This window comes from Bactrocera tryoni, chromosome 2 (genome assembly GCF_016617805.1).
Source record: "Bactrocera tryoni isolate S06 chromosome 2, CSIRO_BtryS06_freeze2, whole genome shotgun sequence".
In the NCBI taxonomy this organism is placed as follows: Eukaryota; Metazoa; Arthropoda; class Insecta; order Diptera; family Tephritidae; genus Bactrocera; species Bactrocera tryoni.
In genome coordinates this window covers 60,956,231-61,090,600 of record NC_052500.1, presented here as the reverse complement: position 1 = coordinate 61,090,600, position 134,370 = coordinate 60,956,231, and the positions used below count along the sequence as shown (strand labels likewise).

At 33.7% G+C, this 134,370-nt stretch overlaps 2 protein-coding genes across 4 annotated transcripts; both read left to right on the top strand.

Moving 5' to 3' along the window:
• Window positions 1-13,734: 13,734 nt before the first annotated feature.
• LOC120768798 lies at window positions 13,735-14,376 on the top strand. The gene has a single exon (XM_040095554.1). It carries the CDS (start codon window positions 13,735-13,737, stop codon window positions 14,374-14,376), a length of 642 nt encoding a protein of 213 aa, XP_039951488.1.
• Window positions 14,377-22,255: 7,879 nt separating this feature from the next.
• On the top strand, window positions 22,256-132,479 carry LOC120768037 (sodium/potassium-transporting ATPase subunit beta-2). Of its 3 annotated transcripts, none has more exons than XM_040094536.1 (9): window positions 22,256-22,355; window positions 31,044-31,514; window positions 91,995-92,135; window positions 95,791-95,910; window positions 97,087-97,098; window positions 97,497-97,663; window positions 97,743-97,853; window positions 98,495-98,660; window positions 131,483-132,479. In XM_040094536.1, the coding sequence occupies exons 2-9, from the start codon at window positions 31,385-31,387 to the stop codon at window positions 131,584-131,586; spliced, it is 951 nt and encodes a 316-aa protein (XP_039950470.1). In that variant the 5' UTR covers window positions 22,256-22,355; window positions 31,044-31,384; the 3' UTR covers window positions 131,587-132,479. The 3 variants fall into 3 exon arrangements, with proteins under 3 accessions (XP_039950470.1, XP_039950471.1, XP_039950472.1); XM_040094537.1 differs by having other exon boundaries at window positions 22,258-22,355; window positions 31,077-31,514; XM_040094538.1 differs by lacking the exons at window positions 22,256-22,355; window positions 97,087-97,098 and having other exon boundaries at window positions 30,939-31,514.
• Window positions 132,480-134,370: the final 1,891 nt, after the last annotated feature.

Here is a 134,370-nt window from a genome sequence, read left to right as displayed (position 1 = left end):
TGTCATCGATCCAAATAACCATCGTGTTTGTTTTACCAATATTGAAAACGAACAAAGAGGCTGAATTTTTACTTATATTGTCGATAGTCATTTGTCGAGAATTAGATATCCAGTGAAGCTTTGTTTATATTTAGCAAATTTTGTATTTCTTTAGCTGAAAGAATTTTAACTAGTCACTGTACAATAAGCATCCGTGAGCGGTTCAAGCTCATTTTTCAAAGAAGGGGAGGCAGATTTTAGATCCAGTGAATAAAATAAAATAAATAAATCTCCCTCCCTTAGTTATAGGGCAGATAAATTTGTAATGTGTGTAATAACAAGTAGTAAGTCTAGAATTTCCCAGGTATGATCTTCACTGGCTTAGGAAAGCCGAAATACCTTTTCAACAAGTTTTGTTTCATACAAGTTCAGATTTATTCTACTATAAATGCCTAGAAAAAGAAATCAACTATGGTTTGCATTGAATTGAATTGTATATATCCAGGTCCTTCTATACCTGTTCTTTCCAACCCAGTGGAGGTCGTCCCCTTCCTCTGTTTCTGTCATCGCCCATGCCTCTGCACCAGGACGGGGATAATGTGTGACTTATAGAGTTTAGTCCTTGTACGTCGAGAGAGGACTTTACTTCCCAATTACCTACTTAGTCTGAAGTAGCACTTGTTGGCAAGAGTTATTCTGCGTTGGATTTCGAGGTTGATGTTGTTGTTGGTGTTAATGCCGATTCCAAGATAGATGAAATTATCTACGACTTCGAAGTTATGACTGTCAACAGTGACAAGAGAGCTAAGTCGCGAGTGCGACGGCTGTTTGCTTTATGACAGGAGATATTTCGTCTTGTTTTTGTTCACTATTAGACCCATTTGGTTCCTTCCTTATCCAGTCTGGAGAAAGCAGATCCAACAGTGCGGTTGTTGAGGCCAATGATATTAATATTATCGGCGTACGCCAGCAGCTGTACACTCTTATAGAAGATGGTACCTTCTCTATTTAGTTCTGCAGCTAAAATTATTTCCTCCAAGAGTAGATTGAAGAAGTCGCGCGAAAGGGAGTCACCTTGTTTCTCGTTTGGTATCGAACGGCTCAGAGACGTCCATCCCGATCCAGATGGAGCTTTTGGTATTGCTCAACGTCAGTTTACATGGCCGTATTAGTCTGACGGGGATACCAAACTCAGACATAGCAGCAATAAGACAGCTCCATTTCGTGCTGTTAAAAGCAGCTTTGAAATCGACGAAGTGATGGTGTCACGGGTCTTTTCCAAGATTTGCTGCATGGTGAATATCTGGTCAGTCGTTGATTTGCCAGGCCTAAGGCCACACTGATAAGGTCTAAACAGTTAGTTGACGGTGGCCTTTAATCTTTCATGCAATATGCCCGATAAAACCTTATACTTAATGTTTAGGAGACTTATCTTTAACAAGAGTATGCTCCGGTCTTGAAACTTTCTGTTAGTCGAAGCAATTCCTCACCAACATCATAATATGCTAATAACAGGAAATAGTGTTAATCACTTGGTATAAGGTCCGGACAATGATGTGGTTGATTAAGAACCTCCCAAGAAAGCTTCCTGAGCTACTGGCGAGCTATTTCTGATCCTGAGGTTGTCCTGATTGAATACAATTCCTCTCCTATAGGAAAAAGCTGACTACTTTTGATGGATTACTTCTTTCCGACGGTCCAATTGTTGGCAATAAAAGTTCGAATTAAGATTTTGGTTATTTTATGCCAATCTCACCAAATACATAGGGAAATCTCCTGACCGTCAATCTTGGTTTGGTCACTGTTTGCGCCGGTATCGTTTTTTTTACCGGTTTTGTTTTGAAAAGTATGACCAATTTTAATCGATTCGCAGACGTTTGATTTGAGTACTTGATTACTGGTCCCTGAGCTATTGGTTCCAAACCTGACCGAGACGAGATCAATAATCACAGAAAAATATCTACTTTTCATAGACTAGCGTTTCTAAAGCTCATATCACATATATGAGAATTCTAACCAGTGTTATATATACATACATATGGTATATGCTGCTTATACGAACTAACCAGTTGCCTGTAAGAGGATATTCTCCGAAAGACACACACACAAATATTGTTCAAGTATATGATACATTCGTATGTCCATATGTAGCACAACTACCTACTTCCATCGTATAGTAACTTCTTATCATACGCTTAATCCACAGTAATTGTGTTGCATGAACATAAAATATTCTATGCCACCAACAAAGCCTAGTCTGCAGAAGACAAGAGCTAACATAATAAAAAAAGTCAAGCATACCAAGACGCAAGGAGGACAGCCGTATATAATAGGCTGAGTATTCAAGCATAATGGTAGCAACTCAGTCAGTCAGTCATTCAGCCAGCACATTGAAAGCATATTTCTTTTGCTTTACTATTCGCTCTTCTTGCGTGACTGACGATTAACAAAATACGAATTCCGAGCGTTGAAATGAATGCTGGTGAAGTTTCAGTGCAAAATAATAAGACAAAAGCGAGCAAACAAATATGAAAAGTATGAAAATGCATGTTTACATCCATGCGATATAGTCGGGTATATTAGTATGTATACTAGAGTGCTGCAATTTTTATTATTCAAATAAAAATAGATCTTTAGATTTGAGCAATAAGACTTATGAAAATTTTTTTAACCTAAAGGAAGTTTGTGACACCTAGAAGGACTTCATTAAAGCATATCTTTATATATGATATATAAATGATCAGCACGATTTCGCTATGCTCGTTTCTTCGTCTATATATGTATACGCGAAGTAATGCCACAGTCTGAAATTTTGCACAAGTCCTTTCCTCCTAAATAATATGCTTATTTGTAGGAACTACAAATATCGGACCCTTATCAAGTGCTTGTACGGCAAATTTCTTACTTGACCTGGTATTTGCTCGAAATTTAAAATAGATTATTGTCTAAGACAAAACCAAAAATTTCCGAATATATTGCTCAGATCGGACTATTATAGCATATAGATGCCATACAAACTGCTCGATTAAAATCAAAATGAAGATCTTTATAAAGGATTTTTCCACACTAATGTATATATATGTATATGTAAATGGGTATACATATGTGCAATTGAAGGAACGCGGCCACATTTATGCACAAACACACAAACATACAAGCTTTAATACCTGTGCACTTGTGCTAACATATGAGGCATACATTTAGGCACATTTAGGTGATGTACATAGGCATGGCGTGTAGGTGTGTGTGGTGCGTTGGAAAATAATAAAAAAATACCACAGCTGCGTAAAGGAATTTAAATACCATTGTGTGTATGTGTTAGTACCAACTGTTAGATCAGTGGACGGAACAAATGTCTCCGTGGAAGCTGGTTGCCCCAACCATTAGTGCGTGTAAATGCTTCAGATGCAGAAACTTTCTGTTATGAATTTATGTTGTACATTGTGACATGTATATGAGACCCATATGGGTATGCTTTTGAAATGTGGTATACAATTTTGAAGACTGTAATACTAAGCAAGTACTTTAGAGAATTTACTAAATATTATGGATGTAGTTGCGTATACGCCATGGTAGTAACTAGCAATTGTTGCTTATACTTTCATGTTCTATAATAAAAATAATTTTTAGCATATGTAAACAAATTCTCTAGAGTGCATTAGAAAACAAAATTGGAGAAAAAATAGAAATTTAAAATATATAAAATTAATATTTAATTAATGTAAATTATACAAATTTTCGAAACTATCTAATACTACTGAATTTGCACCCTTTCGGCACATTTAAACACGTTTTCTTTAAGCCGTATTTTTCAAATCGGTCGATGATGGTATTTGGTCACTAACCCACCGAACAGGTATCTTATTTCGTTTCAGATGCTCGAACTCGTTGAACCCCTCTCCCAACAGGTGATCTCGAAAATTGGCCTAGCAGCCACCTCTTCTTCTTCTTTATTGGCGTAGACACCAGGAGGATGGAGTCATGTGTAGAAGTACACGCAAGTGAAGAAAGTTCTCTGATTGCTATTCAAGTGGGAGTGTACAGAAACGATTCTTTTACATATGGCTCAAGCAGCTCACGATTTCCGGTCTTTAACCAAGTATCCTCTGGGTAGCCTAAGAACATCCGTTTGAAGGCTAGGTTAAGTGAGAAGGCGAAACACCTCCTTCACAGGGTTGTGCGCTGGGTTTGAGACCCGCCACGTGAAAAGCGCCCCCAATGAAAGATTAGCAACTGCTTAGTAGCCACCATTTTGTATTAAACTGTGCTAATAAAATTCGTTTGAATACTTAAGAAAAAAAAAACGTTAACTTCGGCTGCACCGAAGCTAATATACCCTTCACAGGAGCATTTCTTTTAGTAACTATGTGTTTAGTTTGTGTGGAAGCTATATGCTATAGTAATCTGATCTGAACAATTTTTTCGAAGATTATATTATTACCTTAAGCAGTAATCCATGTCAAATTTCGTGAAGATATCTTGTCAAAAGCAAAAGTTTTCCATACCAACACTAGAAGCCGATTGCTCAGTTTGTATGGCAGCTATATGTCATAGTGGTCCGATATCGGCAGTTTCGACAAATGAGCAGCTTCTTGAAGAGAAAATGACGTTTGCAAAATTCCAAAACGATATCTTAAAAACTGAGGGACTAGTTCGTATATATACCGACAGACAGACGGACAGACAGACGGACAGACAGACGGACATGGCTAAATCGGCTCAGCTCGACATACTGATCATTTCTATATATATTTTATAGGGTCTCCGACGCTTCCTTCTGGATGTTACAAACTTCGTGACAAACTTAATATACCCTTCAGTATATAAAAATAAGTTTAATGAATCCTGAAAGAGCGAAATTCGTTTCCTGGTTTTAATATCCCTACAACAAATTGCCAAAATTAAGCTATAGGTGCTTGAGATTTGTAAAAATTAAGTATTAATAAATTATTTAGTCGTAATAAAATATATATGAATTTTATATGTATTATGTATACGAAATTTAATTTATCACTATTCCCCATATAAATTCAGAGTTTTATATGGCTTTGATACCTTGTCTCTGAACCTGCCTGGGAATCTGAAAAATTGGAGAAAAGAAAAACAAATTTGCCTTGAGTCAAATTTCAACAGTTAATATAACGATTAAGTTTACGAAAAAAATGTGCTTGACAAACATTTTTTTCAAGTAGCTGAAAACGAATTATGATTAAGGGCTAAGGGCTAAGTTCGGGTGTCACCGAACATTTTATACTCATTACCGTCATTTACATATTTTTTAAATACCGTATTTCTGTAAAGTTTTATTCCGCTATCATCATTGGTTCCTAATGTATATACATATTATACAGAGAAGGCATCAGATGGAATTCAAAATAGCGTTATATTGGAAGAATGCGTGGTTGTCAACTGATTTCACCCATATTTCGTACATGTCATCAGGGTGTTAAGAAAATATTATATACCGAATTTCATTGAAATCGGTGGAGTAGTTCCTGAGATATGGTTTTTGGTGCATAAGTGGGCGAGGCCACGCCCATTTTCAATTTTTAAAAAAAGCCTGGTTGCAGCTTCTTTCTGCCATTTCTTTCGTAAAATTTAGTGTTTCTGACGTTTTTTGTTAGTCGGTTAACGCACTTTTAGTGATTTCAACATAACCTTTGTATGGGAGGTGGGCGTGGTTATTATCCGATTTCTTCAGTTTTTGAACTGTATATGGAAATGCCTGAAGGAAACGACTCTATAGAATTTGGTTGACATAGCTATAGTAGTCCGAGATATGTACAAAAAACTTGGTAGGGGGCGAGGCCACGCCCACTTTTCCAAAAAAATTACGTCCAAATATGCCCTTCCCTAATGCGATCCTTTGTGCCAAATTTCACTTTAATATCTCTATTTATGGCTTAGTTATGACACTTTATAGGTTTTCGGTTTTCGTCATTTTGTGGGCGTGGCAGTTGGCCGATTTTGCCCATCTTCGAGCTTAACCTTCTTATGGAGCCAAGAAATACGTGTACCAAGTTTCATCATGATATCTCAATTTTTACTCAAGTTACAGCGGACGGACGGACAGACGGACGGACAGAAAGACATCCGGATTTCAACTCTACTCGTCACCCTGATCACTTTGGTATATATAACTCTATATCTGACTCTTTTAGTTTTAGGACTTACAAACAACCGTTATGTGAACAAAACTATAATACTCTCTTTAGCAACTTTGTTGCGAGAGTATAAAAATAAGCAACCGTTAGGCGGAATACCTTCCCGTCACAATTAAGAGAACATACTTGGAGAAACTTTCTTAGAGATGTTTACCAACCAATTTTTCAGAGTCCCAATCGAAAAAAACAACAGCAAAAAAAAGAAAACAATCAAAAAAAACAAGAACTTTTTTATCCACCCTAATATACAGTGGATACCTTATAATTAGATGCTAGAAAAAATCAAATCACTGTATACTTTTTTTAAGACGCGCACTGTGAATTATAAGCCCCGTTATTCGCTGTGTAGACTATGAACGTTATTGCTAAATAAACACGTGACTATTTGCTGATTGATTTTTGAAAAAATTAAAAATATTTCCCGGCTTGTGTTTCTTAGCTGGCCTCGTAATTAGAAACTCGCAGTTCTTTTTTTGATTCTCGGATTTTTAAAAACATAGCGATAAAGTGAGTATACTTCAATTGAACAACGTTCAATTAAAAACGTTTTAGTTATTAGAATGGGCAAAAAAAGTCATATACTTCCAAAATGAGGGAGTTAATTGTAAGGTGCCATCAAAAGGAGAAATTGTCAATGTCATCTATCACACAAAGGTTTGTAAAATGGTATTTGGAGCTATTCATTTGTATAAAAAACAGAAAAAAATTGAAACCCCTACCAGGAAGACCAGACCTAGAAAAGCCACTCCAGCAGAAGACCGGATAATTTGTAGGACAAGCAAAAGCAACTCTTTCATGACTTCGTGTGAAATAAAGGCTGAAGCTGGACAAGAAATTAATGTAGAAATCTCAGCTCGGACGATAAGAAGGCCTTTACAGGAGTCGGGACTTCGTGGGTGTATTACGCAAAAAAAAACCGCTTGTATCAAAAAGAAAAATATTAAGAAGCGGTTGCGATTTGCAAAGGAAATGCTGAAAATACCCATTACTGGAATAGAGTTCTCTGGAGTGACGAATCTAAGTTCAATTTATTCCAGTCCGACGGAAAATCGTATGTAAGACATCTTCCCAAGATTGCGCTGAACCCCAGGTACACTGTGAAAACAGTAAAACACGGTGGTGGATCTGTTATGGTGTTGGCCCAATTGTGCTTGTTAAAGGGATAATGGACTAACATTTATATAAAAACATTCTGGAGAATGTAATGCAACCATAGTCCTTTGAAAATATGCCAGTCCATTACATTTTCCAGCACGATAATGACCCAAAACACATTTCCAGGTTAGTGAAAAGCTGATAATATTGATTTTTTGGATTGTCCTCCGCAATGACCTGATCCCAACCCAATTGAAAACTTATGGGCAATTGTGAAACGAGTTCTTACGGACAAAAAACCGTGAAATAATGACGAATTGTTTCAAATGGTTCAACAAAGTTGGAACAGCATATCAGCGCAAACATGCCAACAATTAATCCAAAGTTTACCGCGAAGGCTAGACAATGTGGTTAAAAATAAGGGGTATCCAACAAAATACCAAAAAATTTTATACATTTTTTCAATTTTATATAAATATTTTTAGGTTGTTACTGTCGTTTCTAATTATATGACCAAAGTGAATTTGGTGTTCTTTGAGTTTACCTCATTTCGTAAAAATAGAATTAATGTGGTTGATTTTTTTATGTAAAACTTATATGAAATGTGTTACTTTGTTGATACCAATTTATAGTTTTCATGTGGCAATCTAAATTTTTAAAATAAATTAAGAAAACTGTATGCAGCAAAGTCGTTTCTAATTATATGACCACCACTGTATATGGTTCTGTCGTTATAACAAGTAGATTAGGTTTCTCTAAACCCTGACTGCTTGAATTTCCTATGTTAACAGGAATTTCTAGCTAGATTTCTAATCAATCAATAACGTGTAGTCTCTAAATTACTTATGCACTCATACAGGTACTCGTATTATCATTTTCGATTTTAAGTGACCTAAAAATAACGCTCGTACTTATAAATATATAAATACGAGTATATGTACGTAAGCACTTAACGAGTTTGAAATTAATAGTAAGCTATTATTCAGCGGCATTAACTTAACTTATACTATTATATAATATACTATTAAAGTACTATTGCATAATTTGAATTGCGTTAGAAAATACATTTGTAGACTCTTTCCTTTTTATTGTTAATGCTCGAATCTTAATAGGCTTTGACTCTTCGTAAAAAGTAAAAGCTGGCTAAGTATAATATTATGGAAATTATAGATTTGATGAATTTAGTTTTGTTCAGTTGTAAGAAATAGTCTCATGGTATTTTGCGGAAACAATTCAGTGGTAATCAAACTTTCGCTATGATACTGGTTATTCGTTAAAATAGTGATTAAGGAGTCTATTTAGAGTGACCGCCTAAAAACAGTACATTTTTGGGAATTAATAAAAGTTACTGTATCAATTGCTTTCAAGTTTTTTAAGAAAAATAATATATTTGATTACGTTATAGTGATTCTGCTGCATGAATTCTGACTGAATACTGCCACTTTTTCAAAAAAAGTTAAATTTACCCAAAATTTAGGTAATTTTTTGCCTTCCAAAATTTCTGATTAGATCAAAAACTTGCTCAATATATGGAGAACATGTAGATATTGATCGCATCATTTGTCTCCGAGTAAATTTAAAAGATTAGTTTTGAGAAATATGCATTTAAAAGATGGAGCTGATTGAATTGAGCGGCTAGACTTTTAAAATGAACTTTAGACGACTTCAACTCAAACACTACTCAATATATCAATTTGAAATTTTAGTTTGTTATTTTTAAAACTATAACCTCTTGAAGTATTAAATAGTTATGGAAATAATCGTGTTACTTTTAAATTCAAAACATTTGCTGGATTCTGATATTTAAAAAAGATTTTGAGATCATCGAAGTTTAAATAGGGAAAATTTTCGCTTATACCAGTTATATAGATTTGAGAATGCTGAAATGTTTGAGGAGCCCCTAACTAAAACGGCTGTGTAAACTGTCGTTTGAGCAATACCAACAGCTCCGTCAGGTTTGGGAAGGACCGCTCCGAGTCGTTCGATACCAAACGAGGTATGAGATAAAGCGACTTCATATCGTGCGACTTCTTCAATCCACTGCTGGAGAAAATTATTCGAGCTGCAGAGCTTAATCGAGAAGGCACAATCTCTTATAGTACAGCTACTGGCGTATGTCGATGATATTGATATCGTTGGCCTCAATATTCGCGTTGATAGTTCTGAATTCTTCAAACTAAATAAAGAAGCGGAGCAAAGGGGACTGGTAGTGAACGAGAACAAGTCGAAACATCTTCTGTCATCAAACAAACAGTCATCGCATTCGAGACTTGGCTCCCACCTCACTGTTGACAGTCATAACTTTGAAGTCGTAGATAATTGCAGTATTAACACCAACAACGATGTCAGCCTTGAAATCCAACGCAGATTAACTCTTGCCAACAGGTACTACTTCGGACAGAGTAGGCAATTGAAAAATAAAGTACTCTCTCGATCATTATTCCAGTTCTGCTATATGGTGCAGAGGCATAGACGTTGACAACATTTGATGAGTGAAGAAGAAGTTCGCGGATTTTTCACTTCGTCACGATTCGATTTTGAGCCGTAACATTCTGACATGGTTGTAACTGACTTTTTGGCCAAACACGAAATGAGAGTGACATCTCAGTCACCGTATTGCTAGATTTGGTTTCATGTTACTTTTTTTTGTATTGTTTTGTATTCGCTTCAGGTAACACACTGAGTCCATTAAAACCATTTAAAGTCATTCACTGAAGGCCCTGAGGGCCATCGTAGCCGATGCTTATAATAAGTAAATACTGTGGACAATACTGTGGGCAAAACATAGTAAGACTTTTTAACTTAAATTTGTGCGAAAACCCATTCATCGTAATATTTTTTTTCAAGTATGACTGTCAGTGGCATCTGTGCCAAATGTCACATCAAAATATTCTTTAGTGTTTAGTATACGCTTGTCTTTCTGAAGTACATAAGTGCATTTGGCTATTTTTTTGACGAGAGAAATTATGAAACAAAGAAGCTCCTTTAAATTTTGTGTGCGAAATCAAATTTCTGATGCCGAAATGTTCTGAATGCTGGAAAAGGCCTTCGGTGATAATTGTTTGTCGCTGGGAAGTGTTTTTGATTGGTACTAATTATTCCAAGAGGGTCGAGACAATCAACATTAACTAATGATTAACACGTCCATAAAATAAAGGATTTAGTGCTTGAGAATCGACGATTAACAGTCAGAGATCTTACCGGGATCGTTTCTATATGGGAAGGATCAGTGAAAATCATATTGAAAGATCATTTGTTCCTAAGAAAAGTTAAAGCACGATTGGCTCCAAAATCACTATCTTTTCACGAAAAACAGTATTGCGTTAAGGTGTGTGAAATAATACTTTCCGAATACCAGAATGTCATGAAACATATTATTACTAGCTATGAGTCTTGATTTATGCTTATGACCCGGAAACAGACCAATCAAACGGTCGAATATCGTGAGAAAGGTAAACCGAAGCCTAAAAAAACCACGACAAAGCAGGTCCAAAAGTCAAGGTTATGTTGTCAGTTTTATTTCGATTATCGAGGTGTGGTGCACTCCGAATACCTTCTAGCCGGCCAAACCACCCGTTTTCCGGGGAAACTGTTTTGAGTAAAATGAAGATATGAAACGTGATTCACAACGAGCATTGAAGGCTATTTCAGAAATTTACTGTTTCGAGGATTGGAAAAAAACGTTGGCACAAGTGTATTGAGACCAAGGGGCATTCTTTTGAAGGGATGGCATAGGTTTTGAGGCATAAATCGGGAATTTTATAAACAAAGTCTTACTACTTTTTGCTCATAGTATATTAAAATACTTGTTTTTTTAGTCCAGTTCAATGGTATGGTATTACATTGTACCCTCATCTATCCTAATGTTGGCTGTGTGCCGATGTGCATAATAACTTAACGCCATAATCATTTGGTTGCTGACTCTCCCCAAGAGACACGGTGTCAGCAGAAAGTCAGGAAGAAAGCTAAACATCGACAATCACATGAACACAGCGCCGAAGAAAACAATCAAAAAAGTTATGCTTGCTACTCGGATTCACAGTAAACGAAATTATATTCGTAATAGAAATACTCCACAAACCAATAACGGTGCTACTGAGGTGGCTTTGTTTCCTAGTATTTTATTGTGCCCATTTGCAAAATATTCATGTGGCGGCATTCGTTGAAGTAGTCGATATGTCCTTCGTACCACAGCGCTAAGGACTTCGTCTGCAATGGGTGACACACAACCGTTAGTTCATAGACTCCAAGCCAAGTTATACGCTCAATGCGTTTACTGCGTCACCCACTGCCTTCGAAAGCTTAAGAGCGTGAGTGGAGAACGGGTAAGAGTGTATGAGAGCAGCATGAGCATGAAGCCGAATTCGTTTCAAATAAGTGTGTGTGTATATATGTATAAATGTAAAATATTGAGACCGTGAGAACTTAACATCACCCAGTAAAAGTAGTGCTAGACTCGGTGTGGGTGTGGATTTTTATTGTGGCGCCACGGCGTTTTGTATAAACAGGAGTATATATACATCCCTGTGCAACTTTACCAAGAGCCAAATTCACAAATAGCTACAGGGTTGCATTGGAAAAGCACAACAATACTGATTGCCTATTTTATTGCAGCACAGAGTGAAAAAACTTCTGTGTTTGTTATGCGCTCCTTCGTATTTCTGCCACTATGTGTTGGTATGTGTTGTAGTTGGTTTTGTTTTTGCTGCTCGCTTGCTCCGTTTCGGTTAGATAACAACAGCTGAGGAATGACGTAACTCGTGTAGGGGATTATGGCCTGTGGCCTCTGTCTTCGTACAACAGTGTGCATTTGTGCACAGAGTATTTGTATGTGTGTCACGTGGTTCTTTTTGTTAGGTCAAATAGACGTGCAAGTATTTGTGTCAAACGCGGGCAAACAATCTAAGTAAGTAAGAGGTTAAGTTGTTGGTGTTTCGAAAAGGTCACTGGTTTTAGTTACAAATTTTGATTGCACATTTAGTTAAAAATTTTCCTTTGATATTTGGATGCCGTGGTGGTATACCTTTAGTTGGTGTGTAGATGTACAAATGTTTCAATTTGGATTTTTGGTAACCACCAGTGATTCCTTGAGATAACGAGGACCAACGCGTTCGGAATTCCGATTCTTTTCTGGTTTTTATCCCAAAAATTCACACAAAATAATCATAGTTCAAAATAAGTAATTTTTATTTCACATTAAACAAGGGGTTTCAAGGTTTTTTTTATTAAAATTTTAATTTTTTCAACTATAGCCTTGATTTACCTTAATTTTATTCAACCTGCTTATAGTGGTTGCGATAGAGTTAGGTTTCAGGAGTAGAGCTTATTTTTCAACTTTCATAAGATGCTATACGTAGCTTTTGGAACACGGAATTTGAAGATAATTACAGCATATTGTCATATTCCTGGTGACCCCATTCCCCAAATAGCTTCAATTTCAAAAAGTTTCCTTTCCCTTAGATTTTATAATCTCCAGCATAAAAGTGACCGATTCCTATTTCATTTTCAAATATTTTATACTACGAGATCCAAAAAAAAACTTTCGTTTATTATATGACTATGTACTTTTCGAAAACAAGCAAAAGTTGAGTTTAAAATTTTTCAACAATACAGTAGAGGCGCGTTAATCCGGACATGGCTTAATCCGGATGCCACTGTAATCCGGAGAGGGTTAAAAAACTCAAAATTTCTATTATGTCCTTTGTAATCCAGACCAAAATTCTCTATCCGTATTCTCTAATCCGGATCACATGTTTATTATTCACTACATTCGCTTTTATGCTTTATTGGTTTAAGTTTTTTTTGTTTTTTTGGAACATGTGTATTATTTGTTATAATAAACAAACAGAGATTTATAAATATTTTTTTATAATACATAGTTCCGATATGTCTTTGGTAATCCGGATTTCCTTATATTCCGGATAGGGGCCGGTTTTAATGTATCCGGATTAGCGGACCTCTACTGTATTTGTTTCAGCGGCCTCTTAGCTACCCCTTAATAACAGTCTGCTTCAAAATTCTGAAATACTATGTACTATCTGTTGTGCAGTAATTCTTAGCTTCGAAAATGTTGCGTTGAATCGAAATGGATATACAGTCGAACTTCCATAACTCGAACTTCTTTAACTCGAATTTTCTCTAACTCGAACTAAATGGGTTGGCAGTAGCATTACAGAGACAGATAGCAGAGAGTAATTAACATATAAATTTCCTTCCGCAACTCGAACTTCCATAACTCGAACGAAAATACATAATTATGACTTCTATAACTCGAAGTAATGTGCTTTTCTCTCATTCTACAACTCGCAGTATCCTGGCCTACAACTCCAAGGCCTGGATGACTGGCCAAATTTTTGAAGAATGGGTTCTAAATTTGGATAAGCGCTTTCAAAGTACTGGCCGAAAAATTTTATTGTTTATTGATAATTGCCCAGCACATCCAAAAGACGTACAAAGCAAACTGAAAGCCATTGAACTGGCATTTTTTCCACCGAATATGACCTCTAAATTACAGCCGCTGGATCAGGGAGTAATTCAAAACTTGAAAGTTTTTTATCGTACCAGAATAGTAAAAGAAGCACTAAAGCGTATAGAGGCAAACGAAAAACAAGATATTACACTTATGGATTGCATCAATCATGTAACAAAAGCTTGGGATATTGACGTCAAAAATCAAACCATAGCGAATTGCTTCAAAAAAGCTGGATTTGGTCAATACTCTGAATGGGAAGAGGAAGATGACATACCTCTGAGTTTTTTAAGTACTACTGATGAATATCAAAATGTAATTGAAGCTGATTACGAAGCATGGTTAAAAGCAAACAAAATAACTTGCAGTGCTACTCTTCAGGATTATATTGCAGTAGATAATGACCTTTGCACAACTGGCTTTCCTACAGATGCTGATATTGTTGAGAATTACTGCCCTGAATTAGATGATCGAATATTAAGCGGAACGGAGAGTGACGGCGAGGGATCGGTAGAAGAAACTATTCACCAGCCTCCAAATGCTTTCCGAACATTGGGTTTGTATTTGCAAACAAATGACACTACAACTGATGAGCACTATACGGCTTTAAACAAATTAGAGTCATTTTTTACTGAAAATACAAAAAAAAAGAAAATTTTCAGTCACTAATTTCTGAATACTTCACTTCACTGTAACTTATTACAGTTTTCTGTAATGTGTGTTTTAAACAAAAAATACATATTCATCATTTAATATACTCTAAAGTAGCAATTGAGTTTTTTTTTTAACAAAAATTTTTTTCTATAACTCGAAGTCTCCGTAAGTCGAAGTTTTTTTGGGATAATAGTGATTCGAGTTATGTAAGTTAGACTGTATTTAAAGTATTTTGTGAAGTAATACGTTACATCTGTTATTAAAATTTTCGGCTAGACTTTTATAATAAACTTTAGACGACTTCAACTCAAACACTACTTGATATACCAATTTAAAATTTTAGTTTGTTATTTTTAAAACTATAACCTCTTGAAGTAGGTATGTAATAATCATGGAAATAATCATGTTTCTCTTAAATTCAAAACATCTGCTGGATTCTAATCTTTTATTAAAATTTTCGAAAAAAATCGCTGAATTTGTCAGAAATTCTCAAATATTATATTATTTGTGGAAGACCAAAGTTAAGCAGGTTCACAAAGTGAACCTAATTGCGGTAGGAATTAAAATTCTCAGGAACACCTTTGTTCTGATTTAAAGTTCTTCTTTATCAATGTCTTCTAAATATTTAAGACCTTTAAAAGCACAAAGAATGTTGACTAAATGGGTTTATCTGGTGATTTCTGCGAAGTAACACCCATCATTGTGGGTTCAATGTCATTCAATGCTATTAACCGGCTAATTTGTAGACACTAAAACTGGAAGTAATTATTTAAACTCGCTTTAAAGAGTATAAAGTATTTTCTAATATGAATAAAACGTGGTCTCTAAGAGTTTAAAAAAGCATCTAAGGACTCATTAGTCGATCTAATAACAATCCCAGACTTTCTAGACAAAGAGCTTATAAAAAAGGGCTTACCTTCATACAATGTTATAATAGCTGTCCTTTATTAGCCAAACCTTGGAATGTAGCAAATTGAATTAACAACTGGTATAAATCATAATAACCGATATAATTACGAGCAGCATATAAATACATCCCATAGAGGAGTAGAAACGGTTAATACAATGTTGGTGAAAGCAATCCATACACGTCTGACAGTACAATTTTTCTCCATATAATATTTGTTTTAAAACCGTTGCCGGACTGACGTATAGAACGACTTGGCGCATTTAACGTCGAGATCTTAAATTGAAAGCATAAAAAGTACAGCTTGTGCAAGAACTAATTTCTGGCAAATAGGATATGTAAACAAAAATTGCCGCATTTGGGACAAAGAGCAATCTGAATAGAACACGTGTCTGGTGTGGTTTGTGGGTCGGTGGAGTCGTCAGCCCATATTGGTTCAATAATGCCGGTGAGAACGTAACCGTCAATGGCGATCGTTATCGCGCCAAGATAACCGACTATTTGATCGTTTCAGCAAGACGGCACCACTTCCCACACATCTCATCAATCAATAGATCAATGGATTTACTGAGAGAACCCTTCGGTGAGCAGATAACTTCACGTTTTGGGCCGGTCGATTGGTCACACCGTTAGACTTTTCCTATGCGGACAATGCCGTTTCGATTTAGGCCTTGAAGTTAAACATCACCTGTGTCATTCGCCAGTTACCAGATGAAATAGGCGAATGAGTCATCGAAAATTGGACTCAACGGATGGACCATCTCAGACGTAAGTTCGAAGTTTCTGTGTTTTTTTTTTTCTTTAAAAAAGTAGGAAACCTCGAAAGGATCACTCTTTATTATAGTTTAAATTTTTATTATTAAAATTTTATTTCCAGGTATTAGACCAAACAATTTTTTTTCGAGAGAGAGAGTAGATTAGTTATTTCTATGTCTTTCGTAGTTATCCTGCAAAATCGAAATATTTTACTAATCAAAATATTGGACTTTGAAGTTCGAAATTACGGCAATTGAAAACAGTGTTATTAATCATAGTAAATAGTTACCAGAAAATGAAAAAGATGCTCAAAAACTACTCTCTTCTCTTATTTCAATGGTTAAATACATTTTTTAATCAAATTTTTGGGACTTCGAATTTGTAAGACTGTTTCCAATTGGAATAGAGTCGGATTTCGAAAGTTTCTGTAATGCTAAGTTTGACCCAGAAAAGTTTTACGCTATTGAAGTAAGAGGGAGATATAGATGATGTCTATATTATTACTTTTTCGAACTTACATCTTATAGCGTAACTAATAAAAATTTTTTTCAATAAACTCAATATTGAAATTCTATGTCAGCAATTTCGATCTTGGATGTTAATTTCGAAAAACGGACAAATTATTTTTTGCCTTCCTATAACTCATTGTGTCGAAAAATTTGGTTTGGTCCACAGTCGAGTGTTATTCAGTGTAATGAGTTATTTTTGTTCAAGTCTTTTCAGCGTAGAGGAAAAAAATAAGAATTCTCTTTATAAAAAAATTAGTTACATTCCCAGTATTAATTTGCTAAGACATTTCAAATTTTATTTCAAACATTTCCATCAACTGCATTTTTCACTCAATTGCATAATTATTTGTGACATTATTGTATCAAAATAATTGTATTGGAAATTTTCCCCACACAAAATGGTACCCAAATCTCCATTGTCATACTACACATTAACATTTCGGTTCACATAAAAGCGCTTTGCTATTTCCTACTCCAAATCGCCAGAACGCTGCACTAAAACGCTGCTTTGGGATTTTTATTATATTGAATTTGCTCTCTCACACTCTCGCCAGTGCTCTAACTGTGCGCCGATACTCATTTAACCCACTTATAGAAATAATGAATTTTACATATTAAATATTTAACAGAGTTGGAAAAGTTCTATCGCATTAGTACACCAATACAGTGCCAGCGCATGCACCACCGCTTCATCTTTTTCTTCTACCAAGCCACACACACACATACTCGCAAATGTTTTTTATACCCGTATATGCGCCTATAGTTATACAACAGAAATTTTGTATAGGTCATACTACTCTATCGCTGCTCTAATACTCAAGCCGAACGCTTATGTAGTTCGCTCTTTCTTCGATACTCGTTGGACCATTCGTGTGTTAGGTGCCTCAATTCTCTTTCTCTATATATTGAAAACAATCAATAAAAAGCATTTTCATATTTTCTACTATTTTTAGCAATTTCTACACAGCTTTATCGCTTTCTCTTATATCACGGTACAAGTGTACGTGTGTCTTCTTTCGCCGCACATGCGCACGCTCTCATTTCAACACTGGCAAATGCAAGCTGTGAACATGTATTGGAATTCGTCTCAGCGCCTATGTTGTGGCTTGAGGGACTGCACCCACAGCAGTATTGTAGTACTGAGTAACGGTTAAGTGTTTGCCATACCGATTTTATTTCCAATTACAGCAGTTCTTAGTTCAGTATTGAAAGAGTGCAAGAGTTAGCGCATGGAACGCTCTGCAATGTTGTCTCTCAGAGCACTTTTATTGATATGTGTAAAATTTGACACAAAAGCGTACATATGGGAAATTTTACGATTATACAGTGGAGTTTAGTAATAGATTCGACATTTGTTTCAGGAAGTAATTTGCATATTTCTTTTCCAAACAAAACGTAAATTTGAAGTTTCACATTTCAATGTTTTATATGTGTGTGATGTGTATATATAGAGAGAGAAATTACTATATTTTTGGAGCTTAAATATTAGCTGTTTCTATAACATCTCTTCTTGTCAAATCGGGAGTTCCATAAAATTAAGAAAAAAATGTTTATAAATAACGCTTTAGTTCCGCTTGCTCGGAATTTAAACTCAAAATTTTTGAATTGTTTAATTGTATGTCTTTAGTTGGAATAGTTCAGTTTTTATACTCTCGCAACAAAGTTGCTAAGGAGAGTATTATAGTTTTGTTCACATAACGGTTGTTTTTAAGTCCTAAAACTAAAAGAGTCAGATATAGGGTTATATATACCAAAGTGATCGGGGTGACGAGTAGAGTTGAAATCCGGATGTCTGTCTGTCCGTCCGTCCGTCTGTCCGTCCGTCCGTCTGTCCGTCCGTGCAAGCTGTAACTTGAGTAAAAATTGAGATATCATGATGAAACCTGGTACACGTATTTCTTGGTTCCATAAGAAGGTTAAGTTCGAAGATGGGCAAAATCGGCCTACTGCCACGCCCACAAAATGGCGGAAACCGAAAACCTATAAACGGTCATAACTAAGCCATAAATAAAGATATTAAAGTGAAATTTGGCACAAAGGATCGCATTAGGGTGGGGCATATTTGGACGTAATTTTTTTGAAAAGTGGGCGTGGCCCCGCCCCCTTCTAAGTTGTTTATACATATCTCGGAAACTACTACAGCTATGTCAACCAAATTCTATAGGGTCTTTTCCTTCAAGCATTTCCATATACAGTTCAAAAATGGAAGAAATCGGATAATAACCACGCCCACCTCCCATACAAAGGTTATGTTGAAAATCACTAAAAGTGCCTCAACCGACTAACAAAAAACGTCAGAAACACTAAATTTTACGGAAGAAATGGCAGAAAGAAGCTGCACCCAGGCTTTTTTTTAAAAATTTAAAATGGGCGTGGCGTCGCCCACTTATGGACCAAAAACCATATCTCGGGAACTACTCAACCGATTTCAATTAAATTCGGTATGTTATAGTTTCTTAACACCCTGATGATATGTGCAAAATATGGGTGAAATCGGTTAACAACCACGCCTTCTTCCAATATAACGCTATTTTGAATTCCATCTGATGCCTTCTCTGTATAATACGAGTATAAACATTAGGAACCAATGATGATAGCGGAATAAAACTTTACACAAATACGGTATTTGAAAAATATGTATGTAAATGACTGATAATGAAATCTAGATTATCACTTTATCGTGCGAGAGTATAAAATGTTCGGTGACACCCGAACTTAGCCCTTCCTTACTTGTTTTGGATGAATTTTTTGTACAAATGAGTTCTTTTTTAATGTTTTTTTTGCCTATCGTCTTTCAGATACTTAACAACCTGAAAGTTGGTTCGTTCAGTATAATATTTTTCACGAACTTCTTCGGACACACCAGATTTGAATATACTTATACTGAAAGATAAAAGCCCATTCAGCGAACAAGTGTCATAGAAACGCGCCCTTTAATGTGATATTAACCCTTGAGAAAATATTTTTTATTGGGACAATAAACAAAAAAGTACCCAGAGATTGTAAATAAAACACTAAATATTTAATTATTCATCAATATTTATTTTGTCGCCTTCAAAGTAATCCCCACCAGATGTAGTATATTTATGCCAACGATTTTTCAAGCAGTTTCCATAAGCACTTTTTGGGATAGCTTTCAGCACCTTCACCGAATTTTTTTTTATCTCCTGGATCGACTAAAAATGGGTCCCAAGGAGCGGCAATTTCAGTTTGTAGAACAAGAAAAAATCACACGGAGACAAATCTGATGAATACGGTGGTTGATGGTAATCATTACGTTATTGGACCAAATAGATCTGTTTACGGTACTCTTTTTGAAAAAAATTCATCTTTATCGGGACGAGTCGAGCAAGAATGCGTTTCATACCGAAAACTATTTCAACGGACTCGCGGGAGATCTCGAGCCTTCTTGCCACCTCTCTAACTCTTGCCTGACGATTTTCAAGAACCATATCCTTCACCTGTTTAATACTTTCATTGGTAGAAAAAATCGAAAGTCGTCCAGAACGATCAATGATCTCTCGACGTCATTGAAGGCTTTATACTACTCGCAGGATTGTGGTTTTGATAAAACTGAATCCCCGTAAGCCATTTACAACATTCGCAAGGTTTTTGCTTACGAAATTTGGTTATAGACGAGTTTATAACATCGCGCTAGTGTAGCATGGTCCTTCGCCACCTGGTCTTTCCAACGGAGTGGACATCTTCCTCTTCCTCTGCTTTCCCCGGCGGATACTGCATCGAATACTTTCAGAGCTGGAATGCTTTCGACCATTCGGGCGACATGACCTAGTGAACGTAGCCGCTGTCTCTTAATTTGCTGAACTATGTCAATGTCGTCGTATATCTCGCAAAGCTCAATCATCGAATGCGATTCTCGCAATTGTCAATGCGCAAAGGACCATTCTCTCAAAAACTCGTATCGTCGACTCATCAGATGTTGTCACTGTCCATACCTCTGCACCATATAGCAAGGCGGGGATGATGAGTGACATGTAGAATTTAGTCTTTGTTCGTTGAGAGGGTCATCACTTCTCAACTATCTACTCAGTCCTGTTGGCAAGAGTTATTCTGCCTTCGATTTCTATACTGATGTTGTTGTTGGTGTTAATGCTGGTTCAAAGTTTGACGGAAATATCTACAACTTGAAAGTTATGACTCTCAACAGTGCCGTGGAAGCCAAGTTGCGAATGCGACAATTGTTTGTTTGCTGACAGGGGTCCTGTCCTCGTTCCTTACTAGACCCATTGCTTCGCTTTCTTATCCATTCTTGAGAAAGCAGAATTAACGGCGCGGTTGTTATGACCAATGATGTCGATGTTATCGGCTCACGCCAGCAGCTGTACATTCTTATAAAAGATTGTACCTTTTCGATTCAGCTCTGCGGCTCAAGTTATTTTCTCTAGAGGTTGATCGAAGAAATAGCAAGATAGAGAGTCGCCAGTTGCCTGAAACCTCTTTTGGTATCGAACGGTTCTCAGACATCCTTCCTGTTCCTGACGGAGATTATGGTATTGCTCAAAGTCAGTTTACACAGGCGTATTAGTTTTGCGAGGATATCAAATTTAGACATAGTGGCATAAAGTCAGCTTCTTTTCGTGCTGTCAAAAGCAGCCTTGAAATCAACGAAGAGGTGATGTGTGTCGATCCAAGCTAGGCCGAAAGTCAAACTGATAAGGTCCAAGGTATCGTCATCGATTGGGGAATCGGGTTCATCATCTCCTGGTGTTATGCTTTCACTGTCATTCGGTAGGCTGGAGAAGTGTTTCCTCCATAATTTTAGTCTGCTCTGGGTGTCAGTCATTATATTACCTCTGGGGGTTTTACAAGAGTATGCTTTGGTCTTGATATCTTCTGTCTGTAAGTAAAATTTCGATTAACCAGAATGTGATCGGTGTGTGTGTGTGTCCCACGATCTCATAGACCGAATTGCCATCTGCGAATCGTTAACCATAAACGGTTGTGGTCAATACGCGATAAACCGGCGCAAAGGGTGGCCAATCCAGGACTGACGTTTTAGTTAGGAAGATCTTACTATGTGTTAGGTGTGATTAACAGGGATTTGTTATGAGCTTGTGAAAATCGACTACCCAGTTTTTTGTCAATAGGACCGAGGGCTTCAGTGAGAGTGGCGTAATGAAGTTAATTTCAAACTGGCAAAATTTTATCGTACAAAAGGGTGTATTTTTCCTAAATCGGTAGTCTTAACTACGCCAAATAAAAACTTCAATTTAATCTAAGAATAATAATTATCTTAATTTTGCTAGAACTTCAAGTATCTACGAAAAAAAACGTGATAAAGTCTATAAACAGATTTATGCTGCACAGAAAATTCAAAATTTCTTTTATATGTATAAGATCTCTCACAACGCTTTTAGGGAAAGCTTTTCTACAGTTATTTTGAAATAACTGCTTTACGACTCAATCATCTATTAACACAAGCTTTCAAATAGAACACCACCCAACAGTTTATATACCAACTAGCACATTTCTCGATTTGAAATTTGCCACCACAGTCTGCACTAGTTGAAAGCTTTATACATATAAGAGCTTTTGTTTCACAAACAATCTATTACATTACTCACTCTCTGCTGCGTCGTTGCTTTTTAGCACATTTCTGGCGACTTTTTCCAGCCGAAGCACGGCGTAAAGCAGCGCAACGATAATATAGAGCGTTCGGTGCCGTTTGCCATAGCTCAGAGCAAGCGTACGATAAGTCGTTTCGGTCAGTTGCAGCGAAGACACTATCATTGGCGTTTTAACTGTGAACGGTAGCTCCTCGACTCGTCGTATAGTGCGGATTAAATATACAACAGAAAGCAGTAAAGGCTTCTGCAAAATACATACATATACTATAATCAGTGTGTGTGTGTGTGTGGGTGCGTGTGAATACAGATCTTTCAAAAACATTTTTAGTGAAAATGTGCAGTTTTTTTTTTACGAAAAAAGTAAAAACTTTGTGAAAATTTTCATAAAAGTGGACTTGCTGGATATTATATGCTCGGTCTTCGGCTCTCGCTTTTTCTCTTTCGCACTAGTATAATGCGCGCCTGGCGCTATATCGTGAAAATTACATAAAGCCTGGTGAAAAATCGAACGTGAAAAAGCCAAACTGTGAAGGATTTTCTGATTGAAGAGGGACTTTTTGACATTGCTTGAAAGACATGAAAAAGTTTTGCATAAAATAATAATTTTTTTATTGAAAAAAGTGGTAAAAACTTGGTTTCGTGTGATTTTTGAAAAGTGTGTGTATTTGTATGCTTTATATAAATGTGTGCGTGCGAGTAAAAAATGTGCCAAAGGAATTTGATATCCTGGTCACTTTTCAAATACATACACGAATTCGATTTTTCGACAAGTTATGCAGCTATTTTCTAAAGTAAAACGTTTTTTATGAAAGAAAAACTTTTAAATAATCTGTGTGTAGTCTAAAATTCGCATGGAAACTAAAAAGGACTTTCAAGGACAGCCATGAAAAAAATATATGTGTTATATCACACTATGCTGGGCGATAGAGAGATGAAAATTCATGTTACAGCTTTTAAATTTTCAAAAGTTCGATAAAAAAAAACAAAAATTATGTAACGGTGTGGCTGCAGTGAGGTTTTGGCAAAATTATAACTATAATATTTTCTTCCTTTGCTGAAAAATTCAACTTAATAAAAACGTTATGCCGATTTGGTAATAGTTTCGTCGAGACCAGGCGCCTCAGCGTCAGCACGAATATCCTGCTATAGTACGAGAGATAGAGAGAGAGCACGTCAACACGAGTAGGAAAGCGAGCGAGCGCACGACAACAAACGAAGCAGTTTGTCTTATTTAACTATGAGTAAAGAGTGTCATGGAACACTCAAGTGACTGCTCCTACTAGCCAACAATTGCCGAGCACCTAGCAAGGATAATACATAATTTCGCTACAGCTCTAGTGACACGCATTCTGTGTCTGTGTCTACGCGCCTCCAAGTGTTACTACTCCAACGCGTGCACCTCCATTTATATATGTATATTAATATATGTTTATGTGTGTGCTTTTGTTTGCGTATATGTGTTAGCTAACGAATTGTTGCCGCCAGGCTATGTTAGGCTTCGTATTCTTTTCGGGCGGTCGCGTGCTTCAAGTCTATTGCTGGCTATATTCGCTTCATTGCGCGATTTTGCCTGTGAAGCCGTTAACGTAAACCGTTAGCCGATTTTCGGTAGCAACACTACATAACGGTTGACGAACGTATGAAATTCGGATTTTCGTTTTAACGAATTTTCACTTACTCACATGCTTGGTCATCGCTAGGTGCGCTCATTTTACGTACATATCCTCGTACATATGTATGTATATATATTTGTATGTGTAACTATGCAAAGTTAGCCAGTTTTTCCAGCTTTCTCTTCGTCGTTGTTGGTCTGATATGCCGCGCCTCCTTCCTGCTTTTTCCATGCATGGCGTTTCATGCGTTTCCGTGCTGGCCTGCAGCTTTCTTGCCGCCATCACAAGAACGTGTCCGTTTTGAAAATCTCTAATCTCTTCGCTGCACTCCACCACACACTTGCCCAATCGTAAGCCTTCAGTGAAATATGAGCACAAAAGTTTTTTCGCTCATTTTTATTTCGCAACTTTTTTAATCTGTTCTTTTGTCTTTAATTTATTTTCGCTGTCATTGATATTGCCATACCCTGTCACATGCCAACCGTGCTGTTTTCAAGTACCGTTATGTTGCTTAAAGCCATCATTATACTTGTCATCATTGCATTGTGCGGTGATATTGCGGCGATGGTGTATTCTTGATACTTTCAACAGCCGCGAATGGCGATTATTAATTTTCTGTAGTCCTATTGTGCGCTATTATACAATTTTCATTTGCAAGTGCTGTCATCTTAATAAATACTCAGCGGAGAAAATGTTTCATAATATGAGAAAAATGTTATATACATATGTTTAGCAATATATAGACTTTATATATGTGACCTGGTCTACGAAAAGGGAGCTAACGTGCGAAAACTAGTTTTCTGGGAAAAGCGGTTAAAAATAATCGTCAGTTTCTCGTTATCTCATTAATTTTTCTTCTTTTTTTTGACACCTAAGCCCCCTTTCCGTAGACCAGGTCACATATACATTTCTGTATATTTAAATATTTCTGTTTCTGATCACTACATTTATTTCATTCAATTCACGTTTAATTTATCGAATATAATTATTCAGAATTTTTTATTCCAAAACGAAAATAAGCAGAAACGTCAACTTCGGCTGCACTGAAGCAATAATACCCTTCATAGATATATTTCTAATTGCATAAAACGATATAAAAAATATTTATTTTAATGCTTCAGTTTATATGACAGCCATAAGCTATATTGTTGCGGTTTGAGCTATATATTCAGAGATTGTAGCGAGACCTTGGACAACAATAATTGCCAAATTATGTGCAAATATCTTGACAAATAAAAAGTTCTCCATATAAGGACTTAATTTAAACAGCTCAGTTTGTATTGCAGCTGATATCGGCGATGCCGACAAATTTTTTATATATTATTATATTATACTATATCCGTCTGGTTATTACAAACTTAGTTGAATACTAAAAATACCCCTGAAGTTTATAACGCATTTTTTCTTCACTTTTATTTTAACACCCTTTAAATACGTTTTATATAAGCTTGCCTTAACAAATACACGCAAGAAGGTGTTTTTAAAGTCTTTATTTAAATTCTGCAATCAATTTTTGCTTAGCATGCAATCAAGCGCAGAGGTGAAAAACCTGCTCTGCGTGACCTAGTCAGGGTATTAATGTAAGCAATGAAAGTAGAATAAAATGCAAATCAGCTATTTACCTTAGTGAATGTTTATTGACCTAAATCAATATAAAATGAGGGTTGATTGTTGTAAAAAAATTAGAGAAAACAACGATGTTTTATTTATTAAAACTTTATTACTTAAACTTTTTGCAGGAATATAATTGAAAATCCGAATCTTTTTGAAAAGCCTTCCTACACAAACTACTTACTACAATACGAAAGTTTAACAAAAAAAAACAAAACAGAATATACGAAAGTTTAACAAAAAAAACAGAAAGTTTAGAATCTTTTTAAGCGTCCTTAACAATAGTCATTTCTACGAGCTGGCTTAATCTATGATCTAGTTTCTTAATTTAGTGCTGCACCCATGAATGAAGCAGCTACTACAATGTGTACCCCCACAAATTTACTCAGCACTCATATGGTCTATGATATTACCAACCGATTTGGTAGTCTTTTTTATAAAATTTTTGTTCTGTTTTTTCTTCAGCTACTAGCAAAGATACCCTGTCTGGTTTTGACTATAAGATCCTCTGCGAGATCAATAATAGACATTTGGTCAAAATAACTCTAGAACTAGATAAGATGCTTGAACTTTTAGAACAAATGAAAAAATATATAGTCTTTGTTCAATTTATGAGCAAAATAATTTATGCAATTTTTTTTGTGATCTTAAACCAGGAGATATTCTTCTCTATTAAAATGTAATTATTTTTGTTTAGTGATTTTTAAATATTCATTTCATAAGACCTATATCCTCACTTACAATGCAAATAACGTAACATCACTTTTCATAAGTTTACAATGAAAACTACTCATTACACTACATTGAAACAAAATTTGAGATTTGGTTATAGTTATATTGGTTATACCTGACAGCTACGTACAAGTATGTATGTATATAATATATGTATAATATGACGTAGGGAATCGTAAGCAATAAAAAACTATTTTTTTTGATGATACGCTGTTTTGCATTTTAGTTGACGATATACTTATAGCAAATCCCTTAACATAACATATTAACAAGGCTGTCTCTTTGAATAGGTTTTTTGAGTTTCATATTTCTTCCTTTATCACCGAACAATCTTTAAATCTAAAATATCTGACCTAATCTACCTTTACATAACCACGATCATTTGGGAAATAACAGGACTATAATTTTACTTTCAACAAATGTTGGTTTATGGTTCATATTTAGTTGCCATATATGTGATTCTCTGCTTATTCGATTGACTGCCTCAAAAATCTAGTCGATTTGGGTCAATGTTTACGATCGTATTTGCACTTTCGACTTCGTTCGAAAAGCAAATTATTGCATTTAGTGACCCATTGCCGTTTGTGGCATGTTTCTTGAAGTTATCCTGCAAGTAAAGCCCCTAAGTAGTTATGCAAGGGCGGAGCGGGTGTCAGGAATAAATAAAAAAAATATTTTCCCCAATGAAAAAACGATGTCACAAGAAATAGTTGTTGTAGCTAATAATTATTTATAATCACGACCCCAGCCATATCGAGTGGCGGTTAGGCAATGTACCTACTCAGCTGCTGTTATACTATATGTACATATATGTATGTATAGGCTCAATATGTCAGTTGCCTACTACTGTGGGCAAAAGATCGGCAAATCTTTACTTTTGCACCACGATAATTCACCGTCGCATATTGCATTGATTCTTCGTGAGTTTTTATACAAAATTTCAACCAATATCGTGCCGCAACCAGCGGCTTTTGGCTAATCATCAAACTTAAACGACCGCTCCAGTGAAACCGTTTTGTGTCAGTGAAGACATTAAAAGTGAATAATTACGCGCATATAACAATATTTCCGAAATTAAGTTTAAAAACTATTTTGAGGATTGGAAAAAACGTCGCCACAAGCGTAATGGGGCCAAGGGAGATAACTTTGAGGGGAACGACATAGATTTTGAAGAATAAATCATGAATTTGAAAATCATGAACAAAGTCTTACTATTTTTTGCTCTTAGAAGCACTCTGCTGATGTTACATGTTGGCTCAACATGTCAGTTTTAGACCAAGTTGGTTTTGAATTTAATGCACACAGACATTGCTCTGAGTAGGTAGGTGGACTTTTGAAAACTTATAGACAGAGATAAATTAGAGAAGAATAAAATACACTTTAAGGGTTTTACATTTATTGTTTTCATAGAATTTTTACATACTTTGCAAAAAAAAATCTGAGGCTCTTTACGCCGATTATAAAACCAGAAAATAGGAACCAGGTCTGAAATTTGGGAATATAAATCTTTCAATCATTTTAGACGTTAAAAATTTGAGAAAACGGAGCATACGTTATCACATTTTTAATACTATATGTACACCAAGAATGGCTATATTGACTAGAAAATTTGTTGTAATATTTTTTTTATCCATTTTTTCAAATTTAATTTTGAATTTGTTTATTTATCTGTTGGGAATTTTCCTTAAATTTTGGAAAATTTTTTTTATTTTCACTTAAAATTTTTTCCTAATTTTCCACCAAAAAACAAACTTGGGAAATTGCATTTCATCACATGAGGAACCTTTGTATAAACTTTGAAGCGATTCGGAGAGGTGACCTAATCAAAAGTATAGCCAAAAAAAAAAAATTGTTAAGCTTTTCTTCACATAAATTATATAACAAAAATTGTTGGAACATCCTTCTTCTGCACTTTATTGAACCTAGGCACTTAAAAAAAAAACGTTTATATTTTCACCAATTTTTGCCGTGGTAACAGCAACAAAGATTTCAACATATGGCATACCAAAAATCATAACTCCTACTATAATTGGTCAACACAGGCAGTTTGAAGCTTACAATATTATGTACTTTATAAATCAGTACATTATAGCCTGCACAGATTTGACCATACCCATGCTATGTTGCTCGACTTGCTTCCAGTATTTGGTTTTCCAGTTTTCCACCATATTCATTTTTTCATATCCTTCGTCCTTCATTTTTCGCTCATATTAAGTGTGCACGGGCTTTCGTCTGATTTTTTAGTACACACACCTATCGCGTAAGCTCTTAGCCATCTTTACTCTCATTTTAGCCATTCTCAGCTTTTCCAACTAGTTGAAACTCTCTTTTTTAGTATTTTTTTTTTGTAATTTTTCCACATTTTAGTACTATTACCATTACCAGATTTTATCCTTTTGCATACATAGTTTAAACTCTCTTTTTTAGTACTTTTTTTTTTGTAATTTTTCCACATTTTAGCACTATTACCATTACCAGATTTTATCCTTTTGCATTGTTTTTGCTTAAGAAACGAGTGTTGTAGCTTTTGGTGATTCGTGTCGCTCTCATTGCTTTCGCCACATACGCCATTTCCGACAATTCGTGTATATATTGTATGACTCGTGACCATGCATGCTCTTTCTCGGTGTCTCATCGTGTATGACATTCGTTGTTGGTGTGGAAAAATTTTCAGCGTTTTCCTTTGCGGCCTCTTACACAGTGTGCACTGTTACATAATCGTAATTTCTGTGTGTGACTACAGCAGCAATAGCGGCAGGCATAAAGTCAGTCAGTTAGTCGGTTAGTAGTAGCAGTTATTTTATTGAGGGTAGCAAAGGTAGTGGCGCAGCAGCGACAGTAAAGTTTGTTGAAATTTTTTGAAAATAAAATTCTTTAGATTGTGAAAATAATTTGGTGTATACAAAACTTGCACAACGATATTTAATTTTATTGGCAAGAAAAAATAAATAAACTAACAATGGTTTGAGTTGTCCTTGTGGAACTCATGGTATATCCTATATATATAGCGGCAAGCGTATTAACGGTAATAAAATTGTGTGAGTACATGTGTACAAATGTGTCATCTGCTATGTGAGCGAAAATATTTAGAGTATTGAAATGTTATGTGATTCCTGGCGGCTTGTTCCCAAGTGTTTAGGACAAGTTCTGAAAACATATGTATGCATATTTTTCATTTATATAAGTTGGCAACCAAATTCTATTGAATAAAATTCAAAGCTGACTTTGAAACTCTCGAGTTCTGCCAAGGAATAAAATAAGCTTGCGCATAGAGTTGCCAAATTAAAAATAATATGTGTTCAGGAGAACACACTAACATAAAAAATAAAAATCTCTTCAAACGTTCTCAAAAATATGAAGTTAAAAATATTAGATAATTGTAATTGTCACATTTAAAAATTCACAGTTATGTAGTGTTTTGGGTATAATACTATCTTAATGTTATTAATGTAAATTATATGTTGCATAACTTTCATATGTAGTTTCGCAAGGCTATTAACTTTCTTGTGGTGTGTCTTTTTCAAAGAAGTCCAGCTTTTGCTTGGTGGAGCCATAATAGAGACTCACGATATTCTTTCATGTGTTTTTACTATAAATCTACAAATTTATAATTCTCTTTACTTCGATTGCGGTGGTCGACCAACTCTCACCATATTTGATAAATGTATATGTTTTCAAAACAAAATTCTATACTTTGAGCTAAAATATTACTAAGAAAAAATCTTAGAAGCTTTTTTGAAACCTTCAAGTTACCTAAATAGTAGATTAAGTAAATATTTTCTATAAATTTAAACTGCAGAAAGAATTAGTAGCTCTCTTATGAAATACTACTTTGCTGGAGAAACCTTAGAAGCTTTTTTGAAATTTCCACGAAACTTTGAATTATAAAATAAAATTTTCGTAAATTATCAGCAAGCATTATTATATAATAATATGATGTAGAAATCTTAATTTGAGCATAATTGGCGAGAAGCATTTATTCGGATTCGCTATTAGGTAATAAATGTTATTTTTTGAAAATTCTTGTCATATTGATTTTAAAAGAAGTAATACTTCACATTTTCCAGCCTGAAACATTTTTAGTTAAAAACGATGTAATATGATGAATACATAACTAGTATCCAACATGGTTTGCGACAAGAAATGCCGATATATTTAGTGAAAGCTTACAATACGTATGAAAGCGCTTGAAATGAATATGTGATAAAGAATGAAAGCTGATGTGGGTATTAACTTTAGAAGTAATTGTAAAAGAAAAGACTTTGATGGAAGCAAACTTTGTAACAAGAAAAGTCGAAACTTTGTGTAAACTCTCAAATCGAATGAAAGCTTTTGATAAGAGTATGTGATAAAGAATGAAATCTCATTGTAGTATTAAATTTAGAAGTTATTGTAAATCTATAAATTGGCAAAGACTTAACGAAAGCTAAAAAAACTTAAAAGCGCGTGGCTAACACATAGTGTGGGTGAAAGCTTCCAGCGCATGTGAATGAATCATTTGTATTTTGTGTTATGGAAAAATTAACAGTTACAAACCTTTACATAACAACATTACTATGAGCTGATGGTGGTACGCACAACTCAACTAACACAAAAACTTTCACTCCTATCCTCCTATAGGTGGCAACAGCATTGATATTCCAAATTGACGAATTGCAATAGCCAACTCGTAGTATCACAGTGAAAAATAATATTTAGAAAATATTCTAAGACGAACATACCAGTGAAAATAACCAAATAAAAAACAATAAAAATGTTTCGACCCAGTTGATTAAGAGATAAAAGAAAATTTCATAAAAAAATTTAAGATAAATTAAAATATTTCCGTAAAATAAGAAAAGTTAAAGCTAAAACCAATAAAAACAGGAAAACTATAAAACTGCTTGTTGTTATACGAAAAAACAAAATTACTAAGCAAAAAGTTAAATATTAAATAATCCTATAAAGAATTATTTTAATGACATAGCTAATAAACTTTAAATATTAGCAACAAAAATAGGCGACACAAAGAGCTAAAAATAAAATAAAAGTAAAATTTAAAAACATTTGCATACCACAAAAATAAGTGTATAAAGTTAAAAATAAAAAAACAAGAAACCCTCTCAACTGCTACACGAGTTCAGTCATCGAATCGACAAGACAGTTACAATACAATAAAAAAAAACAACAACAAAAGTCGAGCAACTACAGCAGTAAAAATTAAGAAACGCCGTAGCAGCAGCCGCAGAAAAAGCAGTAGAAAATCAACCAAAAGCAACAACTTCACTAAGAGCGCAGCCTAAAGAAAAAAAGCACAAGACAGCAAAAATGGCCGACAAGAAGATAGCAGAACAATACTATTCGCCACCGCCAAAGATGGGCAAATGGGAGGGTTTCAAAAAATTCATATGGAACAGTGAAACTAGCCAATGCCTTGGACGAACAGGAGGCAGTTGGGGTAAGTACCATTAAAAGGAGAACACATTTGATTGTGCTTTTTGAAAGGTTATTGGTGAGAGCATAAGAAAAGCGTAGAATAAAGTTTTTTTACGTAATCCTCTCAAAATTTGGTAGCTAATATGCAAGCGTGGAAGGGTTAGGCCAAAAGTGTTTGCGCAAATTTTGAAGAATTTTTGTGCATTTTATTTGGTGAACTTACGGTGTCTACACACTGTACATGCATATTAATATAATGCTTATTTAGCGGTAGTTATGTAAATCAATAATTCGTGTTATTTGTATGTATCAAAGTTTATAGATAAATTTTCTACATATAAAAGCAAAATAATTGCGATTTATTTTATATTTGTCCGGGTAAAATGTTTTATCTTCAAGATATTTTTGACAGTTTTGACGTTTTGCACACGCAACTGCCAGTTATGATTTACTTATAAAGCTTATTAAACTGTTAGGCGGCTTCAATTTGATTGATAACTGTCGAAACTATAACTTTACGCTCAATAAATTGCATTTATTGTTTACGATAAAAATTGTATGGTGGTTGTGTAATAATTATAATAAAAATATAAGTGTACCTACTTGTACTTGTAAATTGTCACCTTAAATGCAAAACAACGTAACATCAAAAAATGATTGATTGAGTTGTTTATTGCTTACATTATATGTAGCACAAAATTGTCAGCTTCCGCTGTCAGTTTTAACCAATATATAGCCATTTGATAACCAAAACTCAAATTTTTTTATAATAATGGTTTCTATTCTATCGTTTTGCCTTCGTCTGTAAACTTATGAATGAAGTCTCTTTCAACATAAAGGGCGAAGTATAGAAAATCGATTTCCAGCGCAAAAAATTTCGTTTGCTTTATAAAAGAATGTTTACGTTGAGTTATGGTATACTATATATAATATATATTTCTTTATAATATGCCAAGCGAAATATTTATAAAGCTACTTTCGTTAAGCTCAATAATGAAAGAAGAACCTATAATTTTGCTATTATTTATTATTTTTTCGAATAAATGTTTAATTCAATTAATGTTATGCTTGGTTTTAGTAAAAAAAAATAAATTATGCAAGTTTTCTCAAACATAATTTAAATAAGCCGAACGAAATAATTATAAAGCCACTTTGATTATGCATTATATTCTTAGTAATTAGAAGGAAAATTAAATGTTTAATATGATGTATGACTTCCATTGTTAGCAATAACTTCTTCCAATCGTCTGGGCATAGAATTAATTAAAAAATGGATAACGGTTTGTTCAATTGCTTTCCATTTTTCAACGATGACATTTCTTAGACATTTTACGTTATCAAATTGCCGTCCCTTTTCGAAAACCTTGGCTGATAACACGGACCAAAGGTTTTCAATAGGGCTTAGGTCGGGACTAATTGCAGGCCAATCGAGAAATTTAATATTCCGAGCCAGCAAGAGATCAACTGTTTTCTTAGAACGATGTATCGCTGCATTGTCTTGCTGGAAAATGAGTTCATTTCCAACAAATTCCTCTCCGAAATCAATAAGAACTTCATCCAGTAAATTAATGTAGCATTCCGAGTCCATTTTTGTTGTACAAAGCAAACTGGTGTTTTCCTTCTGTAAGTTATCCCAGCCCAAACCATGAGTGATCCGCCACCAAAATTTCGTCGTTTACATTTCTGCCTAGTAGACTCTATGGGCCTCCAACGTTTTTGGAGATCATCGGGGCCATCTAAATTGAATTTTTTTTCGTCAGTAAAAATAACGGTTTTCTACTCGTCGTCCCAAAAGCGATATTTTTCGGCGAAACGAAGCCTGGCCAATTTGTGTTTTTCGGTCATTGACGGTTTGGTGCATTTTTGTATCATAAATACAATCTAAGTTACATTTAAGTATTTGTTGTACTCGTCGTACTCCTATCTCCAAATTAACTTGCTGTTTTATTTGTCTGCACTTACATTTTCCTGCATGATAAGTCGTTTAATGCTACGTTTTTGCCTTTCGTACACTTTTGGAGGCCTCCCACTTTTCTTATTTTTTCCATAATTGGTCCCTAATTTTAAAAAATTTCTTACAATATCCTTCGACCTATTTAAACGCCTTGAAATGTCTCGATTTGACATACCCTCTTCATGATATGCCATAATTTTTCCTTTCTCTTCTTCCGTCAAAGCTTTTCCTCGAGGCATTCTTTACGATTTCGAGAAAAATTAAAAAAATTTATGAAATTAAATAGCTAATTAAATTACTTATGCAATAATAATTAATAAGTCACTTGTAGTCTTATTTGTCACAACTAAAATAACAATGGAATCAAATAAGCGCCCTCTGGCTTTACCGCCTATTCACCGCCTACTGTGATTAAAATATTTAATGATTATGAAATAATTCAAACGTCATGCCGTAAATTTAAAATACAGAATCTGCCAAATATGAAATTTGACGGTGGCTTTATAAATATTTCGCTGGAAAAACTTAATCCACTCATTTAAGGGGTTATATACAGTTAGAAGGAGAAGAAAAAGTGAATTTCCCAGAATTTTTTGGAGGAAACTTTTAAATTTATTGTTCCAAATTTTGTACACATATTATGGTATCTTTAAATTGTATTTAAGTACTTAGCATTAGTAAAAATATTTATTTGGAAAGGAACTACAGCTGATCTCCGCAAGCTCCTCTCAAAAAAGACGCTTTGCACTATATCTCTGAACTGAATCTTCTGAAATTAAAAAACCAAACAGATTTCTTTAAAATAATGTTAAATCTAGTAATTAATTGCAGGAATAAACAAAATATCACTTTGGTCTAAAAGTCAGTCAGAAACTTGCTAGAATTTTACGGCGCAAATTAATAATTGAGTTTGGTTATCGAGAAAGAACTTTTCGAAAATGGTATTCTGCAGCGGAGAGGAGATTTTAAATTAATTTGGTACATTTTATGTAGAAGTAGTGTGTAGTGGAACCAATGCAAGACTGATGAAAATTATTATCAATATTTTATTTTCTAAATTTACGATCTGCCGACCTTCATTAAAACGCCATTGGTCATGCACTACTAACAACTTGAAAAGCTTTACGGTAAATAGCAATTTCGAACAATAAACTTTGCATTTTACTAGTAATTTTGCAAAAATAAAAATTGCCAATACTAAAGTGAAATAAATTGCAAAATTGCATGTGAATCATGATAACTTTATTTATTTCACACGACAATTCTGGCGCCACAAGCGTAGAGACAATGCTCGAAAACAATATTGCGGGCAGTTTTAGTGAACAGATAGTTAAAGTTGAAGATAAATCTATGAATGAAATTGTTTCACGTCGGCTATAAATAACTTTCTCACTTCAGTATTTTTGATAAATTACACTACTGTTATATGCCAACAATGTGGCGGTGTTAATGCCATATCTTGAAATGTTTGAATTAAACTTTTAAGTTAGTTAATTGTTTTATTTTTCATTGATGTAATTATATGTAATCATTCTGGCAATTTGTGGGTTCCATTTCAAACATCAATCAAGCTAAATTTTTGATAGCCTGCTCAGATGGCAATCGTATTCCAGAGAGAGCGGTCTGCACATACCGGCCCAAATTGTAGTCGTAAGAGGTAAGATCTGAGCTATAAGACGGGTGCGACAAACCTTTGCAGCTGCTCTTTTCCAAATAGTTTTTAACCGGCCTTGCTTTGTCAAAATGGAAAGTATCTAGTTCTTTCAGCAAACGCGCACTTTAATTTGATAAGTTTTTCTCGGTAGAGTTTTCCATTACTGGTTTCATCCGGTTTCAGAAGCTATAATGTAGTATGACGCCATAGATATTTGGCTTTGTCGTAGATTTTTCTGGTTGACCAGATTTCACATATGATTGTTTGCATTTAGGGTTGTCGTAATGGTTAAAATTTTCAGCACCAGTGATAATCCGAAAATTAATTCTTTTTGTGGCGTTTACATAGGCACATCTAATAGACAAAATCGTCTTTTAACGTCTCTAGGTTTCAATTCATTTGACACTCAATTTCATTGGCTCTGAATGTTTCCGGCGGCCTCTAACCGCCGCCTGAGTTACTCGCAGAGTTTCTGGCGAGCTCTTCTTGTATTTGGCAACAATCTTCATCGACCTCTTAATACTTCCAGTTCCCCATCTTCAAACTATTTTTGACCGCCCAGCACGTTCTCCGGCTTCCAAGTCAAATATATCACTTTTAAATCGTATAAACCACTTTTGTTAAGATCGCTCAGCTGGAGCATCTTCACCATAAACTGTTAACAAATACAAGGTCTTTCGCAAAAGAAACAGAACTTTTTAAATATAACTGTGTCTGGTGGCGCCACCTATTGGTGGGTATATGAAATAAAAAGTTTGTTCTCTTGTTGACATTTCGTAAAAATTTTAAGACAATTGGATAACTACAATCGATGTTATCGATCAAAAAGTGATAGCAGCTTTTGGTCATCGGTTGTAAAATGCAAACAGCAAATATTAAATTTTGTTTTAAACTTGGGAATACGTTTACTGAAACATTTGAAATGATGAAAAAAGTTTATGGTGATCAGTGCCTATCCCGTAGTAATGTACATGAGTGGTTTAAGCGATTCCAAGAAGGTCGTGTGGACCTCTGTGACGAACAGAAGTCGGTCGTCTTCAGAAGTAAAAAATAAAGACAATGCTGATTTGTTTTTACGATTCCGAGGGTATTGTACACCGAGAGTTCGTCCCACCTGGCCAAACGATTAATGCTGTGTTTTACCTTGGTGTCATGATGCGTCTTTTGTTACGCCTTCGTCGTGCTCGACCACAATACCGTGAGGCAGCGTCCTGGCGCCTGTTGCACGATAATGCGCCGTGTCATCGGTCGACGCTTGTCACTGATTTTTAACAAAAACTCCATATTAACCATTAATCACTCCCCCTACGCACCTGATCTGGCATCCTGTGATTTTTACCTATTTGGAAAACTTAATGAAAGGACACTGGTTTCAGGTCATTTCAGCTATCCAAAAGGCGACGACCGATATTCTCAAGAGCATTCCGAAAAATGACCTTAAACACTCATTTGAAATGCTAATTGACCGGGCCAAACGCTGTATCGAAGCACAAGGAAACTACTTTGAATAAAAAATACAACTTTTGAAAAATATTAATATTTTGTGGTTTTTTTTAACAGTCCTGTTTCTTTTGCGACAAACCTTGTTCGCCCTACAAAAAATAATGTTTAAGGTTCTAGATACATAAGGGCATTAGCTTTACAACGTGTGTTCGGAATATTCGAATAATCGAATAATAATCAAGTTACGTCATTTAATCGCGTGAATGTAGTTATGACTAAATTCAGTCACATTTGGTAGCATTACTCCACGATTATTTTTAAAATTTTTGGTGATAATGCTCATAACATGCTTTATGAATTCTAATTATGCTAAATTACACAAGGATTTTGACACCACAGTTTATTTACGCATTGCTATAAAAACTTAATTAACTAAAAATCGGGGAATCGATTTCTTTATAACTTTCCAACCATTCAATAAAAAATGTACTAATATTTTTGTTCAACATGCCGCAGACTTAATTTAACCAAATTGGTACTATTGCATAATACTAAATCTAACTATACTAAGCTTACTATAGAAGTTTTCTATAACCCAAAATCAATTATAGCCTAGGTAGTACTACTATTATAATAATACCCAACGATTACCCTCCTCCCGCCCAACCGACGCGAGGGGCGCAATCCGCGAACGAGCGGAATTAGCCGAGTCATAAAAGGCAAGAGAGTTTTAAGCGTTGCGATCTTAAGCTGCTCAGCTACAGAAACAAAAATTTCAACAGCCGAAATTAAGAATTAGATTAAAGTTTATAATTATTAAATGTTACTTGTTAAGAGTAGATAAAATAATTTTTTTAATGGTAAAGAGTGAGTCTGTTAGATCAAATGTGCTGGAATGAAAATTGAAATTATGACATATACGGCGGAATGGTTCGTTTAACTCAAAATTTGTTCTAGAAAATTTTAAAAGTAAGGGTCTAAACTGCCTGGTAGGCATGAAAAAAAAAATCCAAAATATCAAATCCCTGATAATTTTTGCCATACCATAACCGCTTTTCTCCTACATGGTCTCTACAGCCAACAAACCAAATTAAAGAATTTTAGTTTGAGAAGCTCCCCAACAATCTAACTCAAACACGCATAAATATAATATCAGCATGGAAACACATACAAAATCAGGCATAAGTATATTGGTCGCATGCGATACGCTGGCACGCATTAAATCGATCGATTGCTCGGAAAAGTATTTGTTCGTGGGGTTGCTTGGCCAAAGTTGGCTAACACATGGAGTAGTAAGTGAATACATATGTATGTACGTATGTATGGATGGGCGCATACATTCGTTTATGACAGCTGCAATTAGATTGAACACTGGTGTGGTGATTGGGGTTAACCAAAACTTTGTGCTGCAACTATGAGTGGAGTTGTTGTGCCCACTTTTATATATAAGTATGTATTAAGTGGCAAGCAAGTGGTGTATGTCGTCGTGTTGGGTTGTCACGTAACACCCATTGTATTGATGTTGTTGCTCTAATATTGATAAGTCTGTATGTGTACGAGTACATAGTGTATAACGCTGTTGTTGTCGTATGACTAATCGTTTGATAGTTTCGTGCTTACAGCACATGACTATAAAAAATTTATGCTCCAATTTTACCTCTTACTAACTTTTCTTTAGACTTTTATTAAGTCTCCCACACTTTGTGTTTATTTTCTTTTCGATTGTAAATTTATCTATCTTTTGGGGTGCAAATTATTGTCGAGAATTATTAATGATGTCTATTTTATCGTAGATAATTTGAGGTTATATACAGATAAATGCTTATATATTCATTCGATTTGTAATTCGCAAAAGTAAAGGTGTTGGGTTGTTGTTTTTTTAACTTGATTTATTATGTAATTCCTTTTTTTCTCATAGTCAAAACCAGAAATATATAGAAGCGAGTAGTCTTTCTAGTCATCGAATCACTTTAGGTACAGTGTACTTTAATGTATTGCTTCAATACACCCCCTCTAGCAATGCTTCGACCTAGTGAATGCTACCTTATTGGAGCAAAGTTATATTTATAGTGTTGGATCTCAGATTTTTTAAGAAAAATAAATATATCACAAGATCTTCAAATAGGTTTGACTTACTAGCAACAAAAATTATAATTTTATTATAGTTATATATCTGAAAACATAAGATTCATGACATAGAGGAGAACTTAGGCTTTAGGGCCATTCCATTTTCATCAATCTTTAAATTTCCCTTACAGCACATCCATACTTAAGTATAGAGTAACGTCTGGTACGCGCGTGCCTTCTCCAATCTCGTTCATCAAGTTTCGTCACTGTTTCTTTTACTTCTTTACCAGGCCGGAGACCTATACTACCACCTTACTATCACGCACTCTTGTATAGAACATATTTTTCGATGACGCGTCATCAACTATTTTCAAAACATGAACAAGCCAGCTCAGCCGCTGGTTTTTTATTCGCTGGGTGATGTAAATGTTGAGGTTTAACTCTTACATCTCGTCGATTACTTGGACAAAGTCGTCGCCAAAACGTAAAGAGTCAAAATCTCGAATACTGCAAGTGCCAGCTCATTAACTTTTGACATCGTCAATGCTTCAGCGCCAAACCGAACTACGAGTATTTACTAGCTATGGTTAACTTTGTCCAGAGAGGCAGAGCCCATAATAGCAGCGAACCGGATCTCTCAGTTCGCAACAATGTTACTGTTCCTAATTATTTCAAAAATATAATCTCGAATTACTAGCTCAATCTCTTTCAAATTGCTATTGGTAACCTGCAGATATTTTGTTTTTCCTTTATTAATTGACAATTCCATTTTGGACCAGACTTTCTCTCGATAGTCACAAAAAGCTTCGGATTCAACCTGCTTGCTATTCCAATTTTGTATATTTCATCGGCAAGCAGCTGGCCGGATTGGAAAAATATCGTGACTGCTCTGCGTAAATCGCCCTCCAATACGAAGGTGAAGAGGTCACAAGCTAAGGTATCCGCTTACCTGAAACCTCGCCTGTTATTTAAAAGTTCGGAGTGGCTCGTTATTACTTTGAGGACACTGCGGGTCTTTCTCAATTCTCAATAATTTTGCAAACAAATAATGCGTCAATCACATGATCCCTTATATAGGTATCGAAAGCTGCCTTGTAATCGACGAAGAGATGGCGGGTATCGATTTCATATTCTCGGTCCTTTTCCAGGATTTGCTATGTGAATATATGTTCAACTGTGAAACCACTACTTAAGAACTTATAAGGTTTAATCAGTTTGGTGGCAAGTAGTTTCAGACTTTCTTTCTTGCTGGACAAGAGCCTTGCATGTATTCAATATACATTCGTGCCTTCGAGAAAGGATTTTGTGGGTAGTAGTATCAAATGTGTATGTATACAATTTTTCATTATACGAAATTTCCACCATACACACAATTCAAATTACCGTAAACACAAATAGAATATATGCATAGGTGAATATACATTTTCGTACGTTTTTGTGGTGTTAAATAGAAAATCAATGCTAACCTCATTCCTAAGGACTTGAATGCCAAAACACCAGCTACAAAATATTATTGATATAAAACATTTTGTTGTTGTAGGTTTTACACTTGTGTAACTGTTTATACCCAAAACATGCAAAATAATAGTTTTCGGTTAGGAACTTGTTAGTGTTGGTATAATCAAATTGAAAAACTTTTTTGGCAGCCAAAAAAGAAGTCTGCCTTAAGACAACTCAATATTATATGTGTGGTTATTTATCAAACATATGTACTATATAATATATTTGAAATTACTACTTTGCGAGTAAATGGCTACAGCCTGGCAATCGTGCTTAACAACTACACTTGCTATACTCTCACAACCCCAACTAGCAATATAACCGCTTGTAAATATGTATGTACGCACCTTTAAGTAGGTTAAAATCGTATTGTATCTGCTGTAATGCTACGTGCCATTCTTGTCATGCTATTTAGAAGTTTTTGAGGACGTCTTGTTGCGCTTATTCTATTCGTAGTTGAAAACTATGGAAAAAATGAAAATAATGTTCCAAATTATGTAACTGTTTACGTAACCTAGATGTAGTGGAGGAGATAAGCGCAAGTCTACGAATGTAATGTTAGGTGTAACGCGTTATATCTACGCATTATTGGTGTATGTGTAATTAGTATATAGTAACTGATTCATAGTAAACCATAGCCGTATAAAAAAAAGCTAAAGTTTTCTCTTTCTTAAAAAAAAAAAAAATTATGGCAATCCTTATCGACAAGCACTAATATTTCAATATGTATTTAATAAATATTTTTAATTTCTCAAACGATAAATTTTCCTGAATATTAAAATGGAAATATTGAGTGAAAAGTGGCAACATAGTAAAAACTGATTTTTAAAAACACTGCATACCTCAATAATTGAGTTTTATTGCTACTAGACAAATAAATTAAAATTATTTAAAATGATGGGAGAAAACAATTAATATTATTTAAAAAATATATATTTTACTTCAAAAATATATTATTTTTCAAAAAACAAAAAAAAGATGGTTTTAAAAAAAATATTTTTTATTTGTATTTTGAAAAATATTTTTTTTTGATTTTAAGAATTTTTTTTTTCAATATTTCTTTAAAAAGTATTTTTTCTTAAAAACAAAAAAAATAGTTTGTTTTTACAACACAAGAGTTAAATATTATAATATGTCAAGCAGTTTTTAATCACTCTAATATAGATTTTTTTTAATAAAGCATTTGATATTTTGATGGTTTTCGATGGCTTTCAGAAATTTGAAACTATAAATTTTTATTAAAATTTTTTTTCAGATGACAATAACCTGTATTAAGGCTGGAGCAAGCTTATTTAATATTCTTTCCAAATTTGTTTTATTATTAAACTCAAAAATAGAAGAGAAGAATACGCGTTAAATTCAGAGAAGGAATTAATATTATATAATATTTCCTAAAAAAATACATTTTTCACAATTCTGCTATAGTCGAAGTGCTGACCATAATGTTTTTTTACTTGAAATATCCTTTACGACTGACGCTCGAGAATAAGGCGTTCTACCAAAAATTGGAATTCGGAATTAGAACAAAGTTCGTACCTTGAAATCTGATTAATAGCCACACCTGGTGTGACTTATTAAAAAAGGCGGTTTTTGGAAACTTAAAATTAACTGCAAGACTACACAGTAAAATTTTGGAAAAAAAAAATTAAATATTTTTCGAGTTACACGCGATCTTCGAAAGGTCCTCCACTGCTACAACGATTCCGACCTTCTCCGTGCCTGAAATTTGAGTAGGTTACTTTTAAAGGCATAGCTTGTCGAAATATGATTTTTTTTAATTTTTCCACATGTTTTACCTTTAAACGCGTAGGTTCTGAGCTATTCGCGCTTAAATTTAGTTTCAAACTAAAATTGGTTCATTTTTATATAAAATTAGTTTTATAAATTGAATGAGAATTATAAGGAAATATAATACATGAACGAAATTATTCCAATTGTTAGGTATAAATGCGCTTTGCATATGAATACATTTTTATTAATATATTTATTAAATAGAATTTATATTTGATCACTGTTGGCAATAAAGTGTCCGGAACTGATTATTATGATACTTCAAAGTGCTGAACTGACAGTAATAATTTTCCTTTGCTAATTGAAAAACTTTCTCTACGAATTGCTCTAAACTTTTGCGTTCCATATTTGTTGCTAAAACACCTCGTCAAGGTAACAAATGCAAACAAAAGCTCACAAATCTAACAGCTTCACAGTCACTGCGCTTGCTAATTAGTGTGCACTTCAATGCAAAAAAAAAGAGAACAACAATATTTAATTATGAAAGTTTAAAGCGCGATTTCAGGCGTAATTGCTATGTGAACCTATAAAATTGTTTTTGTTGATTTGCAACAAGTTTGAATGACATTTATTTATTTATATTTTGTTTAATTATATGTGATTAAAACTGCTGAGTTGGAAAGTAGAAGTTGAGTGCTGAAGTATAGGGTCTAGCATATTTTAACTGATTTTAAAGGTAAACGTAAAGAGAAAACCGGGTTTGTGGCTTCGTTTAACTATTATGTTTATAATGTTGTTTCATTATTGGCACCTGTAGTATATAAGTATTAGGTAGTATCATCTAAACGAGTTGTGCACTTTCGACACCTTCATATATACATAATCTAGTTTGATTATAATTTATTTCTACAATCATCCAACACTATTGAACTATTTTCCTGTTGTATGTAGAGGTTTGTAAACATACAATACACCGACAATTTTCGATTTCAGCGTAGAAATCGAAGTGTTGCTCATCCAATGCGTGTTGCATCGATAGAAACAAATATTAGTCGGAAGGCACCAAGTCTGGTAGATACGGCATGTGGGTAGCAGCTAACTGCCAGGTACTTTGATGGTATCTTGAATCGTTCTTTACTTCTTGTATCAAAATCATTATCTCTGAACCGTTGAAACCTTCTTATGCATGTTGTTTCTGATAGAGTATGATCGTCATACGCCTCGACAAACATTTTACACATCAAAAAGATCTTTGACAAGGAATCCAGAAAAATCTTTGAATCAGATAAGAGGGTCTACGTTATTGAAATGATAAAGACTTGTGAGTATTTCGGAACTTAAAACAGCTCTCTATAAAGAATAAACATTTCAAAGATATGATTCATAAGTACATCTGATCAAATATGACCCCGACTGAACTTCATTAGCACCTTCAAAACCAATAAAAGCATGCCAAAACTTAATCCAATTTTTATACACTTAAAATAAGGCTCGGCTGGGATGGATTTCAGTGCCTTTATTTGGTTTTGAACCAGATTGAACTTTACTATCACCTTCAAAACCAATAAAAGCATGCCAAAACTTAATTTAGTTTTCCTTACACTTGATATAAGCCTTGGTTGGGATAGCTTTCAGTGCCTTTAAATTTGTTTTGGTTTCGGTTCCTTATGCCTTTGATGAATGTAGCCTCTTCATTTATGTTATTAAGCATCTGTTTTGCGACTTCTATTTGATGTCGTTTTTGTGAAAGATTCAGGTCTTTTGGTATGAGTCTAGCATTGGAACTCTTCTTATCCGAAATGTGCTGAGTTAATAGACAATTGCTATGAGACAAGTTTTCGATGACTTCCTGACCTTCTCACTGAATACTTTGTGCCACTTACATAATTATTTGTGTTTGTAATAAAGTAAACTCCCGAAAAACACTTCAGCAACATTTTGAATCCGTAGCCATAGAAAATTTATAGTAAACTCCTTGTTTAATTTTTTTGCCATGCTAAAAATATCCAAAAACAAACAACTGCTAAACTTACTTTAATTGACACATAGGGGTCAAATTTCACACGAACATAAGAAATAAGATACCAATGTGGGAAATAACTTTATCGATACGGTTCTCACGCGCCGTTTATATGGACCAGCCCGGATCAAATTTGTTTAAATCTTACATATACACTTCTGAGTCTTGAAAAATATTAGCTTCAGATACACAAGTACAAAAATTTTTAGAACTGCTTCTAAAAATAGATTTTAAATCAGGATAACTGCCAACCAAGCGATAACACATAATTTAATGTCGACCATAAAGAAATCAGGAAAAAGGCATTACATGGCGAACAAGCATGATGCAAGCGAATTCGAAATGGGAGACAAAAATGGAAGGAGATAATCGCCATCAGCTGCAGCTACTCATTCGATTGGAAAAATACCACTGCAGACGTCAGCAATATAATAAATAATGTAATTAGCTTGCAATCAATTTTGCAGACCGCACTGCGATCAGCTGCAGGCAACTGCAGACATTACAGTGAGCCCATTTAATATTTGAACATGTGTGTATGGTATACAGAACTCTGGTTAAGCAATTTATTTTCACCGCATTCTTTCTTGCAACAACTACAAATATACTTTGTTATACTTCATTGCAATTGGTGACATTTTTTACCAACAACAACAGCAACTAAGGCTTACTCAATGCCACGTAGTTATACGGCGTTACTTTTTTCAAGTCGGCTGCTGTAGTCGGGATACAACTGTGAGATATATAATTGGACAAGATGAAAAGGACGTCAGGCAGCTGGCGCTGATAGATCGATTATTCGTGATTTTTCCGAATGAATGCACCGTCATGACAGGCAAAACTGGGAGAGAGTAGGGAGAGCATACTATATAAGCAGTCATGGACGGTGGTGGATATTTAATTTCAGCATTACAAATAGCTGCAGTCAATGCCAGAGAAAAAAATTGGCTTGCAACTGTTGGCCATGAACGTCGGAAATAGAAGAAGAAATGCCTGGAATTCCATTGAGGCGTGATGGAGCTGAGAGGAAACAGGAAGTTGCAAGTGGAAGGCAATGTAGAGCGGGTGAAAATTGGCCCGGAAATGTAGTCCACTAAATTTACATGAAGAACAATTTGAATAATTGCCACATTTTTGCATAGCAGAAGTTGCTAAATTACTCGAATGCCGCGCTAACAATTCGTTTGTAATTGGAGTGGAAGGACTAAAAATATACATATGTAATTGTTAGTCGTTTTAGTTAATGACGGGAACTCTTTTGCCAAAGGAAAGAAATATGATGATGGAAAGGAAAGCGAATTATAATGAACGATGTTTCTAAAGTATAGAAGGATAGGATAAAGCGAGTTTAGAATCTGCATGGTTAAACAAAATTGAATAAGAAAAAATTTCTTCCGATTACTTAGAACAGGATGTAATGGGATGTAATAAATACAGGTTATATTAAAATTGAAAGATAATACAAGTATTAAAAAATGTCGTCAGTCCGGAGAGCATATGATTTCATAGGTTGGGAAAGGGCTGAATCGATGGGGAGATAAATTGAATAAAAAAGAAGGAAAATTAAACAAAATATATTTGATAAAAAGTAATGCTATTTAATACTCTTTATTTATGTCTACACTGTTTGCTATTATGATGGACAGAATTGAGTTGACTGAGACAGCCATATGACTGAGTCTATATGTATTTCAATTTCCTAACATCCATACGGATTTTCGGATACTGAATCTGATTAGTAGAGAATTTCAACTAATATTTGCCTATTCATACTAAACTAATTTAATAGCATCTACTTTGTCAAAAAAGTCTTGCGGTATTTTCGCTAGTTGGCGCTGAAAGCGCGTAGTTCTAGTTTTATTCGTCGCATCGGCTCATGCTATACCTTTTTGGAAAGCTCATTTCACGCGCTAACACGTGTTTGATTGATTAGCGTGTCTTTTAAGTCGTTCGTGAGTTATAGCGTCGCAAACATGGAGCAAAATAAAGAGAAAATACGGCATATTTTACAGTACTACTACGATAAAGGCAAAAATGCATCTCAAGCCGCCAATAAAATTTGTGCAGTTTATGGACCCGATACAGTTTCCATTTCCACCGCACAACGATGGTTTCAACGTTTTCGTTCTGGTGTAGAGGTGGTCGAAGATGCGCCACGCTCCGGAAGGCCTGTCGTCGAAAATTGCGATAAAATCGCTGAATTGGTCGAAAGAGACCGGCATAGTAGCAGCCGTAGCATCGTTCAAGAGCTGGGCATGAGTCATCAAAAATTCATTTCAATTTCAATAAAAAAAAGAATCAGAAATACCACAAGACTTTTTTGACAACCCATTATATTGTTGAGCAAATGATGAAGTCTACATCCGAAGGATCTTTGACATGGAATTCGGAAAAAATTTTAATTAGATGAAATCCTATTTCATTCAAATGATAAGGGTTCATGAGTATTTCAGAACTAGTAACTGCCCTCTATATAGAATAAAAAAAAATAAGATAAGATTCATAGGTACATCTGATCTAATTTGACCCGGACTGATCTTCATTATAGAGCTATTTACGAAAGCGGATTTTCAGATATTACTTATTACTAATTTCAAAAGCTTAACAGGATTGGTTATCTTCCAAATAAATTATTATTTGACTATAATTTTTTTCCATTTAGCGTTACGAATATTGGAATTTTTCGGCTTATTCGCTTGGTTGAAAAAATTCCATGGCCAATCTATTAAATCTCTTGGTTTTTAAAGGAATAACGCACTATACATACATAATTTATTTTGAGTTTTGTATTTTACTGTGGTAAATTGAAAAAGTTGTATTGTTTGAAAGCAGACGTCAAATATGTATCGAATATATTAGCTTTGTTTCTTATCTCCTTACTATTAATAGCCAGTAAAATTTCCAAAAAACCAGTAGAAACTAGTAGAAGAGGACACAAGTTGAAAGCGTAAAAAGCTGAGGGAGCTACTAGTCCCTGTTAGTGAAATTTCTACTAGTAGAAAATAGCTACTGTCATACGAAGAAACAGCTGTTAAAGTATATGTCTAAACAAGAGAGATTTGTTTTCTTTTTCGTTAGTCCGCTCTTTGCGAGAATAACTGACAATCTCCTGCTTTCTGATATCTAGTAGCTACTGACAGTTAAGAAGCAAAGCTGTAACCTGCCAAAAGATCAGTAACTTTGTATTATAGACTGAACATCAATTTTTAACCGGACAAGTCCATATAAACTACGTGCACAAAAAAATCAGTCACAATTCGGCTAGAATATTGGGCGCATTCAGGTCTTTTGGTTCGAGTCTAGCATTGACGTGCTTTATACTCAAAACATTAACGAAAATGTGTTCAGTACATTCATAAAAGAAGTTTAGATCATCTGCTATCTCTGTGTCTGCTCCCATATTTTTCGACAAATTTGGAGATCTGTTAGTTTTAGATTGGCTCTGAAAGATTTTAGGTTTTGTAAGAAGCTTAAGTATAAAAGTTTTGTGACGGAAACGTAATATCACATGGACGTTCGCTATTTGAAAGTCAAGTTTTTTTGCTGTCCACAGATTCGGTAAAGCACGACATCGATATACTATTTCCTTTCTAAGTATGAAACTTCCACTTATACCGAAATTGAGATGAGATTGATGAATCGACAGCAGTGATACTCAGAGGTTTCCACTGATACTCACATTGAGATGAATCACCCATCAGTGATACTTAGTGGTTTCCGTTAGAATTCGTGTTTTTTATTAAGTTTGTTATAAAAGTATTTTATATTCGAAAATATTCGAGCGACTAAAATCAAATCATTATGAATTCTATAAATATTGTTTTATTATTTCCTCTATGAAATACATATAGTATGTATCTATTGATGGGAAATATTGCTTTGCGTAAGCAACAAAACATTTTTAACATTTTAATCTGAGTCAGAATGGCTTTTCTAATGAAATATATAGTTTATGCCTGCTAAGTTACTATAACAGCACGCTTCAAGAAATTGTGAAGATTTTCGACGAAACTATGTAGTATATTTGTTATTACTTGTGGCGAAACTTATTCATAGTGCAGGGTTTACTTTTATAGTGCAACAGAAATGCATATTTCATATCAATTTTTTTTCGGGCAGAATTTTTAATTCCAAACTTTGAATTTTTATTAATTTATTTATGATATAATTAAATTTGTGCAAAATACACTTTTAAGTATAACATTATTCTTTATTTTTTACAAATTGTGTTTCTGTTCGCTAAATGAATGGGAATGAGTTTCATTGGAATTGCATATTATTGGAAATTAAATTAAACTTTTGCTTGTGCTCTGAAAATGTAATTTTCAATTCACATTTGAAGAACACACTTGTAATCACATGTTGGCATACTATGTACATTTATACCCGCATATGCACATACTACATACTACATGTGCGTATGTATATATGTATGTATGTGTTTGTGCATACAAATTTGTGTGCGGAATATTTCTTTATCAAATAATAATTAATTCCATTGTAAACAAATGACTTTGGTCGTAACATATACATATGTACTTATATATATGTATGTACATATGTATATATATATTGATATGTATACATATGTATGAACGTTTTTCGATTTAAGCAAATGTAGTTTATTTACAATAGTAACATGTCTCACTAAAGTAAAAACCGAAAGAATTGTGATTTAGTTTTTAATTAAAAACTAAAGCAGTAGCTTTTAAACCAGAATATGTTTTTGTTTACATTCAAGGAATTTTAATTCATGAATTGTAAAAATAATTTAAGATTATCATTGCTTTTGCAATCTCTGCTCCCAATAATGAAAACTTCAGTAAATTTTATTATTTCTCGTCAATTCAACTACTACATCTGCACAAACAGTTACATATACATATGTAAATGTAAGTGTATGAGGATGTCTCAATATTAAACATATTTTTATTTAGTACAAAAAACTCTAAATTTTGAAACTAAAAAAAAATTACTAACTTTCAAAAAGTCAAAAAATACGTACTTCATTTTCGAAATGTTGAACTTTATTTTTTTTTTCTCTACCTTCAAAAATTTATATTTCATGATAGAATTTACTAAATTTTTTCAAAAAGAAATTTTCAGAATTTTCCAAAAAAAAAACATTTAAATTCTTCGAATATTAAAAAAAATGCTAAGTTTTCCAAAAAAAATATATTAAATTTTAATTTTTTTCTAAAACTATCAAATATTTTTACTGACGTCAAAAAATTTAAATTACCATTGAAAAAAGAAGAAATTTGCTAAATTTTCAAAACAAAATATTAAAAATTAATGTTTTTCTGAAACTCTCAAGTATTTCTATTTGACATAAATAATTACTAAATTTTTAAAACTTTTAAAAAATTAAAATTTCTAAATTAAAAAATGAATTGGAATTAAGCCAGAAAATTAAAAAAAAGAAATATGCTGGATTTTCAAAAAATTTTGTATATAATATTTTTCTTACCCTATCAAATATTTATGTATGTATGTATTGATGCAAAAAATTACTAAATTTTGAAAGTTTCAAAAAAAAAAAATTGAAATGAAATTTGAAAATTTTAATAAAAGTAAATTTGCTAAATTTTCAAAAGTAAATATTAAATTTTATTTGTTTCTGAAATTTTCAAGTATTTCTATTTGATGTGAAAAATTACCAAATTTTAAAAATTTTAAAAAATTAAATTTTCTAAATTTAAAAATAAATTCAAATTATGCCAGAAAATTAAAAAAAAAATATGCTAGATTTTTAATAAATGTTGTATATAATTTTTTTCTTAACCCCTCAAGTATTTATATTTCGTACCAAAAATTATTAAATTTGGAAAATTTACAAAAAAAAAATTTAAATGAAATTTGAAAATTTCAATAAAAATAAATTTACTCAATTTTCAAAAATAAATATTAAATTTTAATTTTTTTGGTAAACTATAAATTCCATTTGAAGTAAAAAGTTTTGAAAATTAAAAAAAAAATTGCAAAATTTTCAAAAAAAATTTATATGTATGTATTTTAATCTGTTTTCTAATACACTCAAATATTTCTATTTTATGTAAAAAATTACTAAATGTTTAAAATTAACAAATACTAGAATATTAAAAAATTTTTAAAGTTTAAAAAAAAAATTTGCAAAATTTAAAAAAAAATGTATCTTAATTTTTTGTTCTAATAATCTCAAATATTTCTATTTGATGTAAAAAATTACTAAATTTTTAAAATTAACAAATACTAGACATACAAATTTTAAATTTAGTAATTTTTAAATGTCTCTAATTACTCCTCTTGCAGAGATAATCATATTTTGCCTTATTCTCAAGGACTTAAATATAAAATTAGAATTTTTTTTTCTAAAAAAAAAATAATTAATCCTGTGTAAATTCAATTTTAATTAAAAAATAGCCTTACTTAAGATATAAAATAAAAATGGGGGATTCCAGGATGTTTGGAGAAGAATTTTTCACATCAAATAGAAACAGTTGAGGTGGTAAAAGTTGAAAACAAGAGAAAAAGAAATTTTAGTAGAACCACCCTAATGCATATTAAACATACATATGTACATGTTGATGTATGTAAACATGTTCTTGTAAATAATAAATTTTAATTAAATGCCAATAGTCTTCATATCCACTCTCAGTTTCATATACACGGTTATTTGCTCTCTCATACTCACTGCATTTTCGCCGGCCTTTCCATACACGTCATTGACATTGCAGAAGTTTATGGTATATGTACTCATATATGTATATACAATTATGTGTGTAGATATAAAATATAAATAAATTGAATATCAGTCGGCAATGCGCCACTTAATTGTTGTCAATTAAAATGCGTCAGCAAACGAGAAATTAGCTGTTTGACGGCATTATAATCTATGTATATAAGTATGTAGTTTAAAATAAACAATAAATGATTTGAAATTCTATAAATATGAGCGCAAATAGTCACAGATGTCTGGACTATTACGAAATAATATGGATAATTATATAGGTTAGTATTTAAATAAAGCAAAGACGGCTTAGTTACACTACTCAGAACTCAAGAGAAGGTTTGAAAAGATTTTAATGATCTTTGGAATGTTTTACATTGTATATTATTTCCGTTCAGAAAATACGAAATAAATGAATATACGCTGAAAAACTATTGAAATACCGAGAAGATTTATTAAAAAAAAAAAATAAACTGCAAAAATATTTAAATAACGAATATTAATAAAGTCAAATAATGTATAACAATCAAACTAAAATATCAACAAAACAAAAAAAAAAAAATATGCAAAAGAAGGAAACTTTGTAGTCGCTAAACTTGCTAAAATTAAAAAAAAATATTTGTTAAAAATTACCTCGAAAAATTCATCAATTTATTCCGCGTGACAGCATGGCATGCGCAGAATTTCGTGAAATGTATAATGTATAACGCGTATCCTTTGCAAATGTTTCAGCTCTATAGTTTTTTGACACACTGTCAGCTGGGAAAACATGAGAAGCTGTAGTGGATTGTACGTCGTTGCTGTCAAAGTGATAAGCTTTACACAAAATTCTCAACTTGACACCGCAATACCAGAATGATATGGAAGAGAAAGACAAAGGTATGCACCTTCAGCATAAAAAATATGAAAATAAATATGAAACAGCTTTTACTGTCGCAATTGAAGGTAGCTGTGTGCAAATACCATATCACAATACTGCGAAATACCGAGGCATGACCCTGGACACAAAACTTAGATGGAGTGCACATATGTATGTATCAAAAAGAAACAAGAAGAATTAGAAATAAAATTCAGAAACATGTATTGGCTATTTGGTAAAAACTCTGCATTAACCAACAAATAAAAAAATTGTAGTCTACAAGCAGGTGTTCAGACCAGTTTGGACTTATGGGATACAACTTTGGGGCCCTAGCGTTGTTGAACAAATCCAGTTATTCCAAATTAAATTTATATGATATTATATTTTTAGAATCGATGCGGTTTCTCCGAAACGGTTGGATCATTCAGCTTAAAATTTTCACACGACCTTCTTAGGCCGTAGATTCTGCGTTTTTTATACAGGGGGGCTAAACATCCCTTATACAGGGGGATCCATTTCGAAATTCCCTTTTTTAAAGAATAAACGCAGAATCTACAAATTTAATGGGGAATGTTTATTACCACTCGAAAGAACATTCTTAGGCATTTATTTCTTTCAAATGTTGGCCGCGGTTACGTCTCAGATGGTCGATCCGTTGAGACCAATTTTCGATGCTCGTTAATGACACGCATGATGTTTTGCTCCAAGGTCTGAATCGAAGCGGCATATACTTTAGACTTTACATATCCCAACAGGAAAAAGTCTAACGGTGTGATATCACAGGATCTTGATGATCAATCGACCGGCCCAAAACGTGAAGTTATGTGCCCACCAAAGTGTACTTTCAATCAATCTAGTGATCGCCATTGATGGTTACGTTCTCACCGGCCTCATTTTTGTAGAAATATGGACCGCTGATTACATTGGCAAACAGACCTCGCCAAACCGTTGTTTTTTTGGTTGAAATGGCAGTTCTTGAATCTCTTCAGATTACTCTTCGTCCATAATGCGGTTGTTTACGTACCCATTGAGTCAGAAATGGGCCTCATCGTTGAACAAAATTGGGTTCGAAAATGTCGGTTCTAATTGGAACTTTTCAAGAGCCCAAAGAGCGACGCGATGTCGCTTGAAAAGTTCGAGCGGTTTCAGTTCTAGCATAAGCTGCATTTGAAAGCGTTCAATTTAAGATCTCGACATAAAATGCGCTAGTCGTTTTATACGTCAGTCCGAGTTACTGAGAATGGCGCCAAATCAACTCTCTACGGTCTTTGCGTACACATCTCAGCTACTGCTGCTATATTTTCTACATTGCGTGCTGGTTGATTCGGTCGAATATTATCCAATAATGAATACTGAGTCCCCAAATGGGTGATGGTGTTGCGAATAGTACCCTAATCTGTCAGAAAAGGCTATTAAAAAAAGTACCTCTACTTGGATCAGCTGTTTTAAAAGGATTGCAATATAAAAGTGTTGTAATACAAGCATGAGGAAGATTTTACGATAGAACTCTGATGACATTTAAAGGGTTTGGGAAGAAGAAAGAGGTTCTTAATCTCTTACCTAGTTTTGTTGAATTTTCTTTTATTAGTTGGAAAGATAAATTATGCTTTTAAATGGAATGCCAAATATATTGATCATTATTTTAAACGAAAAGTGTAAACTCATCTATGGTCTTCTTTGAGAGAGCAAACATTTCAAAATTTTCTGGCGAATAATAGCACAAAAAAGTATAAAAGCTAAATTGTTATAATTCGTAAAACTTTGGACTGTTCGATAATGCTGTTCTCACGTAGATCGAGTTAACTTCTCAGCAATTTAGATCTCTCCTTTTAATAGCAAAAATTTGAGCTTAATAAAAAAAACATTTCAGCTTTTCCTATTTAAAATATGTATTAACAGATTTGTGCAATTATAAATAGCTTAATAATAAATTCAACCTATCGTTATCAGCACCTACTATATACTTATATTTAACCGTGCCATAATTAATAAGAATGGCATGGAACATTTCGAAAGCATTACGTTCGAATACATACTATACATACCATACATACATATATGTATGTATGTGCATGTACAAATTTATTATGACAAATAAGCGCTGTGTCTTTGGACATTATAATTTGTGCTGCATTTTCGAAATCGTTTCGATATTCATATATTTGTGTATATATATATTTAAATAAATAAAATATTTGTATTTATGTTGCGGTTTCTTAATGAAGACAAGCGGATTATATCGAAAAACTATTCATTATTCAGCTGCGCCTTATCATATTTTCACACAATTCATTAATGCAATTGACAGCTTATTTATTTGCGATAAGGGAAGACCAAATTGTATTTACCGTACTGTACTATACATATACATATGTATATATGTACAGTAAATTTGTAGAGACTGCAACACTAATATGTAAATAATAGCAGCGGTAGGTTGATAACATGGACTTAATGCAATTAACTACTCAGTAATTTAAGTTCAAATCCACAGATGCTTTTCTTATACATATATTAATGGTCATTTTACGAAAGCAACTAAATTAGTGATTACTTTATTTTACATAACTTTTGCTGAATGATGATTTAATTAACAAAGATAGTATAAAATTGTACATCTCCATCAGACCCAATTAACTAACCCTAGTCGGCTTGTAAGCCTATACTTATGCAAAGAATTGGTTATCGTTATTTAGTCTGTTTCAAATTTTTTATCACTATAAGGAGAGATTTTCATCGCAATAGTAATGGTAGATTCAATAAGTTGCTCCTGAATTTGATCTGCTGAGCTTTCAAAGTTTCGGAGGGTTTTTTCACATACTTCACATTCACCATTTCTACGGAACAATGTTTATTTCTCAGAGCAGAGGTTAAAATTAGCGTCTTATCTCCACTTGAAAGCAATCGAAGGGTCTTTTAACAGGTACCACATGTATTGAATTACTGGTATGTTTCAAAGACTGAACTGAACTGAAGAACAACCAGTGTATTCTGCTTTTGCAACAGACATTACCAGAACAATTACCACAGATAAGAAGACGAGAAAAATGTAAACTCGTTTTGCAAATTTTGTGTTAAACAATCAACTAATCTTTAGTTTTCAGTAAGAACTATGTCTGGTATATGCTTGAGAATGTTTCGATGACTATACCTTAGTACACGTTACCATTTTCACCGAACTGATGACTAATCCGGGGGTTTTTGCATCTTAACGTTGACCCTCCTTCAATATATTATTAAGTCCGGTTTTGTTTTCGAAATATCCGATCAATACCACTTTGTTCCGTTAAAGATGTTAGGAGAATATACTTCAAAGAACGGGAGAAAAATTGTTAGAGTAGTTTCGGGGCAAATCACTTTATAATAAAGAATACCTGTAATGAAATCAATATTATGTAAGCGGAAGTTTTATCTACTGGTGTAGTAGTGTTATGAAGATCTGAATTGACTCTGTTTGTTACAGATATTTACAGAATTCTAACCACCGTTAAAGAAATGATACAGGTTTAAACTCGCTTTGAATATATTTTGTTTAGCAATCAAGGAAATTATTTTTCAGTAAGAGCTACCTGCTTGAAGAGCATAAAATATTCTGTATTTGTGGTTAATAATAACAGATGTGTTTATAATATAAAATTATGTGGCTGTAATATTCAGAGGATACATTTGGTTGACTCCTCTAAGTAATAGAGTGCAAAATATGTTCGCAAATTTGGAATAATTTTGGTATATTAATTTTTTATCATAAACTCGAGTTTAAGATATGTTCTCAATATGGTGTTTAGATAATTATACCGTATATAATGCTGGACAGCAGCGTAAAAGACGCCTCTCTCCAACCGACTTCCCTCCACTTATTGCACATATTGTCGTTACTAATGCCCCATCGGCTCGCATGGGATACCAATAAGTTGTGACTTATCATTAGGCCAAAAATCAGCCTAAAGTCTTTTCGAGACCGCATGAGTAAAAAGCATGCGCGTTTTTTTCGCGACTCTTGCCCATTATTCTTTTTTTTCATCTTTATGCATTGTTTTTAGCGATTTACGCTTCCTATACTGGTTTGATAGTTAGACTGATGCCACTATAGGCAATTTCATCAGCTATTACTTACCCAGTACTCGCATATGCAGCTGCGGCAGCTACGTCATCTACTGCTTCTCCACTTCTAAGTCACATTCTTTGGATTAGGTGATGATATGCCACCAAATTACCCATAAAAACGATTTTATGTCTCCATGGCATTAACGTATTATTAGGGTTGAGGTCAGATATTAGTTGGTTATTTGAAAATACTAGTAAATAAACTTCGTAAAAGACATTGAAAATTCAATATGAATGCCTATCTGAGAGTTAAATGTGTGCTGATTCTCTCGTAACTTCATTATATGCGATATAGAATCCTACTTAATTTTCAAGTTATAAGTGTTTAACTTTGTGATCCTCTCGAAAAAATATTGTCCGGCGAAACCGCTTTTATTTACAAATTTCCGAATTACTATAACTGCACAGCTATGATATAATGGCAAATACAGCTCCCTCTTCTACGCTCTCAAGCAACTCATATTAAATCACTAGCGATTTAAATGCACTTTACTTGGATGGAAAATAAGCAGTTTATTCCCATTTTTGATAACGAGTCCAACTTTGCTGTATTTCAGCATTTATTCATTGTATACTTTTGGTCGCTTTACTGATGACTTTCGTTAAAAAATTGTTTGCACTCAAGAAGTGCATTAAAAGAGCAAACAAATTCGTAGAAAATAGGAAAAAAAAAACATATTTCCAATGACAGTAAGATTATTTTCATTAACTTGAAATTTCAACCAGAGCGTGAAAGCAATGCGCTTAAAGGTAAAAGCAAAAAAATAGAAACAAATAATTGAATGGATATAATATAAAAAAGAAGCAAAATAGTCAAAGCAGCGTCTTTTTTTTCTTTCGACGCATATTCAAAGCTAAGCAAAAGTGCCACAAAAAAGGATACAACGGAAGTGCACAAGGACTACGCAGACTCAAGTAACACAAATTGTAGCAAAAAAGTAGCGAAGAAAATATAATCAATATAAAAAATATGAAAACCTTAAGCTATAATATTACATAGAGCGCCAACTGAACTTCCAGGTATGCAAAGTAATGGAGGAAAAAGGCAGCGGCGCGCAGGTGGAGGGTGTGTAACAATCTAACCTTGTGGGCGTGTGCAAATCCTCAAATGAATTTAAAAGCGCCAAAGGCGCAGTATGGCATTTTAGAAAATAGTTTATATGAAAAGAAAGATGGAAATAAGAGTTCACCTCCACATGACAAAATAAAAAATGTGAAATATGTCGAAAGATGGATGGGGCAGTGAAAAGCCTTGAACTATGTGCAAAATTATTGCGCGTGCCTGACTATGCGTACACAAGTATTTACAATTCTAACACATTACTCTTTACTACAATACTATCTGTGTATACATATGTTGTTTTGCATTTTGCATTGCATTGGATAGACAGTTGCCCGCGGCAATGATTGGCTTGGCAGCTGGTGAGCAGAAGGCGGCGTCAGCGTTGCATTGACAGTGACAAAGTAGTTGCAGCATAGTAAATCTAAGAGTTGTTGGCGGAAGTTTACGCGTATAAGTGCACTTCCGTCACCTTAGTAAATGGTTACAAGTAATAACTGTTTTTCACATTTTACTTTGATGTGTTGCGGGTGTACGACAGCGAGTTGTAGAGAACATTTCGAGAATGCTGTTTTCTTACGCTTTGAATTTTTATATTTTGAAATATAACAAATATTTGATGTTACTCAAAATATGCTGGAGTAAATTTATGTAGGTTTTTATATTTTCTTAATTCTTAACAAGTTATGTAAACAATTGTTAATACTTTTTAGTATTAACTTATTTATTGAACTCTGAGTTTCTTAATCACTTCTTCTTCTGTTTATTCTTTATTGGCGTAAACACTGCTTACGCGGTTATAACCGAATTTACAACAGCTCGTCATTTGTTTCTCCTTTTTGCTTTTTGCCAATTGAAGATTCCATGTATAGCCACATTCTTCTCAACCTGGTCTTTCTAACATAGTGGAGGTCTTTCTCTTCCTCTGCAGTAGCACCTGTTGGTAAGAGTTATTTTGCGTTAGATTGGTGTGTGTGTTAACGCTGGATCCAAGATAGACGAAATTATCTACGACTGCGAGAGCAACAGGAAATATTTTGTCTTGCCTTTAATTTGCTTCGCTTTCTTATCCACTCTGGAGAAAACAGAACTAACGGCGCGCAGTTGAGGAAAATGATATTAATATCATCGGCGTACGCCAGCCGCTGTACACTCTTATAGAAGAATGTACTTACTTTATTTAGCTCTGCAGCTCGAATTATTCTTTCCAGGAGTAGATTGAAGAAGTCGCACAATAGTGTGTCCTTGTCTAAAACCTCGTTTGGTATCGAACGGTTTGGAGATTCCCATTCCTAACGGATCCTTTGGTACTGCTCAACGTTAGTATTAGTTTTGCAGGGATACGTTTGCAGTGGTCGCTATCAAAAGTAGGGTCTCTCATCCGCTGCTGTTTTCTACTTTTAATGGGAGTGTTTTTTATATGGCGGGTCTCAAACCCATCATACAACCCTGAGGAGGTATATTTTGCCTTCTCACTTTGGTTCGCCTTCAAATGGATGTTGTTTGCTACACAGAGGATATTTGGTCCAAGACCAGAAGTCGTGAGCTGCTTGAGCAAAATGTAAAAGAATAATTTTTGGCCACCCTCAAGTGAATGGCGCTCAGAGAACTTTCGTCACTTGCGTGAACCTCTGCACATGATTTTATCTTTCGGTTTTTTCATAATGGATCCATTTTTCATCATCAGTCACAATCCGAACCAAAAATGACTACTGTTTGTAGCCTTCAAGCACCATTTCTGACACGCTTTTTTAACGCGTTGTAGTTTTAATTGGTATCCAATTTCCTTAGTTTTGTGATTGCAAAAGATTGCAAAAAAAATATGGGCAAAATCGGCCCACTGCCACGTCCGCAAAATGGCGAAAACCGAAAACCTGTAAAGTGTCATAACTAAGCCATAAATAAAGATATTAAAATGAAATTTGGCACAAAGGATCGCATTAGGGAGGGGCATATTTGGACGTAATTTTTTTGGAAAAGTGGGCGTGGCCCCGCCCCCTACTAAGTTTTTTGTACATATCTCAGAAACTACTACAGCTATGTCAACCAAACTCTATAGAGTCGTTTCCTTCAGGCATTTCCATATACAGTTCAAAAATGGAAGAAATCGGATAATAACCACGCCCACCTCCCATACAAAGGTTGTGTTGAAATTCACTAAAAGTGCGTTAACCGACTAACAAAAAACGTCAGAAACACTAAATTTTACGGAAGAAATGGCAGAAGGAAGCTGCACCCAGGCTATTTTTAAAAATTGAAAATGGGCGTGGCGTCGCCCACTTATGGACCAAAAATCACATCTCAGGAACTACTCCACCGATTTCAATGAAATTCGATACATAATATTTTCTTAACACCCTGATAACATGTACAAAATATGGGTGAAATCGATTCACAACCACGCCTTCTTCCAATATAACGCTATTTTAAATTCCATCTGATGCCTTCTCTGTATAATACGAGTATATACATTAGGAACCAATGATGATAGCGGAATAAAACTTTACACAAATACGGTATTTGAAAAACATGTAAATGACGGATAATGAAATCTCGATTAGCATTTTATCATGCGAGAGTATAAAATGTTCGGTGACACCCGAACTTAGCCCTTCCTCACTTGTTCTTTCCTTACTTTTATTAACAAAAAATTTCTATTTGATTTCTCTTGTTACGGTTGCTTTTACCATTTATTTATATTTAGTTCGATAACAGAATGGTTTGTGTTGTTAACCAATTACGATCATAAGCACAGAATTTGCAGTTATTGTTACTCATTCACAGCGTGCTATTAGGTTTAATGAGGGGCATAAAAGCTATTTTTACATTGCTCTGGGAATATTTTGTAATGTTATGCACAAAAGACAATAGGGGTATGACTATCAAGATTATATTAAACTAAAACAAGACAATATGTAAATAATTAAATTTCCAGTTTAAACAATCAACAAACAATTTTAGATATTATGCAATTAATTTTAAACGAAACTATAGATATACAAATATTTTATTTATCGAAATGAGTGCTATAATTGTTAAAACGACCAGAACAATCTTAAAAGTAGATTTCGTCAAGTTTTCTTTTAGTTTTTGCTTTCCATTTATAAAATTTAGATATTTTATTGAAGTCTCAAATCATGTAAAACAAATAACTAACGACAAGCAAGATGCCCTTTTCAACATTTATTTGATAAATATTTGGAATTGCAGGAATATTAATGTGAAAAGTTAAATATACATACATTTATGTTCAGAGGAATTGCTAATCTTCCATATGGCAAATTAAATAGAAATTGTATGTTAAATGGCATCAGAATAACGCAGAGTTTGAATGAAAGTATGATATTATACCATCTGATCAAATTTTACTCAGGTTGGTACCTTTAAACCGCGCGCATTAACCGAATCGAACAATTTTTTTCCTGATTGGTATTACTTTTTTATTTCAAGTGAAGCTTGATCTTCATATGAAATGTTTTGGGTAGGGTTTTGAGGAGTCTTCTTTACCATGACATACCATAGAGAAACAGCAGGGGATTTCCAAGTCTCTTTCAGGTTAACTAAAATCCTAATGGTTATTGTTTCGTTGATAAAGATTGTCGTTATTCGACTGATACCTAAAAACCTGAATATTTTTCAGAAAGGACGTCGAACCTTGAAGGAACCTTTACAGTAATCAAACGCATTTGACTGGTACTGGTGACCAAAACATCAGCGAATGGCGCTTCAAAAATTCTCTGAAGTCTCCGAAGGCCATCGCTTCCGAGGGTTATAACAAGTGTATGGAAAGAAGGGATGCTTATATTGGCTGAGGAGAACGCTTTGAAAGCGATATGAAATTTTTTTATTAAAATACATGAAAAATACAATTGTCTATTCAGGTCAAGCTTGTTCAGCTAGTGTCTGAGATTTTCTTATAATTTTAACATGCTCTTTTTAAACAACTTAGAGTCTCGAATTGCTTTTTTCTTAATTATTTAATTTACAAATTTTTTATTAAACAATTGAGAAGTTATATAAAATATGGCAGCATGAAGGTTATTTTTTTCAAATCGGAGCTCAAAAGTTCAGTGTTAAGCTTTCTTTTTTACATATAAGTGGCATAATCAAATAAGCACGGCGTCCCAAGACAATAAAATAAAAAATTAAAAAAAAAAGGCTGTGAGTTTTTATGTTGAAGTTGTCATTGAAAATTTTTAAATTAAAATTTCTTTCATTAAATTTTTTGTTTAGCAAATTTCTGCAACGCCAAAAGTCACACCCCTAAATGCGGACAGTGCATCCAAATAATTGTTATTGCAGTGTTTATAGTGCATATGCATATTACAATTCGATTTAATTGAAGTCATTAATTCAAATGACATGTTGGTTTCATTTAACTTGAAAATAGAAAAGCAAAAAACAGAAAAGTGAAATGCTAATTGGAACACCGCACGTAAATATGAAATAGGGTGTCCGTATGCTCAACGATATGTGTCTACATACATATGCAAAATGTGTAAGAACAATTAAATGCCTACATACTATTACATACACAACAAAATTTTCGAATAATTGAACACAACTACAGAGCAAAAAGAAATTTCCGAACAATTTTGTAAAATGGTTCGAATTTTCCGATGCCCCCGTGCTGAGAATAACAGCAATTAAAAAGAAGTAGAGTAAATTATTTTCAAGTGTGTTCTTACTTCTTGATCCTTAGCACCGTAAGTCGTTAGTTTAATCTTGGTTGAGGGTCGTCCAGCGGGTGGTATGCAGTTGAGAGTCCCAGCTAGCCAACCTTGCGGCTTTTATTTGCCTAGCAGCTGCTGCTCTGCTACCTCTGTATTACTGACTACAGCACCCACCGCAAAATGTCACTGGCTGTGGTTGTCACACACACACACACACACACGCAATCATACTCACACATACAGTGGCATTCTAGCATTTGCAGTTCCTGCTGTTCCAATGATCACTGGCGCACGCAAGGAGTGAAAGCTTAAGGCGAGCTTATTTTTTTGTCATTTGTGGTTTGCAATTACTGTTTGAATTTCCCTCTCCTCTGCAAATATCGAATAGCTAGTACGACATTTATTTACATTCTTTCTCCATTTCGCCTTCTGTGGGTGCAGCTGTTACCATGCAACGCTCACCGCAGCTGTTACAATGTGGCAAAATCACTGATTAAATTTCCATGCACAATTTGCGCAACTTGCACGCAGAGGCACGCACTGACACACTTGCCCACATATACAAATATTTATATACACCATTTGTCCATAGTCACAGCAAATAAAAGGAAATGCAGTAAATGTCAAGGCTGCTGCTGAAAAGGTGAACGTTGACCAGCAAGGAAGTAGTGGGGTAGGGATAAGCAAATGCAAGTGACTAAAACACTCGTGGCTTTGTATGGCTAAGCATTAGAAATATTGCTGATTAATGGTTGCACGCACTTCGTTGGTTAATTGAAAGCTTATTTTTTTCTAATTAATGTGAATGTGGACTGAGGTCATTAAATCAAAATAGCGGTGTTTATTTGCAGCATATTTATAATAGAATAAGTCGAAAAAGGCTTTCCATATTTATAAAGAGGCTAAATATTATTGAACATATAAGTAATAAGTTAGAGATTAATTTGTGGATATTTACTGAAAGTTTTTAAAATTCAAAAATATGAAATTATTACCATTGTTTAGAATATATTCCAAATTAAATTAAAATAAAATAAATTAAATGAAATTAAAATAAAATAAAAAAATAAAAAATAAAATAAAATAAAATAAAATAAAATAAAATAAAATAAAATAAAATAAAATAAAATAAAATAAAATAAAATAAAATAAAATAAAATAAAATAAAATAAAATAAAATAAAATAAAATAAAATAAAATAAAATAAAATAAAATAAAATAAAATAAAATAAAATAAAATAAAATAAAATAAAATAAAATAAAATAAAATAAAATAAATAAAATAAAATAAAATAAAATAAAAAAAGTAAAATAAAATAAAATAAAATAAAATAAAATAAAATAAAAAAAAAAAATAAAATAAAAATAAAATAAAATAAAATAAAAATAAAATAAAATAAAATAAAATAAAATAAAATAAAATAAAATAAAATAAAATAAAATAAAATAAAATAAAATAAAATAAAATAAAATAAAATAAAATAAAATAAAATAAAATGAAATAGCTAATAGAATACCCTTCATAGGGTCAATTTTCCATCCAAGAAATTGATTTTAATCTGTCGGTTTGTGTGAGAGTTATAACTATATTGGTCCGATCTAATAAATATACACAAATATTTTACTAATGCTTTAGGTAAAAATCTCTGCGAAATTTCGTGAAGATATCTCGGCATATAAAATATTTTTAAAACCCAGAATTTGATTTTAGTGGATCGGTTTGTATATATGTACATATATATGCTATAGTGCTTTGATCTAACTTATTTCTTCGTATATTTTACGCATCAAAATATCTTCTCAAATACAAAGTTTTCCTTAAAAGGACTTGATTCCGATCCTTCAGTTTGTATGGCAGCTATATGCTATAGCAGTACGATCTGAATAATTTCTTCGGAGATTTTATCGTTGTCTTACACACTAATTCATGTAAATTTTCGTGAACATAACTAGTCAAATTAAAAAGTTTTCCATACAAGTATTTAATTCCGATCGTTCAATTTGTATGACAGCCATATGGTATAGTGATCCGATATCAGCGCTCCCAACAAATAAGCTGCTTCTTTGAGAGAAAAGGACGTGTGCAAAATTTTTGATCGATATCTTAAAAGAAAGCACTAAGAATGACTAAAGACCAACTAGATATAACTCTTTCAGGACATAAAAAGGAAATACATAATTAAAATTTTATTTTTGAATAGTTATTACATGCAAATACTGACTTAATAATTTAATTGTACAACTTTTACCCTCAATTATGGAAAATGGCAACCCTATATCACGGAATTTATAAATATCATTTTTAAGAGATTTTTTCGCTATATTCAAAATAAGATACTAATATACATACATACATACATATATATATTCCATTTCTGTAAAAAAAATATTCTACATTCCTACATTCATTATTCATTATTCTACAATGCAAGTAAAATTATTATTATTATTAAAATTTGTTTTTTTTTTATATGAAGTCAAATTATTTCTGAACTATTTTATTTTGTTATTTTTGAAAATTAATAAATATACATGCTTAAAATAAAGTATCTAGTTGACTTACAAGTCTTTTTTTCAAGTTTCTAACTCCTTTAAAAAAATCCCTGAATAACTAAGTATGCTGCGCAACTCTGGTAACTTGAGCCTTAGTTTACATACGATAAATTGACTTCCATCAATTTCTAATGCCATTTACACTCACTATGAGCGCAGATTAGCACACTAATTGGATTTTGTTGTTTAAGCGATTTACACGGTTTGGTTTACTTATGTGTATCCTGCGTGGAATACTCACTACTCCTTTGTGTGGCTGAACACAATGTAATTACCGCAAGGGTTTACTGCTTTTACCAATATTAGCGTATACGCGATTTTATACCTTGGCAACAGTTTGACAGACACTGTCCATTAGCGCTATGTCAACAACATAGTAAATGGACTTCGATGCTCGTAATTATTTTGAAAGCTTTGGTGGTTTCTAATTACTTTTCAAAAGACAGTAAAAAATTGTTTAATGTTAATTAAGGAACTGTGAGTATTGAATGGCTGAGTTGTGTATGTATGTCTCTACTGCTAGTTATAGCTAAGTAATTAACTCTACGGTTTTAAAGTAAGGAACTACTGTAGGTGGCTTAACCAGATCTCTTTTTGATCTGTTTTTGATAAATATATTTATTTTGAATTATACAAGGCTTTCCAATAAAAGTGATATGATTTCTTAAAAAAAAAACACACACTAATTGTTAAGCAAATTTAAATATTTTCTTCTTGGAGGCCATTCAATGTCACACTTTCTTAAAATAATCGAATCTCTAAACTTTTTTCACAATAACTCAGTTGTTGCACGTACTGTGGGGCACGCAGCTCTACCCTCAACTCCTTCCAATTGCGATCATAAAAAGTTGGTTATCATTGATCTATACCGCTCATCATTGCAGTAACGGTCTCATCTGCTTCAGTAGTAGTGCGGACCGATGATTCCATCAGACCAAAAACCACACCAAACTGTCAATTTAGGAGTTTTTCATGCATAATTTGGGAATTTTCTGCGCGCCAAAATTGATAGTTTCGTTTATGCATCGTAGCACTCAGATAAAAGAGGCCCTCATCGGAGATGATGATTTTCTTAAAAAAAATTGTTATCTACTTTAAGTTGTTCCAAGGCAAAATCTGCAAATTAACGACGTTTACGGTGGTCCAATGGCTTCAGTTTTTGAGTGAGAAAAATTTTATACTGATGCAAGCCCAAATCCTTTCTCAAAATCTACCACGTTGTGGTTGAGACAGTCCCAATTCTAGAGCAAGTCTTGGAATCGAGATATTGCGATCTTTAGCAACACTTGACTGAACGACAGCAATATTTTCATTGCTTCAAGCGGTTTTTTATTTTATTCGCACTTGAATATTATATAAAGAAAATATATGCTCTAAATTTCGACAATTCGACGAATAGCGAGCACAGGTGGACGATTAGTATGGCCATAAAAGTGCAAATTTTCGAAAAGTTACAATTGGAGAACGATTATCTTGAATAAAATTAAATAATTTGTAAACGTTGTTCTTGCGTATAACTTTTCATGATGAAATTTTAAACATTACTGAATATAACAGAAAAAAATTACAGACCATGAAATATTAAAAATGCCCGAAAAGAAAACTAGAAATCATATGCTGCCTATTGGAATACCTAGTACCTAATACATATATCAAAAAAGCATCCCTCAATTATAATGTATGAGAAATTAAAATTATGAAAGCTTCCGAAATTGCGAAATTAGAGTATTCACTAATATTTCGTTGAAATAATAAAAACAAAAACAATATTAAAAACGATATTACAGTGCTACTTAACTTACTTCAATTTTTATTCGAATTTTATTTTATAATACCTAAACATGCATAAAAAACGATATGGGTTAAAACCACTTTACCCATTTATTTTTAGGAATATTATAATATTTCATATTACCAAAGTAAGTACCAAAGTAATAATACCAAAGTGATTTTGTTTAAAATATGTGAATATCTTTCTTCCCCATTTGGTAGAGTAAAGAGATTACTTCTGATGAAGCCTTATTTTCCGTCGTTTATTTGAGCTTTCAGTGTTTTGTGTATATATAATATATACGCCAATAAAGAAAAAGAATAATATATGTTCTATATTAATTAGTAAGAAAAAACACTTACACTTTTTTTAAGTTTTTTTTATTAAATATGAAGTTATTATCTTGAATTGCAGTACAATGAAACCCGATACAGTTTCCATTTCCGCCGCACAACGATGGTTTCAACGTTTTCGTTCTGATGTAGAGGTGGTCGTCGAAAATTGCGATAAAATCGCTGAATTGGTCGAAAGAGACCGGCATAGTAGCAGCCGTAGCATCGGTCAAGAGCTGGGCATGAGTCATCAAAAATTCATTTCAATTTCAATAAAAAAAAAAAAAAAATCAATAAAAATACCGCAAGACTTTTTTGACAAACCATATTATATAATAGGTGAATCTTTATTTTCCTAAGTTTTGAAGATTAGATCACGTTTCTAACGGAAAAATCTTCTATAATTAATATCATATATTTGAGCTTTCGTCTTGTTAGCTTTCACTGTGAAATATATACATATGTATATTCATATTTCTTAAATATGTAGAAAAACATATGTATATTTACTGTCTAGAAACATTATTGGGACTTTGTTGCGGGAATCTAACTTCGAGTTATCAACTTGCAGATTTCGAATGTTAAGTGACATTTTTGTATGGAAAATTCAACTCTTGTTAACATTGTCTAATTTAACTTGATTTGCTTATGTGCTATATAAGCTCAGTCATATAGCACATAAGCACGTTTATGGACCACAGTTTTATGTTATACAACATATGTATGTATGTGATGGCTCAAAATTAATTTCTTATAGGGAAAACTTTTTTATTTGACAATATATCTTCGCGAAATTTAGCATAGAATATTGTTCAAGACACCGCTATAAGTTTCAAACAAATTTTTCAAATCAGATCACTATAGCATTTGACTGCCATACAAACTGAACGATCAAAAAAAACAGTAAGATCTTTTCATACCCTGACAAGCTATTATAAATACATCTTCGGAAGATTTTATTGTTTCGGTGCAGCCAAAGTTAAAGTTTTTAATTTGTTCGATTTAAAAAATAGATTTTCGTTAATTAAATAAAAATAAATAAATTTTTATCAATAAATTTTTTTTTATCAATAAAATATTTATTTTTTTTTACTAACAAGTATTTACATATCTATAGCACTGTCAGTAGTACCTCAAAAACCATACTGAAGAAATTCTCACTCACATAAAAATACACATAATTGATACAAGTTTACAATGAGAAAATTGCTAAAAAGCAGTAACAACTCGAGTTTAAGTGCCAAAGTTGAAACAATAAAAGCACTTACATATATCGTGCATATAAATGCCTAAACAAACTCGATCAGAGAACATTATTGCGTCCATCAGTGGTGAATACAGCAATAAATAATCTTTTTTTTAGCAGCGAAAACAATGAATATATTGATGATGTTGACGTTGCTGTGCTGCACAAATGAATGGCGTGCAAACAACGTTGGCATATGAAGCTGAACAACAAAAACAATAACACTAGCTAGCCAGTAGTCATGAGAGACAATCAATTGACACATTCAAGGAATCTGTTGATGAAATCTACTGATTGCAAGAGCAATATGTGTGTGATAAAAAGTGAATGTACATACGGGCAAACTTGTATACGTAGCATAATATTTGTATATACATACATATGTATGTATATAATACATCTCAACATACATTTATATGCACATGCACATATATACATATGCACTCTTATATGCAAACATGAAAGACCTTCGCTTGTCGTTATATAAAATTTATGTTTACTATATCTCTCCGTACATATGCATACGCACTCACACATACCAACTCTCGCAATCATAAATATTTATATATATGGTATATAAATGCTTTATTAACGCTTGCCTCAACCTTACCCCGTCGTTAGCGCTTTGCAAGGCATCTAACGAGTGCATCTTTCCGTTGGCTGTTCTGATTTTGCGATTGACATTTGCCAATCTGCCACACAAGCGTCTCTATGCACTAGTGTATGCGTGTGGTGCGCATCGATTGCGTCGTAATTGCCTTCAATTTCCTGCAAAGTGTAAAATTTTCCTCTTTTATGCATTTTGCTAACGACTCCGACAATAACGACGGCGCTTCTATTTACGGTGGGACTATCTACTTATTGTTTGCGAGTTTATTGTTGTAGTTGTTGCTGGCGGCATATTAGCGTCTTTAGGCGCAAAATTGCCCATAAAGGCGTCAAAAGTAACAACTTAGGCCATTAGTATCAACTGAAATATAAGTACATACATGTACGTACATACGTATGTGTGGTCTTACGTAATTGTACCCACTGCGGAGTACAGATTTGTGGTTATAGTATATACCATCTATATTTATATTAGATAACATATTGATATATTCCAAATTATTTTTCCAACGAATGAGCCTAACTAATGTCACAAAGCAACGGAAGTAAACGTGTTGTTGTTGTTTTGTAACTGTATATCTATTGCGCTGGAAGCTTAGCATTAGGTCGCCTATACCTGTATTGTCCCGAAACTTCTCATAAGAATTGTGTCTCATTTTTTTTAAACAAAAGCCTTTTTTTCGCTAAATTCAAAATCTAACGGTATAAAATATTTCAAAGAGCATTGCTTGCAATCAATTCATCCAACATTACTACAGCTAGAAACAAACTTTGGAGGATGGCGAATCGAACAAACAAGTCATTGAAATCGAATATATGTGTGTACTATAAATCAAAGAAATATAGCATGAAACACAGGGAAGTGGCGAATCGAAAACAACTTTTACCAAAGAAGAAAACTTTTACGAGTTTGCTGAAAGTTTGTATTTCCAATGGAATCATGGCTACTTTACCACAAAATAATATTTGTGTGGTATAAAACATTCAGTGTAGGTCAAATGTTTTCGAAAAGCGGGTCATCTACCCATTTCTATTAATGACGATAACATCGAAAAAGTTACAGGAACAATCTTTCACAATCGTCCTTCTTGTATCAGAGAAAAAATAGAGGCTCCCAACATCTCTATCAAAAAACTTAAATCTTGTGCAAGTCAAGTCGTTGAGTAGAGGTGGCAAAATATATGCGTCACAATGCAGTAAATGCATTATCATTGGTGACAAGACGCAGATTTATGAATGTGTTCTCGAAACAATCCAACATTCTAGCGAATGGCGCTGCTAAGATGAGCTGAAACCGAAAAAATCCGAAATTCGAGCTCAGCTGAAGTTTATAGCAAAAACGAGTATATTGAAATTGCATTAGGCGACACAATATTCCAAAAATTTCGATCAAAGCATTGAAAGAAATTCACAAAATCCGAAGAATAAGTGCCAGAAATGGCTATTGATGACCATTTTTATCTACTTATTGCAATTGCAAGTCAAATTACGTGAACGGCTATCTAATGTATCAGCTCAATAGCTACCTTCGAGCCAATTAACATTAGCAGAGTGATGAATCGAACAAACATTCGCACAAATCCGACATACTGTCAACATAATATACACCGAGGATAGCGCCAATTATCCCTTGCTTTGGATATCTATCTTGTTGGTTTCTCGTAAAAAGAATGGTATGCGTTTCAAAACTATTCACAGAAATTTTAATGTCTTTGCTTCTGTAATTAAAATACTGCAGTCAAAACTTTACTTCCAACTTTATTAAAAAGTTATGTACAAATGCTTACATGCATAATTACCACTTTTTTAATGCCCCCCCAATACTGCTATGCCATTTTTCGATTTAATATCTTAAAAAGCAAACGACGTTACTTATCAATTTTCCGTCGTATTGGTGACTTGGTGGCTGCGCGATAATGAAGCCATTTGCGTGTCGTTAACTGCTTTCGGCACTGATACGCGAATTAACGAGCTCAACTGAGTACATGCAGACATATGTGTAAACACGTGTGTATTTATGTATATGTGTGTGACTTTTAGTAGCCCAATTAGCTATGTTAACTAGCCTGATAAAGTGGTAATGGCTAAAATTTAGAAGCCACAACAATTTAATTAGTGCGCTCCAAATTGTAAGGCTGTAAAATGTGATGAGGTCAACTGCAAACTTTTTAGCAAACGAAATACATAAATGTTGATTATGCAAGTAAATGCATGAGCATTAAAACTCACAAAAACTATTAACGAGTTTTCCATTTGGTTGAAAAAAAATATATTGTATTGTTGCGACTGTTGAGTCGTAAAATTTCCAAGGCAGAAAATATTGTATTAATAGGTTCGGAAACAGTAAATTTTCATATATAAAAAAGGGCGACAAAGGAAGCTCATTTGTTGCATAAATTAGAGTGAATCGTTAAAATGAGTTACATGCACATTTCAGATTTTTTTTTAAATCTTATATTTAAATCTTTTGATATTTAAATGAGTTAATTAAGCTTTTCTGACTACAACTCTTCTTGTTATGATTCAAAGTTGCATTGTGCATGAGGCAACTCAAACAGAAAACTCCACAAAGCCCCTCTGAATTATACTCTTTCTATGATTCTAAGTTGAGTTGTGTCTGAGAAAATTTCAACCTACAGACAACTCAACTAGTTGTGTTGATATACTTAAATGAGTAAATTATACAGTATTAAACCTTTCTGACGACAACTATTCTTGTTATGGTTCAAAGTTGCATTGTGTATGAGACAACTCAACTAAGCCCCTCTGAATTATACTCCTGTTATGATTTTAAGTTGAATTGTGTCTGAGAAAATTTCAACCTACAGACAACTCAACTAGTTGTGTTGATATACTTAAATGAGTAAATTATACAGTATTAAGCCTTTCTGACGGCAACTATTCTTGTTATGATTCAAACTTGAGTTATGCATGATCAACTGTCCAATTGTGTTGCTCCTTATCTTGGCTCTGGGTACCAGCTTTAATACTAAACCTAAGGAAACTGTATTTAACTATCTAAATGCGGTTGCAAGTTTTACCAGATATTACTTATTTGATAAATTTCTGTCTACCCCTACGATATAATTGAAAATAGTAATGCCACTTTTTTCAAGTATATTTTCATTGTTGAGTTGAGTTGTGTTGCGGCGTTCCATAATACCATTTCACAACTTTACTATACAATTAACTACGTAGAAAGATTCAAATATAAGATTTGATTAAAATATGTGAACCAATAATGGTAAAAAATCCTTCAATTTTAATTAAAAGTTTTCGCTAAATTTGCGTTTATCGTTAGATAACTTTTTGAATAAGAACTTGTGTCCCATACAAAGCAATATACAATATGTATTCAGACTCATTATACCCTGAACAGGGTATATTAAGTTTGTCACGAAGTTTGTAACACCCAAGGAAGGAAGCGTCGGTGACCCTATAAAGTATATACATATATAAATATTCAGTATGTTGAGCTGAGTCGACTTAGCCATGTTCGTCTGTCCGTCTGTCTGTACATATGCGAACTAGTGTCCCTCAGTTTTTAAGATATCGTTTTGAAATTTTGCAAACATCATTTTCTCTTTAAAAAGCTGCTCATTTGTCGGAACTGCCGATATCGGACCACTATAACATATAGCTGCCATATAAACTGAATAATCGGAATCAAGTTCTTGTATGGAAAATTTTCACATTTGACAAGATATATTCACGAAATTTGGTATGAGTCATTGTTCATAGAAATAATGTAATTCGGAAGAAATTGTTCAGATCGGCTCACTATAGCATATAGCTTCCATACAAACTGTACACATAGTTACTACCTGTGAAGGGTATATTAGCTTCGGTGCAGCCGAAGTTAACGTTTTTTCTTGTTTTCCGTTTATTTCCTTCTTGAGTTTCATAATATTTAATATACGCACCAGTCATAATCACATTTCTTCCCAAAAGCTTACATCCCTTGAGCTTATCCTTCTGTTCGCCTTCTATTTGATTTATGGTCTGCTGCACATATGTACATAAATTGACTTGATTTATGTACACATTGTGATGTGAGATTAATGGCGACATTGCTATTACGTAGGAAAGTATGAAAAATCAAAGTATTGAATTACCGTTAAAAAATATATTTACAAGAGGATATTATATTACATACATAAGAAAGAAACATGTTTGTAAGAAAAAGAGCGTTTTCTAAATAAGCTGTTTAGGTATTAAGGGGTTGTACAAGTATACAGTTAGAAGACCGAGTAAAAACGAATTTTCCAGAATGTTTTCTGCGAAAGCTTTTCATTTTATTGATTCAAGAATTTGTACACATATTATAGCATCTTTAAACTGTATTTTAAAACTTAGTATTAGAAAAAACGTTTTTTTAGAATGTAACTACAGCTGATCTCTGGGAGGTCCTCTCAAAACAAACGTTGAGATCTTCGGTGAGAAAAAATCTTCGATTAAGTACTAAAAAATATTTTTAAGTAGTTCGTGTTAAAATTTGAGACTAATCGGCTTAGCCGCTTCCGAGTGATCACCGAATGCACATCCAACCACTCTGAAACAAATTTTCAAATTTGAGTATGACTTTTGAAATATCCACAAGACTTACATACAAGTATGCACATGTATATTTTTGAACAAAAATAACGTATCTTTATATAATTAGGCTCATAGCTCTGCTAGAGCAACTCTGTATCTAGTTGGGAAATACTATATATAGACATCATTCCATACAAGTACTTGATTTTGATCGGCCAGTGTTTGTATCACCACAAATTTCTGAGGTAGTTGCTCGCATATATTGAGATAGACGGACATAACTAAATCGGCTCAGCTCGTCCCGCAGATCATTTATGTATATATATTTTTTATAGGGTCTCCGATATATCCTTTTGGGTGCTAAAAACTATTTAGAGAACTTAATACACTGTGTTCAGCGTTTAAATATGTATCTTAGGCTAATAGGAAGTGCTTTTCTTCTAGAAGAAAGTGAGGATAAGTGCATTGTGAGCTCAAGAAATTGCATGTCTGATGTATTTAACGATGTTCGTTGCTAAAAAATGGCCTCAATCTTGATTCAAATTTACATATATCTTGCTAGCTTTTAAGCTAATATATTTTACCCTGAGGGAGTTGAATAGGAGAGTTGAGATTTTTAGATATATGTACATACGTTTCTTTATCCTAAAAAATTTAAAAATTGTCTACTTACAAAAATTGTTTGTTTTTTTTTATTATTTTTGATTAAAGAAACGAAATGGTCACTCTAGATTCTCCCGTTGTTCGGATGGTTACTCGATTACTCTATTAATTTTCAGCTTTTCCTTCTTAAACTAGAAATGTACTTTATAAAGGAAAGATTAAAAAAATAAATTGCTTGTTGTTTATTTTATTATTTTTTGAATAATTGCATTAATTTTCATTAAAAAAAAACTAAAAAAAATATAGTTTTTGTATATATTTTCCACAAATACTTAGCCCCATATGCTCTTAAACTCGCTGGTGCTTGTATTGCTTTCGTTTTGTATTTTCTCCTGACAATTGCGCATGTTTGTGACTGTATCTACTAGTCCCAGCTGAAATTAAGAGCGTTTGTAGGCATAGCAAGAGAAATTGGTGATACAAAGATGAGCGCTCTTTCGCTTTTATGATACAACGACCTCCATAATTTCTCTGGAATTGCTGAGCGCGCTACAAATACTGCTTATCCCTTGAAGTACGCTAGTTCTGTACTATACACTCTCATAGCTGAACTCATACTGCATACTCTTTTACATAATTAAATTTTCTTATAGCCTATGGGGAGCCTAGCAACTTCCTAGAACATATTTGTGTGACGTCAGTAGGCAGTATAAAAATATATAGGCATATGTATGAAAAGTTATTGGTTATAGTTACAGTTTGTATTTAATAAATTGTATATTAAAGTTAAATGTAAATTTAATAGATTGCCCGTCTTAACTAAATTGAGTAACCTGCTTTTCTAGTAATGATGCTAGTACCTTACCTACTCGTTGGCGTGTTGAGGTTAATATCCTGCGGCAAAAAAAAAATAATAATAATAAATTACGTACACACTCAACAGTTTTGTTTGTGTTTTTGCTGCTAGAGCTTATATAAGCTTCGCTCAAATTTAATTAATGCCATATTTAGTGCTCATACTCTTATTTATGACATGCTAATTTTAGCATCTCTCCCGTTCGTTTTGCGCGCCTTCGAGATTGATAAATTGCACTGAGATTTAAAGTTATTAAATTCAAATGTGAGAGAAATTGTACTGGAATTTATAGATAATGATGGATGCAATTACTACGAGTACAGGAGAAGGACTGCGCCAAATTCTCGCCTAGGGTTTATGCTTGTGCTATAATATCAAAGAGCAGGTTCCACGATATAGAGAGGGATGTTAGATGAGTGAATTCATTTAGCATGCAGAAAGGTGGTTAGAATCATGCGAGGACTCACTTCACGCAGGACATTTATTTGGTACGTCGGGGATCATTCTGGATATGTAGACGTTTGGCAACCTTCTACAATATCTAGAACGAAGAAGCGCAATGGTCACTCTTTATTCTAAATCGTGACTTGTAAGCTATTAATTTTAAATTTTTTTTTTTGGAAAATGTAAATTTATATTTGAAAGTAACTAGAAGTCACATCCTTGCAAATAAGCTAGAAATGTGAAACATATGTATATATACTATATATATATATAATATCTCAGAGTTATACATATAATTTGTTTTTCTTATTTATAACGACTTCTTCGTTCAGTTAAACTACTCGAAACTTTCTTAGAACAAAAACAATTTACTAAAATGCATAGAATAATTAAAATTTGCCCTCAATGAAATTCGAAATGAAAAAACGCATTCATTTTATATTTTTAAAGAAGTTCAATTACCAACTTTTGTACTTTATGATAAGACAGCCAAATCCCAACGCATACAGAAAATTCTATTCAGTAAAGTCCGCTTAAAATGTGGAAGCGAAAAAATGAGCAGAGCAGATAAGTAATGCACAAGCTAACTTTATAAGTCGTCGCGATTTAGCTAATCCGCTTAAAAATGAAGTAGTCCAGGGTGAGATGCTCCACTTGTGCTCTTATGCAGCTTAGCGTTGGCTACTCCAGTGATGATTCAGATGTCATTTGTGTGAGTTGCTTGAAACTGGTACAAATATATACGTAAACATTTACTATATATAATATATTTATATATAAGCTTTGAGATAAGTAAAAGTGTATGACATTAAAAACCAAATCTCCCCAAGCCACCGAAGATGTTGATAAGAAGCGAAATACGAAATAAATGTATGTAATTACGACGCTATTTGGACAGTGGCCATGTGATACTTTAAACCAACCAATTTGGTTGTCTTATTTATTTTTTTGCGAGTTATGCCCTTAAATATATATTAATATATATGTATTATACCATATATAGAACATTCTATGTAAAATTAATGTACATGTTTCTTTTATGCTGATAATTAAAGGGAAATTAATGCTCAGCTGGAAGAGCCATTTATAAGTCTCAAGAGTAATGCTATCGACCCTTGATTACGCCCATTATTCGCTAAAGAGGAGGAGTGCTCTTGCTAATGGAATTAATGTGAGGGAGACATGCGTGCAAGAAAATAAAATGAAGGAGTAGTGCTTTTGTCATTCTTATGTTTTTAAGTACATAATATGTAGAGGAAAGAGGGTTTAAATATATGTATATTGAGGAAATTCGTTGCGAAAAAGAGTCGATTTTATCTAAAGTGAAGAATTGGAGGATTTTTTGTAAGTTTCAAGAAGTTTTTAATGATTTTCTTAGGCAGCATTTTACGTTAGTTAATCAGGCAAGCAGGGACTTAGAAAATAATCAAAATTTCCAAAGAAATCTTGAAAAATAATGATAAAGTATCTCTCTAATTTTGCTAAAATGACTCCCAATAGGACTTTCATTGGAAATGTGCCAACAATTGCAAACTATTCCTTATAGCCACCTAGATTAGGTTAGGCTAACATATAGTTATTCGCGGAGCCACGATTAATGTCACTCGAACAGCTAAACTCTTCTGTCCGTTACAATGCCCAGACTTCTTAAGAATTTATTGACCGTCGCTATCGACAAAGCATCTTGAAAAACGCATTCCTTTCACAATTTTGTTGAGATGGTTGTTTTCGATTTCAATCACTTCACATCATTTTCAAAAGAAGTGAGTACCTTGATATCTGGCGAAAGCCAGACAGTAGAGAAGAAAGTGTGTAGGTGTTTCTGTCTCATCTTTTTCCATGCAATTTTGATATGTAAGTTGCGTTCTCTAAAGTCCTTAGCATCACCACATGAGTACAAATAAGGTAGTGGTTCAGTTAAAATTTTCATCATTGCGGTGATTTAAACATTGCTTGGAGTTAATGGTGGTTATTAACGCCGATCCGTTGTAATACCGAAAAAAAATATTTATATATAGGTACTGAATTATATAAAAAATTTTTTAGGTATTAAAAGGGATCGGCGTTCTTAGTTGTCCAAGTGGGAACCCTGTTAGGATCGACTTCTTGTAGTTCAATGGACTTTTTATGTTTTACTCTAGTCCAGAAAGTTTTCACGACCACACTAGTTTTGGTTGCTGACAAACGCTTGCTAAGCCCGCGAGAGGTCTCGAGATCCAGCGCAAGAACGCAAGTAACATAAAAAAACCAGCTCATTCTCATCCTTATGAAATTTAAGCATCAGTGTTTTTTCTTACAAGCTCACTGGATTTTCAGTTTCCATCAATTCCGCAGTGACCAGGCATGCAAACAAATATAATATGGAAGTAGTTTAATGCATATGTATGTATACAATGTAATAGAAAAACTCTTTGACTTGTTTCAAGCGCACCGTCAGCTAACTCAAGGAATGTATTGCTGACTGCTACTTCTGCTTGGAAGACACTATAGCTGACATTCTGCAACAAGAGTTGATTGATAGTTTCCATAAGAAGACTATGCACATAACCTTTTGTGGAATATCGAACCGTCCGTAAAAAAATCTTATTGCACTACTTCTCATATCTTGCTAGAATTTCTAAAGTTTTTTTTCAAAAATCTTAAACAGCTGCAATGAGACCTCTTGCTGAACTTAGAAATCATTGGTAAAAACATACACCTACAAACATTGAACCGACAGCAGACTCTGCTAAAATGAATCATGTGATATTCAAATTTTTATTTAAAGAAGAAGTATATTTTTTAATTATTTTCGTCGCCATTATCTTCTAAGTCAGTGAGTGACTTGAAACAATAATTACAAAGTGCCACAGCAATGTTTGATACCAAAATACCTAATACTTTAGCCATTTTGGATTAACCGTCCGTCCGTCCATCAGTCTGTACAATTCGTTTTGAAAAATCGTGGCTTTGACAAACATGAAACGGTGAAGCTCAGAAAATTCCAAATGACTCGCTACGCACAAATATTTTCACATCACTGCTTTGTTACCTGTATACATCGCGTATCAGCAAAGTCTAGCTCATTCCAATGTATGCCACAAACCGTTTGCTCCACTGCATCTCATGCTGCTCACACCTTTTGACTACTGCTTCCTAACCACTGTGCTCATTTCCAATTCTCATTTTCGCCATTTGATTTCTTCATTATACTCCTGCAACATGTTGCTACTGAGTATAATAGTTTTGTTCACCTAATGAGCGCATGTATCACCTAAAACTTATCGAGATACATAGATATAGGGTCTGTCCGTCCATCAGTCTGTGCAAACTGTAACTGGAGTAAAAATTGAGGTATCTTGATGAAAGTTGGAATGTGCGTTCCTTAGTTAAAAAATAAAGTAATGAGACAACTGAAAATATCAGTCAATGTATGTGATAAATTTTCAAAATACAGAGAGAATTCTTTCCTGACAATAGTATCAGTGTATCAAAAATGGGTTGTCAATACTTCACTGAGCGAATTCTTTCCTGACAATAGTATCAGTGTATCAAAAATGGGTTGTCAATACTTCACTGAGCCTCCTTATATTTAATATAAAGATTTTCTAACTTCCAGGTGACTTTATATTGGATATATTGGCCAATATTTGAGTTATCTCTATAAAAATGAGAAAAGTGTTTTACTTATAACAGTACATATATCCTTGTGCCTAAAATATATAGAAATGAGCGAAAACTTGATCTCGCGCAAAAATAATCACAGTGTTTTCGAACATCCGGCTGACTTTACTCCATATGATCGGTGATTATATGTGAGGTACCTTAAAGAAACCCAGGAACAACTTTTTTAATATGTGGCATGATAATAGTTAATATAGTAGATAAAATCGGGTCCATACTCCCCAAGTTCCAAATCTTCTTCTTAATTGGCGTAGAAACTGCTTAAGCGATTATAGCCGAGTTAACAACAGCGCGCCAGTCGTTTCTTCTTTTCGCTACGTGGCGCCAATTGGATATTCCAAGCGAAGCCAGGTCCTTCTCCACTTGGTCCTTCCAACGGAGTGGAGGTCTTCCTCTTCCTCTGCTTCCCCCAGCGGGTACTGCGTCGAATATTTTCAGAGCTGGAGTGTTTTCGTCCATCCGGACAACATGACCTAGCCAGCGTAGCCTCTGTCTTTTAATTCGCTGAACTATGTCGATGTCGTCGTATATCTCGTACAGCTCATCGTTCCATCGAATGCGGTATTCGCCGTGGCTAACGCGCAAAGGTTTTTTTTTTTATAGCTCTTCACTGGGGGTGTTTTTTTACGTGGCGGGTTCCAAACCCAGCGCACAACCCTTGTAGGGAATGTTTCGCCTTCTCACTTTAGCTCGCCTTCGAACGGATGCTGTTAGGCTACCCAGAGGATACTTGGTCAAAGACCGGAAGTAGTGAGCTGCTCGAGCCATGTGTAAAAGAATCGTTTCTGGCCACTCCCAAGTGAATGGCGATCATAGAACTTTCCTCACTTGCGTGAACTTCTACACATGACTCCATCCTCCAAGTTCCAAATACTATAATTTATTTATAATAGTTTGGATTCCGATCCTCTGGTTTACGTTTTACACCCTGAGGTATTTCTCTAGCTTTGATTTTTGCAAGTTGCAAGAGTATAAAAAGTTCGTTTACTCCCGAACGTAGTTCTTCCTTACCTGTTCCAATTCGGTTTGGTTTTGTGCACCGCTATTTGCGACATTTGTGCGTTTGCTTGTCGCATTTGTCGATTCCGCTTCACAGTGTGCCACAGCAGTAGAATGGACTGCACGCGCTGGCTTGAATTGCGTATTCAATGTATGTGTGTGTGTCCAGGCGTGGGTGTGTACACTTGAGGAATGCTTTGAAAGGCAATGTGTGCAAATATGTCTGCATATGTATGTGTGTGTGAGTGTAAATAGCTAAGATACCAAGCACTGAAGTATGTTATTGCGTGTTGATAGGAGGCGTGGCTGCTGGGGGGGGGGCGTTTGTGGTAGCATACATGAAAATATACTATCTACACCAACAGGCCTTAAATGGGTTAGTAGTCTTTGTAGAATTTATTGTAATGGCACTCGAAAACTGCTTAAGTTGGTAGAAGTATTATTGGAATTAAGTGCATTCATTCAAGAAGAGCATGAGAACAGAAAGTTTTTTTGAACAAAAATATAATATATATACATGGAAAAGATTGTACCAATCAATGAAAAGTTGCGCAGTTTAAATGGACTGAGTCAAATTTGATCAGCTGATATTAGACTACTGAAGCAAATAAAACGTAATATTACTGGCACCACCTCATACATCTTGTTTTCAATGCTCCCTGCAGGCTTGTTAGATTATTATTTTTGCTGTGATTTTAAGCTACTCTTTCACTATCCGGTTGCCATCAAATAAAACCACTTTAGCAGTTGTATACCAGGATATTTAGTCCCAATAAGACCTTTGTCGTTCCATGTGCAAAGTCGTTGCATACGTCAGTCGGAGTAGTACGCTCAATAAGTTGATTATGTTGACCATAAGTTGAGCGAGGCGTGCGAAATACGTTCTTTACAAAACGTGAATTTTCGTTATAAAGTTGTTTTTTTTTTCTTTTTTTTTTAAAGTAGGGGGAAGCATCAAAAGCCGGAGTGCGGAACTTTAATCCGCTAAACCTTACCTACTTCTAACGCCAGACTCTCCAACGGAACCACCTGATTAAGTATTACTTCGTGGGTGTGATAAGACATTTAAGTCTCTCCTATGGCACGGACTGACGGACGCCTACTCTGCTCTATATGTCTCAGTTTTGTCATGATTGAGGCTGTCCAGTTCTCAGTGGACTGACACATGAGTGTCGTCAAATTTTCCACCGTAAAACTACTACCGAGTGTAGTTTTAAGTCTTTCCCTTGCACTTATAAAGCGCGGGAAATAAAAGAAAACATGCTCAGAGTCTTCATAGCACTCTGAACACGACGGACAATTCGGACTAATGTCGTGCTGGAATCTGTACAGATAGCTTCTAAAGCATCCATGTCCACTTAGTATTTGGGTTAGGTGGAAATCCAGGTCCCCATGTTGTCTGTCGATCCAGGAACGGATATCCGGTATGAGTCTGTAGGTCCACCGCCCTTTGAGTGAGGTTTGCCACCGCTGCTGCCATATAGTTAAGCTTTTCACTCTCTCTTCTTTTGGCTCCTGTAGTTGGTTCTGATAATTTGTACACTCGCTCGTATTCATCACCCTGGATGTCAATGGACATCATACTATTACTTCAGTAGCATCGCTTGAAATTGTTCGGAAAGCACTGATAACTCATAGTGCCGACAGCCTGTGCACTGTGTTTATTTGTCTGGCATATGCTTTGATAAGGCATTCGGGATTTTGTTCGCTTTACCCGCAGTGTACTCTAGGTGGTCCTTAAATTTGAACCTTGAGTCTACTATTACTCCCAAATATTTTAGGTATGGCTGTGAATAATCTGGCACTCCCCTATGGTGAGAGAAATACTTTCCTCCACTTTTCTTGTACTTATGAGCAAGACTTCAGTTTTCTGCTCCGCCAGTTCTAAACTCATTGAGGAGAACCATTGGCGCAGACCGTTTATGCACTCGTTGCATTTGCTCCGGAGGTCATCGAGGTGTCTAGCAACTGCTACCACAATAAGGTCTTCTGCGTATGCAACTTCGTTATAAAGTGGAACGATTTGAAAACGTTGTTCAGGCGTAAGTTTTGCCATGATAAAATGCAAAACAAGAAAGTACCCCTGCTTGGATCAATCGTTACCATACCTTGTATATAAGCTAACTAGTCTGTCAGTTTTTGAGATATCGATATCAAATTCTTTTCCTTCATCCTTTTTTCCCCAAAGAAGCTGCTTTTTTGTTGAAACCGCCATCAAACAAAACCAAAACACTGTAGGCTATACTAGTAGCTGTCATAAAAAAATATAGTTCTTGTAAACAAAACTGTTTTTACAAATATCTTCATAAAATTTGACATAGATTATAACTCAAAAGAGAGCTATGATCTGCGCGCAAGTTGTTCGGATCAGATTACTATAGAAAATAAATGACTTAAAACTGACCGCTCAAAATCATTATAACGATATTTTATACCCTTTTATGTTTAAAAAAATGCACCTATAATTGATATTATAGCTTTGATGCAGCCAAAGTTAACGTCTTTTATTTTAAAACTGTAATTCATTACAAATGTACTCATTTACATACTTATAAGAACATTCTCTAAGCATTTATACAAATATAACTAACATATAGATATATCTACACACAAATATATATGCGATTATTTAGCCAGTGGCAATAGTTTCTCTTCACCTTTAACCTGAGCGCTCTGTTACCTGCGGCAACGCTTTCATTAAATTGCAACGCTAAAATACAGAAAAGACAAAAACAAAAAAAGTGAGTAGAGCAGCGCAGAAACAAACAATCTTATCATATATATACCACTTGCGTACATATATATAAAACTTGCTAGCGTTTTCCTCATACTGTACGCTGGCTTGTCCTTGTGCTAACGCAGCTATGAACACAAGCAAGAGATATACAAACCTGCGTACTTGATATTTATGTGGCAACTTGCCTATCCACCAGCTGCCTTGCTACTTTAACTTTTCCCATTTTATGCGCTTACGTTCATCAATGTTGCCAGGTTGCAAATAAATTACACTTCACTCACTCGTAAATTACATAATCTAATTTGACATTTTTGCTACTCTTCTACAAATTTTTCACGTTCTCTGGGTTGCTAATATTCACAGTATGTATGTATGTATTTGTTCTTACACAATTTCTTTTGTTACCAAATATATGTGATTTTTACACTTTCATGTTGTTGCTACTTTTTACGGTTTGCAACTTTTGTTTTCTCATTTGACTGCTCAACCTTGGTGTAGCAAAAGTGCAATATGTTTATATACATACATATATACACATAGGTAAAATATATACTGTCTATATGTAATTTAGGTACATATTGTTCCAATGTAATTCTCTACTGCTAGTTCACCTATAGAGAACTGCGAAACGATAAAAAGAATACAGAACTAGGGCGATTTCGCAAAATTCGTGCCATCTGGTAACAGCCTAAAAGTATACTGCATGTGAGATACAATTGTAATGATTGAAAGAAATGCGTTACTTTGAAATATAAGCTAAAAATAAACTTTATAAAGATAAAATCAAATAAAAAAAGAAAATGTTAACTACCCTATAAGCTATATTACCTTTTACAGATGCATTTTTTATAGCATAAATGCGCATAAAAAGAGCTTTATAGTGATTTTGAACGGCCGTGTGTATGGCAGCTATATGGGTCGGATCTGAACCATATATTCGAGGATTGTAGCGTAATCTGTGCTGAATTTCGAGAAGATATCTTGTGACATGAACAATTTTCTAAACAAAGACTTGAGTTTATATGACAGCTATGTGCTATTTTGGCCCGATCTGAACAATTCGTTCCGAGTTTGTGACACTGCCTTGGGTTCATGCCGAATTTCGAAAAGATATTTCGCCATATGAAAACGTTTTCCATATAAGTACTTGATTTTAATCGATCAGTTTGTGAGGTAGATATATGCTATAAGGATCTGATCTGAACTATTTCTTCGTAGATTGCACCATTGCCTTAGACAATAATCAATGAAGAAATTTCTGAAAATATTTCGTCAAATGAAAGAGCTTTCCATACAAGCATTTTATTCCTATTCTTCAGTTAGTATAGGAGCAATGGTGCATACTATAATGGTACGATATCACAAATTCCAATAAGTAGCTTCTTAAGCAAAAAAGGACGTGTACAAAATTTTATACCGACAGGTTGATGGACATAGATAAACCACATCAAAAAATAATTAGCACAATTTTTTGTCTTTTTCGTTATTTTGAATCAAATAGTCGCAGCCGATTGAATTATGTCATACATTAGTTATACTATTTCTTTATTCATATTGGAAACGTTGAAAAGGCGCAATTTAGTCCCTAAATAACTAGTATTTTAAGGTAAATCAATAGCTACTTTTTCAAAACCAAGCATAGAAGTGCTTGGAAAATATAATAATCAACAAAATTATATCATTTTTAAAAAATTATTATCGTCAGTTAATGGCTGACTTAACGTAAATGGGCGCCTGGTTATTTCCTATCAGTCAATTACTCTTTTGATTCATCGGTACGTTACTTATACGCCCTGTCAAATACTGTTTTTATTTAAGCAGACGTTTAAAAATTTTCAAAGCTTTGTGTAATATTTTTGTCTCAAATTTTATTCCGTGCTATATATTTTGAGATTTTTCTGTTAATTAATTTCACTTTAAAAATAATATCAAACATTGGCTAAATATAATTTTAATATAATGTTTCCCACTCATCTCTTTATCATCGATTGAAATCATCCATTGTTAATCACTTTCATTTTATATTTTAACGCCAACGTTAGCTTTTCACAAAAAACTGAAAAGCCGATCGCCATAATCACGGCTTCTTGATTAAATTGCTCTCGCTATTAAATGCATACACAAGATATTTAATTAAAACGTGCTTAATAATGAAAAGCCGTAATCTACATGCGTTCGTGTGTGTGTGATGTGTTTAAAATGGAGAAAAAAAGATATGCACAGTTCTTTATAAAGTAAAATCACATAAGATGAGCTGGATATAGTCGAACAATAAAAATTATGGAGTTTTAAAGCAGGTTTTATGAAAGTAAAATTAGTAGTTAAAAAATACTTTTTTTGCTGATAATCTTTTAGAATATTATATAGCATAACATATTTTAAATATTTTTTTTTCATATTATCCACATAACCACAAAGTTTGTAAGATTTTTTTTTAAATCATTTAAAAATTTAATAATGTAATTTACTTTAAATTCATTGATTTGTTTAAGTTACTCCTAAATCTCATTGTTCATTAAAAAAAAAATATTTTAATTCAGAATTCTTGTGTTTTTTAATGTATTTATTTTTGCTATTCTATTTCTTTTAATTCAATTCTTTGTAGTATCACTATTTCATCCTGTGGATATAAAAAATTAATTTTAATAAAAAAAAATTAATTTAATTAAACTAGATAGTTTAAATTAATTTAATTTTTGCATAGTGACACGCTTATTTGGTGTCAAACAAGTTCTTAAGTAAACTAATTAAGAATTATTTTAATTTTTTAAATTAAAAATTAAATAAATTAAAGTAATAAATTAAATTTTGTAATAAAACATGTGAGAAAATTAGTCAAATTTTGAAATAAAAATTATATTAGTTTTCGAAATTTAAATTAAATTAGTTAGATTAAATTAAATTAATTTTTACAATACAATACAAAACATACAGTATTTCCTATGGTGTCTTATTTGGTGTCCACAAAGTTTTTAATTAACAAATAATTTAACTTTTGAAATTAAAAATCTATTAAGTTAAGCTAATTAATCTACTTTGAAATAAAAATTTGGAACAAATTAGTTCAAATATGAAATTAATTTAATTTTCGAAATTTATTTAATTTTCGAAATTTATTTTCTCTATTATCTTATGTCAACATTCGCTTTGCTATTTTTATCGAAATTGTTTTTTCTAAACTGTCAAAAATGTGTGAGAATTAAAACAAAACATTAAAAATTATTTTAAAAAAATTGATAATTAATTAAAGAAAATTAAAAAAAATTAGTAAATGAAGTTAAGTTTTAAGTTTAAAAATTATCAATAAATATAAGAGAATTAGAAGAAGAAACTAAAAATTAGTTTTAAAAAAATTTAATTAAATGCAACTAAATTAAATTCATTAAAATTGTATTAAAATATATAATTATTATATAAATAAAATATATATGAAAGGAAGGAAGAAATTGGAATTTAATTAAAAAAATTAATTAAAAACTAATTAAATTAAATTTATTTATTTAAAAAATTAAATAATTAGTTAAATGAAATTAATAATATATTACAATATGTAATTAGTATATAAATTAAATTAAATTAATTTTTTATTTTCTTTAATTAATTTTGAAATTTTCTTACCATTCTTATACTTTTTATGTTAATTTTAAAAACATTTGTCAGTTAAAAACAAAAACGCAAAAGTTGACATAAGAAAATAGCGTTGTCCGAGCTACTATTATCAAAATAATCTACTAGTTCTTCTTAAATTTGTATATAAAGAAAATTCCACTGCAAACAGTATATTTTCCTCCACTGCGCTGATCCATGCTTGCAACTATTTTACCATATCTTTTGTGTTATCGTTCTTTGCTTTTGTAAAAAAATGAAAGCAAACCATAAATATGAAAATGTTTTCACTGAGCTTCACAGCTATCACATTCGCTTGCCACCGCTGAAAAGCTGCATCAGCACAACATTTAATATGCAAAAGCAGACTTATACATACATTATACCACCACCATCAACAATGTTCTTAAGGCATATTACGCTCATGTGTTTTTCAGCGAATTCTATGCAACTTTTACATTTTGTGCTCACTGACATAAGTGCAGTCAAAGAAAGTGAAAAAATTATAAAAGTCTCGGTGGAAAAATAGCGAAAAAGCTCTGTGTGTGGCTTCTTTATTAATATGCTCATATGCACTTATTCTTCTGCGGCTATCAGTTACTTAAGTTAATACTTATAAGTGCGTGTGCAATTTTCGCTAAAATAATGAAGTGTAGAGAAATTTTCTACAGTTATGTTATGTATGTTAAAGATATGAAGAAATGTTAAAGTAGTAGAACTTAAACTAAGCAGTTTTTACACGATTGAGTTTTGTTGTAAGAAATGAGGAGTTTTTCTCTGTTAAAATAAAACGTTTGTTAATAAAAAAAAGCTATCTGAAATAAAAAGATTATTTTTTATCTAAAAATATACAAAATTTCTTTTGCAATTTACCATATAAATACACATTATGATATGTTTTTTAAAAAATAAATAATTTTTCAACCAAAAGCTTCCATATACACGTATTGATTTAATATCTTCCCCAATAAAAATTTTTCTTCTTTTTATCTAATATAAAGTGCAACAAATATGTTTCTAATTAACTTTATAAATCAGTTTAAGAGCACCTCGATTGTATACCAAGAAAATACAAATAAATAGCTGAAGTTCGTTACTCATACGCACTGGTGTTCCTACATTCATATACACATGTAAAATATATGTTGATTTTTGCTATCTTCGTTGGAGTTGAAGTTTCAAATTGTTCCACGAAAATGTTCAAAATACCAATATAAACATCTAAGAGCAAAATAAATGCAATATGTGATTTTAGTCGGAAATTTTTATGTAAAAATTTAGATCGAAAATGTGGGCTTTATGAAAATAAAAATATAGAATTTATCCGGTTTTCTATATTAATAAAAACGATAAATTGGGTTCTTTTCCACTGTATGCATATACTTCCTTAAAAACGCATATAACGTGTAACCATACTCAACTAGCTCCGACTCTTAACTTGATTTTACCGAAGCGAAATCTTTAATTGACTGCTACATACTTGCAGTTTGCTTCTACATCTGATGGAGTTTTTGCAGAAAACTTTTCTCTAGAAAGGTGTGGCATACACATGCATATGTATGTACTTACATATGTCAACTTCCCCACCAACAACTATTCAAAAACAATTTCAATTTCTTACAAACGCAGAGTTGTTTGCTACTCAACTTCTTATTTGTTTTTCCGCTAGTTCATTTAGCCACCCTCCGCTGGCAAATTCTAGAAATTCTCTATTTCGTTTTTCCATTCCAAATATTTTCTTGCAATTTTCGACATGTCTTATTTACGAGAATTCAAACAATTTCTTCGTTCTTTTTCTTTTTCATTACAAAGTGACAGCTGCTAGTTTTTAGCTTCTTCATCGACATATTTCGAAGCATTTTGTTGCAGCAGCTAAAAGAAAATTGTTCGGCATGTTGGCATTAAAGTTTTTCCATTTTGTAAGTAGTCTTTGGGCCTATATAGCGAAATAAATAGTCAGTTTGACACAGCAACTTTATTTAAAATTTTTCAAACTTTCAAATATTTACTATATATGTAATTAAAAAGAGAAATATTAATTGACTAAATTAAGGGAGCATTGAAAAAAAGCATTGAGAAAAATTTTAATTGACTAAATTAAGAAACCCATAAAAAAATTAATAAAAATAAAGAAATGTTAATTAACTAAATGAAAGAGCTATGAGAACACATTTCAATTTCTAAGAAAAGCATTAATTGGCTAAATTAAGAAGTTATGAGAAAGGGTTCAAGTTTCTGAGAGAAATACTAATTGACTAAATTGAGTTGCTGCTGGAAGGGATTTAAATTTCTTAGAGAAATATTAATTAACTTATTAACGAAATTTCTAAGAAAAATATTAATCAGTTAAATTTAGGGGCGTCCGTAAGATTTATTAATGGACTAAATTAAGAAGCCATGGAAAAATATTTAAATTTCTGTGGGAAATACTAATTGACTAAGTTAAGGAGCTATAGGAAAAGATGTAAATTTCTGAGAGAAATAATAGTTGACTAAATTACAAAGGTTAGGGAAAGGATTTAAACTTCTTAGAGATTTATTAAGTGAATAAATTAAGTTGAAATTGGATTATATTTAAAAATTCGAAAGAGATATTAATTAACAAAATTTAGGAGTTTCATTCTCTGAAAGATATATTAATTGACTAAATTAAGAATCAATGGGAAAATATTTAAATTGCTGAGCGAAATAACAGTTGACTAAATGAAAAAGCTTTGAAAAAGATTTGTACTTCTTAGTGAGTTATTAAGCGACTAAATTAAGTGGCAATTGGAAAATGTTTCAAATTTCGAAAGAGATGTGAACTAATTAAATTAAGGAGCTATTAGAAAGACTTTCAATTATTGAATGATACATTAATTGACTTAATTAAGGAGCTATAGTAAGTGATCTAAATTTCGAAAAACAATCTTTATTGAATAAATTAAGGCTACTGAAAAGGACTTAAATTTCCGACTTTTCAATTTCTGATTTGGCAAAAGTGTATTCTTAAAAGGGCTTAGATTATATTTTTAATATTCAAACACATATGTATATTTGAGCTTAAAATAACGTTGAAAATATTTTTAAGTGTGAAATCACTACAATTCGACAACAGATGGAACGACTTACTTAAAATATATTACAAAGATACAAAGTTCTTTCATTTTTTACATTTTTCTAAGACTATTTTTTGCTTTAATAGTTTCTTCAAGAAAAAATACTAATTACAGAATTAACTTTCGAATAGTATGCTAGATCTATACAGATAACATCAGTACAGATAACCTCAAATAAAACTTTAAGTTTACCAGCCGAAATTCGTTATCTTTAATCCTTTCATTTATTTTACACATGCAGTTTTAACGGCATTTGTTATTGCTAATCTAAAAATAACCTAAATAACCAGAAAAAAGTTAAGAAAACGCACTGCGCCGAACAAAAAATAAAATTCCATCAACTCAAACCATAATAGAATTATAACTAGCTGCGTTAGTCCTCAACTACAGGCGCAGGGAAGAGTTTGGTTGTACAGTAGCATTGTTGGCGCACACAACATTTTCAAATCAATAAATTTTAAAATTAGTATAGTACGAACTAATTGCTAGCACTTTAGTTGGCTTGTCGTTGCCAAGCAATTTTCCCTCCATTACTAACGGTAAAATAAAGGCATGCATGTACAGCAGGAATGTATGCAAGCCAAGCAATGGCTAACTTTCAATTGCTATGGGGGAAAATGGAAAAATGGAATTTAGAAGAAAATGAAATGTGGAATGTCTTTGTACAGCACAGTAAATGAGTGTGTATTTGTGTGTGTATATGTACATTAATGAATAATGTACATATATAAGCCAACAGTTTACTTGCTTCTTAGTGCGCTTTAAGCTATTTTAATTACAATGAAAAATTGGAAAGTAAAACTATTTGTTCGAACGGATGCCAGCAATCAGAAATACGAAGTAAACGAAGTGTAATTTGAATTGTAGATCTAACAAATGAGGTGGATTTTTCATACCCATTATCTGAAAGAAAGTTGTTATGATAGTATTTACGCAATTCCAAATTACAACCTTTACTCTTCCTTTTTGCTCTCACAAAGCTTAGTGGGTTTTCTTTTGCCTAAAAAGAACGTAATTAATTTATTTCTAAACCACGTCCAATCAAAATCTCAGCTTCAATGGCTAGGTTATAGATATATCTTCCTACTTAAGGAAATTTTCCCAGTTAATTAGGCTCTGTGACCATAAGTGACCTCATGTCAGACTCGAGTTGTCATATTACAGGAATCTCTTGAATAATTCTACCGCAATAGATTTTAATGTTGAACTGCTAGTCTCAGTTCTAGAAATGCTATATATATACACAGTTTTTTCTAACCTTAGTCGAATTTTTCGCTCGGTTGAATCATTGAAATAGCTGAAAGCATGTAGAGTTGTTGTTGTCGTAACGGTTATCTCATCCTTCTTAGCGTGATAAGGTTCAGATAAGTTGCCATCAAGGTCATCCAACGGTAGGCCCAGGAAACATGCTATTTGAATAGGGTCGAACCATAGAGAGAGGTGTCAGTTAGAGTTATGTGGATACTCGTCGCGTGTTGGACGTATATTTGGTATGTCGGTGTCGATTCTGGATAAGTAAGAGTTTAACCTGATATCCAGAATGAAGCTGCACGCAGATCACTCTTAATGCTCGCGGAAACTGGAGCTCGTCGTCTGCAATGGGTGGTGGTTTGACTCCAAATACGCCACTTACTGGGAGGAAGACGGTGAAGGAGTTTATGGCTTCACTGTGAATGGCAGTCGGTGCATGTCTGAAGTTAGTTGCGTCCGAAGTCTGGTCAGCGTATTATCTTATGTCGTCGACGTAGTAGAGGAAGGACCACTTGATGCTCCTAGGAGGCGATTCCGCTTCAAGCAGGTTACCACATATGGTATTTTCAATATCTATACATATATATGTACATACCGTACATACATGCTACATATGTAATACTAAGATGTGTTACAACAAATGTTTAACCTTCTTTGATCTATTTAAGCTTTGCATTGAGTTAAACTCCTTTTACACCCTTATTTAGACTTAGCTGTTAGTTTCAATCTGCGGTCAAACACTTTGTGGATTTGGGTATTTTTAACGTTAATCAAATCTCTAACGGACCTAAATCCGTTTAGAAAAGGGAAATCTTCAATAATTATTTTGGCATTAATTATAATGTAGCGACGAGTAGACAGATATCTGACCTATTTCTAAAAGGATCAATAAGTATATCACAAATAAGTAAAAATGATTTCTAGATGTAAAGTCTGAAAACTGGTAAGCCTTTAAGCAGATTTTGTTTGTATATTTTCCAGACAAACATTTCAAAGGTATAAAATTTTATAAACTGAATACAAGTACTTGATACAATAACAATAATGAAAACTTAACATACGTCGTATATGTTTTTATCGATCTCTTTCAAAATCCACTTAAACTCATATTTTCCTATTTATAACCTCAAAATCGTGGCGCAAGAAGAAACAACAGTTGCTAGCCTTTCGTTGGCTTGTCAATTAAAATGCAAATTCGCAGTGCCTACAAACCTACACCTGAACGAAAATAATTATTATGCACAAATCGGCATAGCAACCCTGAAAAGGCATTATAAATACAAACAGCTGCCGCCACTTAAGCCAACGCAGCAATATTTGCTATGGCTTTACTTTGCTTCGGAAAACCGCGAACGTGGCTGCAAGTGGCAGCGGGTTCGCCGCTGAAATGCCAACTACAAAATTTTCAAATATCAATTTAGAAGCAGTAGAAAGGTAAAGGATAGAAATATGGAGGTAGGCAGAGAGAAGAGGGCGCAGCAGAGCGTGCGTGTATTGCTGCGGTGGCGCTACCACAGTTGACAGATGTGAATCTGATTAGTATCAGCTGGTTGGATATTAAAAATTCGCTCTTGCATTTGATGTACATTTAATCGTGTCGCAGAGGTGTGTGCTTGCGATTGGCTCTAACACTTACAGCGCTGGGTAAATGGTTTTTTGAAGATAGCTTAACTGAAATCAATGACGAAGGAAATTTTAAATAAATCATATCTTAATTAAAATTCATATCAGTGGCGCGGATTGATGTTTCATTCAATATATTGGCATTTAATACAAAAATATTTTCTGGAGTAATGTCAGTGTTTAGTCTTCCAAATACTTTTAATTTTTTTGTTTTGGGAAAGGTTCTCTTTGAAGTGATCATTTATCAAGCTGTTTGTCATAATAGATCGCGGCATTTTTTCTGAAAATACTCAAAATACAGAATTATAAAATGTTATGGGAGAAAGAAGCTTTACTTCACAATTTTCTATTACATCCGAAAACGCAAATGTTTAGAATATCTTTGCCATTCATCATCAGAATCATTCAATTGCATTTTTTGTACAATCTGGAGTAAGACTAACAGAGCGTTCGCATGATTAATAAGAATCATGATACCGTTGTTTTTACTACTACTCTTCATTAGCGAAGTCTTACCAAAGACAGTTCTCGACTGAAAAGCAATTAAATTACGAAAAAATTCGGTAAAATAAAAAAGACCCTGTATCTTGGTTATGTCGGAAAAGCCGGAAAATTCTTGGTATATGTCTTTGATAGAATATAAGTATCCAAGTTCACAACCATATGCAATTTTTATAAATTTTTAAAATACTTAAAAATGTATATTTAAGCTCTTGAAAACCAATTACTTTTATGATAACTGTTTCACAACTCTAAAATGTTTACTAATAACATATACGCTTTCGTTTCTTTTCTTTGCAGCAAAAATTTTATTTTTCTACATTATTTTTTATGCGGCGTTAACTGGATTCTTCGCTGCCATGTTGGCTGTGTTTTATCAAACACTGCAAGTGGATAAACCCAAGTGGACATTGGGCGATGGAATGATTGGTTCGAATCCAGGTAAGTTGAGCTTATTTGGGCAATTATTTGTTTATAAAAAGGTTGAAAAGGGCGGAAACATTTGTATTGAAAGGAACGGAAATCATGTTCTAATAAGAAATTTTAGGTGCAGAAAGGTTCAATCACGTGGTTCTTATGATTTAAGTGCCAGACGAAAATACTGAATTCCAAGGTCCAAGAGTCATTCTTTAGGATGCCTGCGCTTGAAACGAATTTTAACAGACTTTGCGGCCTCCCTATCGATACCTCCTCCAGTGTACCGTGGGGACCCCATAAGCTTACAGTGTAGTCTTGCCAATGCGGAACAAGTGCACAAGAGATGCTCCATTGCTTCCCTGGTGCCCTGCTCTAGACATTTCCTGTAGTTTCTCGATCGGGGCTTCCGGCGTGTGTTGCCACCAGACAATGACCAGTTTGTATTCCTATCATGTACCTACAGTCTCTTCTATCGAGTGCCAACAGGAACTTTGTGTACTTCCGACCTATCGTTTTGCAATTGACTTTTGCAGTTTTGCACCTAGGTGGCTCGTACCATCGGGTTTTGATTTTCTTTATAATGCTTCTGTTAAGATAATCGTATAGACATTGCATGAGTTTTCCAATGTTGATCACGTTTTCGGATGTCAGCCGTACACCATTCTTGGCAATGTCGTCCACTATTTCATTACTGTCGTTGTCTTTGTTGCCTGACCAGTAGAAATGAAGTTGCTTACATCTGGCAACACTTTCCACTGCTGCTCTGCTTCCCCAGACACTTCTTGCCGGTATGCGACACGAGATTATGGCCTTGATTGCTGCTTGGCTGTCTACGTAGATGTTGACTCTGTATTTGGATGGAGGTGCATTAGAGGCTAGCTCCGGAGCTTTCATATTAGCAAAGACCTCAGCTTGAAATATACTGCAGTGGTCAGGCAATTTAAAAGATTACATTATGTCTGACTCTGGACAGCATATTCCAGCACCAACTCCATCGTTCATTTTTGAGCCATCCGTGTCGAGGTTTAGAGTGTTGCGCGTAGCTAGCATAACTTTGATTAGGTATTTTCCTACGTTTACTTTAAACCTTCTTTCCCAGTTGAAAAGTGGGGTCATGTTATCGGTGTTTGCTAAACCGCATTACTCACCGAGCTATGGCCGAATTCTTCTGCAGTCAGTAGTCGTATAATAGCATAACAATCAATATTGATAATGCTATTATGTCAAAGACTCTGGAGTTGAATCTCCAGATAACCAATGCATATGCAAGTGTCTGGATACCAAGTTATTAGTAATTGAAGGAAATAAAAAGCAAATGGCTGGGCTCACTCGAGGTAGCCAGGAATATAATTCCCTCAGACTTTCTTAGACCATTCTACTCCTTCAAGAGTTGATTGAAGCAATGGACACTAGAGGAATATATCAAGTCTTGAAATAATAGCAAGACAGGGCATACCAGATAGGTATTTTAGCGTAGTGTAGATGGGGGCAGACCAAAACGCTTCTACTTCTAGGCAAGAGGAAACTAACTAACATTGTAGGAGTCATTACAGGGAACCAGTAAATTGGTAAACTGGAATCGACGGAATAGCGGAGGATGATGAGACGCTGTAACATTACCTTTGTGAATGCTTAGTATTCAGCCGGTTGAGACGAGATATTTCTCACGACTCTCAAATGTTCCAACTTAAAAGGCATTTGACAGCTAGGGGAGAAAAAATCTTTTTTTTTTTATTAAATCCATCGAGTTGCGATAAGGTTTAATTGGTTAAAACTTGGGAGCATAACGAACCTCATGAGCGCTTCTGCCTTTCTCTTTTTTACTCAACCAACCAAGGTATTCTCAATAAGCATGTGACAATTACTGAAATGAAGAAATATCATGCGAAAAGCTGTCCTAGTCTCATGACAAAACTTGTCTTATTCTAATACAAATATATATTATTTGTGAATGTAATTTGACTATATATGTATGTACCATAATATATATAATATTTATGCATATGTATATATTTGTATGTAGTTAATAAATATGCATAGTATAAGAAACGGGTTTTAGCTGCTTTCAAATTCTTGTGGTGATAGCGTGAACACTTCAAAAATTATGCGCGGTCAGGCGTAGAATTTCCATATTTATAGCCATGCGGTCGTGCCTGCTCTCCCAAATAGTCTTTGTGTGTATATGCATAGGATTACTAAATGTATTTTAATTCAATTTTCTTTATTCCACAACAACGCTAAATGTGAAAATAAATAAATAATTTTAGATACTCGTGGCGCCACCAAAATTTGCACGCGCAAATAGCTTGGGATCAGCATGGCGTATGATTAACTACATGAGCAATCGCAGGCGAGCGTGTGCTCTTTTCTATTTTATTGCCAGCAATTTTGGTTAGTCGTTTTATTTTTTGTTGTTATAATGATGTGGGTGTGTATACATATTGAATTTTTATTAGATTCTTCAAAATAAACCACTGATGTTGGAAATGTGCGAACACTGTGCAAGGGAGCGTTCTTCTAATGAGTAGCTTTAATTGCAGGGTTGGAAATAAATTTATGAACTTGCTGAAAATTTACAGCTACTTTGTAATGGATTTTTTTTTAATCATTTACCAAAATGGTAGCATATAATTTATAGGCTGCCGTTAATAGTGATTAAATGTGGTTAGTACGTTTGATATGCTGTGTATAAGTGGGGTGGGGCGTATGAGCAACTAGCTAATTATATGAAAAAACTGCTTATTAAATATTAAAACTTAAAACTAATTATATGTGAAACCTACTCATTAAATATTAAATACTTTCTGAATAATTTTCAAAAATCATGTTTGAGCTTTCTATATGCATTTTACAAAATTAGGCAGAGTTTTTGGCCACTCTATTCTAAAACACGATCAAATTAAAACTCTTCCAAATATTATGCTTTCTGAAAAATGTTACACTATTTGGGATACTTTTGCAAACTTTATTGAATAGGTGGTAACTCTATTACAAAATTTGCCCAAAACAAAAGTTTAGCTAATACTTCATACAAGGCTCTCTATTGGTACATGCTTTTCCATATTTCTCTCAGCTACTTTTTCATATGGGTGGCAACTCCATTCTAAGAAATATTTAAAAATAAAAAATAACTTTAAAAGGCAAGTTTTGCTTGAACTTAAGTTAAATTAAGATCGACAAAATGTTTACCATATTTTTCTCAATTCAATAGTTACAGGTGGCAATTCTTTTATGAAAATTGCCTCAATTAGGGTTTGCAATTTATGGCTCTGCACCATTTTGTATTATACATTTGTGAGCTAGATTTTCGAACTGAGTGGGTCCAAATCTTTGCCAAAAAATTTCTGAATTAAACATTTTCAGAATATTGATAGAGTGATACCCATTTTGTATTTCTTATAGTACATTGTGAGATATGTACATTGTTAAAATAAAAAGTGTTCAATTATTATAGGTGGCAACTCTTTCCAAAAAGTATACAAAAGAAAAATTTTCAGAATATTTGTGGTTTGATTTCTATTTTATATTGTTTGATAAATTGGTGAGATATATTGTCGAAATGAAGAGAGTTGAGAACTGAAAGGCAGGGCAAAGGAGTAAAACTGAAATAGGTGTATCTTTAAAAGCACTGTTATGCTTCTGCAAAATTTACAAATTATGTATCTTTCTTTCTTTTCAGGTCTTGGCTTTCGACCAATGCCCCCAGAGGCAAATGTAGAGAGCACCTTAATCTGGTACGAGAAATCGAGACCCGAAAATTACAAATACTGGGTCGATGAAACTGCATCATTCCTTCAATGTGAGTATAAAGCCAAATTATCATAAAATTATTAGTTTAAATTTTCCAAGTTATATTTCATTGTTCTGTGTGCAATATTTGAAATAAATGTGTTAGACAGTCAATGTTTAAGGATTAGATTAAGTGTTTTGGTATTTTATAAGGGATAATTTGTTCATTTGAATTTGAATATTATATTTTGGTTTGAAAAAATTTTTGAAGTTAAGTCTCCTCGAATACAACGAAATGATTTCTCAAAAAAATCAATAAGTAGCAACTCTATAAAAAACTGTAAATTTAAAACTTTCAAAAGAGCTTTTTTGAACGCAAAACTGTATCCGCTGTGATATTTTGTTTATATTAAATTTTTTTGTTAGGTGGCAACTCTATTTCGAATGTGGTTGAAAAAGAAGATTTTTCGATTATTTTCAGTAGCCTCAAATTTTTTACTACAGTCGTAGTTTTATTTTGTTTATCTTAATTTCTTGTTAGGTGGCAACACTATCTAACAATTGGTCCAAAAATAAGATTCTTAGAATATACATATACGGTGTTTATAATTAGGACTACTTTAGTAATATTTTCAATTTTATTATTTTTATACAAAAAAAGGTGGCAACTCTATACCAAACAATTTATGAAATGTAGAGCTCTAAAATACTTTCTTTATAATAATGTTTTATTTTTTAAATGTTTACTGAAGCCGCAGTAATAATTTGTTTATCTAAAATTGTTTAATTAGATGGCATCTCTTTTTGAAAATTTATCCAAATCGGTGGTTTCAAGAAAGTTTTCTAAAATATAAGGCTATAACGCGTTATAATTAGCTAATTTGTTGTATTTGCAATTTTCCAATTTAGAACGTGGTGGCAACTTTAGCGCTCAAAAGTCTCCAAAAAATGTCTAAATTCATCTTGTATGTCAAAATTCATCTTGTAAGAGATATTTGGACACTTTTTTGCGCTGAGAAATGAGATAAGTACCTTAATTCCTCACTAAAATTCGAAGCAATGCGTTACTAAAGGACCAAACAGTTCAGTTAAACTAAAACACAAATTTTACAAAAGAAATAATTAGGTTTGAATTCGGCATTTATCAATTTATATTTAGACCATTTGAAAATTTCAGTTACTTAAAATCTTTTATTTTTAATTACATATTACATTATCTCAATGCTGAAATTGGCATAATTTCTAGCTGTGCCTAAGAGTAAGTGTGTATAGTAGATGAACTCAAAATGAAAAAAATCCGTAAATGCTAACACTAGCTGTAGCAGGGACTAAAATCTCAGCTACAAGTTTAATTTGCTAAAAAAGAAATAAAAAGAAAGGTTTGCTAATATATAGATATTTACATGTATATGTAGTTTATTGCTATTAAATAATAAAAACTATCGCTGTAAAATAATATAAAGTTCTAGTTACGTTGAAGTACTTAAAATTTAGCCTTAATTATGCTTTTCGTATTACAACTTCCTTACAGCCATAAATTATCGCTTGATTAAGTGGCTTACTTTTATTGCTTTACTAAAATGCTTTCTTCCTACTTTCTCATACATTACCTCATAACTATTTATTGATTACAAATATTATTTTAAACACACACAGCCTATGAAGATCTACCAAAGCAGAATCAAGTGAATTGTTCATTCGAAAATCCACCACCAGAAGGTAAAGTTTGCGCTTTTGATGCCAACTCTTTTGCTCCATGCACAAAGGAAAACAACTTTGGCTATCATCAGGCCAGACCATGCATATTCCTAAAGTTGAATAAGGTAGAACAGATCTTTGCTACAAACTGAGAAAAAAAAAAATTTAAAAAAAAAACATTTTCTTTGCAATTTTTATATACAGATTTACAACTGGGAACCAGCTATCTATAACGACTCAAAACACCTACCAGTTGATATGCCTCTCGAACTGCAGAATCATATTAAAGAGAAGGAAAGCTTGCGACCAAATCAGGTGAGTGCGTGAAGAAATAAGATTTCATTGAAAAAAACACACCGTTTAATAGAAAAAAATTGTTTTCTTTTCTTGTAAGCGAGTGTCAAAAGATCACACGTTAAACTAACAAAATGGCTATTAAGCAAGAGCACAAGCTCGGCTGTTTTCTGAGTTTAGCGTAATTGGTTAATTCGAACGAATTCGTCACTTCTAATGAGCGAGTAGCAAAAGAACACTCGCTAAACTAAAAAAAACGTTAACATAATATTAACTACCAAAATTCGTTAACATTGCGTGGTACTTTGAAAAAAGTATGGGTTTTCTGGTGAGCATTAAAAGAACACTAATTGGTTTAAGCAATTTCAATGGAGAAATAAGGGACTTCGCGTATAAGATTGAAGATCTTTCAAACAACCAGAGCCAAATTATCTGAAAACATTAATACTAATAAGGAAATTGAAACAAACATTTGACTTCAGAGATGCTGCCGGCATTTTCAGGAACAATTCATCTCGAGCTAAGTGTTCTTTGGCTACTCACGTATAAAAAGTGTTAAGACCCAAATATATATACACAACTCGAACTTATATGCATATTAAAGAAGTTTATTATTACTTTACTTTATTAACCACTTACTTTTACTAATTTTTATTTTACAGACCAGCGTCGTTTGGATCTCCTGCGAAGGTGAAAACCCTGCCGATGTGGAAAATATTAAGGCACGCGATTACTATCCACGCATGGGTTTCCCCGGCTATTATTTCCCATTCAAAAATATCGAAGGTTATGTACAGCCAATTGTTGCCGTACAATTTACCGTTGAAAGTAAGTGAAAATTTTCAAAATACATACATACTTTTCAATAATTAATTACCAAAGATAATATGAAAAAAGCAGGTTGAATGTCAACCTAGCCAAAGCTTTAATTTAATTTTTTTTTGGAAAACCATAAAATATTATAGTAGAAAAGTGAGCAGCGCTCACAAAAACTATTACCTATTTACATAGAAGTAAAATGAATTTGTAATTCGACAGAAAAAAGGGTAGATTTTGCTATTTTTAGAAACTTTCAAAATGTATTGCCAATCAAAATAACGAACGGTGCGAAAAATCCGCAGTAAAAGCAGCTGCTATTGTTACACGTGCCACGAGATTGCCATCACTGAATGAAGTTACAGTGACAGCGTAATTGACAGCTGTCACACTAGGGACATTTTCGGTACATTTTAATGTGTCATTGAATATTTATGGACGTGCTGCAACGTTTTGACGCTGAAAAATAGTGAGCAATTGTGATATAATATTTTCCGAAATGCTGCCTTACAGACACACCCTTTTTAAACTGCCAATTATTATACATATATTTTATTATTTATAGAATGATGTATTCTAACGGTAGTCTTTAGATAGCTGCATTTTAGTTCCACAAAAAATGCGCTTGAAATAAAAGAAATCTATTATTTAGATATATGTGCGCCTAAAAATAGGCCATGCTAGTTTGCCAGCAATAGTTTTCCCTAACTTAGAGAACTTACGGCCAACAATTTAGTTGCTTCTCACTTTGAAAGCACTATAAAAAGATATTTTATTTCTTCTTTGTGAGCATGCACTTTCTATAGATACTTTTTCATAAACTTGAGATTGAGTATAGTATACAATTAAGCGTCATATACATAAATATGTTTATAAGCACATAATTTTGGATGAAGTTGTTATACTAAAAACCAGTAACATGTTTTGCACTACTTGAAAACATTTCGATAAGAACTACAACTAATAATTACAGCAAAATAATATAAACTAATATTCGAGTAAATGTAGTATACATTTAGGCGTCAAAGACAAACAATCAAACTGCTTTTAGACTACTTGATAAATATTCAAATTTCCAGTCAAATGATATAACCTAATATTCAAGTAATACGAAAAATACTTGAAAAGCTCTCGAAAGTAGATCCAATAAGTTGCTAAGCTGAAACGATTTTCTAAATTAAAATTATTTATGACAAAGAAAATGAAAATATTTTCGGTAATACTCTGCTTCCATTTATGTATATATATAATAGAAGCTTTTTTTGATGTACTTAAATTTCATTCATATTTCTTCTCACCATAAAAAGTATTACGAAATCTGTTATGTCACTCATACCGCGCACACAGCTGCCTCTCTGGCATCACAATCGTTGTCAACCCTTACCAAAACCACTGCCTAAGCAGTATTTATGTATGCCATCCTGAAATAAACGGCACGCAAGTTGTAGTGACGTTTATTTGAGTTTATTCACGACACCGCCCCCGTTTTGTGATTTGCTATCACATTTCAGGCAATTCTATACGACATTTGTGTACTAATTTTGTGGCAATGCCTGCTGCACTGCTTCCTGAATATTGTGAAAAAAAAAAAATATTATTTATGTTATGAGATTGGGTTTCATGGTTTATGCTCTTAATTCGAGTAGATAAGTTGACATAAATTTTTACTGCGCAATATGTTTAATACTAATGATATGCCAAGAGCGCATAGAAAATTATACTTTAGACTGTGCAGTAGATTTAATGGTATACATTAAGTATATACATATATTAAAACTTGCACTTTCATGCTAGATATTATGACATTTGTGTAATTTTCATCGTTTCTTATTCATATTATATAAAAATATTGGAAAGTCGAGAAAGTCTTTTCGTATTTTGTCAATAGCTGTCGATGCAGTCGTATATCTCCAGTGCTACCAATCAGATTGTGTCATACCTTGAAGTGTTGGAATTGAGAGATTTTAAAGTTCATTTAAAAATTAAATTCGGGGAAGTTTGAAAAAAAAATTACAGCTGTTCAAAAGTGAGTGAAAATAATGACGAAGTTCGCTACATTTTGAAATTTTCGTATAAAAAAGGGAGGAAAGCCACACAAGCCTCAATGAAATTTGTGAAGTTTACGGAGACGATACTGTACGAGTATCAGTTGGTGTACCACAAGGCTCGATTCCGTTTTGGAAATTTCGATTTACACTGATGAAAGTTGTACACTGATGGAATGACTTCTCTAGCGGAGAAATGGCAAAAAGTGGTCAACCGAAACGATACACATTTGTCTATTTTTTTATCGTCTACCCAATATTAGGATTTCAAGTGAATTATTAAGAAAAATAGAAGAAATTTCTTTTAATTTAAATATGTTCAAAGAACATTTCAATAATTTCAAAAAATTGCCTTTATAATTTTTTAATTAAGAAAGTTATCAAAATTTAAAATCTCTCAATTATTGGTTCAAGAGTTATATTGACTGTATGATATGGCGAGCTTATACTTTATTAAATTTTTTTTAAGCACGTAGGCGCAATAAATTTATCTAATTTTAAGAACTTTAAAAGAAAATATTCACTTACTTTGTTTGCATTATAATTAGAACTTCTCCAATTTCCATTACTAGAGTCTTATTTCATGAACTAAAAACCTTTTGGCCTCGTAATGAAATAATGTGTGTTTTGAATGAAAATGTGACTTCTTTCTTCGAACATGATTGCCACTAGATTTCTATATGTTCAAGTAGTAACTGCTTCAACATTTTGATACTGATTGAAAATATATGGCTTTCTTCAAAATATAAGTTTTTTCTGACCTGACCCCCACCATTGGAATGAAATATTAGTTCACGGAGCAACTTTTTGAACCTGAGAAAGAGGAAATAGTCGTTGACGACCAAAACCTGACAAATGTGATGGGTGGAAATCTACATCGTAGCATAATTCTTTCAATTTATCGCTATACACTAATAACAAAGAAATTCTGGAACCAATTTAAACTCGGCCTATGCGACGGCATTTCCGGGGACCCCTCGGAAAAAGATGAGCCCGCGTTGGCATGATAACTCCTTACAGGATCATCTAAAGTGAAAAAGACGTGTTTTAGTTAAAACCTTAAATTAGAACTTGGACGAAGGAAAAAAACTGAAAATTGGATTTTTGGCAGAAATTTTTACAAAAAAATTTAAATTTCAGTGAAAATTTCGCTACATTTTTTTCAAATAGTTGTAATCGAGAAAAAGTTCTTCATCCAAGTCTTTAAGAATTGTATCTCAAAGACCTGTGTAAAATTTCATTAGGATCAGTTAAGTAGTTCTCGAGAAATCCAACCCGCTTTAGAAACACAGTTTCGAGAAAAACTCGTTTAAAGACGGCGCACTTAGCCTACCAAGCCTCGGGCGCACAAGTTCTCAAGGGTGCATCACCGAAACTATTACTCGGATCAACTTGAAAATTTAAAATAATATTCTAGAGGTGTTGTGAAGTTTAATAAGACAATAAAAAAATTCGACTTTTTGAAACTCAAACCCATGTAGCCCCTTAATGTATATATCAACCAGCTCAGTACGTTATCTTCTTCCAAACAGCTTCCAGAACTGGCATCCGGTAAAACTCCCTACCATACCAGATGGTCGCCGACAGGGCAGTGGTCAGTTAGACCGTCCAAAACTAGAGAAAGGCTGGAACTACAGACAGTTTATGTATGGTTGTAGTGCATAACTTGAGGCTCTAAGCTCTAAAAAAACGTATACATGATTTTCTTGTTGCAACAACAAATTACGAAAGTAAGTTTAATAAGAAACAAGAAAAAACGTTAACTTCGGCTGCAACCAAGCTAATACACCCTTCACAGGTGCATTTCTTTTAGTAACTATGTGTTCAGTTTGTATGGCAGCTATATGCTATAGTTACCCGATCTTAACAATATCTTCGGATATTACATAGTTGCCTTAGAAAATAATGTATACCCAATTTCGTGAAGATACCACGTCAAATGGAAAAGTTTTCCATACAAGAACTTGATTACGATTGTTCAGTTTATATGGCAGCTATATGTTATAGGGGTCCGATATCGGCCGTTCCGACAAATGAGCAGCTTCTTGAAGAGAAAATGACGAGAAAATTTCAAAACGATATCTTAAAAACTGACGGACTAGTTCGTATATATACAGATGGACAGGCAGACAGACAGACGGACATGGCTAAATCGACTCAGCTCAACATACTAAGCATTTATATATATACTTTATAGGGTCTCCGACGCATTCTTCTGGGTGTTACAAGCTTCGTGACAAACTTAATATACCCTGTTCAGGCGGTTCAGGGTATAAGAACTAAAATTTTTTTTTAATAATACAAAATACAATAAAAAACAGTTGTTACATACTAACCTCGTTTATTAATAACTTGAAAGGCCCACCCTAATCCACTTTTAATTTGTTACTGCTACGGATTTATTTGTGTGTAAAACACAAATGCTGACTAATTACAATATTTACTTTTAATTGTGTATTAATTGTACTTTTTATTATGCATGAAAGGCACTAATAACCCATTATATAATATGAGCTAGTACGTGAGTTTGCAAGCAAAAAATTACATTAAAAAATAAAAAATTTTATAAAAATATGTCAATTGGAAAGGAAACCCTCGGCAATTAAATAAAGCGCTGCGTTGTGCTGTTTATTACTAGGTTTATCCAGCTTGCGCCAGTTGTTATGCAATAAGCTTCAGTACTACACGTACAAAATCGTATGTAACTCTCTGTACTAGTCTCTTACATATATATTTCATACTTGTATGTATACTACAGTTACGTGCACAAGCGGTTATAACAACGGTAACAGTTCAGCATTCAGCGTCAAAGTGGATCAAGCATTTCTGAGCCATTAAACGAGTTTATTTTAATTTCTCTGCCATTCGTGTGCATATTTAGCCGGTTCCGTTGTTTCGTCGACTCATCCATAAGCTCTTGCACTCCAGTTCTTTGGCTTGTAAATGACACCGTCCTCACCAAATGTTCGACGTATGCAAATGTGCCAACACTCAGGCATTCAAAAGTTGTAACCAACCAAGTCAACGGTACTTATTGTAATTGTGACTTCGTTTCATTTCCGCTTTGTGTTTGCGTAAACGTTGCCTTGTATTGCAAACTATTGGTGCAAAATGTAAAAAGAGATATGCAAATTTTTGCTGAAGTAGCACAGACATTATTCAATGTAAAAGCAAAAAAAACACCAACAAAATTATCGAAAAAACAAGTAAGGAAGGGCTAAGTTCAGGTATAACCGAATACTTTACAATCTTGCACCTTGCATGGATTAAAGTCGGGGTAAAAACTTTAGGTACGTGAGGCTTGTTACGATTCAACCCATTTGTAATACAAAGGAAAACTGTAAGAAAAGGATCGTCTCCAATTTTCAATTATATATTAATTTTGGTTTAATGGAATTTTGTGGGCGTGGCAGTGGTCCGATTGAGCCCATTTACGAATTCGGCCTCACTTTTTTGCCTGGAAAAAATTGGACCCAGTTTCATCAGATATCTAAGTTTTTACTCAAATTATCGCTTGCACAGACGGACAGACAGACTAGACACAGTCTTGTCTTGTCTATGTAACCGGAACGGACCCGGATTTTTTATCCTGTCAACTCGTCAGTATTCTGGCCCTACAAAAAGAACTACTACCACTACAAAACCGGACGGACGAACAGTCAGAGTGTCACTCGGACGCTATATCTAACCCGATTTGATTTTGCGGTGATACAAACGATCGTTAGGTGAACAAAACTATTATACTCTGTAGCAATATGTTGCTAGAGTATAAAAAAATGTTGAAGTTTATATAGAACGCGGATGTCTGCAAAAGAGTAGAGAAAAATAGCGATGCACAAAGGGAGAAAAATATTAATTTGCTATCATAAGCATGCATAGCGTTAACAGACTGTCCTGAGGGTTTACCCGGCAGCGAACAGCTTTGACTGTCGACACTTTCTTTTTGTCGAAGAAGGAGACACATGGAACGAATGAAAAATATACGCACATGATGAACTGCTTCAAGTAGAATCCAATTTTTCTGCCAAGCACATATTTCAAATATTACTTTATTATTAAAGTCTCGTATGATTTAACACATAGAAAATATTTATAAGTGAAGCCATAGCTGGATACTCAAAATTTCATTTAAAATTTCCCATGAATTAATTGTTTCATCGGAACAAATCTTCGCACATGTTTATTCAATACGATATTATCCTCTTTCCAGGCATTAACGTTGCTTTCTCAAAAGCAAATATCAAATAATTTCTATTAAACTTTTTAACCGCTATTCATGCATCAAAATTTAACTACTTCATCAGTGTCTCAGTGATCACAATTAAAACGTTTTGCAAAAAATTATTACCGACACAACTAATTATATATTTCTTCACCTACTTATTTTCGGGTTTTCTCTTTAATCTGAACACTGGAACTCAGATTTACTTTTCTCCGATTGAAAGTGATGAAAGTGGACACTCAAACTCGCATACAAAATTTTATTTCTTCATATTAAGGTTGTAGTCACTTAACAGAAGTTAATTAAAACGAAGAGTTATCTTCATAATGCCCCTCTCATATAAACTCTAGGCTCTATTGGCAAAAACAGGGAAGATCGATTTTAACAAGATTTTCATCAGTAAAATCCTTTTCTCTACGCCAGAACAGGTAGCAATCACTTGATAACAAGTCCGGACTATATGGTGGATGCAAAAGAAACATCGAACAAACTTCCCGGAGTTCCACTATCGGTGTGTGTGTCCTGATGGAACACAATCCCTATCTTATTTATCAAAGCTGACAGCGTCTGCGAAAGCGCATAGTTCAGACAACCCAATTGTTGACACTACAGGTTCATATTAAGAGTTTGCCCGTAGGGGATCAGACATCGTTTTCCTTTTTGTATTCAGCCTCATTTAAATGGTTCCATTAACCGAAAGCTTTTAAGGTGTCATAAATTAAGATATGAAACTATAATTTTGCACAGGTCATCGTAGTAGCAAGGGTATCTGTGTGAAAAAAAATATTTAAAAAGTGGGCGTGATCCCGCCCTCTAATATGGTTAATGCCCACATCTCCCAAACCACTAAAGCTACAACAACAAAATTGATCTAGCGTAAACAGCATAAGAACTCATACCGACAGTGTGGAAATTGATGAAATCGGAAGATAACCCCACCCACTCTCCAAACAAGAGTAATGTTCGAAACTACTAAAAATTAAATAAATTAATAACTAAATACGTCAGATGCACAATGGGCGTGGCACCGCTCACTTTAAGATGAAAACACTTATCACGAGACCCACCCAACGGATTTTAACCAAATTTGGTATGTGGAAATCCTAAATCCTATGGCATTTAACTTGTATGTTACAGTGAGAAAATCAGTGAAATCACACAATTTGAAATTCCATCTGGCTCTTTCCTTTCCAGTGCACAAATGAAGAAACAATTAATGTAACGTGAGAAAATGTTACACGAATAATGCCTTTAGAGTATGGCCAAAAATTGTTCAAGTTCAAGCCCCTAGGTACTGGATAAGTGGACCCAGTGCTTATACTTGACTTTTTACCTAATATTGGTCAATGTGTGAAATTTATAATTGAAATTTAGAGAGAATCCTTTATTGGTAGTAATATGCCTGTGTGCCACAAATGGGTTGAATGAGATTAATACCTCCTTTGGTCCCCATATACCCAATATAAAGATTTTCGAACTTCTGGGTGACTTTATATGGCATACTACTGTGATCAAATTGAAAGGTGAATTTTGTCCATTTCATCTCCTTCAAAGTAATCCCCTCCAGCTGCAAGACACTTATGCCAACGAATTTTCCAGTAATCATAGCACATGGAAAAATCCTCATCGTGATGGCCATCAGAGCCTTCTTCGATTTAACTTTTACATCCTCAATTGAGTCAAAATGGTGTCCTCGGAGTGGTCATGTGAATTTGCTGAAAAGCCAGAAGTTACACGAAGGTAAATCAGGCGAATGCGGTGGTTGCGGCCCGATATTAGTTGAAAATGTGGCGAAATGATCACGAATAACCAATGCAGTATGAGATGGTGCATTATCGCACTTCTTTGTTCAATAAATTCATACATAGTAAAAATCAAAGAATTCTCTTTTAGAGCCTCACAAAACGACGCGTATCTCAAATAAGCTGACACCCGAACTTAGCTCTTCGTTACTTGTTTATACTTATATTTCTCCTCCACTTATTATTGAATTTTCTCAACCGTGTATGTATTTACAAGTATGCGTGCAACCGCATAAATTCCACATAATATTATTTTAAATCGTTACTTTTGCAATTACAGTACTATACCAAGGGTTTGTGTGTCTTCCTTGTGTTTATTTTTGTGAAATACAGCAAGTAGCAAGTTTACAATAAGGGCAGTATGTCACGTTGTGTCATCACCAAGTGCATATAATCACACACGCACACAATTGCTTACTGTACCTGGTTGTGTGTTATATAATGAACTTTTCATTGGTTATGATGGTAGCATTGTTGTTATTATATTTACATATATGGGTAGTCAAGAATACGGTGTGTAAAATATATGTTTGTACAAGGGTGGTGTCTGAAAATTCTTTATGCTGGTACCGAGAACAGCTTACTTATTATATATGTACGTATATATGACTGTAAAGCTATTTAAGGAAACATTTCATGGCATTTACATGAGAACTAGTGCCAGTTGTGCAGTTCGTAATTATAGGTATTATAATAGCATTGGAAAAGGAGAGATATGAAAAAGGCTTAAAAATATTCATTCTTCAATTTTTATGAAATTGTTATAACAAATTGAATAAACGTGAGGGCTGCATACCTAATTGGATGATCGTTGACATCAGGAGTATTCTTTGAAATTTCAAGAGAGTGATCCCCACGATGACTTGTGAAGTATATTTTGCTGTATTTTTATTTGAATTTTGTTTTTCAAATTAGTATATTAATTGATATCTTTAAAGACCCAGACAGCTTACATTCTACAAAAGTTGTCTATTTGATTTCGTTTATTTTTTTTCATGAAGAAATTTATATTTCCCTACCAGATAATATGTATTTCATAATCCTCTGAGCTTATAAAAGCGGCAAAGCTTCATACATTCTATAAGTCTTTTATTTTAATTAAAGTCTTAAGGCAGTAGAGTCAATAAATGAATAATGTTTGTTTAATAATAAATTAGATATTCTACTTTTTTGCAAGTATTTCACGATAGAGCTATTAATAATAGTAAAACCCTATCGAAAATCTGTAAAGCAAAACTTGACAGCAATAAAGAAGACGGTTAGTGAAGTATCTGCATATTTTCTTGTACCGACTTAAGCTCGTAGTCTTTGTGCTTGCTTTCGTAGGTAAATATTTTGACAAGAGACTAACGTTTTACGAAATGACGAATCGATGATGCTTAATATTCTCGCTGACTGTTGGGTTCGAGCATGAAAAGCTAACATTGTTTAAAGGCATAGAGTGAAAACCAAATTTCGTTCGAAATATAATCTCAAGTTAGTATTGAACGTTAACGGCCTTCATTTAAGAAAACGTAAACAAAACAATTGTGTATGTAATATTTTTTAATAATTATTTAATATCTTAATCTTAATTTATTCATCATTTCATTCGAGAAATTTATCAGTTTTCTACGAAATGGGAGATTTTCGTGATGTCACCTAACAAATTTTTTATATCTGAAAAAATATTACTATTGTGAGCAAAAACTAGTACAACTTTGTTTATAATTTTAAAATTCTTAATGTAATCTTCATAATATATATCAAAGTAATCCCCCCTGGCTCCATTATACTTGTGCCAACGTATTTTCCAATTCTTGAAACAATTGTTAAAGTCATTTCTAAAGCAGCCTTCAATGCGCGAAGCAATTCACGTTTAACGTCTTCAATTGAGTCAAGACGGTTTCCCCGGAGCGTTCGTTTAAGTTTGCTGAATAGCCACAAGTCACACGGAACTAAATCTGACGAGTACGATGGTTGCAGCAAGATATTGCTTTAAAATTTGGCGAAAACCTCACGAAGAATCAGTGGAGTATGTGACGGTGCATTATCGTGTTGCAAAAACCAAGAGTTGTCGGCCCACAATTCCGGCCTCTACTTACGCATAGCCTCGTGCGAACGACGCATGACACTCAAATAGTGTTTCTTGTTGACAGTTTGATTTTTGACCTGCTTTGACGTGGTTTTTTCGGCTTCTGCTCACCTTTGCCCCGATATTGCCGATTGGCCGATTGATCATTTGTTTTAAAAAAAGATATTTCGCTGAATGGGTTGAATTTAAAAAAAAATTCCAATTTTTTGCTTGCAGTAGTATACTTCATTTTTAAGGTAAATTCGTTTGATTGAGAAATTTATCGGCTTACTTCGAAACGGCAGACTTGATCGATTTGATATTGTAAAAAAAAGTGAGTTAGTAAATTAAATGAATTTTAATTTAAGTATTATCAAATACATATTTTGTTGAAGCCAAACATAGTGTGAGCGCTTGATAAAAGGATGTTTTAGTATTTCATAAAGAAAACTACTCAACGAAATATTCTATAAATCTGAGAATATTTATAGTTACAGGGCCCGGCACTCGAAGTGTAATTAATATTTTTATTTATTTTAAAGTACAAAATGTGTTAAAATAATCATAAATTCAGGACCAATTCACTTTTGCTCCATATGACCACGTTTTGCCTTAACTATGGCCTTCAGACGGTCAAAAAGCGAATCGCAAGCTGCCCGCATGTGACTTGCCGGTATTTTGCCCCACTCACGGACAATGGCTTTCTTCAGCATCTCGAGACTGGTGTATTTGTTACTTCGGACCTTGCTCTCCAAAATGGTCCAGAGAGAATAATCTATTGGTTTCGCATCTGGTGAATTCGAGAGCCAAGCCATTGTGTAGTCGTAATAAAGTTCGGAACGTTGTTTTTCAGCCATTCTTGGTTCACTCGCGCTTTGTGAGACGGTGCTGAGTCTTGTTGAAACGTCCATGGTTTGCGACCGAAATGTTTGTTTGCCCACGGCTTCAAAGCAGCCTCCAGAACACTTTCCCGATAATATGTCGCATTTACTTTGACGCCAGGCTCGATGAAAACAATTGAAGAGCGCCCATCTGCGGTGACAGCGGCTCAAACCATTATTTGTGGCGGGTGCTACCTCCTGGCGGCCAACCGATGACTTAGATTCTCGTATGAGCGGTCGGTCAAGTAAACCCTATCGTTTTGAGAGTTTACGAATTGCTCAATTGGAAAAATTTTTTCCTCAGAAAACACAATTTTCGGAAATTGATCGCTTTCGGCCAAGCGAAGCAATTGTTTCGCTCTCTCAAGTCATACTTGTTGCTGCTACGGTGTGAGATCATAGGCCTTTTGGAACTTGTAAGGCTTGACCTTGAGCTCATGTTTCAATATGCGTCGGATGCTGCGGTCGGATAATTTCAGTTCTTTAGCCATTTGATTGGCACTTCGTCGTGGATTTTGCTCAAGTCGCTTCTTCACTTTCCGAACCATCTCACGTGACGTTGCAGTCTTTTGATGACCACCTCCATGACGTTTGGCGATGCTACCAGTATCATTGTAATGAGTGATGGTGCGATAAACCAAAACTTTATTCACATCAAGGTGTTTGAGCTCACGAACAATGGCAGTGGTTTTCCAGCTAAATATTAAGCAATCACACTATTACGTTTGCATTCAATCGCTGATCACTTTTTTTTGCGTTCACTTTTGGCAAAACGCTTTTGTACTCTTGTGAACAATACTCCGAACTGTCATTCAGCAAATTTATAAACAGCTGATTCCAGTGCGACAGCTGCGCGAACGGTCTGAAGTTGGTTACACTTCGAGTGCCCTGTATAAGCGAATTAATCAATTAGAATTGTATCCATAAATGAGAGATAAGCGAACTAATTAATTAGAATTTTATCCATAAATTAGAGATTTTTGGCCGCTAAATTACATTTATCACACTCGTACAATCGAAAAACTGGAAGGTCATTTTATAGAGAAATATATACAAAGTAAGCGAAAAAAATCAAGATCAAGATCGTAATATAATTTGCCTTAGAATTGCAGCTGCAGTCAATTTGAAAAATGTAAAAAAAGTTTTGAGTAAAACGTGTTTAAAGATAAACTGATTGAGTTGAGCGGCTACACATTAGTAAGCAATAACTCAAAAATTATTTGAGATATTTATTTACAATTTTGGTATGCTTTTTTAAAGGTATAAATTATCGCAACCAAAAATAAATTTTTTTTTTTAATTTTATCAAAATAGTTTTCAACCTAGGTGATAAGGAGATATATATATTATATTAGAGTTTTAAGCAAAATTCTATATATAAAAGACAAACAATTTATAATATTATAGAGGAAAGCATGGATAAGATAAAATTGTATGCTTTTATAGCAATTTATTTTTAAATTTTTATATGCGAGTACCAAAAAAAAAGGAATTTAAATCCCTTCAAGGATACACTTTAACTAACATAAATGCATAATTCCACCGCACCCACACTAACGCACACTCTTCGTGCTGCTTTCTTTTATCACCGTCACTTAAATTAAAATTCTATTGACTATCGCGAAATCCCCTTTTCACAACTACTGGTGCCGCGGCAACTACATAAATGCAATCAGTAAAAACTGCATACTATGGCGACCTAAATCCCTTAAGGTCCTCAACGACAGCAACGTGACACCGGGAAGTACGTGACTTAGCGCTTGATTGCCTGAGGCTGCAATTTTTGTTACACACCAGCTATCTCATTGTTGTTGCTGGCATTCGTTGGTTATTCGCGCGGTCTTTTGCGGCTGGCGGTACAACCTTCAGAGCTGGTGTCTCTCGTCAGATATACGTGCATGTTTGCTTGCCTACGCGGCGCTAATGGGATTAAATGTGCTCATTATTGCCGGTTTACTTATGTCCGCAGGTGACTACGACTATATATATGGGGGGAATACAATTAAAATATGTCGGCATATTAGATGAGGGCATGAGTAAAACAAAAGTAGAGTATTATAAACGCGGAAAAAATGTGGTCACTGTGAAAACTTTGTAAATGCAGTCACGTGATGTGAACGTGATTTTTTTGCGCATTTTTGCAACAGTTACGCAAACTTTTATATAATGTTAAAATGAAAATCTTACGCTCCACAATATTACAACGTTATATGTACAAGTAATTCCATTGAAACCATAATTTTTTATAAATGCTATTTTTGTTCACTCAAAATTTTTACATCGCACAGCTTTTGTCAGTAATCATTCACTTTTCTGCTCACCAACATTCATAAATTGCTTAGTTGGAAGCTTACTGAGTTGCCATAAGGAAGCGGTAAATTGCAGCGCAATGCTGTTCGCAAAGGAAACGGAAATCAAACATAAAGCGCCATAAATTTCGTTGCTATCAGTGGTGCTTAATTTAAGTTTCAAGTTTCACAATAACTTCGTATATATTAAACGTTAGAATATCCGTCACAGATGCAGTTTTTATAGCATAAAAGGTATCATCTTGAACAATGTATTCAAGAATTGAGAGTTATCTTGAATTACACTCTACACCAAATTTTGCGTCGATATCTTGCCAAATAAAAAAGTTTCATACAAAGACTCGATTTTTAGCGGTCAGTTTGTATGGCAGATATATCTTATAGTGCTCCATTATTATCGGTTCCGACAAATGAACAGTTACTTGGAAGGGAAAAGACATTAACAAAATTACAGATTGAGATTTCAAAAACTGAGTTACTAGTTCGCGTGCATGCATAAAGAATGTCTGTATCGTCTCAACGGATCATAGCTGTGAAAAATTCAAAAAGCTTTTGTGCTTTCTTTAGTCATAACTTCTTCTTCTTTCGCAAGGTGGCGCCAATTGGAGATTCCAAGCGAACCCAGGTCCTTCTCCAACGACGACTACCGAAGTAGCACCTGTTGGCAAGAGTTATCCTGCGTTGGATTTCTAGGCTGACATTGTTGTTGGTGTTGATGCTGGTTCCAAGATAGACGAACTTATCTACGACATCGAAGTTATGACGTTCAGCAGGGACGTGGGTGCCTAATCGCGAGTGTGACGACTGTTTGTTTGATGACAAGAGATATTTCGTCTTGCCCTCGTTCACCACCAGACCCATTTACTTCGCATCCTTATTCATTCTGGAGAAAGCAGATCTAACGGCGCGGTTGTTACGGCCAATAATATCGATGTTAGCGACGTACACCAGCAGTTGTACACTTGTATAGAAGATTGCACCTTCTCTATTCAGCTCTGCTGCTCGAATTACTTTCTCCAGGGGTAGATTGAAGAAATTGCTCGATAGGAAGTCGCCTTGTCTGAAACGATTGGCACGATCCTGACGGAACATTTGGTGTTGCCCAATGTCAGTTTACATATCCGTATTAGTTTTGCGGGGATACCAAATTCAGACATCGCGGCGTAAAGCCAACGCCTTTTCGTGCTGTCAAAAGCAGCTTTGAAGTCGACGAAGAGGTGGTGTGTGTCGATTCTCTTTTCACGGTTCTTTTCCAAGATTTTGGCGCATGGTGAATATCTGGTCGGTTGTTGATTTTCCAGGTCTAAAGCCACACTGATAAGGTCCAATCAGTTTGTTGACGGTGGGCTTTAATCTTTCACTCAATACGCTCGATAGAACGTTATATGCGATGTTGAGAAGGCTTATCCCACGCTAGTTGGCGCAGGTTGTGGGGTCTCCCTTTTTGTGAATTGGGCAGAGCACACTTAAATTCCAATCGTTGGGCATGCTTTCGTCCGACCATATTCTACAAAAAAGCTGATGCATGCTTTAGTCATAACTTAATTAACCTTATAATCGTGATTCAATATATTATTTCTCTATAACTATCGGTAGAAATAAATAATCAAGAACTATACTCATTGAACTTCAATAATTGCTTAGAAGCACCAGTGAAATTCTTCAGAACTACAAAAATGATATAAACCATTCATCGATAGGGTATATCTTAAAGTTTTAACCTGATGGAACAAGCCACTGAATATAGAAGCAAGTTATGTTAAATACATATGACTTGAGCTACAGAAAAAGTTTTTGTCAGTTCATCTATCGATTTTTTTCTAGTCTAGTGAAATATAAATAAATAAATCAGTTTATTCTGTCAGCTCATTTCAACCACACGAAATAAAAATACCTGAAAAAGATCTGTATCTGTTCTGTAAGATTTGTGGCAGAATTTCTACTGATTTTTGATCTGAAGCTTTTGCGGACTTGTAGTTCATATTTTGGGATAACTTCTCGCTCAATTTTTCAGACTAGTTATATAAAAACGAAATATTGCCGTTTCACAATTTCAAGCATATATGATAGAATTCGCTAAAGGAATTTTATTTTTATACCCTGAACAGGGTATATTAAGTTTGTCACGAAGTTTGTAACACCCAGAAGGAATCGTCGGAGACCCTATAAAATATATATAGAAATGATCAGTATGTCGAGCTGAGCCGATTTAGCCATGTCCGTCTGTCTGTCTGTATATATACGAACTAGTCCCTCAGTTTTTAAGATATCGTTTTGAAATTTTGCAAACGTCATTTTCTCTTCAAGAAGCTGCTCATTTGTCGGAAGGGCCGATATCGGACCACTATAACATATAGCTGCCATACAAACTGAACCATCGGAATCATTTGCTTGTATGGAAAACTTTCACATTTGACAAGATATATTAACGAAATTTGGTATATGTTATTCTCTAAGGCAACAGTGTAATCTCCGAAGAAATTGTTCAGATCGGTTAATTATAGCATATAGCTTCCATACAAACTGAACACATAGCTACTAACAGAAATGCACCTGTGAAGGGTATTTAGCTTCGGTGCAACTGAAGTTACCGTTTTTTCTTGTTTTATTTTGTAATAGCTGCAATTAAAAGAAATATATTTTTTAAATTTAAATTGAAGATTCTATTTGGCTTGGTTTACACTGGTAAATATGAACAATTTTCTTTGATAACTTGGTACTGTTTTGCAGATAATTTTATAATGCCGCACTCATAGAAGCCGTCGTCCCTATTGGTTAATATACAGGAACAGGTGGTAATCACTTGGTGCTAGGACCCTACTATATGGTTGTGCGTCTACTCCAACGTACTAACCAAGATCCCAGAATATTTGTCGAGTCAAAAGACGTTGTCCCGATAGAACACAATTCATCTCCTTTTGGCCATTTCTGGGTGATTTTCTGCTTCAGGCGGTCTAATCCTTAACAAATAACGACGCCAACTGTGCTTAGTTGATGTTGTCGTTAGCGCCTCCCTTTTCATTATGATACAGATCGATTTCGTTGGGATTCAGCACGTGTGGCACCCCTACATCGTGCTTCGTTTTGTTTTCTTTTTTTTTTATCGGTTGTTCTATTTATTGTTATCAATTGTCGATATTGTTAGCGTTTTAAGTATATATTCGTAAACAAAGTATTGCTAGGTTGCAACGTACATATGTATATATATAATTCAAATCAAAGTTTTATTACATCAAGTGCTGACGATATTCATATCATCTTTTGTAGCCGTTCATATTGTTAAAATGAATATAACTACAACCTTTCCCTGGTTGCAAACAAACTTTAAAATCTTCCCTAACAACGAAATCCCTGAAGTTATGGTCTTTAGTTGCGTAATCGCACATGGTAACAGACATATAATATCACTTAATACTTTCATTACATGAAATTATATATGCAAAAGTCTGTATAGCCTTCATAATCCAGTTACAAACAACTGTTACATGGAAATTAGTAAAAAAAAAATCTGTTTTCTATTTTACTTTCATAATATCATACGCATACGGTATGTGATATGTGCACTACAATGCTGTCTATTAAATAAATGGCGCCTATATGTATGCTATAAATAAATCATTTACTCATTAACGCCGTGCTTCAGCCACAACAATGGTGACCTTAATGTCCTTTGTTATACAAAATAGTATGTATTTAAATACATTATCATTACTATATTTTAATCGTGTACACATGTAAGTATATGCGGACATATTTAATAATAAAATACACCCAAAGGCACTTAATGATTAAAATGGGTGAACAATATGTTGGTGATGGTGCTTGAGAAACTATAGATAGACATGTGCTTACATATATGTTTGTAGTTTGTGAAGAAATTGAGTATAGGGGAGTACAATATAACAGTATGTAAACTTTCAGAGCATGCCTGCCTGTATATACATATGTACGTATACAAACCTATCAGATTGCTTTGCCTTACGCAATTGTTGCGTGTGGTGTATAAATTGAAATAAAATACATATATAGAGTACCGAGAGTACAAAAGAAATATTTTATATTGAAATATATGAAAGAATATAGAACACAATCGAAAAAATCAACAAACCACAAATGAATTGCACTCCATTGAAAGGCATACAATATTGTCTATCCCCATCGTGTACAGCGGAAATCAATCAATAAGGCAAGCAGTGCAGCAGTAATCAAATAAATGGTATAAATTGAAATAAAGGGTAAACAAAGGATGTAGCAAAATATCACATTTATTGCAAACAACTAACTAATAGTCAATCACAGCAAACCACGAGCGTAGATAAAACGCAGTGGTGCTGTGTGTATAAATTTATGTATTATATATTATATGCATTGTGCAAGTTTTAGGGTGTATGTTGTTTCCCAAGTTTATTTTTAGCGGACTCCGCTTGAAATTTAAGCTTTTGCCCTAAAAAATAACATCCAACATAAATAAGCACTTTATTTTCAATATAAATCGTATCTCTCTTACATTACTTTCATCACGTATATAACATGGAATTGTTTGATATTTTGCATTAAGAAAGTAAAGTTACAACTTTAAAAGAGTGATATTCTCATACAAATTATTCCGCACTACAAAAAAGTTCGGAATGCTTTTTCCATTTCTTTAAAAGTTATATCCAGTTATATTTATACATCAAATGAACTGTGCTGCAGGTTTGCACTTTTTGAGTTATGAAATTTGTGTTGCTCATACGACATGGTGTACTATATGAATACATTACTTTTGACATCGGATAAAGGAACGTTTCTATGTAACAAAAAAATTCCTTTTTTTTAGTATGTACATATATCGAAATATAATATTTTCGAAATTAAAGGTCAAAAGTTTTAGTATAAAACTTTTATTTAAAATATCAAAAATTGCAATGTCTAATATGTGGGAAAATCAAAGTTATTGGTTGAAAATAAAAAGCTATTTTGGATAAATTTTTTCAAAAGTGAAAGTGGCGTCTACAAAAAATCGAATATACATAAAAATAACGAACACCCTAGTATACACACATGCATATTTTTAGGCATATAAACCTGGAAATAGAAACAATTGCAGCTACTCGTACAAAATAGATACGGATATTGGACAAGCAATTAGCCAATGCAATGATATATTCATACTAGTATATATGTATGTATGGTCATGTCAAGGTTATTGGTTTCCAATTATCTCACGTAGTAAGAGAGAGATTATTATAAATAAACTAACTTGTGGATAATGTAACATCCACATTCAGTTTCAATAAGTTATTTCACTAGTCGTCGGAGACTCACTATCCACACGGTATATTTATTATACTCGTGTAGAAGCTAGACAAAAAAGTAAACCTATTTCATCAATTTTAAAATTAAACTAGAAAACCCGGCGAACTCCGTTTCGCTACCAAATTGCATCGTTTTATGTAACATTTGGCCCAGTTCCAACTGACGTTCAATTTCCGTCCACTTCGGATTGCATGTTAACGTAATAAATAAATCCGGAGTTCCATAAGACGTACGTCATTGCGTCTTGAGCGTATTCGTGCATGTGGCGTGGGGTTCCGATATAAGATGATGGGAGAATCGTCATAAGTCCAATATTCTGAACATCACCACCTGAATGAATAGCATCACGCAAGTGTATATAGTCCTCAGATCGTAGCTTTGCCTGATTGAATCGGATGAACGCTAAACGTTCGGTCTCGACTTTGACATACATGTCGACAGCGAATTGCTGGAATAGCCGAAGGCACTTCAGAATGACATTCTCCTCATTTGTACGAATCATCATACGATATGCATAGTAATTCATTGCGCTTATATTTTTATTCGTTGATACGCCTGAAAATGCAAAATTAAATGAATTGTTAATGGAAATCAATAATAGCAATAATAAGTGTGTGAATATTGTACCTGTAATTGGATCGACCATCTTCAACTTGATGTCGTATCCGTCCTGCCCTTGCCAATAAGTGATTGCATACGCATCGTACAAACGATGTGTCTCGTTTACCATAATTTATTTGGATCGCCAACAGTAATTGCAGCAACATCATTAACGGTTGGTGCATTGAATCTTCGCACATGATCACCTGTTGGTGTACAATCCGCTCTTATGACAAATTTGTGCGTATGCTTGTAACTGTTCAATAATTTGTCTCTTTAACTTTAGTGTTCCCTGTATATTGCACCGTACACTCAGCTGATCCACCATCGACGAAATGAAATATATTTGCAGAAATTGATGCGGTTCATCTGGTATTGGCACCATTGCAAATAATATATTTGTCCTTGTATCTGTAAGTGCAAGCAATCATTTGTTGAAGAATACAGTGTAACTTTTAATCGTGTGATGGTGTAGTGTGTGGTGTATATGTAGTTGTTATGCGTTGCAATTCATTTTGTTGGTGTGAGTGATCGCTAACCTTGCAAGTCGGCATGAATCCGTCTTCTCGAATGATATTAGCTACAAAGGAAGTCATGCGAAAGCAGTTATTGTATTCAAGGATGTGTTGAAGAAAATGGCTAGAATAGGGATCACTTCCATCAAACAATGGTTTTAGTGGCTGAAGTGGTGTAAGTAATGGATCCGGATGGTTTGACTTTTCCACTTGCGCAGCACAATCCAGCCGTTTCTCTTTTGAACTTCAACGCATTGCAATATCGGCATATAGTCGTTATTTGTCTAATATCTAAATTTTCATCATCACTGTAGTTCGCAGTGGGATCATATTGGAATGCCAAGCGATTGTATGATGCCAATGATCTTCGTGTCCCCACGCGTTGTCTCAATCGGGCATTTTCTCTTGTTGAATTTTGTCTTTCTTCGCTTAAGTTCTGTGAATAAACTTGTTGCTGGCTTGCATGTCTTGTGCGGCGGCCGATGTTCGCACGTCGTCCTTTAGGAATTTTGGACTATTGACAGATTGGTGAATTTAACCTCAAATGCACGATCCACATAATTTACACAGTTCAACTTACCTCTTTAATGAGAAATGACTGCTGTAGAAATTAAATTAAAATTTTCACAATTTGATTTTTTCCAATTGAAGTGATAGGAAACGAATAACTTATTTTTTATTTTTTTTTCACAATTTCACAGTGAACAAAATACCGGTTTGTCACATGAAATTAACTGAGCAGAGAACAATGAGTAGCTGGTAAACAATGTATCACGCTATATGTACATGCTATGTATCAGAGATGGCGCTGTATGTAAAAAAAGATTTTCCCGCTTTTATGTTGAAATTTTTCCCGAAATTTTCTTTGCTATAAACCTCACGGAGCTCGAGACCTTTCCAACGAATGCAAAACCGAGGAAATCGGTTCATTCGTTCTGGAGTTATAGCGTCAGGAAGGAAACCCCTACTTATTTTTATATATTGGTTGTCAAAAAAGTCTTGCGGTATTTTTGCTAGTTGGCGCTGAAAGCGCGTAGTCCTAGTTTTATACCTTTTTGGAAAACTCATTTCACGCGCTAACACGTGTTTGATTGATTGCCGTCTCTTTTAAGTCGTTTAAGTCGCAAACATGGAGCAAAATAAAGAGAAAATACGGCATATTTTACAGTACTACTACGATAAAGGCAAAAATGCATCTCAAGCCGCCAATAAAATTTGTGCAGTTTATGGACCCGATACAGTTTCCATTTCCACTGCACAACGATGGTTTCAACGCTTTTGTTCTGGTGTATGGGTGGTCGAAGATGCGCCACGCTCCGGAAGGCCTGTCGTCGAAAATTGCGATAAAATCGCTGAATTGGTCGAAAGAGACCGGCATAGTAGCAGCCGTAGCATCGGTCAAGAGCTGGGCAAGAGTCATCAAAAATTCATTTCAATTTCAAAAAAAAAAAAAAAAAAATTCAATAAAGATACCGCAAGACTTTTTTGACAACCCATTATTAGATGACTTACAACAGCATGTTCGCTTAATTTTAAGAAACTATCACATATATTAATAGCTAAATTCGAGGTAAACTGAACCAGAAGTAAGGAAATTGTCATGTTTCCTACAGGGTCTTAAGGAAAATAGAACCGCTTTTAAAAATATTTGTTACCATGTTTGCATTACATCAATTGTAAATGGCTTGCATGCCATTATTAAAACATCTCCCATTCTGACAGATATGCGCGTTAAAAATTCCAGTGAAAAGCAGAAGAAATTATAATTCTGTTCAGTATACATAGAGATATTGAGGTAGAGGTATTGGTGTGTGGTATTTTGTCATCGGGGAAAACTCAGCTTTGATTAGTTTTACGATTCGTGCCATTTAAAACGTTTCTAGATACGCCGTAGCACCAATTTTACGTTCTAATGATAGAAATTAACTTCGGTAGAGTTCTATCGATATTGATATGGTAACGGAATATCGTATTCAAGAACTCTCAACTCCAGAAAGTGATGCTAAACGCTTACTAGTAGGAATGTTTTTGTTTTGTTTTTCTGGTTTTAGGCTGTTTGCTCTTTCACTTATGAAATCTTTCTCTGGCTCAAAGAGCCGTTGATACTTGCCGGCTGCGCCTTTTTCTTCGAGTGAACGTATTTATAAATGAAGTTAATCTTTTTCAAAACTTATAAAAAAACATTAATTTGTAAGTTAAATGTGATTATTGAACTGCAGTACCCGATTTCGGGCATTTTCAAACTTTTTTCACAGATAATAATTCAAAGATTAATGAAAATATTTTTGTCGGTTATACGTGTGCTACTCCATGAAGTATTAACCAGTACCCCTAAGAATAAAGGGACCTTTTTTTAATGTTTTGGTAGATACTAGTATGAAATAATACATAATATTTACTTAAACTTAAAGATTAAATACCGGATTTTCCAATAGGGATGATATGACTTCTAAGTCTCGTTTCGGTCATTTTTAATAAGTCATGATCTGCAATTTTTTTCATTGTATTCAGTAATGTTCACAATTTCATCATGGAAAGCTATACGCAAGAACAACGTTTACAAATTATTCAATCTTATTATGAAAAAAACGTTCTCAAATTGCAACTTTTTCATGCGCTTTTGACATTTTATGTTAGTAATAATCGTCCACCTGTGCTCGCTATTCGTCGTATATTTTCTTTACATAATTTTCAAGTGTCATTAAGACAAGAACCGCTCGAAGTAATGAAAACATTACTGCCGTTCAAGCAAGTATTGCTGAAGACCGGCATTTATCGATTCTAAGACGTGCTCAAGAATTGGAACTGTCTCAAACCATAACCTGCCGGGTTTTGAGAAAGAAGAAAAAAGAAATTTGGGCGTACGTATGAAATTGTTCACATTCAAGAAAAGAAGTTGGTAGAATCATCGGCCTGTCCTTCATTCGAAATGAAGCTGGTGAAACCGCTGCTGTCAATGGAGAGCGGTATAGGTCGGTGTTAACCAACTTTTTATGGCCGCAATTGGAAGAAGCTGATTTTGACAACAACTGGTTCAAACAAGGCGGGGCTACTTGTTACACAGCACGTGCAACAATTTAATTATTCCAAGACAAGTTTGGAGATTGGATTATTTCAAGAAATTGTGACACTGAATGGCCTCCAAGACGCTGTGATTTCATACCACTAGACTACTACTTGTGAGGTTATTTGAAGTCGTTGGTCTTTACCAATAAACCAGACCCTTTTCAAGCTTTAGATGTCAATATCGAACATGCTGTACATGACAAACGACTTGATTTAGTGCAAAAAGTACTCGAAAATTGGGTTCATCGAATTCGTTCCGACAAAAGGAAGTCGTGAAGGCCATTTGAATGATGTTATATTCAGACCCTAATTGTATCAATTGTACTTCACATTAAATAAAAAAACAATTAGTGTGTGTGTTTTTTTTAAGAAATCATATCACTCTTATTGGAAAACCCTGTACAAAACGTATAAATTATATAAGAACTGTTTTGAGTATATTTCTACGGCCATAAAAAACGGGCTAAGTATTCAGTTAAGTAATCAAATAGATTGATATTCGAAAAATTAGAGCTCCCTTAAACAAAGAACAAGCAAAAAGGGGTTATAGGGTATTTAAGCTTTAATTTTAGAGTAATGCACCAGAAGAGCGTATAAGCAAGAGTCTCCACTAACAAAATACTTTGATAATAGTGGAAAATAGTAAACGAATAATATTGAAGGAGAACCTCAAGTATGCACTAGGATTCTCACATGTGTAATACGTACAACAATAATGACCACAAACTTTGCGATACCCAGAAACACTGCAGCTATAAAGAGCGCAGGGTCGATGCTGCCCCTTAAATAGCAATCAGCACTTGGGCATACGAATAGTTAGCGAAGCTTGGTTTATGTAAGGGACTTGCTACGAAATGTGGTCCATTATATATACCATACATATAATTTTCTATATAATATATGTGTTTCTATATAGTGTGTGGACGCACAGCAATCGCTGGCTATACTAAAGTACCCAAATCAACTGAAACGTGCATGAAATGAAGTTGTCGCTGGAATTCGGTCGAATTGCCACAGCAGATAAGTGTAATATACAAGCAGATGATATGTTGTATGTGATATAAATATATATGTTTCATAGCATAAATGTCTCTGCAAGTTAGAACAGTGAAAAATACGTGTATATTTTAACTTGTGTGCTGCAGTGTCACGTTTGCTTGCAAAGTTTAAGATTTTCTGCTTTTTGCGGTTCTTGTGGCAAACGCTATACGATTTTCTGTGGGTGCCGTTTGGCCATAAGTGAAATTCAATTAAGTTTAAGCGGTTTGTGGCAAAAGTCGGCAACATGTACTACATTGATTGAAATGTTATGTAAAAGATAGTAGTTTACAGCTTAAAATGAGAGGAAAGCTTTACAATTTCATGATATATAGTATACCGTCGCTTAAAATTCAAAATAACGTATGTTCAAAAAATTCGGCATTGAGTGTTTCATTGAGTACGATTTACCACTTCAAATTACATACATATGTACAAGTACATATGTCCAACATTTTAAGTTTCTGCTATCAGATATAATCCAGTTTTAACCAATATTTAAATTTTGTCTTACTCATGTTCCATTTTATTACGTGTTTTATTTTGCCCCTGTAAATTTCCGAAAATGATGTTACGTTATTTTGAATTTAAGGTGATGATATATTTATGTAAGTAAGTTGAGAATTTCAGAAAATAACTGAGGGAAACTTGAAAGTGGAGACATGAATACTCAATTGTACCAAATACTCTGCAAAATCTTTTCATGAGATATTAAAAAAAAGTATTATAACTTTTTTTATTGACAAGATTTCCAGCACATTCAGTGGACTTTTTCATATTTTGAAAACCAATATGTTTTTAATATTATATTACCTATCATTTTAAGGTGGTCGTAACTGCCGCTCAATGAAGAATGCTGCGACATGAATTATAGGTTGTTAAAATATAATTAAAGGTTATTGCTCGAATCGAACTGTTTTATTTTTTATTTTTTGTGTGATAAAAAGCAACTGATATTTTTACCATCCAATTTTGTAAAGATTCAAAGTATAATATTTTAATATTATAATTTAATAATATATTTTCAAAAAAAGGTTGAAAAGAGGCCTCGTTCTTGTCGTCACGATTGTTAGCTCTCTTCTTCTTTACTGGCGTAGACACCGCTTACGCGATTATAGCCGAGTTAACAACAGCGCGCCAGTCGTTTCTTCTTTTCGCTACGTGGCACCAATTGGAAATTCCAAGCGAAGCCAGGTCCTTCTCCAACTGGTTCTTCCAACGAAGTGAAGGTCTTCCTCTTCCTCTGCTTCCCCCAGCGGGTACTGCGTCGAATACTTTCAGAGCTGGAGTGTTTTCGTCCATTCGGACAACATGACCTAGCCGGCGTAGCCGCTGTCTTTTAATGCGCTGAATTATGTCAATGTCGTCGTATATCTCTTGCAGTTGATCGTTTCATCGAATGCAATATGTTAGCCTTGCAGTCAATTGAAATAAAACAATGACGTATTCTTGTTTGCTACAAATGTCATTATCGTATGAGCCAACAAAACCGAAAAAATGAAGATCGATTTTACATTTATTTTTTTTATTATTACGAATTTTCACGTGTTACAGTTTTTCTTGGTTCATATAATAGACATATAGATTTTATTTTTGAAAAATCAAGAAAATTGAAAAAGGAGAAATTTTTAAATATCTAGATTATCGAAACATGAAAAAAAGTTTAATTCATATCTCTAGACTAAAATACCTTCTTAAAAACATAACGATGTAACGTATTTTGCTAAACTTCTCATCTCACTACTTTTCCAGAAAGCCTATAAACCTTAGATTGCCCTTGGATTCACAGAGAAATTATATTTTCCTCAATTATTACACTTTTACTATGTATAATAATGCAATGATACAATTATTGAAAAAAACTTTGTATAAAGTATCAGACTTTTGCTAGAGGCATAGCTGTCAGTAAATAATGCGAACCTTTGACCCAACTCGTACCTAAATACACGAAATTGGTTTACTTGGAGTTCGAAACTCCTTTACATTAATCACTTAGCTCGAAAGTTTGGTTCCACAGCAATGTCGTAGTTTAGGTTGAAATCTTTTCTGGAGCATCGTTATGCTGAGCCAAGTCTTGATTCGGCGCAAAAAAGAAAAAGATCGTTCAGCGCTCTCATTTGTAGCTGTCAAAGTGCAAAGTACGTGAAGAAGAGTAGGAATTTTCGAATAAATATCCTTATCGTAAGTGCTGAGGGTTTCTAAGGCAGAAAGCACTTGTGTTATCGTAGTCATTTGCTTCTGCCATTGCTGTTGCCAAAGCGTTACTATTGCTTTGAGCTTCGACTTTTGTAGTTCTTTGTTTAATGGCAAGATTTCCCAAAAGGTCTAACAAGGCAGTATGATGAGTACAGTTATATCTTTTTCTTCTAAGCTTCGGTCAAATGGAAATAATGTGTAACTTTTAACTTTTCGATATGCGCGTTCTGGCGTTCTCCTGATGGAACACAATTTATCTTCTATTGGTTAAAACTAGTCGCTCTTTGGCGATTGTTTCTTTCAGCCGTTGCAATTGTTGACAGTAGAAGGCGGTAGGGGCCAGATCACAGTAAATGATTAAGTGCCAATCCCAATAAACACATAGCAATACTTTCCTGACCATCATTCCTAGCTTAGCCACCGTAACTGGCATCTCATCACGATTCGACTACGACCATTTCATTTTAAGTGATCCACTTTTCGTCACTAGTAACTATTCTCTTTAGTTCATGAGGATTTTTTGTGTTAACTTGCGCATAATCTACAAATTTAGCTTCTGAATTACAGATTACTAAGTTCGGCTATTGGGAAACATATTGCATCTATTTTTACTAGACCTTATGTGTGTTAAAGGGTGGTTAATAATGTTTGCATATATTACTTACTTTTAACTAGTACTTCTTGAAGTGTTTATACGTAGACGTAATATTAATGATGTGTGACTAAAAAATCAAGGCAATCAAATGTGTTCACCCACCCAAGTGTATTCATACATTTCCTCTATTATATCTATTCTGTTATATGACAATAAGTGCCTCAGAGCATACTCAAAAAATTTGTGCGAGCTTATTTCGACTACTAAAATAAAAATAAATATTGACCAACCAACTGTGGTCAGCAGGACGAACAATGGGAAAATTTATTTTTTCAAATTCAAGCGAAAAATAAAGAGTGTGCGCTGGCAATTTGATTGCTTACCAAAAAAAAAAAACAAAAAATCACATAACAAAAACGTTGGGGAACAATTGTGACAAGAAATTGCATTGAAAATACATAGAAATAGTAAAATATTAGAATGGGATTCCAAGAAAATACGTGAGCTGGCGAATTTAGCAGCAAAATGCAAGGATTTGATTTTCAATTGCTTGACAATGTTCTACACCGTTAAGTAAATATACAGATATACACACAATAGTTTTGTGCAGCAGCTTGCGTATAAATATATCGCTCTATTTTTATATTTAACTGTATGTGCACGCATGTACACTTTCTGTTTGGCACACGCCTTCAGCTGCGTGCAAGCAACTACGTACGCCTTGCATACTCCAGGGCGTATGAGCAACTTTTTACATGTCACATTGTGCTGGTCGCTTGTCATCGCTGTAGGCATTTCACTCCAACTATTACACGTTTGCATTTGTGTGCATATACTATACATATATGTACAACTATATGCGTGTAGGTGTTTATTGTTGATGTTTGCTCACTGCAATTGTCACATTAAATGCTTCAAGGCTACTGCTATTTGATTGTATTGTACACACATAATACTTTTACAGTTGTATATCCATGCGTGCATGTGTGTATGTATGTTTTTATATTTTATTTCTGCGCTTAAAAACAACGAAAAGCACTTGTGGCAAGCAATAAAGAGTATGAGAAGAAGTAGTAGAAATTTCCTTGCAGCAGCGGACACTTGTCACTCTCTCGAGTAGTATGTACCATAGAAATTAGGGTGAGTCAAAAAAGTCGATTGAATTTTTTACTTTATAGGTATGAATTGTGCTTTCCAATAATACAGAAAAAATAGTAAATTTAGAAGCGGAGGACTTTCCTATGAATATGAGGAGCTCATACTTTTACTGAATATTAAGAGAAGATCTTTTTTGGAGTATAAAAACTTTCGTTTTTTTCACCTACCCTAATAAAAGTACACGTACACATGTATCAGTGTGTGTGTGTGTGTGTGCACAATTGCTGTACTTAGAAGGAAAATTATAAATAAGAAAAGTTTTCCCACTGTGTCCACAGTACACAGTACACTTAAATTGAAAATTATACGCACATAAGCGTTTGTGGGTATAATTTTGTGCTCAACTTTTCTTTACATTTGTGGTATGAATTTCATATATTATAATTCATGCAACAAATGTATGTGTATACATATACCACAAAAATATGTATTTATAAATAGTATATATAAATGATTCCTTTCTTCAGCTGGCCTGCCTCGAAGATACACTTGTATGTATGTATAGTACATAAAACTTACATGTAATCACATCTTGCATTCTGCTTAACCATTGTGCCAGTTTTATTCTCTTTTCTTTACTCATTATTGTTTGCTTTATTATTACTTGTTCCACTTAAGTATGTGAAGTATTGTTTGTGGTTGGCATTTAATTTTCATCAGCGTGAAAATGAACGTTGTTGTCGCGCTTCCGTTTCCGCTTCCGTTACCATTTGGCTACTTGATGTTGGTAAAAATACATAATTGCATAAAACCATACAATCACAGAGTATAAGTACATTTATAGTATATATAGACAAATGAGAGGTCTTGCATAAAGGACAGCTTGTTTTTGAAGTTTTAAATTTATTCTCATGCAATGTGCTACTACAGAGTATAATAGTTTTGTTCACTAAAGGTTCTTTATAGCCACTTAAGGGGGTATTCTGGTCTAGAAATTTAAAAAAATTGAAATTTTTATTTTTTTATTTTCAAAGTTTAACTACAAGCGGATTTTTCAAAATTCAAATTATTTTCGGAGATATGGGCATTTTTCTGACCCGGCATCCAAACTGGTTCGGCCGGAACTAATCGAACAAAAGACTTTACGCCAAATTTTAAAGGCGTTTTTCTTAAAACTGACTTTTTCGGAACGATACCCACGATTTCTCAGGTTCTACTGGACCGATTTACTTGAAATTTTTATAGCGTCTTCTTTATAGGCTTGTCTATGGTTGGAACAACCCCATTCCCAAATTTTTATTTTTATTATTTTTAAAAAATTCGAAATAGTCAGAAAAAGTGATCCAAAAAAACTTTTTTTCAGGCAGTCGCCATTTTGTGAAAAAAAATGTTTCCCACTTTTCCGTAGTTCTGGCCATTGCTACATTATTCGGCCATTGCTACATTATTCTAGATTAATAATCTTTTTTTTTGGTTTCAGACAACTAGCAGGGTTGAAATCATGGGTGTGGTCACGTGGAAATTTTTAGAGACCCCCACTTCGTCAGCTCATAACCTTTGAAATTTTTTACTTTTTTTAGTTTTTAATTTTTTTCTGTACTCTTCTAAAATTATCAAATAACTAGTAAAAGATGGATAGTAAAAATATTAATTGCCTGTTTTTACGACACTTTAAAAATCACCTGAAATTCATGCTTCTAGACCAGAATACCCCCTTAAACTAAACGAAATAGATATATATGTAGTTGTAAAATCACATTAATCAGGAACATGCTCTAATTTGAGTAGAAATTGATATTTTTTAATAAAACTTGGTACAAATGTTTCTGAGGCTGAGGAGGTTGGTGCTGCGGTTACGCCAGTAGTTTAGTACAATGAATTGCATTAGCGAATTTGGATTTTGAACAAATGCTTCTAGCATTTTCGTATGAGAATCACACCACTACCCATATAATAGTTATGTTGAAAACTACGAGTGCGATAACTTACCATATAAATTATTATTAAATATTTTTCACACCCAATATTTGAGCATAAAGGCTTGATAAGGATCAATAAAAAAGCCTTCCATGGGTAGGCCGTCTTTAGGTAATATCTCTTCATGTCTCAAGAGCAACTAAAGCAATTTTGAGTTTGGTTCATAATATTATCGTGATATTCTTATATTGCATTGTGAAAAAGTAAGAAAGTAGTAGGAAAACTACGCCTTCTTCCTCATATCACAAATTTAAAATACCACATGATTATTTCCCTATATATGTAGTATATATGTATGTATGTTTAAGTCAAACGCACAAATAGTGCTTTTAAGGTATTTTGATATATATTGGCCTTTTAGTAATTAAAATTTAGTTTTGCAAACATAATAAGGATTACGCGCACCTTTTTCGCTTATACAAACATCAAGTGATCCTTACTCTCAGATTGCCGAAAATATGCTGAAGGTTTCAAGGTTTTACTAGAAATTAAAATTATCTAAAATAACAGTATTTAACTTTGTTTTCCGCAATGAAACTGATGGCAAAAAGGATGTCGCTAAATACCCAGATATTGGTACAGTTCGCCAATGGATCTGAGTAAGAGTTTAAAACAACTACAACAAAGTTATACTCTCAAAATCAACGTTAGCAATGATGAATATCTAAAATATGTGAATAAATTTTTGTAAGTGAAAAGCGGTTCCACCATTGCCTAAAAGTAAGGGAAGGAAGGTATCAAAGTAAATGGGATAGTCATATGATGGTGGATTACTGATAGACCTTAAAAAGATATTATCATCTGGAATTTCTAAATTTTTTCTCGTTGTTTACTCAAATATATGTTTATTTTTCAAAACAAACTGACATTATAAATATGTCTGTTGTTTTGCTTCAAGGTTTTCTGATTTTTGAGATGTAAGCTGGAAATAAAGATTTAAAAAAAAAAACAAGAAAAAAACGTTAAAAGTTAAAACGTTAACACAGGTTCATTTCTTTTAGTAACTTTGTGTCCAGTATGTATGGAAGCTATATGCTATAGTAATCCGATCTGAACAATTTTTTCGGAGATTATGTTATTACGAGTACCAAATTTCGTGAAGATACCACGTCAAATACGAAAATTTTCCATACGAAAATTTTCCATACAAGCCCTTGATTCCGATCATTCAGTTTGTATGGCAGCTATACGCTATAGTTAACCGATCTGAACAATTTCTTCGGAGATTACATCATTATCTTAGAAAATAACCGGTGCCAACTTTTGTGAAGATACATTGTCAAATGTGAAAGTTTTCCATACAAGAACTTGATTCCGATTGTTCAGTTTGTATGGCAACTATATGTTATAGTGGTCCGATATCAGCAGTTCCGACAAATGATCAGCTTCTGGAAGAGAAAATGACGTTTGCAAAATTTCAAAACGATGTCTTAAAAACTGAGGGACTAGTTCGTTTATATACAGACAGACAGACAGACGGGAAGATAGACGGACATGGCTCAATCGACTCAGCTCAACATACTGATCATTTATCTCCGATGCTTCCTTCTGGGTGTTACAAACTTCGTGACAAACTTAATATACCCTGTTCAGGGTATAACAACATAAAACCAACAATCAACGGTTATAAAAATACGGTATAAAATTATATCATCCCACCGAACTGGCGGGAGTTGAGATTAAGCGCCTTTGTAAATTTGTTTTGGCTATTAAGCGTTTAGCCAATCTGTAAGTCCGAACACACGAATTCTCATTTTCTATGGCTTCGCAAAGAACTATATACGAGTATAACAGTCCACGTGCGATCATCTATCAGCCGTCTAACCTAACCTAACCCACAGGGTTTGTACGAAACGTTATAGGATTGAGTCGATTAAAAAAAATTTATTGAATCAATCGTTACAATTCTTTAAAAACTTTCAAAATAGGCTTCTTCTGCGTCGATGCAGCACTGCCAACGCGATTTCCAAACATTGAAGGCGTCATGGAAGGCATTCTCTGGAATAGCCTTGAGAGTCGAGGTGCATGCTACTTGGATTCCCTCTGCCGTCTCAAAATGCTTGGCTTTCAACGGCCTTTTCAAGCAACGAAACAAAAAGGCCACATCTGGGCTGTAGGGGGGCTGCGAAAACGTTGGAATGCCGGTCCTGGTTAGGTAGCTGTAGAAAGGCGGTGTGAGCCGGGGCGTTGTCGTGGTGCAACTTTCAATCGGCTGCGATGTCTTGTCAGACCTTGAGTCTGAAACGATGCCTTTGATGTCAAATAAGACAATGTGCATCGTTTTCATTTTGGATTTGCTCATTCATCAGCGACCTCTTCCCGGCCCTTCAAAAAGACTTTGTGCCACCGAAACACACCACTTTTTGCTAAAGCAACATCTGGGTAAGTTTGCTTGATCATATCAAACGTCTCTATCGCGGTCGCTTGCACCTGACTGTCCAGTTAATCAGAGAAAACTTACCAACCGCTCGTTCGTTAGCTAGGAACGCCCTCTACCGAATCCAGTCGGTGCGCACACGCTCCGAAGTACAGTCGCGACGGAAGAAAATCAGTCCTATTACTTTCCAGACAAATCCTGTATAACATCAGATGAGTGTAATTTTTTTTCGCGCGCATACTTTGATGTACAAAAAACTAAATGAAGTGGTGTTTCGAAAATTTCGTTCGTTTCGTTCATATATAAATTTACATAGTCTACATATTGAGGTTTATTAAATCCACTTAATTAGAGAAATTATTCGCTCTTACTAATTTCAATTGACACTCAAACCGTAAAAATCACTTTTTCAAAACTTATTTTTTTTTTTAATTTTTTCGGAGGATGTAATTGTTTTAGGGACGTTATAAATTTGAAATTACAAATTTTTATTGACACTCAAACTGATAATTCTGTTTTTCTATATTTATTATTAAGTGCTTTAGGAACCATATACAAGAAATAAAATGGTGTTTCGAAATGCATGTATAAGTGTTAAGCCCTCATTAAATCGACGTAAAGCAAATATTAGTTTTATGAAGTTAAATTGATATTCGAACTGTTGCAAACAGTTGTTATGATTTTTCGAAACTTTCTACTTATTTTTTCCCTTTATATTTTAAATCATATTCTACAAATTGTCTTTCTTCACTCTTCCTATAGCCGGCGTTTTAATCAACATTGAATGCAAAGCCTGGGCAAGCAACATCAAACACGATCGCGCAGAAAGGAAAGGATCCGTCCACTTCGAATTGATGGTTGATTAAGAGCTTGCGCGCAGCCAATAAGTGAACGAAGCACAGAAAATAAATTAATAAAAAAAACCATAACAACCACACAAAACCAAAAATAAACAACAAAAAAAAAACAGAGAGAATACTTAGCAGGTGAAATAATAAACGCAGCAGTAAATAAAAATGGACTACAGTTATTAAAAGAAAACAATAACAGAGGTAAAAACAAAATAAAGAAAAACAACAACAAAACAGTAGCAAAATTAAGTCAAGAAACATGCAGGAAGGAGCAAAAACAAAAGCAGCATAAATAGAGAGGAGCGAAGGTAGATAGATAGAGAGAGAGAGAGAGAGAGAGAGAGAGAGATAGGATCAATAAAAGAGAGTGCAATGTAGCTATGTGCTTGAAGGAGTGAGTGAGAGAGCAAGCTAGGAGAAAGCTGAAAGATGAATGCATGAAAAATACAGCAACAACCAAAGAATAAGAACAACAAGCCGAAAAAATAAATGAGCTAAAGCATAAATAAAAAGCGCTATTTGCATAGTGCATATGCGAGCAGTGACAACAACAACAACAGCAGCAGCAAAATTAAAGGCTATAATACAAAGAAAAACTAAAAAATGTGTGCAAAATAGTAAAAAAAAAAAATACTTGAAACAAAAAATTGCTAAATATTTATTTTGCGAGAACGAAAACATGCAAACACATAACAAATTGAAGCAAACAAAAGTAAAAAAAAACACTGCGGCAACACTGCTAAATAGAGCGAGAGCAAACCAAAAAAGTAAAATAATTAAATGAAAATGCATAAAAAATAAGAATTAAAGTAATTAATTTAATAGACAAAGCGTAACAAGGCATCATTCAATACATATGTACATACGTACTCGTATATATATTATTTTTGGAGACACAAAAAAAAAAATAGTAAAAAAGGCAAAAATACAAAAAATAATAAAAAGCAACAGCAGCGACCGAAAAAATATGATTATTTGTAATTAATTTTATTTTGCGCAATAAATTATGAAATAAATACGATTTATGGTATTTAGTACCCAAAACCGAAAAGAGGTATGTATGTATGTAGTTAAAAGAAATAATTGCTTTAAATAAAGCGTGCAACAGCGCTAACAATTTTGATAATAAATGCAAACGCTTCTTTCGTACTTATTTCCTTACTTTAGCGCTTACTTAAGTAAATGAAAAGCAAAAACAAAAACAAGTTTTTTGAAAATCAGTAGAATTTAATTATTGAAAATACTTATTAGAATTTGTTGATATTTTTGACTAGTGAATGCAAGTTTAATAAACAATTATGATTATTATTATGATTATAATTAAAATTAACTTTAATTCAAAAAAGGTAATTAACGAAAACCAGCGCAGCGAAAAAATACAAAAAGCAACAAAAACAAACAAATACATAACCACAAAAATAAACAACATGCTTACACTGGGCAGCAGATTTGAAAAACAAAATATCTTATTTACAAAAACACAAAAACATTTGTAAGTATGTAAAATGCAAAGCAGAAGCAAAAATTAAGTAGCAGAGTGCAAATAAAACATTTTAAACTATTACAAAGAAAACTTATTGTTGAATGGTTTTACAAACAACTTCCGTTTACAAGCTAAATCGCATGCTATGAAAAGTATGTGCAAATTAATTTTTGGACAAAAATTAAATTTTTTCTTAGATATATGTCTGAACTCGTTTGCGACAAAAGAGTATGTTCACTAAATATCTCAAACAAACTAATTTTGAAACTGTTCCAGCAATTAACAGGAAAAATCGCATGATATTTTTTTCCCAATTTATGACAAGCAAACTCATTTAAAGTAAAAAATTGTTTTACAGTGATTGCTACAAAAATTACTACAGAAGAAATATCGCATGACAGAAAAAATAAATAAAATGTCAACAAAACAGAATAAAAATTCAAGTAAACTAATTTAAAAAAAAAAATTTAATATATTATTTTTTCAAAATTTTGTTTGACAGACAAAATATTGCATACCATTTTTTTTAATAAATGCATATACATGTCTGAAACGTATGTATGCAATTAAAATGTCAACCAAAAATAAACAACAACCAAAAACAAAGAGAATACTTAGCAGATGAAATAATAAACGCAGCAGAAAATAAGAATGGAACAGTTTTACTTGTCGCTTCGAAAATTACTTACAAAAGAAATATCGCATGACATTTTTTGAAAGAAAAAAATATAAATGTCAAACAATCTATTAAAAACAAAATAATTTTAATATACTATTTTTTTTTTAATTTTGTTTGACAGAAAAAATATCGCATGACATTAAATATTATTATTTTTTTTTAACAAAATAACATTTTGATCTGCCCTAACAGTCTTACAAACATACAATATGCCTATATGTACATATATATAACATCATGTATGTATTGCTAAACTAAACTAACCACGCCCCAAAAAGTATATACAGCTAACCAACACAACCATAAAAAAAATCATGCCAACAACACAAACACTCACCAACACACACAAATATGTATGAACATACGCTGTAAACGCTGTTTGAAGACAGCGAAAATTAAACTTTTAATAAATTAAATTATTATTAATATTTAAAAAAAGTAAAAGTTATGCAAAGAAAACTTTGTTTAAATTTGTTATTAAAATTTAAGCGCCCTCCCCTTTAAAAAAAATATATATATAAAATTAAATTTATTAATAAAATAAAATAAAAATAAGCAAGCAGGCAGTATAAAAGTTTAGCAAAATTGAAATTAAATAAAAAAATAAAATTTAAAGCATGAATTAAAGCAAAAAGTA

Excerpts from the sequence above, each read along its gene's own strand:
- LOC120768798 (XM_040095554.1), top strand. The coding sequence starts at position 13,735 with ATGACCTCTAAATTACAGCCGCTGGATCAGGGAGTAATTCAAAACTTG.
- LOC120768037 (XM_040094536.1), top strand. The coding sequence starts at position 31,385 with ATGGCCGACAAGAAGATAGCAGAACAATACTATTCGCCACCGCCAAAG. Across the intron at positions 92,136-95,790 it reads AATGATTGGTTCGAATCCAG|GTCTTGGCTTTCGACCAATG; the intron begins GTAAGTTGAGCT and ends CTTTCTTTTCAG. Across the intron at positions 97,664-97,742 it reads TATTCCTAAAGTTGAATAAG|ATTTACAACTGGGAACCAGC; the intron begins GTAGAACAGATC and ends TTTTATATACAG.